The sequence below is a fragment of the Poecile atricapillus genome, chromosome W (assembly GCF_030490865.1).
Source record: "Poecile atricapillus isolate bPoeAtr1 chromosome W, bPoeAtr1.hap1, whole genome shotgun sequence".
Classification (NCBI taxonomy): domain Eukaryota; kingdom Metazoa; phylum Chordata; class Aves; order Passeriformes; family Paridae; genus Poecile; species Poecile atricapillus.
Window position 1 is genome coordinate 54880739 of NC_081288.1, and position 107678 is coordinate 54988416.

At 37.7% G+C, this 107678-nt stretch overlaps 4 protein-coding genes and 1 long non-coding RNA gene across 6 annotated transcripts; 1 reads left to right on the top strand and 4 right to left on the bottom strand.

Annotated features, from left to right (window-relative positions):
- Positions 1–3261: 3261 nt before the first annotated feature.
- Positions 3262–53571, bottom strand: LOC131592162 (V-type proton ATPase subunit S1-like). Its single transcript, XM_058863478.1, has 10 exons — positions 53325–53571; positions 47291–47417; positions 47120–47188; positions 40171–40364; positions 39088–39131; positions 35491–35576; positions 15859–16100; positions 15214–15267; positions 8308–8545; positions 3262–3645 (listed from the first exon to the last, which is right to left on the bottom strand). Exons 1-10 carry the CDS (start codon positions 53453–53455, stop codon positions 3436–3438), a joined length of 1395 nt encoding a protein of 464 aa, XP_058719461.1. The 5' UTR covers positions 53456–53571; the 3' UTR covers positions 3262–3435.
- Positions 53572–57380: 3809 nt separating this feature from the next.
- LOC131592097 (IQ and ubiquitin-like domain-containing protein) lies at positions 57381–76014 on the bottom strand. The gene is made up of 11 exons (XM_058863373.1): positions 75786–76014; positions 74822–74971; positions 74539–74714; positions 74152–74307; positions 72075–72285; positions 68162–68337; positions 63664–63834; positions 62051–62227; positions 60391–60639; positions 59788–59973; positions 57381–57546 (listed from the first exon to the last, which is right to left on the bottom strand). The coding sequence occupies exons 1-11, from the start codon at positions 76012–76014 to the stop codon at positions 57385–57387; spliced, it is 2043 nt and encodes a 680-aa protein (XP_058719356.1). The 3' UTR covers positions 57381–57384.
- Positions 76015–80518: 4504 nt separating this feature from the next.
- On the bottom strand, positions 80519–84881 carry LOC131592283 (NADH dehydrogenase [ubiquinone] 1 alpha subcomplex subunit 5-like). The gene is made up of 5 exons (XM_058863695.1): positions 84785–84881; positions 83743–83787; positions 82085–82201; positions 81298–81363; positions 80519–80741 (listed from the first exon to the last, which is right to left on the bottom strand). Exons 1-5 carry the CDS (start codon positions 84857–84859, stop codon positions 80640–80642), a joined length of 405 nt encoding a protein of 134 aa, XP_058719678.1. The 5' UTR covers positions 84860–84881; the 3' UTR covers positions 80519–80639.
- Positions 84882–94419: 9538 nt separating this feature from the next.
- Positions 94420–96771, top strand: LOC131592098 (ankyrin repeat and SOCS box protein 15-like). Its single transcript, XM_058863374.1, is given in 5 exon segments — positions 94420–94512; positions 94514–94602; positions 95942–96000; positions 96003–96111; positions 96471–96771. Coding segments are annotated over 5 exon segments (651 nt in total).
- Positions 96772–98364: 1593 nt separating this feature from the next.
- Positions 98365–103126, bottom strand: LOC131591892 (uncharacterized). 2 transcript variants are annotated; one of them, XR_009280481.1, is made up of 4 exons: positions 102939–103126; positions 102758–102849; positions 101222–101301; positions 98365–98756 (listed from the first exon to the last, which is right to left on the bottom strand). It is a non-coding gene; the product is annotated as an uncharacterized LOC131591892 (long non-coding RNA). The 2 variants fall into 2 exon arrangements; XR_009280480.1 differs by having other exon boundaries at positions 101222–101316.
- Positions 103127–107678: the final 4552 nt, after the last annotated feature.

The following is a 107678-nucleotide window of genomic DNA, read 5'->3' on the forward strand; positions in this document are numbered from 1 at the left end:
TTCATTGAGTTTTCCCTTGCAGATGGAATAACCTGTTTTCCTTTATTGCCTACATAAAAATACCATTCTTGGACTATTTCTGTTATAATTCTGTGTCATTATAAGTCATTAATGGATTTCTGTATGATTTGTGAAATGAGCAATTTCACAGGCAGAGAAAGCAACAGACCAGGACACAAATCAGGAGGTTCAGATTCTAGCACCATCTCAGCTATCCCTGTCAACAAATTATTATTGCTGAATTTTGCGACGTGATACCCTATTTCTTCAGAACCTTTGTGTTTAATTTTGGGGTTTCTCTGGTTTTAATCTTGATTCTTCAGAGCTAAATTGATTTTTTTTTTTTTTTTTAGTTTTGCCATAGTTTTTGTAAGTTCCTGATTTTTTTCCATAAAATTTTATTTATATATATGTAAATGAGAAAAAAGCTTTTACTTTTCTAATTCATACTCTTACCTATCATCCCCTTCATCTTTACTATATATTTTTAAAATTGGTAGAGAAATGAGCTAGCACACACCAAAGTCAGTACTTCTGATAAATTCAGAAAACTCTGGTAGAAGTCCTAAAGGCTCACACTTTTCCAGACAGAGCTAATATTCTGTCTGGAACAGCTCCCAAAACAGGCATGTTTTAACAAGTACTTTTATGATTAAGTTAAATTGTGAAATCAGAAGCAGAACTGGAGGACTCCTGACAGGGTTTTAACTTTATTCAGAAATGGAAACAAACACAGACAGGTGCAAAATCCTCCTAGAATTTCCTGAGGCACGGTCCTATTTACAAAGGAAGCCAGTCCTGCTGAACTAAGTGATCAGTTGTCCTTGTCTCCAGCCACAGGGAGTGTGATGAGCAGCTGCAGGGGTTTCAGAGGACATGGGGACTCCATGGGGTCTCCAGCAGTCCTCTGAGCTGGGGTTTTGGATGTGTGTCCAGGTGTTGTCAGCACGGGTGGCCCCTGTGAGAAGAGGCCTGAGCAGCAGGATGGGTGTTTGCCAGCCAGCCAGCCAAGGTGATCCCATCCCATGTGGGCAGAGAATGGTTCCTTTCCATGACAGACAGGCCATTGTCCCAAGAGCCCAGCCCACCTGGCCCACAGGACAGCTAGAGCTGTAGATTTCTTTCCCTGATGTGTTTTCCAGCACAGACATCACAAGGATAAGTCTGTGGTTTGATCTTTCCATTACAAGGATATCCCAAGTCGCTATAGAAACAGACTGTATGTCCCCACCAGTCCTACTTACCGAGGCATGGTATCCTTGCTGCTAGAGAAGGTAGAAAGGAAAAGCTTTTCTCCATTAAAAATGCCTTCACCTTCACCTTGGAACACATCAAACAGCTCTTCTAAAAGAGGCTTATATTTTCCTCATGGTACAGTCAATACCAGACTGTTTCCTCACCCTCTTCTCCAGAGTCCATGCTAGCCAAGCAGGAGAGGATATAAGCATTCCCAGTGCCGTACTACGAGCAGGACACTGTGAGCCCACAGGCCCAAGAGCAGGCTGGACAAATTCATGGGCTATAGCTATACCCAGAGTTATTAAATAAAAAGGCAACACTTCTGGCTAAGTACCTGAGCTAAATGGTGGAGAAGGGAGAACATCTGCAGGGAGCACTAACAGATGCTCACCATACTCATGGAGTATGATAGAACCCTATGCTAGGTGGCCTGGTAAAGCTCTCCTTCAGTTCTTTTTATCACCGCTGTTGAACAAAATCTTTTCCAAATTTTACTGAATCTAGATAAAAGTCCTAAGAAAGCTGTTTTTCATCAATCAAGTCCTTTGCACAGCCTTTCCCTCTTCTAGCAATAGTTACATGACTATTATGTCAATTTTCCATGTCACAATCATACAACTTGCTTTGAAGGGAGAATTAATAAAACAAGTCCAGTTGTCTCCTGGCAACTAATTTGTGCAAAGAAAATATGCCTTTCTAACACAGAAGTTCTGTGTAGATCAAATGCATTCTTTGAGGTTCTGAAAAACATTTGGGAAAACTATTACAGCACAGGAGACACCTCTGCTAGTTATATGACATTTTCCTTTTGTTTTCCAGGTCAGGATTGAATGATTCAAAAGGAATAGCTTCAGACAGCATTTAATCTACTTTCTGGACTGCATAATAGAACACCAAAAATGATGGATAGAAACTGTTGTCTATCTAGTTAAATAGTTGATTCTAACTGTCCTTCCTTTGTATCACTGTACTATGATGTAGATCAAGATCAGAAGAGCTAGAATTTTTCTCATTTCGTGAGTGTAATCTTGTCAAAATGATATTTTGGGGGGTTTTAAGTGCTAATTGAGAATGCACAGTCATAAAAAAAATCCAGAAGAAAGAATAAAAATCTTATTTTTACCATTTTACCATTGCTCTTTTACTATTTCTTAATTCTACATAAAATTTAGTAAATCATTCCATAATCAGATTACCCCATTAGAAGATGTAGTGTTTCTACTAATTGCAGAAGAATACAGCACACTGTGTGTGTTTTCAGGCTTCTAGAAAAACCAAGATGACCACAAAATTCTCAGACTCAAACTGTACGTTGGCACAGTGCTTCTAATGATTTTATATAATATTATTTTTCCTTCTTTTATGACCTTCATAACTTTTCCAAAAATGCCTGAAAAATGGAGGAGCCTAAAAAAACTACCTTATCTCTGTTTAGATGCTGTCTGCATTAGCACATTGAATCATAATAGGTTCTGAACTTGAAAATTTGCATTCATTGCTATGACACCTAATCTAATTTTGTGATCAGTTTGGCCACTGAATGACTTCCCATCAGCTGTCCATGGCCAAAGCAAACACAAGACAGTGTTACCCAACATAATTCTCACAAGCATAAGATAGCATTAGATGGAAACTAAACCTTAATCTACCCATTCTCTTTTGTGATACCACATCTGAACAAAGTGATGAATTTTGAACAGACTTCCCAGGACCATTTATTTAGTTCTGTACATTTCTGTATGTTTTACTCAAGAGAAAAAAATTCAAACACAGTTAAAATTTCCTAAGACATAGCATCATCATGAGACTAAAGAGTCTTTAGAGAATTAGAATTTTCAACATATAGTTTCTCATCAAATATTTTATCCTTTCCAATTATCTATGTTTTGGTATGTTCTCTTTGCCAATAAAAGTTAATCTGAGGAAGTTTTTAATAGTCTTTCTAATAGCCAGAGAGACTAATAACCTCTACAGTCCCACTTCAGAACCTCAACACAAAAAGCTGTTAACAAATGACCATAATAACAGACAGAATTTTTATTGTTGCCAAACATAAGGATCATTTCTATATGTAGTTTAATTATCTGGTTTTCTCATGATATCCTTTCAAGTTAAATATATTATGAAGTAAAAAGATTATTAAAATCATAATGTTGCTGTGGCTTTTCCTGGTCTGATGTTTAAGTCAATTCGCGGCTATTCTGTCTGAGGAACTGATAAAGCTGGACCTTTGGGATCGTCAAATCTGCTGTTTGTTGTGAGCTGCATGATCATATGGATTCCATAGGTCAGGATCCACAGTAAAATTATAGATGTCACCAAGCCCATCCAAATTCCAGGAGTGAAGAAACCTGTACAGTCACTTGCATAGGAAAACTGGTTGTCTATAATGTTGAAGCCTTGAATCTGAAAATGAGGAAAGGTAGATAGATGAGTGCAGTTAAGCATGGTCCTTATTCTCAGGATATATGTGGTAATTACAAAAACCCACACCCTTTAACTATCAATCGTACTCTGCCCATTAAAAAAAGAGTGAGAACAAAATCCTCTGCAAAACAATTTTCCAGATTTCCTTTTCACCCAGGAAATTAAAGATGTAGAATCCATTTCTTTGGTAAGGTTTCCCACTTCAGAAATTTGTATTGCTTTTAGAAGTAGAGTCCCAGCGGGGACATGTGATCAGCATTCTGTATTCATATAATCAGTATATCAGTGTTCATTGATCATCAGCACTATGACCACTTCAGAACCAGGAAACTCAAAGCACTCAAAGGCATGAGAGTTAAAGCTGCTCAGACAATGAGATTTGTTGAAATAGTCTGAGAGTTTTAGCTAATAGCTCCTTGACAAGCAAAATTCCCAGAACCTACTTTATAACGCATCTAATAAAGATGCCTTTTTTGGCTGAGTTTTAGTGAAAGTTCAAGGAGAAAAAAGTTGTGAAATTTTTATTCCTCCCTCCTTAGACATCAAAGACTCAAAACAGAAGGAAAGGCTTGCTTTATTGAGGTATGGGATATGTGCTGTCTATTAACTTATAAAACCCATATAAATTTTCCAGCAGTTAGAGAAGTTTTCAATATCTCTGATTTGACTGAATTCGCAGTGTCTGCCACTGACTGTTCTCCAACCATGTTATTTTCCTCAGAAAAATCAACAAATTTGGAGATATGTTCTATGACTAGATCCCAATTGTACAAAAATATCAACAAACTGAATGCCTTTGAGACTGCTAATTTTCTAGAAATTTTGTTCAGACCAATCAAAGGGTTAGAAAATTGTGAAGAAAGGGAAGACAATCTCCCCTCTACAAACATACACGTAATGGCATAAGCACTGGTTCCTTTAGAAGGAAGGGAACAAAACTGGTGGAAGAAGAGGAAGGAAAGAATTAATATGATCTCATTTTGATTAATTCTTAAATAATTTTAAAAAGAAAAATGAAGACTGGGATTCTTATGCATTTAAAAAAATCTCTGAAATGGGTGTGTAAGGAGAGCACCAAATATCATAAACCCACTGGTAAAGAAATGACATGTTAAATATTACTATTTTCCATAAAATATTATCAAATAAAATTATAAAAGGATTATTTTATTTAAATCACTTTTCTCACCCAGCAATAACCAAGAAAGAATATGATCAAGGATTTCTACTTTCGTGTTCCCACACCATGATTATTCTATGATTTACAAGAAAATAAATAGAAAGCCTGCATTTATTTGTGGTAATAAGAGTTTGTACTTCCTAGGAAAGTTTTGGTACAAACTGAACAAATCTACCATGCAACAAATACACCCATAAACACTCTGGGCTTGAATCCAGTCATGGCTCAGGTCCCTAAAGTTAAAGTTTATCTAATATGTGTGTTATGAGCAATGTCTGTACCTTCCAGAATGGTGATTAATAAAACTACTATTATGTGAGTAACTAAAGGCTTTTTAGATAATGTGGAGGTGAAGAAAATTTTAGTAATTCAACCTTTTAGAAGAATTTTTCCAAGTCAAATCAGAGTAGCTAACTTGCAAAGACCATCTGCTTTCACCAAAGGTACTCAGAGTTTTGATTAAAGCAGGATTAGTGAAAATAAGCTCCAGGGCTGGACAACTATTTGCACATTTTTAGAGAATACATTGCAAGAGCCTTTGCTTGTTAAGCCACTGCTTTGACTACAAGTGAGAATGTGAATAGGAGTCGTGAAATGTAGCCTGAAAGACTTACTGACAATAAAAACAGAAGGTGATGACTTATGTCATTTGTGTTCAAAAAAATGGATTGGAATTCTGGAAAACAAAACAGACTTCTTACCACATTTACAAGTACTCTCTAAAGTAATTAACAGTTATATTCCATTTAGAAGGGCTTTGGCACTCCTGATTTAGAGCCAGAAATACTGAAATTAATTATTTCAATTCCAGTGGTCTTATATTTTTTTTAAACAGCATTCTTTTTATTGAACCATCTAGGTGAAAGATTCAATTGTACTTTCCTAAAATGATATGCCTACTTTTAGGAAAGAGATGAAGGATATACCAGGTTATTTTTTTTTTTAAGCTTTATAATTTCTGTGGGGGTGTTAACTACCAGGCAGAAAATGGGAATCTTAGCAGCATACATAGAAAAGTAAAAAATACTTACATGTGGTTCTCTAATATTTATGAATGCTAAAGTCCTTTGTATACAGGCCTCTGTCCAGTGGAAGTTTTAATTCTGGTGTTTAGACCAGTCATTTGTCTTGATTATACAAGTCTGTACTTCCTTTAAATATTTTTGAAGGCAGATTTCTCATCATATGGCCTTTGACCAAAACTTCAAGTAAAATATGCTGGGTTTATGGCTCTTCAGTACACACCAAACTTATAATTTTTGAACTTCGAGATATTTTAGCTGCAAAGAATATTCTTGATTTTGGAGTTTTTGGCAGATTTTCATAGGTTTCAAAGTACTTCTGAACCACACATAGTAAAGAAAAGCAGTGCTTTTGGTGGCAGCCACCTCTTTAACTTCATTGACAAATATGAGAACCTCAAAAGGACAAAAGGTATCATGGTAGAACAACCATTCCTAGCAACAACAACCAACAAGACCAAATGTAGAGCAGTTTTGATGCTCTGTAGAGGTGTGCTGACACAGGAGTGGTGACATCCTAGGCTGTGAGCATGCCGAGCCAGCATCCCACAGAGCTTCTTTTAGATGGTAGTGAGTGAGGCAGCTCCAGAACTGAAGTAAAAGGCTACACCTGTTCAATTTTGCCTAGGAGCAAGCTGTGCAACGCCTTCCTGTGCAGCTGCCATTGTCCCTCTATTACTGTGATTCAGCTTCCAGGACCCAGTGCCGCAGAGCGCGACTGTGCCAGTTTGACTGGCACTGGATCCAGGTTTCCAATTCATTGCATAACACTGACATGAAAATCATGCTCCTCAGTTTCAGCAACAAGGTTTTGTGCTAGCTGCAACTACTGAGCACATCCCACATGCTTTTTCACCATGGAACAGAGTTTGGGGGCTTCTAAACCTTAGGCAATAACAAAGAGTGATATTGAGATCACCTTTCAGTATGTATCAGTGGAAGATACCTGGAAAAGTATGATCTGGGTCAGATAGAACTTGGAAATGAGCCCAGAATGGTGACTCTCTGTTTTCTCACACAACAGAAAAATATCAGTCCAGGAGTTTTGTGTTGTGTTGTGTGCCATGTTTAGGACTGGGTCAGAGAAAAAGCCCTTTCTCAAGAGGAACTGGAGGTTCTGCTGTCTGAACAGTGAAAGCAGCTGCTGTTCCAAATCAATATGGAAGGTGAGAAACCACTACTTCTACTCTTGGTTAAGACTACAACGAAAAGATGCCTACTAAGACTGGAGCCTATTTAAGTTTTAAGAAGGCAGTAATATCAGTGCATATGGAAACAGAAGGAAAAGATAGGTGGTAATTATACACTTCACAATTTCATAGGTCATGTCTTTTCAAGTTTTAGTGATGTGAAAGCCTAACTCCAAAGAGTTCACTAGGCAAAGTACAGTTGCGTGAACTCTGGTATTTTCAGGCCTTACATAAAAATTACATCATAAGGAACCCTCACAACATTGGTATGTATTGCAACATTGTTGCTCAAAAAATGGTGAGACTTGACACCGGAATTTGTGGGAAATAAATCTAAGCATCAATGCCCTTTCTGTGAGGTTTACATTACTTAAGCAGAAGTGTCAAGTCTGGAGTCAGATTATTGATATTGGTTTATTATCAAAATTATAAATACAATTATATCAGCATTTGTATACAGCTCATGTTTGACAAAGAGTACAGTTTGGAATTGTTCCTATTATTTTTATGATCTCTTTTATCAAAGAGATCCCTTAGTGCAATATTGTTTTAAGATATAAATGTTGTTATGCTTCTCTTAGGTCAAGAACAAAGCCCAAAGCAATAAAGGTGTAATCATCTATACATCACATATGTAGTCTGAACTACTACTAAATATGCAGAAAAACTATGTGCCATTCAAAAAAATCAAGCTGCTTTCCTTCTGGATCATGCAGGAACTCGTACCATTCCTGACTGAAGTCCATGGCAAACTTCCTACTAAATTGAATTGCACTGGACTTTGTTTCTATCTGCAGGAGTGCAGACAGTCACCGAAAACAGCAGCAGCACTAAGCTGTACTTTCCTAGGTAAACAAAGCACCAATAAATCAAATAAAAACAAAGTAAGCAGTATAAAGCCACCCACCTAAGAGGCCCCTGTTTCCAACAGCAGCCCAATTCATTAAACAGGCATGAGGACTTAGTCATTCTTTGCCTGATTAAGTGCATTTGTTTTAATTTGGTTTTCTTTCTGTGGACAACTTCATAGTTTTGTTTTTCAAAGCTGTGCTTTCATGTTTTCCTTGTTCAGCAACTGGCATCTTTTTTACCCCTCTACTGAATAGCTCACCTAGGGGAACAGCTTTTCTTTTATGTTTTCCCCCAGGCTGGAATGCAAGTAAGGGCATTATGAATGTGTGTCATTCACCACCTACAATAGCAAGTAATAGTTCTTGGAGTTATCTATGAAATGGCAACCCATACTCACTTGCAGCTTGGAAATGAAAACATCCCAATTTTTTGCCTCATTGTTGGATGGAACCAGCCTTGCAGGATAGAGATTGCTTGTTCCCACCAGCTGACAATGAAATGAATACTCTGCAGGGGCAGAGATGCCAGAAACATTAAATTTAGCAAACTTTTCTCCATCTTGTACAATCTCAACTGAATTTAAAGTGGACCATTTTCTAGCCGAGACTTCATAGAACTTGTTGGTCATTAAAAACCTAGGAACACAACAGAGGACAAAAAGAAAAAGTCAAAAGGTTAGAAGGAAAAAATGAATATACATTTGATAAAGTACCAGTAGCAGATAAAGGTTCACTATTGCTGGCTGCAAACATCACAGATGATGATGATATGGACTCCCATATCGTTCAAGTTGTTCAGAAGGGAAGAGAGTCTGTGAATGTGTTTACTACTTAAAGTTTCACCTCACAAGCACAGCTTCCTATAGCTGTGGCAGGCAAGAAGCAAATGCAATTTCATTCTTCAAGGGCCTCTGCCACTGCTGTATTTCATCAGTTACCAACAGTTTATAATCAGTGAAGGGGAAGCTGAGAAAGTGTCAGTAAGACTGCAGTGGCTCTGAATAAACATTTGATGGGATTTTTGGAAAATTGCTTTTATGATGGGTACAGGCGTGATAGCCAATCTAATTTATCATTGTGATTCTTTCTCTGCTCAAATGCCTAAATGGCAATTTCCTTTGCAAAGATCTGAATTTGGTGTAGAAGACAGAGCTTTCTCTCACTGGTGGGTCAGGAGCAATTGACAGCTCTAGTTTCACAATTTGAAGTAGGCTAGGTACAAAAAGGTATTTTCTTATTTTAAAAGCATCCATGTATGTGGGATATTGCAGCAGTTTATAATCATGGAATTTATGTTACTACCAATGTACTCTGAACAGCTCCCAACAGAAATAATTGAGAACTTCCAGACATCCAGAAGTACATTCTGATCCTTTACAGATCAGGACGATGTGCTAATCTTCACCACTTTTATACAGTTACTTTTAGGCATTCAATCTATTTCTTGAGGAAATTATAAACCTTTCTCCTCAGTGTACATTGTTTAATACTTTAACCCTACTTGGTCTATGCATGTGTATCTCTACATAGTTTGCTGATGATTTCTTATGATTATTGGTAACCATGAAATATGTAGAAGAGAAATTTATTTAGCAATAAATAATACTTGCTAAAAATGAAATATTCAAATCTGTCTATCCACAACGGCTAATACTGTGGGTTGACTTTAAAATTTGAAGTAATAACTTAGACGTAATTATGATTGGTTTGAAAAGAAGTATAGTCATCTTAAATGAGGCAAAATATAGACTATTTTATGTTCTGTAGGGTATATGTATACAGAGAGAATATTCTCTCTGTAGAATATTACTTGTTTGTTCAAATTAGTTACTCTCAATATTGTGTTATCTATACAGCACAGAATCTAACATTGCTTTTTAAAAAAATATTTATTAATAATCAGTGGCTCTTGATTCATATAAGTTCAGAAACCTGAAGAGTTTCAAAATGCTCAGAAGGAATTCCAGAGCACAGTGTCACTGAAGTGAGAAAAGGCTTATGTTTTAAGCCTGAACAGTTCTATCCATAAAACATTGAGCTGAAAGCATCAGTGAAAAACAAAACAAAACAAAAAATTAATTCCATCCAGCCCACATTTACAAATATATATTGAAAATATTCTATTCTTATATAGTTACAAAATTAAAACCTTGATATTATTGCTAGAAGAGAGAAACCTTTTCCTGATGTACAGTAGAATCTGAACAGAATTTCCATGGTGTCCCAGTTGCAATGCTATAGGAACTAGCTGAAAGCCATTATAAACACAGAGGAGCTTACTTAAATGTTTATGACAACCACAGAGGCTGGCTGTGGTCTGCACTTCTGCAGATAAGATGAGAAAAGTGGCAAAGAAGGAAATTCCTTGTAAACTGACCATATGAACAAAAAGTTTTATAAGGCCACATATGTGGTGAGTACAGTCTAAAATTACTTTAAAGGGAATGCTGTCTCTTCACATTACACCAAAGACTAAAATGTGTTACTTGAATACTTATGAGAATTAACATTCTAATTGGTTAACTAGTTGAGCACAGTTAACTTAGTAATAAAGGCTGTTATCCTTAGATTTTTCCAAACAACTAACAGTGAATAGCCTCCACCAAGCACACATTTAACTGGTAACAGATGTTACTATAGTTCATTAAATTACAAGAGAAAAGGCATTCAAAAACCAAAAATCTAAAGAATTACTTCATTTAGTTTAACATTTTCTCAAATGAATAGATAGCAAATAGAGCACATCATAGCAAATTAATGACACAGAGAAGAGACGGAACAAAGGTTTTATCTGCAGAACTGAAAGTACCTTGGCTTCTTAAGGAAATTCATGTTCATGTTAAACATTAGAAACAATTATGCACATTAGATACATTATGTACTTTATGTACGGTGGCACAAAAAATTCCTGGTCTTGGGCCAGGATCCCTTTGTGCCAGATAGCTCTGAATGCCACCTCCACTAATCAAGTCTCGTGTGGCTAATCATTACAAGCAGAGGTATTTCTGAAGCAGAAGATAGCTAGAATTACTGTTTCAAATATTCAGGGAGGAACACAACTGTTAAGCAAAAGACTTTAAAACATTTTTTTTTGGGTCAACTCTATTCTGTTCGATACATTGAGCAACAACGGGAGTCAAGTACGTATCAATATAAGTGTGGAATACTAATGTTCAGCACTTCCATTCACTTTGACACTTTTTCCCAGAGAAAATGACAAGTGCTTGAACAGCTGGATCAGTTTATGAGAGAGCTGAGATGATGCTTCTTCCAGCAAAGTACTACTGCCCACTGCTCCCACTCCTGCTGCAGCAGTAGCTTACTTTCCTTACACTATCACAACAACACTACAACCACTCCCTTACAGCTCATCTCCCCGTGCAAGAGCAGGAGGATGAGGGAGACTGTAGCTCTTGCTAGAGAGAGGGAGAGGGAGGTGGCAGCTGTGTGTGTGCACAGGATGAAGCAGCAGTAGCAGCTGTCAGTGGGAGGTGGGATGTGACCAGCTGCTCTGTACGTGGGCATAGACTGGTGTTGATAAGGGGAGCAGGAGGCTCTGGATCCTGCTCATGCTGCTGAAGTTAGAACCTCTTTTATTGATGAATAAACTGACCTGCTTGAACATGATCCCCTCTGGAGTCACTTTCTGTCTTCAAGATATGTTATCCTATACTTAAGTAAAAGGCCTTTACAGAAGCATAAAGTTGTGGCTCTCAGCCCTGTTCCTTCCACCTCTTTGCCCTGCTTGTGTCCTGTTTGTTAAGGCAAACCATGATCTTGGTGTAATCAGGTGTAATCTTGAAAAAGAAATCTAATCAAAATTAACCAGAAGGGGAAAACAGAGGTTGTAGAGTATCCCTGGATTTTAGAAGCCCTTGACAAGAGACATATTGAGATTCACAAGGTGAATAAAGTGCTAGCAAATCATGAAAAAAGTCAATGGCTTGCTCTGATTCTGTTCCATGTATCTTATTATTTGCATTATATAGCATGCAATACAGTATTATGGTAGCTAACAGAGGTCTAAAATGACACCATTTTCCCACCCAGATACAATCCAACAGGAAACTGCAAATAATCAGGTGGTCTTTAGATCTGTTGTTAATTTATAAAGGCTCTGAGGTGTTATGGGTCGATACCAACCTGCAGCCAAGCACACATTTACATGTTTGCTCAGTCCCCCTGTTCAGCAGGATAGGAGGAGAACAGAAAGAGCAAAAATTAAGAAACTTGTGGGTCAAGATAAAGACAGCTTAATAAGTTAAGGCAAGAAGGGAAAAAGCAACACAGAAGCAGTCAGTCTCTATCTCCCACGCACAAACCAATGCGTATTGAAGGTCCAAGAAATAGTTACCCTGGAAGCTACTCCCTACAATTTCCTCTATTCCATTTTATATTTCTAAGTTCCTGTGTCATAAATAAAAATCGATCAATTTGTGTTTATTTGCCCTGAAGGTCTATTAAAAACCTGGATCACACAAGGCCCATTGGAATAAACTGAATTTTCCTGCAAAACACAGCCAGTCTATGCTACTCTTACATGCTTGGCATGAAAACATCCAGGACCTATCTCTCTTTTCAAGTCCTCACCTATTGCAGAGCCTGAGTTTCTTATTCCAGCTTCAAGGACTATTTATGCATTTTGGTATTTAACTATAATATGTTCAAGTAGAAGCATAGGTCAAGAAAGACTCTGTGAACATTTCTGCCTCTACTACAACAGGCTCAAAGGATATAAATTTTTTTTCCTCAGAAAGAAAGAAAACATGAACCATTCACCTTTTGTACTGGCATTTTCATCTAAATTACAGTTTGTCTGCAGAGTTGCTTCAAATTTCCTCTTTCCAGATGACACTCAGATTCATGACTGCATTCAATTTTTCATCCAATAATTAATTAAAATTATAAGCTTTTAACAAACAGATTATTAAATATAAATCTAAATAATCTTCACTAAATCCATGTGTGCACTAACATCACATCTGATCTCCTGCCAGCTGCAGAAAACAACTGCCAAAGGATTTTGTTTCCATACTACTGTCTCAAGGTTTGCAATTTGCCATTGTACAGTTAAGTGAAGCCTGTTGACTACTAAAGAAAACATCCCTTTAAGATCTAGCTATTAACTTGCTTTCAAGCACAGTCCCATGCTCCATGATCCATCATGGGATGCTTTGTGATTTGCACTATTTTCTCAGAACTATAATTTTACTAGGAAGGATGATATTTTGCTGAAGATAGCCATATTCAGGAGAAATGTAGGAAAGAGCCACATTCATTCATAGAGAGATTACAGCAGACCAGCTAAGACTTGTGCTAGGACACACAAAGATGAAGAATGAAAATCAAAGCAGTGTCTTGAAGGGCCTGTCTCTGTCAGAGTGGGATAGGAGCACTAAAGAGCACACAGAAGAGCGTCAGGGCAGTACCAGAGAAAGTGCTATTTTGGGACTTGTAGCAAAAGGAAAAATACAACTTGGGTAGAGTCTTGGTTGGAGACACGTATCTTTTAAATACGAGGAAATACAAGGAAAATATTTTCTTAATCCCCCATGGTGATTAGGGAAATACATGTCTCTTTCATAATTTACATTATTGAGACCAAGGCACGCTTCACACCATCACAAAGGACCAGTCCCACGGATCCTATATACAGCTAACTTCAATAATCACAAAAATAAAAACACTATACAATGTACAATATACTGTACAACAGTAATCTTTTCTGTACAGTATATTCTCTTACAAAGCTCTAGCTGGTTGAGTGAGAAGGGAGATGCTAAATAACAAAGTATGTCTGTTTTTTTGCCACCAGTCATGATCTCTAATACTGACTGCAAGTATTTCTATGCACTCTGAATACCACTCCAAACACATCACTGACTCTCCTCAAGACAAGTTCTTCTGGGGTCCTTTTACCTAACTCAGGATGTCTTTCTGTCTCAGTGTAAATGATAGTATTTATTCATTTGAGCATTCATCTGGACAGGCTGATTGATGTGCCAGGGCCGATGGTATGAGGTTCAACAATGCCTCACAACCACCCCAGGCAGCACCACATTCTGGGGATAGAGTGGCTGCAAAGATGCCTGGTGGAAAAGGACCCGGGGGTGCTGGTGAATAGCAGCTGAACATGACCCAGCATGTGCCCAGGTGGCCAAGGAGGCCAAAGGCATCCTGGCAAGTATCAGCAATAGTGAGACCAGCCAAACCAAGGCAGGGATTGTCCCCCATACTCAGCACTGGTAAAGCTGCACCTCAGATCTGGTGTTCAGTTCTGGGCCGCTTGCTACAAGAAAGACACTGAGGTACCAGAGCATGTCCAGGAACGGGCAACAAAGCTGTTGAAGGGGATGGAGCAGAAGGGGTGGCTGAGGGAGCTGGATGTGCTTAGTAACCTGGAGGAGAGGAAACTCAGGGGGACCTTACCACTCTCTACAACATGACAGGAGGTTGTAGTGAGGTGGAGGTTAGTTTCCTCTCCCAAGTAAGAAGACATAGAACAAAAGGGAATGGCCTCATATTGCATGAAGGAGGTTTAGGTTGGATATTGGGAAAAATTCCTTCAGTTAAAGGGTTGCCAGGCCTTGGAAAAGGTTCCCAGGCAAGTGGCTGAGTCTCCATCCTTGAAGATATTTAGATGTTGTCGCACTTAGGATATGGTTTAGTGGTGGACTTAGAAGCACTGGGTTAAAGATTGGATTCAATGATCGCAGAGATAATTTTCAATGTAGACAATTTTATGATTCTCCCTTTAATTTTTTTTCCCCAGGTCTTCCAATTCCCTAGCTTTTCTTCCCTCTCATCATGGTAGGAGAAATATGGTCTTGTCACCGTCCATAAAGCAGCAAAGACTTTTTAAAACTTTTTTCACCCCTCATTGACCACAAGCTAGTACTAAAAGAGTGCACTGGCAATCCACATTAGGACTCAATACAGCCCTGGCCATGCAGGTAGACTTTAACCCCTCTAAGTTTTTACAAATCACAGTTAGATTTTCCTGAGAGGACTGTGAACTGGTCCTGTTAGTGAAACAGGAAGCTGCATATACCAATACCTTACAGTATGGATGTTTGCATACAATATTTTTTCAGAACTTTACCTGAGCATATTAATATATTTTCTGTATAAAGGCTGTACTACTGTTCTCCTGCATTGTGACTTCTCAGACTAGAAAGCAAATAATAAATTAAAAAATATTTTCATTTAACTTCTCCCCTATTTTTTTTGCTCCTAATTTATTAATTTACTAACAGGTAAATTGCAAACTACAAAAGATCTATTTAAAATAAATAATAAGTTACCTTATCTCTAGGCTGCTGATTCCATTCACTGGTTTTGTGTATTTTAATGACAGTCTAAGAATAAGAAACAGATTTTTAATATTAGAGTAGTCAGCTTTAATTAGATCATTGTGACATTTCAATTTGAGGAATATATTGTAAGTCAGGAGGTAATTACAAAAGTCATATAGCAAAGGTTCAGTACATAGAAAAATATGACTAAATATTTCTAGGGTTTTATTTACACAAGAGCAGGTGCTTCAAAGTAAAGGGAAATAGAGATCATGTTTCAACAATATACTTCTGTCTGAGTTACTGCCTCATAACTGGCAATGCTCCCCTTCAAGGGAATGAAGTTATGATCTCATTAATGCCAGTGAAGATTTTTGTGATTGTGAGATCAGGCACAGGGAAACCTGTTTGGACCAAAGATAAACAAACCAGGGAGTAGGGAACATAAGAAGAAAAAAATTGTGAAAATAAGAGGCCTTGTCTGAACAGTTTTTGTGGTTTTGACTTAACTTTTTTCTTCTAAGAATACATTTTTTTAAAATTTTGGATTCTTTAGAAGAAGAACATTAAAATAGCACTAATTTTAAATTGTAATATTTCTGATAGTTTTCAGAATTACATGTATTGTGATATGAAATTTCTTATGCTACTCACGTTGTGTTGCTGTCTGAGCACTCAGAGGCAGAAATATCCACATTCTGTGTTAAAAATGTTGCATTTGTCAAATCTATTAAAACTGAACTGTTGGCTTTGAGGCTGAAATTACTAGCATAAAAAAGGATGCAGGAATAATTTCCAGTGGTCACATTCAGAGGAGGATATGATAAACTGTCTTCTTCCTCAGCAGCCATTAATTGTCGTCTTAATTCTGCCACCACATCAGTTCTTCTAGAAATCTGGAATAACAACACATTAACAATTCATCCCTTTGTAAGAGTCATTTCAGTTGAAAACAGACCTTCACCATTCTGTACCTTGAGCACCAGTTCTTCTGAAATCCCCAATCAACCTCAACATTTGTTACTGTCTATTTAACTGGTGGTGTGGAGGCTAATGAGGCAATGTAACCTAGGTTCCCATGGCCAGGTACCCACGTGTGAAAATAAGCACCACTGACACTAGGCAAATGAATGTAAAACAGTGTTGGTAGTGCTGCCTTAAGATGGGAGTATTCATTTGTGCTAACAGGTAGAAGAATGTTTTTGTTGGTTTTTTTCCCCCGGAAGAATATACTGAAAGAAATTAGCTTTTTTTTTCTGCAATAAAATCATAAGGAAATTTCAACTTGCTAGTTCAGTGACACTCTCCTCTTAAGTAACAGTAGCAGGCTTTGCAGTCTTCATTTTAACAAGCATGAGAGCAGTCTACTTAGCTACAGCAAGCTTATTTTTTAGACTCTTCTGATGGCTTATGGAAAAATAAGACCTTTGCTCATTTGGCCGATCTGGTGAACTCCTACAGGAGATGCATTTGCTTTTAGGATATTTCCAGCAATATTTAGTAGGTAATGCTTTTAAAAAATGTGCCCAGGGCATCCTTGGTAAAGCAGCCCCACAGATATCACCAGTTAAAGCAACCATACCTTATAACACAACAAATTTATTCTGTTCTTATCTTACTCCTCACCTCTTACTCTATTCATATCTTGGAGATTCCACCTATTTTTGAGTCCCATGTCAGCTTTACAACTTTGTATGCTGCAGGTGACCTCTACCCTTGTATAACTCTAGGGTACAAGGAATGAAAGGCATCACAAGGATTACAAGGGTTACCAGAACTGTAATTATGTGGAGCTATTGCCTAGAACTACTTTTTATGGATTTAAAGACAGTCAAGGACCATTTTCCAGTCTGAAACAGAGACGATATTATGCTTTATAACCTGCCTGTAGAGAGGAGCCCCAGAAGATTTTGTCACCTTAACGACTGCTCTGCAAATGCTATTGGCCATCTGTTTTTCACAGCTTGTCTTTGCAGGTACCTCATTCTATCAATTAAGCAGAATGGGCTGCATTAAAACCCTTTGACTAAATGCTCCAGCGAAGAATGTAATCTTCCCCTCCCATACATGCATACTTTATGAATTTCTTTTTAATTCAGAGTTGTGCCTTTTTAAATATATCAGAACAAGCATTATTTTAAATGAATACCATTTTCTTTAAAAGAAGAGGGTACAACAAAAGAAAATATTCAACTTTTGATATAAAACTTTAAATCTTTCCTTAGACTTTCCTGAAATGTAATAATTTTATTTCAAACTGAGAGGAAAAGCTGAAGTCTAAATTATATCCTGTCTATCTATTGACTTCACTATGTGGGCCCCATGTATCATCTAAAGAGGGCTTTAAAAACCACCTGCAAAGAGCTGAAAACAATGCTACATTGGATAGTGAATTGGGATAACTTGGGGGATTAGGTTGAAGTACTTTAAAATAAAAAGAAAGCTATTAAAATATAATCATAAGACTAAGCTTTATTTCTTTTTCTCTCTGAGCAGTCCTTTGCCATGAGGCTCTTACATACAGGTTCCCTTGTCTCTCTCAGAAAGCATATGAACCAAAAGAGGGTACACCTGGAAAGAAGGGCTTTCAGAGACAAAGAAACCCACTAGTCTGATAGGAAAAGGCAGATCCATCAGGTCAATGCACGGCTCCAAGTGGAAAAAATTTGCGTTTGTTGACCATGGGATAATCAATATGTGGTCACTGACACCTGACTCAGGGATGCACCTGTCTCAGAGGGGAAGAAGAGCTTCAGCCCAGGAGATACTGGGGCTTGGTGACAAAGGTTTAAATGAACTTGGATGGGGGGAAAGGAGCAGAACCAGGCTGTCCAGTGATAAGCAATGAGATGGTGTGCCAAAACATGGGAAAATTAGTATCAATGGGGATATCAATCTATGTCCAACACAGCATGTTCTGTGATTCTATGAATTAAGCATGCTTGAAATCAGGGAGAGATTTTAAAAAACTTAATCTTCAGGTTGGAAGGAGGATATCTGAAACAGCCCAGGCTGGGACCATGGGAGACCTGATGACAGCAGTTGCTTCCTCCAAGTTACTGCAGTGCGAAGCTGAGAGCTTCCCCACTATGCCCCTGTTTCTCTGTTTAAGGAATATTTTATTTTTCTTTTGTTGCTGCACAAACATGAGCTTACCGAATCAAAATCATTCTCTGATGTCATATATTTCATGCTAAACTATAAATTACAAGACACTTCCTTGACAAATGGATTATATTTACACTGAATTACTGTAAATCAAATTAGATTATTTTGGAACAATACATCATGGAAGTGTTGCCAAACATTAAATCATATTTAATTCTGTTGTTCAGTGTGTTCTTCTCCTTCACCTAATCTGAACTGAGGGATGTGTGAATCACTGTCTTAGTCTCTGAATTTATCAATGGCATTTTTGGTCTCAGTCATGCAGTGAACAACAGCAAGACCTGATTAAATAATGTACAGAGAAGGAAAAGAAAGGGTGCCACTTACGTTTTCCTAGACCACAATGGAATCTTGTAATTACTAACTGAACCTGCAATAGAGGTAGTCTGAACAAATTTCTTCCCTTTGATCTGTTTTTCAAGCCTCCTAATTCAGAATCATTTCTCTTGGAAACAAGAAAGGAAGCAGATCTGGCAACATTTTGATTCGTCAACATAAAAATCTTTTTCAAAGCAAACAGACCTTACATCCAAAATTACTTGTTTTGTTGTTGTTGCCACAGTTTTGTTGGCTCTTCCAACACAAAGTGGCTAGGGACAAGAAAAAAGATTTGGGGCCATTATATATATTTGAATTTACATTTGAAAACAAATATAAATCAAATAGTTGTAAACACATATGAGAACCATACAAAAAACTGTGAAAATGAAACTTTCATTTGCTGAAATGATGAATGGTAATGAACAACAGAAACAGATTACATTTTACACTGGTTACAACATGGGATTTTTGAATATCAGTTCAATAGATGATTGTGTCTTCTGTTTCAATCCTTTGTTTCCTGACTTCTTATTGCTGTGTTAAGGTGTGCACATCAAGAATAAGAAAACTGTCCTGGTGGTGCTTGCTTCTCCTTTTCATTTCTAACAACATATATATATAACCACATCCTCTGTGTGGGATTGCTGCTCTTATTGAAAAGGTATTTCTGTACATTCAAGGAGGGAGGTGAGTAGGCAGAAGGGTTCATTTCCTTTCTCTTCCTAGGCTGTATCTTAGTTTAGTCCATACATCCATACTACATTTTTTTTGTGCATATTGTGCACTACTGTGTGTTCTCTATATATACCTGACTGGGATGGAAAATGACAATTTTTCCAATTTTACCTGATTAAGCCGGTTGTTAGCATTCCAAAACTACATAAGAATCTTAGCTTCTAAAAAAAAGTGCATTATCAGAGCCAGATATTGCTTATTAGCATTGCACAGCATAGCACAAATGAAGAAAAGAACATGAAAATATTTAGGGCATGCATGTAGAGACAAGTTCAAAATAGATTGCAAAAAATGACAACAAAGAATTTTTTGGATCACATATGATGACCTAAATCATGACATGCAAGGTCCAAGGAAGGGAGGCCAGGTGCTGCAACTGCTACAATAACACCACAAAGACAAACACCTTTTATCTGAACTAGATTTTGGGGTTGGTAAATGGAACTGCATCTACATATCATGTACCAACTATAATTCTTTTCACAGAATACCAAAAGAACAGTATGCTTGCATTTTCTCAATTTGCTTTAACAGGGACCATAAAAATATTATTTTTATTTTTTTTTTTGCAAGATATCCTTTAAAAAAATAACACCAGGAGGCTTGGTGCAGGGGTACTGCAGAATGGCAGATCGTGCTTCTTTCTGGAGTTTGGCTGTGGCATATCAGAAGCCACCCAGCATTCACATCCCAGCCAAGTATCAGCACATTTCAAATGCTTTTTCTGAAATTATCATTTCACATTCCTTCCTACACAAACAGATCAGTTTTCCTCCTTTTTTTCTATTTGATGTGGCATCATGGTCTCACTATGGATAGCATCATCACCACCCCTGCTAATACATCCACTTTCCTGAAAGATAGTGTATCACGAATCTGTGATGCAGGCAATCTCACTGCTAAAGGTCAACAATTTAAAAGGCAAGCATTAGAATTTGGCATTGTTACTATGGGGCTAAATATTTCTGAAAATCATGTAAAAGTAGGCCACAAGAATGCTTGTATTAGGGAGAGTCCAGCAAGCTAAGATGTTTATTGTAACAGGAACAGGTACTTGGGGTCTCTAAGATACCCAGAGATAAGATTCGTACAGGTTCATACAAGGATGAACTAACTCTAATGAAGCAATATTAATAAAGTTAATGAAACAATGTTAATGAAGCAATATCGATAAGGTTGCTATAGTGATTACTGCTACAGCCAAAATTGTATAAATATGTGCACTTTGGACAAAGATGATGGAGTGAGATTTGGGTTGCTGATACACCTAGTTCCCATGTGCTTCAGTAAAAACACCTGCACATAATCGTTCTGTGATTTTGTGTTATTGAACACTAACAGTATTACTGTAAAAATGTTCTTTGTGGTGTCAAGTTTACAAAATCACACACACAGCAAACAGAAATACATTTGATTTGACTTATTTCATTCACCTGTCAGTGGAAGACTGTGGCATAACAGTGTTTTAAGCTGTCAAAATCTAGAATATTGAGCAGAGTTACCAATTATCTCTATTTTTTAAAGCTTTAACTGTTTAAATTTTTATGATTTCTAACATTTTGGGATTTTGTTTTTTTAATTCCCCTCTAGGCTGACTTGTGGCTGACTCAGACCTGGAAGTGTTTAAGGCCAGGTTGGATAGGGCTTAGACCAACCTGGCCTACTTGAAGGTGTCTCTGCTCATGGCATGGGGATTGGAACTGGGTGATCTCTAGGGTCCCTTCCAACTCTATTTTACGTATTTCTACAGTAACTAAGACTAAACAAGACACCAGAATAAATTTCAATAGCATATTGATATTTTTCCCAGAAGAATCCTTGACCTCTATTTCTGATCTCTATTATAACACTGATGAAGCAGGTAAAAAAAGAATGCACAGAAATGTGCATTCATTTATTAACAATGAATGCTATAATTTTAGTGCCTTGCAGGATATGTGGCCAACCTTGCTGTCTCACATTAGCATCTGATGGCTTCCCTGTTGAACCATGCACACTTCTACCAGTGAGCCAAATGGCTTGGCAACAGTGACACACAGCTTGTACCTCGTGTTCTGCATCCCTCAGGGTTTTTCACAAAAATGAGGCTGGGACATGGATGTTAAAGTCAAAATGCAGATCTTACAGTAAGAGATAATGATCTCACTGTAAAACATAATGTTCTCTTTTATAATTGATAGAACTGCTGCGACTTGTGGCAATCACCCCAGTCATGAGCAAGCACTTCAAGATCTTCTGTTAGAAGAGGCAATAAAACTGCAGCATTTTTACTGCACTGTTCAGTTCAGTGGCCTGCATAAACACAATCTGCAGTATCAGCTCACATATTCATGGCTAGATGTGCTTCTGCACAGGCCTGTCCTTTAGCAGCACTGGGACGGATAAAAGATCTCTTGACTGTCATTGACAGAGAATGGAACTACTCTGCCACCAGCACTGTGCAGAGACAAGAGAGTTAGCGGAGACCATGCAAGCAGCAGAACTCAGAGCAGAGCACGGTGTGATGCAGCAATTGTGGAAACAATTCCACTTGAAAGACTTTAAAATAAGACAATGTATGACACATACAAGAACATCTGAAATGCAGTCCCCATTTTCTGAAGAAATGTATATTACCTGTTATTTTCTTGCTACAACTTTCAATGAATTTTTATACCAAACTTTTTCATATAACCTAAGAAAGAGCAGAACTTTTTCTATAAAAATATCCTGATTTTAGAAAGTAAAACAGAATATGTATAAGCCGGAATAGCAGCTGGAAGGAGATACTACACTTAATTTGTCACCTTAAATTTCAGTTAGGACAAATAACCCAAACACAACTATTTCAATGAAAACACTGTGTTGGTCATCTTCAAAAATGTTAGAACTTATTTACACCTTTTTAGCAAATCAGATTTTGCAAGCAGTATACAAAAGAGATAAAAAAATATATTAAGAACTTGCCTTGTAAAAAAGAATTAATCCTAAAAGGAATCTACCAGATGTACCATTCAAGAAATATTTGCTGATGCCAATGTCCCCAGGCTGAGCATTAGATTTTGGGCCCTGTTTCAAGCAATTCTGCCTAGAGATAAAAGAAGCTACAGATTTTGCATAATTTTTAGGCTGCTAGGGGAATACCCACTTCCAACTGGTTGTTTTCTCCCCTTTCTTATGTCCATATGTAAAATTCAAGTTACTATAGGAGATGGGAAAAAGGATGGAGGAGTTTCTGCTGCAATAAAATGGAACAGATATGCAGTGAGAGTTGGACAGAGGTTACACAGGGGTCTGGAGGGTTACTTAATTGAAAAATGCAGACAGGAGCCAAAGTGTGTTACTCATAGTGCTGGGAGAGTTGCCAGCATGGGTTGTCCCAGATGTAGGCTAGTCACAGGGAAATGAAAAAATCTGAAGACCCTTAAAATTTTCCCTTTCTCTTCTTAATATTTGGATCCTGCAGGACTTTGGAGGACTAATCTGGAAAACAGGCCAATAAATCTAGCAAACTGGATCTTTTGGCAGGGAATTTAAAATAAGGATTTTTTTCAAAGAAAATGTGTAAAAAGGTTTTTAACTTCTACTCTGCTTTCCCGTACTTAATAGCCATATAATTTTTTATGACAGTAGAGTATGTAATCTAGAAGTTATCTATATATAGATGAAATCCACATCAGAAAGTCTAGAAAAAACTAATCTTGGAAAAAATATCCATGCTTTTTTTAAGATTTCCATGCCTTTGTTTCTCTTGACAAACTTTTCTTCATCTTCCAAGTTTTTCTCAAAATAGACATGTTCCCACCAAAACCTAGTTAAATCTTCCAGTTAACTGGAACCTCAGCCAATGCCATCAACCAGAATTTCATAATTTCCTTTATCTCCTACCTGTCTCTAGCCCATTAACTGAACCAAAATGAGACCAAAGCATGCAATCTTTCCTGGCCAGCTCGGTAGAACCACCTCTGTACCACCTCTGTGTCTGCTAATTATGGATCCTTTGATATCAAACTTTGGAAAATGGAAATTTATAAGGCAAAGTTTATTAGAAAACAAACACTAACTTCTTTCCAGCATTCTTGTGGGATTGTTTTAGCAGCTTAATGACGATTGCTGTTCTTACACCATATCCAAGCTTCAATGCCAGGCAATGGCAAGCCTGGCTGGGGATTTGGCTCAACCACAGTCAGTTACTCCTGCTGGAAGTTCAGATCCTGAGAACTGAGGATCAGGAGCAAAGAATATTTTTAGGGTCATAAGGAAATCATGTACTGGGGAGAAGAAAGGAGTTTTTAACAGTGAGAACGCACAGCAGAATCCAACATTCACCTTGCATTAGTTCTCCTCACCATAAGGCAAGAAACCCTCCCTGTTCTGTTGCAGAATTTTGCAAGTGATTTGGCTGAAAGCCCCAGAAGAAAAGATATCTAGCTGTTAAAATAACTGAGGTTTAACTTGCATACTGTAGTGTACTAAAAAGTAAAGGTACTTCTTCTGATTCATTAAATATCAATCTAGGAAATCACTCACTTGGTCTAAATCAGAAATCAATTCAGAGAATAATAGTTGCAGTGTTTCAATAAAATTGTAAACACTGAGGATTTCATAAAACAGAAAAGACAGAACAAGAACAAAATATGCTGTGTAATATCAAATTTGATCTCAGGCATCACTTTGTGTACGGCTTTCAAAGTAATGCTTCCATCAACAAATTAAAAAACATGTCTGTGGCATTTTGTCAGGAAAGGGATTAGTTTCTTGCCTTTGTCTCTGGTCTGCCAGTGACACTAAGGACATATGTAATACAGCAACTCAATAACAAAGATTCCCATGTGAGGCTGGAGTGCGTTGGTAGGCCTGCATGGGTCAGAACAGTGCTACGATGTTAGGTGGGATCCCAGAGGAAACAAAGATTTTTCAACCTCATGCAGAGCAGATTTGCTTCTTCTCTTTCAGCATCCCCAGCTAACAGTCCAGGGGGGCACTGGCAAGTCTCAGAGCTCTCCCACCACTGCCTCTAGCTCTGCTGTACTTATAATGCTGCTAGCACTGGTGACCAAAAAGGGATCTGACCATACAAGACTATTTCCTCCAAGACATTAATACCACAGCTTTCCTTAAACTGTTGATTTTTTAGTTAGACAGCTGTCTAAAAGGAAATATATAATGTATTAGTTGATGAAATCTGTTTCAATTTAAAGTTGTGAGCTAGCAGGAACGGGTAATACAATCCTCAGAAAGAAATAAGCTCTGTGTTTCAATACCAAAACACTGCATTAACATTCTGTTCACCTTTTATTGACACCCTGGCTACTTCTTAGCTTTGTATGCTAATGTACAAACATTGAAAAGAGACTTGCATGCAATTCCAGGTTCACAGATTTTTATGGAAAAACCTTTAGGATTTAATAGAAGGAACTTCTAGAGAAAACTTTTCAATATCCATCCCTAAAGGAAAGATATATTCCTCTGCTAAAATCATAAACATCTTTGAAAATTCTGTTAAAAAACTATCATACTTTATCCTAACTTTAGAGACATGCATTCTGCAATTAGGAGTTTAAATGGCTGCATAGTTTGACAGTTGGACTCAGTGATCTTAAAAGTCTTTTCCAACCCTAAATATTCTATGGTTTTGTATACACAATGACTATGTATGAATAATGATGTCCCCCCTTTACTTTTTCAAATGGCAGGAAATCGCTAGCTGATGGCTTTGAACAGTCTAATACTTCAGGGAGTCACATTCAGGGTAAAAATGAGAGAAAAACATAGCTCTTACATGCATAAATATAGCAGATCTAGAACAGCACAACAAAATGTCTTCCCACCACAAAATACTGAAATTCCAAAATCAAAACTTTCTGTGGCACTACATAAAGAAAATACATTTTTTTCAAAATTTTCTATAAGGTGAAAAGAAAGAATATGAAATTTCACTTGAAACTAAAATTAAATAATCCAGGTTTCTTCTGACTAACTAACTAACTGTATTACAGACTGGATGCACTAAAATTTAAGGCTTTGTTATTCTGCCATCAAATCTCACACTTCACAGGATATATGATCTGCATTTTAATGATTAACAGCAGACTTTTATGTCCTATGTTAGTAAAGTGTGCTTTTGATCCTCTAACAACTATTTCTCTAGCACAGACAACATGGCTGCAGTACAAAACAAACGATACAGGTTACAAATGGTTTTCTCAGTGCACGGGGCATCCCTGTGATTGCACTAGTTTGTTCTTTTACAAGTTTTAGTTTAATTTCCTGTGGAGGGAAGGAAGACAAGTAGTACTGCAGGTAGATATTTAGGGTAAGGCTTGCTCTGACCACATGCAGAAGCCACCCAACCATACAGCCACACATCTCTCAGCTCCTGCCTTTTCAACCCCAGGTATCTGGGGGGATTCACATACATGGTCATCCTCTGGGTAGGTGGAATCGTTTCCCACTCCTAATCCTGTGCTTCCCTAAAATGGGAATGTATATCTCCCTGTGAAAAAGATCATGCCAATGGGCTTTGGTGTCAGCAGAAGGCACTGAAGACACAAGTGCTCACCAGTAGCAATGAACGGGGAAAGGATTCAGAGCTCCCAGAGGCAACTTGTAGATGTTTAATGACAACGCTCTTGAGACCCGGCTTGTTTCACTGTACTGAAAATAGGGAAGACTACACCAAGCTTGAGCTGCCACCTCTCCATTTTCAGCTGAAACAGTCACTTCTCCTTATGGATTTCCTGGTTGCCAGCAGAGCCATGATTTACATGCAGCAAGCTTTTTTTTATGATGTGGCAACTATTTTCATTTTCAGAGGTGCAGTTCTACAACAATCTAATAGGCAAGCATGAGGAGGAAAGTCCGTGAGCTTCTTACAGTGCAGCTTTGCTTATTCTGCTGGTTGCCTCTCCTGGTTCTTGGCCTTTAGTTAAATAAGTTACATATTACTTTTCACACTCCTGTCCCAGAGAAATGCTATGTCAATATCCCAAGCTTCCACTGCCAAGACATGAGGCCAGCTAAACTGTATGAGGGCAAAGGTCCACCTAGCTCACAGCCAGAGCTCCTGATAGTAACTGGCAGCTGAAACAAGAAAAGGGTAAATACAAACAACACTTGTCCTAGGATGCCCTCTTTGATTTCTCTAATCTTGGGTTAGAAACCTTCAGGTCTGAAGGTTGCATTCAAATCAACACATGTAATAGGACCTTCTTTCCACCCATCCTTCCTTTGTTCCATCAGTTTATGTAACCACTGAAACCTGTGTGCTTTTGTGATCCAAAAATAGTTCATCTTTTTTTTCTTTAAAGGATTTTGTTGCCCCTGAATTCCTGTGTTACGGTCTGAGTGGTGATTGTCATGAATATTTTCCAGAGACAACGAGTAATATTTCCTGTTCAGACAGTCCACTTAATTGGTTGTTTTATTTATTATTTCCCTCTTGAATTTCCCTCAGTTTTCCTAGATGAAATAGCTTAATCTTGTAGTGTTACTGTATCCTTTGGAGATGGGATGGCCAGGACCACATGCACTATTTCACTGGCAGACTTGTAAGGACTCAGTGAACACTTTCTGCTTTGCTCTCCTCCTTTCCAAATGGTGGGTAACACTCTGCTTGCTATTCATCCTAATGCTGACTGCTGGGATGTTCCAAGAGATCTACCCACGTTTGTACTGCAATTCCTCTTCTGAGAAATAGCAGCCACTCACTACAGTGTAATATGCACATTTAAGCTTTTCCCTATATGTTACTTTTCTTCAGACTGGACTGTATCTGTATTTTCTTCACTCAGTAATGCAGTGCTGTGAGTGGTTTCTCCAACTTGTCAGTACATCAGCAAAGTTTGGCACCTTTGGATTTCAGCCCCCTTTCCATACTAACGACTCTGCTGAAGAGCACAGGCATCAACATCAATCCCCACAGAGTTCCACTGCAAATACTCCCCACTGTGAACATGAATCCTTTATTTTTATCCCTTGTTTCCTACCTTTAAAGATTTTACTTCTTGTACCAAGTAATTCTACTTTTTTACCCTTTTTACTTTACTTTTGCTTGCACATCCTATGCCTCTTAGAGAGCACTGAAACCATATTGTATTTTCTTCGTAGATCCACATATTTATGACTACAGTTTCAAACGTTTTTATCAGTATGGAAGGTAGGTTAACCTGGATGTATTTCTCCAGACATATGGAGCCTCTTTTCCAGCCCCAAGTCACAGTTGAAACATCCTTCTCCTCCATGATGAAGGTTAAATTATTTTTTAATTTTCATATACATTATAAAATTTTTAATTAAAAAATTGTAACTCAGAAATCATGATGACAGTCTGGCAGTTTCTTATTTTAAACTTACGAGAATAATATATGACCTTGATGATATGACACAATTAGTTTTATTGATTTATTCTGAAATCTCTACTTTTGCTAATGAAGTAGCAGCAAAATCTTTTGAGGCTCAATAACTCTTGAAAGTGTTTGAAGTGAGAACTTCTTTATGTTCTACCACAGCTGGTAGAACAAGATTGTTATGATCAACACACAGGCCATTTGGCTTTGCATTGACACTCATTTTTCTGCATTCCTCTTTTCTATTAGATCCAGTACTCTCTAAAAGAATTCCTGTCTAATGTGTTTTTATGAATAGTTTTTGTGCCTTGTGGACATTATTCCTCTGAATCTCTTTAGGTCTGCCATATGATACTGCACTAAATTTGCAATTTACATTCCTTTTAATTTTCTGTATCATATAGGACTATGCTTTTTGAAGCATGACTCTTACTTTTAATAGCCTCAACTCTCACTCTGTTATTTACAACACAGTTTGGGACGTTTCCGTGTGGGGAGGAGACTAATGGGAAAAAATGCTTTTTTGACATATAGTTTGACCTTTTAATATATTGTGTTGAAGCGGTTTGTAGTCCAGATATAAGCAGTGTCAGTCAACATAATTAGTGGAGATTATTGAGCAATTTATCAATTCAAACCTAGATGGATTATTTTAATCCTAATGTTAAAGACATATTATTTGGATATTGCATTAGCCTCCGTCTTCAAAGACTGTTCTTAGAATAGGTCTCCAGGATTCTCAGAATATTTATCTTTGTCTCCTGGAATCCAAAATTCCTTTAAGACACAACATCAGTTCTTTACAGCTCTATTCTGTCACTCCAATACTTTTTTTACTTAGACATTTTGCTTCCAGAAAGTGTTTAGTACGCCTACCAACACGTCATATAAATATGTTTGTTTACAGTTACACATTCTATTTAATCTATTCTATTTTACCCTTATACCTTAATTTCATTCTGAATTATTATGTTTATGACTTCTGCTTATATATGACTGCAGGTTTTAGAATACTCATTGCAACTTTTATCCCTGCATTTTACCAATTTCTGGTAAATTTTTAGTCCTAAGACAATTCATCTTTACCTGTGTCCTTCTCCACCATACCTCCTCCACTCCAGTTTTCTTGGTCCTTAGTTTTAAAAGCAAAATAAATACAACTTTCTGATTTGATCTACATGGAAAATGTGTACAGGTTTCATCTATGCCTTAAAAGCATAGCAACTGAAAATAACAAAACTGTTCTAATCAGATAAAAATAATAGCTTAGTCCCATTCTGCCCTTCATTTAGCAGTGAAGTGCATAAACATATACATATATATATAAAATGTAAGCTAAAGTTGTAAAAATGTTTAAAGGAAGTGAATCTTAACTTGCTTTGGTGCAAAGTCTAGACTTAAAGGTAAAGCGGTAGCTATTTCTCTGAATTCTCCACTAACACATGGAATGAATCATACAGAATTGCTAACAAGAATCTCTCACATTTTCATCATTCAATTTTGAAACTAATTTGGCTAAATGTTTGTTCATCTAGAGTGACAACTAACTGGCTTCAACCTGCCTCAAGCAGTTCTTTTGTAGTTCTTTAAAAATACTCTGTCAGAAAAAAATTCTCAAAACTGAGTTTGCTAGAAAATAGTCAAATGTACATTCTTCTCCTACAAGTTAAAGTTTATGTTTTATTATAATGGCATTCCAAAGGATAAGGAATTCCTTTTTTTTTTTCTTCTTTTAGGCTGGAAACACCAATGCTTTATTATACTGTGTCAAATTCCAGTAGCTCCTTCAAATGTAAAAATAGAAGACTAAATGAATAAGGCAATTCCTGTATTCAAGGATGTGTGAGAATATTTAATCTACATCCCAGCTTCTGAAATGGCAATATAAGCATTTTTATAATGTTTATTCATGGGAAAGCTCACTTTATGTAATGCTTGAGTATATTAAATGGTCAAAAGCATTCCATTAGCTGGAAGTTGTGAAGTCAGTGGGGTGGCTATTGCAGCATGTAGTGTCCTTGGAGCAATAAACTGAATAGTCAACAAAACAGAGGGGAGCTGGATGTAAGTGGAAGGTGCAGCAGAGCAAAATACGATACATTTTTAAAAATGTGTTAGATAGAGGGCAGAAACAAAGAAAACAACCACAAGCACTTGTCAAAGCAGGTAAAAACTTTTCATACTCCTTTCAGCTGAGGTGCAAAACAATAGCACCTGAAGATATCTCCAAGAGATACTTTTTAAGTGTCAAAAGTAACCACTTGTGTGACAGATTCCAATATTACTTCTGGCTGTAAAAAGTTCCTATAACTCATACTGCTTGGCTCTGAGTGGTATCAAAGATTCAACACGCAGAAACACCAGCTAGAGCAGACAGCTTGTAGAATAAAGGAGTCCAAAGCTGATGGTAACTGAAGTTCTCTGAAAATGTGGAGGCAGTACAGAAAATTTAAACAGCATTTCACAATGCATCTGTAAAAACTGGAGTCAACAAAATGAGTATCATCATGGAATGTAGCCATAAATCTCCTTTTAGCAATATGTGGTCCTTCAGCATTCAATCTCACTGAGAAAAGATAACAACTGTAAAACTGTCTTGCAGTTTCAGAAGAAAACTAGTAAAAAAGTTACAGGGACACCTATGAGTATCAGAAGGATGGGGAACTTGATGAGATTGATGATTTGAAGCATATGTGTCCTTAAATCATTGCAGCCTTTTTAACCTCTCCAATTTCAACAGTGAGGCAAAATTATGCATTGAAACCATAAGCCAAAAAGCTAACCAGAAGAAATCAAAGTAGAGGGGTGACTGTGATCAAACTCCTTGAGAACACAGAAATTGATATATTCGTGAGAACTCCTGATGAAAGAGTAGAACAAGGACTGCAGAAAGGTTTGGTTCTCATGAAGAAAAATAAGCTTTCAAATGATTTTCAAAGGGAAGAAAAGTGTTGGCCAGACACTCCTCATATCTTGAGATAAGTTTCTGGTTTTCAATGGAAAAAAATATGAGAAATGTTGAGTGAGACTTGTCTGACTATCTGTACATGTCAAGATCTAACCTAAGCATGATGACTGCCTTTAAGAGTGAGTTTCATCTCATCTTGCAGTGGTCTCCTACAAAACAGTCAGAAGGATCATATCCTTAAAAACCCTTGATTGTAAAGAGAACCCTAGTTGATGACTTCAGATATAGACACATAGACTTCACTTGCCCAGAATTAGGTGCTACAAATCACTCTCTCAGCCAGAGAGATCCCAACTCATCCCAGGTCAGACAGACCTACAAGTCAATGCATTTCAAAACATGAGCCACAAGACTCAGCAGTTGCCTTGCTGGAGGAAGGCAGCTCCTTTTTGAGATGGTGGGAGGAATCATCAGCCAGTTAGTGAAACCATTCCAAGTAGAAGTCCAAGTGGCTTCTCTTTCAGTCTCTTCCAGCTTCAAATCATAGAATGCCTTGAATTAAAAGGCACATTAAAGATCATCTAGTTCCAAGCCTCTTGTCAGGCAGGGACACCTTCCACTAGAGCAGGTTGCTGAGGGTCTCATTCAGCCTGTTTCAGGGCCTCACCACCGTCACAGGAAAGAATTTCTTCCTAATACCGAATCTAAACCTACTCTCCTTCAGTTTAAAAGCATTCCCCTTTTTCCTATAACTACATGCTCTTTTAAAAAAAAAAAACCAAAAAAAAAAGCCTCTCCCCAGCTTTCCTGTAGTCTCCCTTCAGGTACTGGAAGGCCAGCAATTAGTTCACCTTGATGTGTTCTCTTCCCCAGGCTGAACAATCCCAATTCCCTTAGCCTTTCCTCAAAGAAGAGGTGCTCTAGCCGTCCAATCATGCTGAAACCAGAATAGAACAAGAACCATCTATTTTTCTCTGCTTGAGGCAATGGAAGAACAAACAAAAATGACATAGAGATGCTATTAAGCCATAAACAGCCCAAGAGCAAGGATGTAGAGCTTTCAGAAAAGTATCTCAAAACCACCATTTTTTGGGAACTTATTGTATACAATTAATTTACCTATCTAGAAGGAGATTACCTTTTTCTTTAAAGTGTAATTCTTAAGCTAATTTCCTTCATCACTGAGAATAAGGCCACTAGTGAATGCAAAATCTTCCACAGTGGATGATAGCTATACAGTTTACATAGTGCATTTGAAAATCATTCTCAACATGATTAAAGCCTTCTTTTATATATATTCATCTCAGCTATCACCGGGGAGTAATCCTGCAGCTTCTAGATCATGCAATATTGTCTTTAAGCAAAGGGAGTTAGTATTTTCACTCATGGTTATGAAACAGTTCATATGTTCTGCAGTTCAAGCACAGCCAAAGATATGCAATACATACCAAAGAGAGGTTATATGCAAATACACAGAGTGATGAACCCTCAATAGTACCTTTTGCTTTGGCTTTCCTAGCTCTGTACAGAATATGATAACCTTGAATGCACTGAAATAACTTAAATTTATTGTGAGGAGCCAAAAAATGCTTTAAATGGTTTTATAAAGGATTAAATGTATACAATTGAGAAAAATTTAAATTGCTTATATTTTAGAAACGTAGAACATCTTAAAATACATTGCTTTAATTATTTAAAAGTGCTTCAGCTGCTCAAACTAAGTTACTTTAATTTGGAAGGCCTGTTGAAATATGCATAGATTTAAAATCTTTTTTAAACCGATCAAAAAATTCCTTCCCTTAATTCCAATTTTTCATTAATTAAAAATGTATTTCATTCCAATTGTTCTAAATGAAATTTTCAGCTAAGAACACCCTCATGCCTTTGATTTCAAACAGCAAAGAGCCACAATAAAAAAGTAAATTTTATTTTTATTTTGGATCTTTTTTAAAAAAAAGAAATAGACAAAAAGGCAGATCAAAGGCTCTGGAATAATATTCTCTCGTTTGCCACAAAAACATACAGTATACAGAATATCAATGTGAACTTGCCTCCTCATGCTACTGGGTTTTTCCCTAAGTTGGGTCTCCAAAATCCAGTCTCTGGAGTTTAATTTCACAGGGTACATTTTTAAAGAAAGTTCTCATTTTTCTTAAGTAGAATTAGCCTTTGCCCCAGAGCCTGAAGGGACTATTGTGATCACCTTGTTGGATCAGTCAGAGGTTCAAGATCCTACCTTCATGCAAAAACCCATACTACTTTTGAATGAACACAGAACACCTTTGAGGGGCTCATCCACTACTGGCTTAAGGACCATTTATGAAGCCCATTTAAGTGGCCTCTCACTCTTCTGTTGGATAAGATTAAGGGACTTCCCTCCATACCCACCAATGACAGTTTTTCTGGGTTTTATTCTTGCAATAAGAATAGCAGTGCATTTTTCATTTTGCTACCTCACAAAAACCTTCCAGCCTCTCAAGATCCTGTTGGCATTTCTCATGCTAGATCTAGACAATCACACAAATGTCTTTCATGCTGCCTAAACCAAGGACAGGCAGGTGAGATATTCTACAAGGAACTGGGTGATGTTTCACGATTGCTAGCCCCTTTTCTTGTGGGAGACTTCAACTTGCCAGATGTCTGCTGGAAACTCAACACAGTGAAGAGGCAGGCTAGGAGGTTCCTGGAGTGTGAGGAAGATAAATTCCTGACACATGAGTGAGCCTACAAAGGACGGTGCCCTGCTAGTCTTGCTGTTTATGAATAGAGAAGAGCTGGTGGGAGGTGTGGTGGTAGGAGGCTGCCTTGGGCATAGAGACCCCAAAATGACAGAGTTTACAATTCTTGGTGAAATGAGGAAGGGGGTCAACAAAACCTCTGCCTTGGACAATCCTTAATAACAAAGGAGTTCAGGAAACCTAGAAATACATTAAGAAAGAAATCTTAAAAGCACAGAAGTAGGCCATCCCCATGTGCCCAAAGATGAGCCGATGAAGGAGGAAGACTGGCCTCGCTGAACAGAGAGCTCTCACTGGAAAACAGAGGGAAAAAAAGGAGTTCATGACCTTTCCAAGAAGGAGCAGGCAACTCAGGGAGAGTACAAGGGGTCATTAGGTCATGTAGAGAGAAAATTAGAAAGTTGAAAACTCAGCTAGAACTCAGTGTGGCAACTACAGTGAGAGATATAAGATGGTTTTATAAATCAATAAAAATAGAGCTAAGGAAATTCTCTGTCCTTGGGTGTGGGGAAGGGGGAAAACATTGTAACCAAGGACCAGGAAAAGGCTGAGGTACTTGTACTTTCTTTGCCTCAGCCTTTAACAGCAAGACTGGTTATCCTCAGCCTCCTGAGCTGGTAGACAGGGTCTGGGAACAGAATGGAATCCCTGCAATCCAAGAGGAAGCAGCTAGTGACCCACTGTGCCACTTGGACACTCATGACTCTGTGTGAGTACAAAGGACCTGGCTGTGTTGGCTGACAGCAGCTGAACATGACCCAGGGTGTGCCCAGGTGGCCAAGAAGGCCAGTGCCATCCTGGCCTGTATCAGGAATGGTGTGGCCAGCAGGAGCAGGGAGGTCATTCTTCCCCTGTACTCAGCACTGGTGAGGTCTCACCTCGAGGGCTGTGTCCAGCTCTGGGCCCCTCACAAGAAGACATTGAGGGGCTGGAGTGTGTCCAGAGAAGGGCAGTGGAGCTGGTGAAGGGTCTAAAGAGCACATCACATGAGGAGTGGCTGAGGGAGCTGGGGTGTTCAGCCAGGAGAAGAGGGGGCTCAGGGGGGTCCTTATCATTTTCCAACTGCCTGAAAGGAGGGGTGGGGGTCAGCCTCTTCTTCCAGGCAACTAGCACCAGGGGAGGCTCAGGTGGGACATCAGGGTGAATTTCTTCCTTAAAAGGGTTGTCAAGCATTGAAACAGACCACCCAGAAAGGTGGTGGAGTCCCCATGCCTGGAGGTGCTCAAGAAATTACTGGATGCGGCACTTAGGGTTTAATTGACATTATGGTGGCCAGTCAGAGGTTGTATTCAATGATCTTGGAGGTCTTTTCCCATCTTAATGATTCTATGATTCCATTATCATATTAGGAACTCAGATTGTGTTACATCTGAAACAGATAGACATGTTTCTTTCAAAGTTGCATTTTTTAGGATTCAGCCCATACTTCAAAGGTTTCTCTTCTTGATGGGAACTTTTTTTTTCTCAAGGCGAGATTGTCCTCTATTTATTCACATTAAAATTAAAAATTAAATATTTTTGATTGCAACCTGTATGTCATACAAAAAGATAACTCTGCATAACTATCCTGCATTGTTACTGACTGTTAATGTGATATGATGTGATATATAAATTATGTTTTGACTATCAGTGAGGCTGAAAACTGTACCTTTCAGTTGTAAATACCAAGTGTTGATTAAAATTAAACTAATTAATTTTAAAATGGATACTTCAGTAGCCTTCAGTTAATTAATAACACTCTGTCTATATTAACTAGCCACACTAGGAAGTTTGATAATGTTCTACATAGAACTCACTACAAAACCACTAGGGTTAAACTGAAAAAAAAAATTAATTTACAGTTCTTAAAAATGGTAATAAGTTCTACAGACAAAGGCAAATTTATAGTCTCCTAGAACAGTAAAGCTTCAATAGTTGTGTGATATAGCTATCATATATGAAAATTCATGCAATCATTTCTGGTCAAAACCTCATACAATATAGATTGCTTGTCTGTATAATCTTGAAAATCATCTACAGAGTTCTTCTGTAAACATTAAGTTATTCGATGATAAAAATCTGACAGTTCTAGGCACTGAAGATTACTCACCCTTGAAGGTCTCACTGCAGTATAAATTACTGAAAAATGAATCCCTCGTTCCTGCAGATCCATGGTCACTCTTCCAATTATTTTGTCTGTAAATAGAATCATGTATAATTCAACAAACTGTAAGCTGAGAAAGCTAAAATCCTACAGTAGTTGGAGAAGTAATGAGCTAGATGCTTAAGCTTATTCAGTTCAAGCAACTAAAGTGCTCATTCTATCTACGTACAAATAGGATAAGACACACTCAAGTGTCTTGAAAAATGCACAAATATAAAAAAAAACCCCAATACAACAGTTCAGAAAAAGGGATGATTTTGAAATTGAAAAGTAAAACCACGGAAAATATACCCAAAAGTTTGAACTTTGGGCAGTTAAAAGCAGAAGCAGAAGAAATCACTTGAGAAGAGGATACATATACTGTTAGTCAAGTGACAAGTCAATAAATAAATAATCAAATTTAAGCAGCATTGTTCTGTGAATTACAAAATACATGTAACTACCACTGAGAAACAATAGTCAAAATATGGTGTTTAGTGTGGGGCATGATATGTATAATACTGGTAGCAATATTTATTTTGCCTTCTGTGGATTTAAAGCCTGCTTCTGCACCACCAACAAGACATATAAAATTTTCTTGTTCATTACATTGGAGGCCAAAGGAGAAATATGGTGAAATATTTCTGAAAAATGAAGAAGTCAAATAAGGAAGAGAGAGCCTTTCAAAGAGGTCCAAATATGCCTCTACAAAAGATCCTCCTCTAGTTCTGAAACCACAAGCAGTTGCAATAAATACTTACAACTAATACATTTTTTCGATATTTATGCAGAAACATGAACATCTGCTTATAAGGAACACAATAGTTGTATAGTTGAGAATAGTTGTGAATCATGTATTAGTGTTGTTATTGGGATTGCTTGAGAAGAAAGTCAGACAACTCACATTTACTGTTCCAGTGCCTTCTCACTTCTCATTTACGTACCAGCCTGGTAGATGGATATTTTATAACCTAGGCATACAAACTTCTCAGACTTTGAGGTTATACTTTACAGAAATTGTGTTTTATTTGCATTTGCTGAAATTAAGAGTTTATATTACTATCTCCTTTAACCACTTCCATTAAGTGTAATTATGGTGTCTTGGCCAAGTGAAATATTTGGCTTTTGTAAGAATTCAGGCATTGTCGTTTTCTATGGGGTTTCAGCTGAACTGATTTCCTCATATCAGGCAAGAATCATAGCTATGTAAATTTTTCTTCTAAAAATTATTGCTAAGAGGATCTACTATAAGAAATGTACTTAGGAAAATAACTGCCTAAAAACTACTGCCATAATTACATCAGTTGCAGAGATCCAAGACATTATATAATGTAGATTTTGTATTCTGGATTCATAGATTTTGGAAATTCTTTTCAGCCCTAGCAAAAATTTGCAGAACAAAAGAAAATAATATGTATAAAAATGCAGAGACTGACTTTGGGTTTTCTTTCATTAAAGCAACAAATAGCTTTCTGAAATAATGTGTTATTTGCATTTCCCTTCAGAAAGGAGCTACATGTAACTATAGTTACCAGTAACATCTATAACTCCTTCAGGAAGGTTCTGGAGGTAATTCCTTCATCCAGAGAAGCTTCTGTGAACATCCTTCTGACAATAGAGTTTATATAGATCTCTGTTTTGCCTGTGATCAGAACTCTACCTTTCTTATGAAGTATTTTCAAATTCTCCAAAGAAAAGAGATCAGACTGTCCATCATGTTTTAGAGCACCTAAATTAGGTGCCTACATGGGAACAATAGTGCAGATTCTGTACTTGGCCAAGAAAAGTGGCACATCTTCTCTATTCCACTCATCTTCTTCCCAATTAACATCTAGTTGATACTAACCAAAAAGCTGGTGTAGCCTTTTCTTCCATCCTCCCACAGATCACCTTTTAACTTTGCTTTCCCAAAACAAAGCAGCCTGACACAGCAGCTGTATGAGTCTACGGCGTGCCCTGGCAGCCAGGAGGGCCAACCCTGTCCTGGAGAGCACCAGGCTCAGCATCACCAGCCAGGCAAGGGAGGGGATTGTCCCGCTCTGGTCTGCACTGGGGCGGCCTCACCTCGAGTGCTGGGGGAAGTTCTGGGTGCCACAGTATAAGAAGGATATAAAGCTATTAGAGAGTGTCCAAAGGAGGGCAATGAGGATAGTGAAGGGAGCCCTATGAGGAGCAGCTGAGATCTGTTCAGCCCGGAGGAGACTGAGGGGAGCCCTCACTGCAGTTACAGCTTCCTCATGAGGGGAAGAGAAGGGGCAGACACTGCTGATTTCACCACTCGTGACCAGTGATAAGAGTCCAAGAAATGGCATGAAACCAAGTCAAAGGAGGTTTAGGCAGGGTATCAGGTAAAAGGTTTTCTAACCAGAGCTCTGCAGAGAAGTAGCAGAAGACCAAACCTGACAGAGCTCAAGAAGCATTTGGAGAACACTGTCAGGCACATGATGTGATTCTTGGGGTGTCCTGTGCAGGGCCAGGATGGACTCAGAGATCCCAATAGTTCCCTTCCAACTCAGCATATTCTATGATACTATTACACTAGGGCTTGGGAAGCTTATTCTTGAATCCATGCAACTGTTGAAAGAAATGTCCCATAAAGAAAAAGCCACTGTTTAGTTAAGACAAACATTAACCCAAGGCTCAACTACCCAGTATGCTCTGGGGACAGAAAATAGAACAAAATAACTCGTCTGCAATTCAGAGATGGAAACCCAACTGCTTGTTTTAGTATAAAACCCACTCATTTTGGTAGTACAAAAACAAACAGAAAAGGATACACAACTAATTTCAGTACTAAGGTATTTTCCCCTGTTTTTCAAATCTGCTTCTGATTTTACAGCCCCAGTTCTGAGCAGAAACAGTCATAGCCACTAAGAACACTGTTTAATTATCAGCCCACTACACTGTAAACCTCCAAAACTTCCACTTTGATTTGCATGCTTTATAATTTGATTTGTAATTTAGAGTAGTAAGTGAAAGCTCTGCAATGAGATGCCTCTCAGTACCATTTTCATGTATGGCACCTCTTTTTCAACCAGATGGTAGGCAAGAAAATTTTTTTATAGTATTATATTGAGAGATTCAACTTTAACAAGTAGTGTTTAATACACTGCAAAGCCAATAAAAGACTGATATCAAAGGCAAAGGAGGCCATCACTATTGTTTTATAAAGATTAAAAAGACATTTCCTATTTGTGCAGACACCCTTTGTTGAGATCAAGGCCTTGGAATTGCCAGATGAACCTGGCACATCCAGCTGACAGTGTGCAAGGTGAAATCGAAGGAGGCAGCTCAAGTAGCACAGACATGCAGGGTTTGGGCTCAGAGAATGAGTCCATGCCTGAAGCAGACATGAATTTATCAAGCTTACAATTTCATGACACAGACACTTAGTGCCTGATTAAAACTAAGACAACCACAGCTTATAAATACTGTAGAAGGCAAGTGGGATAAAAGCATTTAAATAGTAGTAGCAAAGCAAAGCCTGGGAACTAGAGAATACTACCTGCTCAAGTGAAAACACAGATGATGAAATGTTAGTTATGTCTAGGTAATACTACTTACCATTTTCAGCAACTGCTTCCAGAGTGGAAATCTCTTTTAAACCACTAGAGAAAAACAGGGAGAAAAATAATTAAAAATCTTTTCTAGGCAAGAATGATGTGAAACAGAAATATATGAAGATACTGACTGATAAAAGGATTACTGGCAGTCCCTCTGCTATCCTTTCATCTCCTCCTAATGACTCTTTTCTTCTGCAAAGCCATTAAAAATGTAAGGACGACATCTTCAGCTAATTCTTAAACCTGTCAAATTTCCTAGGCAGCAGAGAAGCCATACTACTGACACTATTTTGATCAGTCTCTAGGAAGCTTTTTTTCATTTGGTGTAGGCCCCTTGTTTAACATTTGTACAGGAGCTCTTTAAAATAGTTATCATGCCTCTTTTTGTGTAGTGACGTGGCAGCTAGAATTGCATTTGTTTAGGACACATTGATATCTGCATCTTAAACCAACATGTACAAATGCCCAAATAAGATGGAAAGAAGAATAAGCAGAAGAAGTTCAGCATCCATGCCTTGTATTTTCTAAATATGCATTCACCTGAAGGAACGCTGTCTCCCTATCTCTGTTAGATCATAGCCCTCATAGATCTGGAAACATGAAGAATTATAGCCCTCCTCTTCCTTCCATTATGATGGAAAATCAGGCTCTTTATTAGCTTCAGGTTTGTCTGTATGTTTATTTGCTTGCTTATTTATCCTTGTTAGTATTTTTGACCCATGGAATGCCCTCTAGCAATTAATTCTGTAGGTTAATCACGTGTCGAGTAAAATAATTGAGCCTTTCTGCTAAAAAGTGTGTTGCCATTTAGTTTTATTAGCTGCCCCTTTGTTCTCATATAATGAGGCAGACAAAATAGGAATGCGTGACTGCCTTTCTCAACATAATTCATCTATTATATCTGGTAAGCTCATCAGGGGATTTGAAAAACACTGAATTCATCCTTGTAAGAGAAACAATTTTGATAGTCCTACAAGCTTCCACTGTGTTTTTTTTTTTAATTTCCTCAATACAACCGACATTTTCAAAAGTTCCAAAAATCATGCACACATGTGGGTCAGTTCTGTTCATGATAAACTCCTACCTGGCAAGTGGCTGTAGCTGGACCACCAGTAAGTTTGGGTTAGATGCATTCAGTTCCAGCTGAGAGACATTTAAATTAGTTACATTTGTTAACTTCCAATCTCCTGATTCCTGAAGAACACTTAGGAGATTCTGGGTAGCCTTGCAGTCAACAGCTGGCAAAACTAAAGATGAAGGAGAAGACTGAAGAATTTCCTGTAATAAATTTATGAGAAGTTTATTTACTTGCTTAATATTTAGTTACATAATAATTAAACACAATCTTTTTTTAATGTATCCTTAATTTAATATTCAAGGTGAGTAACCTCCACAATAAACAGCATGTGAATTCTCACCAGCCTGATTGATGGTGGCTTACAGACTGCTCCTGAACTTTCTTGCAGCAAGCTTAAAGCACTCAGAAACACAAAATTTTTATTGTCTTTTCCACATGTATGGTAGAAGAAGAGAGACAGATGATGTAGAAGTTCTCAGACTAAGAGTGTAGTGGTTATGAACATTGCCAGAGGCAAAGCTCAGATTACTCTCTAACTAAATGCCCTTGGAAGTCAGAAAGATCCATGTCAGACACTTCCAGTTCCAGCAGCTCCACTCATACTTTGCATAATAAACACCCTGCATTTGTGTACATCCTGGTGGTACAGTACATGGTACAGAAAAATGTCTAATTTGTAACTAATTATTAAAGAAAGCTGCAGATTTCAGGATTTACAGAGCCTCTAGACACACACAAACAAAATTCATGTCATATGCTTTCCACCTTTCTACTCGCAGTACAAATTATAAAGCTCAGGCTGAATTGATTCAGATAAAGCATCAGGGTATCTTTCACTTGATTTACAATTCTGATAGTTGACTTCCTGATAAAGATGCTTGAGTTAAATGAATTGAAAAACACTCTCATTCTATAAATTTGGAACCTGCATAGTTAAAAAGCATCTTTCCAAGCATTTTTCTTGATAATAAAATTAACCTGAAATATTTGGGGAAACAAAATGCAAGATGAAGACTTGAAAATTATCAAAATTAATGTTTAATTAATCAATATTTAATGTTGTGGTGGGTTGACCGTGGCCTGATGCCAGGTACCAACCAAAGTTGCTCTATCATTGCCCTCTTCAGCTGTATGAAGGAGAGAAAATAAAAGGCTCATGGGCTGGGGAGAGTTCACTAACCAATTGCACAACAAAAACTGACTTAACTTGAGAAAATTAATTAAAATTATTGACAATCAAATCAGAGTATGATAGTAGAAATAAAGCTAATTCTTAAAAACATCTTCTACCCACCCCTCTCTTCTTCCAGTCACATTACCCATGATTCTCTACCTCCTGCCCCACAGTGCTAAAGGGGGATAGAGAATGGGGTCTGTGGTTAGTTCATCACACATTGTCTCTACTGCCTCTTCCTTCTTTGGGGAGGACTCCTCATACTCTTTCCCTGCTCCTCCATGGGGTCCCACCCATGGGAATCAGTCCTCTGTGAACTTCTCCAAGGAGAGTCCTTCCCACAGGGTGCAGTTCTTCATGACCTGCTCCAGCATGGGTCCCTCCCATGGGGTGCAGTCCTTCAGGAACAAACTGCTCCAGCGTGGGCTCCTCTCTCCACAGGTCTCTCCTGCCAGGAGCCTTCCCACAGGGTCACAGCTTCCTTCAGGCATCCACCTCTCCTGGCACTGGGTGCTCCATGGGTTGCAGGTGGATCTCTGCTCCCCCATGTACATCCATGGGCTACAGAGGCACAGCTGTCACCCCCTGGGCTGCACCACAGGCTGAAGGTGAATCTCTGCTCCGGCGCCTGGAGCACCTCTTCCCACTCCTTCAGTGCTGACCTTGGTGTTGGTTTCTCATACATTCCTCCCCTCCCCTCTCCTCTCCAAACACAGTTGTGTCTGTGCAGTAACTTCTTCTCCTTTTTAAATATGTTACCGTGTCTCTGATGGGCTCAGCCCTGGCCAGTGGCAGGTGCCTCTTCGAGCATTGGCACTTTTAGACATGAGGGAAGCTTCTGGCAGCTTGTCAAAAAAGCCACCAGTGTAGCTTGCCCACTAGCAAAGTCTTGCCAAGAAACCCAATGAAAATATGAGAAGATATTTTTTTCTTTGAGTCCTAGTTGACACCTTGTTAACTTTGCTTTTGTATTTTCTACATTTAAGTCTAGATTAAGTGTGTCATTTGACTCAATATTCAGATATTCAGGCTGTTACAGACTCTTTTCCTCTGATGCAAGTGGTGTGGTGTTCCTAACACTTTTCTCCTACTATTAATTTTTTCCTTTTTGTCTGTTCTTTGCTTACCCCTTTTCTGACCTGCTCGGGTTCTTTATAATTGCTCACATCTTCCTTCCTAGGCAAATACTATAGGTATTTTCACATTTCTACATATGCTCATATGGGAGGATTATGCAGCATTGTCTGATTTACCAGACTGATAGAAAAGTAACTGCAGAAATTAAAATAGAACAGAAAACACTGATGTTGTGTACAGGTCTTTGAGTAGTGTTTTTAGTAGCGGTTTTTTTCCTTCTGGAAGACATAGATAAAACATTTAATTTTGATTTGTTTACAGATTTGAATTTAGACCTCAAAGTCTGAGCAATTCAATGGTTTTGTTTTGTTTTCAATATTTTAATCCCTTGTCCCACAGCAGCAGCCAGAATGGCAACAGCCATTTCATCCAAAGATATATATTAAGCAGATTACTCATTTAATTCCGAATAAGATATAAAATGTATCATTACTGAGTAGTGTCTTAATTGTGCTTCTGCTCCTAACCAATGCTGCACTGCCACCTGTCTCAGCTTCCAGCCACTGGTATTCAGCTGCTTTTCATCTGAAGGGTAGACACAGCTGGATATCAACTCAACAGCCTCAGGCAGGCAGTCTGATCCCAAGCCTCTTTGTCCTTCTTGCCATTTGGCAATTGTGCACTTTTCTTTACAATACCCATATGTTGCTTTACACATTATAAGATTTCAGCTACCATGCTTGTTCAAAACATGAAAACTCCAAAAGGGGGTGGAGAATGAAGAGGATATTGAAAAACACCTGGTTTTACATTCTGCTAAAGAAAACCACATAGTAGCTAGAAACAGTAGAGGGACAAGGAGAGAGAAGGGGAAAAGAAGAAGGTTTAATTTTAACTTTCCAATTATCTATCCCACAAACTTTTACACTGTAGCTGTGCCCTTCAAATGTATGCATAAAGCTGTAAATTAGACTTTTAATGAAAATTGATCTGATGTACTTTCCCTGATAAAGTGTGTTGCAGCTACAGGAACTATTATTGGAAAAATCTCCATGCTTTACTGTATAGAAGGAAACTTGACACCTTTTTTTTTTTCTGAGGGTTACAGACAGATCCAAGGGACTGTCAAGAAGAAAACTTGAAGTCTAAAAATGGGAGAAAGCATTCCAAAGCATAAAATACAGATTATAACAATAATAAATGACTGTGCTGGGGAAAAGATTGATGTGGCTTTCACAAAAAAGTTTTGCCTAACAATTCTGCTGAAGATATCTGAAGGAGTCAATAGGCATGTACTCTAGGAAGCTCTAGATGATACATTCTACTTGGACCCACACAAAGCATTTGGCAGTCTTGAAGCAAGGACTGCTAAAGAAACTAAGCTTCTTTGGAGAGAGAGAGGCAGTCTTCACATGAAGTTAGCTAAAGAGTAGGTAAAGATTTAGCAAGAAAGGGGTATTAAAAAGTATCAGCTACTGCACATCTGTTCCATGTGTTCCTAAACTATCTGATAAAAAGGTAAATATTGAGCTAACGAAACTTGCTCATTATGTTGTTTTTCAGGTTAGTAAAGGAAGTGTCTGACTGATGAACTACAGAAGCAACTTCTGGTGCAACCTCTTGGGCAACTGAGTAACTGATAAGATTCAATGTAAATTGATTTTAGCACAGTAGAAGGTGACAGAAAAACAAACCTAATTTTGAATACACAGTAATAGGTAACAGACTCAGAACTGAGTGTCACCCTTCAGTAATGAAACCTTGAGAGTTACAACAGCTCTTTGAAAATGATAATTCAGAGGCTGATAATGATCAGGACTGAAAAAAATCAAATATTAATAGTATTTTAGAAAAGGCTAGAGAACAAAACCTCATTATGTCATGGAATAAATCTATTATGAACTTTTATCTTGATTATTATGCAGTTCGGTGCATGTTCCCTTGTCAAAAAATAATATAGTAAAACTAAAAGAAAGGAAATAAAGACAATCAAAACTTTTTTAAACCCTCTGTATCACACATGACTAAATAGTACTGCTTGGTCTATGACCACTGAGTGAAGATAGCATGGAGTATTCAGACTACAAGTGGCAATGAGTTACAGTCATAATTATGTAGCTGCACAGCTGGCCACTAATTGGAGTGTGTTAATATACACTGCAGTTCTAAGGACCTGAGCGCTGTCTGGGGAAAGCCAAAGCTAATATTAAAGAAAAATAGTTTGTAGGGTGCTTGACAAAGTTCCCCAAATGCTAATCTTTGTATTTTATTATTTAATTTAGAAGTTGTTTGAAAGTTCAAGATAAATGATCTACCTTTAAGATTCCCTTTGTATTAACTGGAATAAGATTCTTTTATTGCATGCAAACCCATTGATACCAAAAGTTCAGAACAGCTGCTAATGCAGCTAAACAAATAGAATATCTGCAAATGTTTCTGGGGTTTACAAACCTATAACCATTTCTCAAATAACACTTTCTTCTTGTGGTACACATGCTGTTACATGCACTTATACATTCTAAATGAAATCTCCAGCTTAGGTTTATGAATAAGTTTGCATTTCTGAAGTTCATTAAGGAGGATGCTTGAGAGCAATGGAACATTTATTATAGCTTCACTGAAAACTTGTATGATATAGACTGTGTAGGTAAAAAACTTGTGATTATGCAACATCAGGGATTATAATTTCCCAGTGAGAAAATTCAGACCCAACCTTCACTTTGACCCAAACTTAACTTTGTGAATGTTATTGCAATCTTTCATAGCATGATTAAGAATTGATTTCTTACCCAAAGTATCTCAAGTGGGGCTCAAGTAATACGATAGCAATCGAGTAAATTTTTGCAGACTCTGTTACTCCCAATATGGATGACTAAAGTTCCTTTTCTGCCCCTAAGAACTAAAACCTATGCAATAGATATTGACAAAACTCTCTCTATGGGCACCTAGGTGAAAAAGAAGTATATAGTTCATACATCTCATTTTCTTTCACTCACATTACAGCACCTCACTTACATCAAACAACACTAGAAAAGCATTAGGATTGCCAAATCCAACAGAAAAAATGTAGGAAGTGCTGGAGTTAAGGTGAGGAATTTGTAAAAATAAACTTTCCAGTTTTAAAGAAGCCATAATACAGAAAAAATTCTCATCTCATTTTTCTCATTTTTTTCTTAGGAAAAAAACAGTTACTGACATTTATTCAGATTGTTAAAAACTTTGGTATAAGCCTTTGGTCTGCCAGACACAGACAAAGATTTATTCAAACATGGCCTTTTGTTGAGCTGAGGACCTCCTCACCAGCCCTCACTAGGACCCCAATCCCCTTGTATACCACCTGATTTCTAAACCCATCAGTCTCTGGCCTTATCTCTAGACCTTAAAGCCTTTAATCTCTATCTGCAGTGCTGATGGAGTCCTGATTACAGGGCAAAGAAGAATGTTTTAATTACTTTGATATGCCTCTTAAACATCGAGGGCCTACTTGAATAAGACCACCACATTACTAGGAACTTGCAATGTCATGCATTGCAATGCATGTCAAACAGCTGAAATTAAACCAGTTTTGTAGTCAGGCAGCAATAAAAATTTGCTCCAGACACTGCCTTGCAGAGATGTTAAACCCTGAGAAGATAACGCATAGCAGAGAAAAACCAGTGCTTCTGCCTGCAGACTCAACCACTGATCCTTGCAGTACAGATGATTATGACTCCCATTCATTCCTCAGAAAACCCATGTAGATACTCTGAATAATTGTTTCTTTTCTAGCATCAATGTTAAAATGCAGTTATATGACAAAGAGATTAATATCTCCAGTTCCAGTCATACAAGGAAGATGTGAGGCTCTTAGTACAGATGTAGAGACGGGTATTATGTGAATATTTATGTATTTAATTACATATAGTGCTTGCTGTGTGGTGCTTGGGAATTTACTCTTCCTCGTGTGCTGTGCTACCATTTACATTACTAATATTACATTCATCCTGCACTGCCTCCAGGAATGTCTTTATGACTTCCACAAGTGAACATTTTGTCTAATTACATTTCAATAAACTGTCATGTAAGTACAACCATAGATGCTCTGCACAAAATCTATAAACCTTCTCAGTGAGGACAGAATTTGAAGATGTTGACTGACTCAGGAGGATTCCATCTTAAAATCTGTGCCTAGAGTTTATTTCAAGTTATCAACTAGCATTATCCTTTTCATGATTAAGGCAATATAGCATCTAGTGATATATTAACTTAATACTATAAAACAGTTAACTCCCTGAATGAGCTTCAACTTATGTAAAAACAAAATAGGTATTAAATTCTGAAAATAAGAAAAAATTGATTGGTTCCTATAAGTTCTTTTCTTCTTATGGCTTCAAAACAGAATTTTGGGGTGTTGATCTTGAAGTTGATACTGTTTTTTACAATAGAAAATTGCACCACATTTAAGAATAATTTTGTCAGTTATGATGAATTGTGAAAACTCAGTCTTTAAAAATATAATAGCTACAAAGCATGTATTTGCGAACTCTGTTTATTTCCTTTAACACATCTGCTTAAACTGGAATAATCTCAATATTTTAAATAGGAAAACTTCTGCAACTCAGTGCCCTTTTGCCAGTAATTGTCTCTTTGCATCTTTCTTACATCTTTCTTTTACTTTTTTGTTTAAATACTGCACATAAAGAAATAAAAGAGATAAATGCTTGCCTGAACATTTTGAAATGGATTCTTGTTGCCATAGGATTCACTGAAGTATGTGAAATCATCTGTGCTAAGCTGAAAAACAAAGAGAGTAAGTTGGTGAGAAGGAGCCATAGCATCTCATTTAGGTATAGACATGTGCCCAGTATTGGTGAGGAAAGAAAAAGGTATACGTACCCTATCTTGCAGGAACAAGACGAGGTTTCTGGAGTTCTGGGTAAAAAGAGGTTGCAAGAGTAACATCAGCTCCTGTGCTGAGACAACTTGTCCTTCATGCACAGCAGTGTCTGGATTCCACTGTGATCTACAAAGGAATAATTCCTTTTTCTGTAAAATTTTCTGCCAATGATGACATCTCTTCTTTCTTTAAATATGCAGTGGCAGGTAATGAAATCATCATCTTCGGTTTAAGATCAACTTTGCAGTTCAGTTTATTTTCATTCTACTCAAAAGAACATGCCCATTTATGCCTGTATCAAATTGACTGTATTACAGCAACAATGAAGAGGGGTAATCTCTCTCTCTATTCTCTTGTTTGTGTACAACAGCAGAGTAGCATCTTTCCAAAAAAAAGTTACCTACTAGGTGCGATGAAGAAGAATGTGTTGAAAACATTCAGGGAGAATTCCCAGACAGCACCCCAACTCCCAAAACACTTTGCAGTGCTGAGAGATGGAGGTCAGGAGAAGTAGAACTCAGAATAGATCACAAGTTGTCATAAACAAGTATTTTTTATGAAACTTTTGTGAGCAGAAGCGTATTTCAGTGCTACTGTAAACAGGTTCTCTCCTGAAGTTTTCATGATGAAGGACCCATTCTACAGAAGCCACTCAGAAAAGCCACCTTTCCAGCAGCAGGAGCTCTTCTGATGGAATGACTTGAGGCACCCAGCTTACAACTCTTTTGCCAGCCTGTCACTATGAGGACTGGACAGAGATATAACTCATCTATTTAGTTTTGCTGCTCCAGAAAACAGGCAAAACAAGAGACTGCATTATTCTTTCAACACCTCATTTGGATTTTAACAGTACGCAACATGGCTCTATATGGATGAAACTTTTATGAACATTTTTATCCTAGATGTTTTGACTAATGAAAATTGTCTGTGGAAAACTGTGAATTTGATGCAAATACTTCCATCTTTACCCATCTTTACATCAATTGCTAAAAGCTGAGCAAACAGGTATTCCAGACACTCCAACTAGTTCTAATTACAAAGAGGTGAATACAGCAATTGTTGTGTGCATCAGTTATTACATGATTGCAATCTGATCAAGTTGAGATAAAAGTTAAATTTTCTAACCCAAAGCAATTTTCAAATGACCACTGCACACCAAGCTTTTATGAATGAGAACAACCTTTGCAGTCCTTTAAGATGGAGGCAGAACAGGGTTAATGAACACATAGATGGCGTTCAATGTTGTTTTTTGGATAAAAAAAATCTTTGATATTTTATCAAATATCAAATATTTGATATTTTCTTAATTTTACTCAGCATCTTCACTTCTTTGTTAATTTGTGCTTGGAAATCCACATTAACTTATATTTATGAACATAACCAAATGAAAAATTGCAACAGGCATGCCTCAACTTTTCAGAGAAGACAAACCTCACATTTTCAAAAAATTAAGTATAATCTTATAAATGAATATATTCGAAAACACAGAAGGTCCCAGAGATTCTGAATGACTCTTCAGGAACTTTCATACTGACTTGCATGGCCACATCAAAACACTAATGATATTTAAAAGAAAGCAGATAGATTAAATTAAGAGATGATAAAAAATAGCTTATGTGAAAGAAAATGACACTGAATATCTTGGTATATTTATTTTAGAAATAACGAAATAAATCCATTTTATACCTAATCTTAGGGGAAAAAAACAAAAGGAAGATTTTGAGAGCTTTGGGGACTTGCAATTAAGGTAACAGAAAGCACATCAAATAAAGCAGAATTATTTGCAGCAGCACAATGGTAAAGGCTTTTGCTGTGAACTCAAAACCTCAGAAGTTTAATGATCCTCTTTTAAAATATACTTGCTTCTAAGAAATTCCCTGTTCCTTGAAGCAGTTCTTGTTAGCTATCTAACCTTGAAAAAAACCTTTTGTGACACTTAACTTTTAAGAAGTCAACTTTAGTAACTTCATCATCATAAAAAAAACTCTACATCAGTTGGTTAATAATTCAATTACAATGCAGCATTTGCCTAATACTTATATTCACAATATTATGCATGCATTTATTTTGCTTCTTTTTAACAGCTAGCTGAACATTATGCATGGCAGGAGGGAAGGCTACATCCTTTACTGAGGGGGCTGCTGCTGCCTGCTTGGTGCAACAACATTCTCAGCAAGGTTCAGAGAGGAAATAGAACCACAGAAATATTTAAGCTGGAAAAGACCTCTAAAATAAAGAAGTTCAACTGCCAATCCAGCACTGCTGCGTCCACCACTAAACCATGTGCCTAAGTGCAACATCCACGTGTTCTTAGAACATCTCCAGCTGACTCAACCACTTCCCTGTTCCAATGCCTGACCACACTCGCAGTGAAGAAATTTTTCCTAATATCAAACCTAAGCTTCCCCCGGTGCAACTGGAGGCTGTTTCCTCTTATCCAATCCCTTGCTAGTTGGGAGACCAACCTCCACCTGGCTACAGCCTCCTTTCAGGCAGTTGTAGAGCAATAAGGTCTCCCCTCAGCCCCCTTTTCTCCAGGCTAAACACCCCCAGGTCCCTCAGCCACTCCTCACGAGACTTGTGCTCCAGCCCCTCCCCAGCTTCCTTGCCTGGTCAGTAGGTTTTTATTGGGTGTTTTACTGTGAACTGCAGGGAGAAACGGAGATCTGTGAGTGCCCAGGGGTTGTGGGTACACCAACGATGTGCTTCCCTGAACGCAATCAAGCTCATCCCACTGAACTCCTCACCTCAGTGACACATGACACGGAGTGAAACCGGCAGCAGGCCAACACACATATTGACTGCTGTTATCGATTGCTCACACCAAATCCTGTGTCCAAACACACACACACAGCCTTGTACAGTCATCCACATGCCAAGTGCATCGGGCTCCCCGCCACAGCACCACTGGGGCTCAAAATGGCAAGTGTCTCTGCTAATGTTTGCACTTCAATGTGTGTGCAGGAGCACATAGGTGTAAAGAATCCTAAGGAATCTTTGAGGAAAACTCAACTGTTCTCTCTTTCCTCCAACAGTCAAACAATGCCCTAAAGAAATTGAGGAAAGTAAGCTTAGCTTGATATTTTGCTTCTTTCTTAAATCTCACTGCTCTGACATGACAACAATATGTTCCTTCCTCAACTCTATTCTTTCTGAAATTTGAGCAATTATGTTGATGGAAGCAAAGATTCAAGATTTCCTGTATCCAGACCCACCAGAAGGGCTGATGGGAAGATAATAAGACTTTTAGCAGCTTAACTCATGATCTTACATTTCTGCTTTGTAGCTGGCTTCAGAACTCTTTCCTAACAGTTATTCTTGTCAGTTGTCTCTATCAGTCACCTTGTGATTACCATCTAAGAAATCATGTTTTCCCCTGCTCAGTGGAAGTAAAATAGCATTCATGCTGGCACACAGAGTCTCCACAGGCATCCAATAAAATTATAGTCAATTTTCTTCTTCCTTTTAATTTATCTTACACCTTCTTTCAGCGGATTTATCAGTAAAGTCCCTGCAGTTTAGGAAACAGTGTAAATGTACTAACTGGCATTAACACCTTCTCAAAGTCACTTATAACCTGGGTTTGCCAGGAAAGAATTATTTTCCCTATATAAACATAGCATAAAAAAAGAGAAGTAATATATTTTAAAAGACTGTAGGCAAAAGCCATTCCTAAAACAAACACGAGGGGGCAATCACAAAAGCTAATTTTAATGAATTTATTTGCTCAAACTCCTTCTCCTTATCTGTGGAGGGAAATTATTTTGAATTTTGGTTCAAAATGGCTAAATCGAATTTGTTCTGTGTATCATATGCAAGAAGAGCCTCTCAACCTTCCCTGCTTCAAAAACCCAACCAGGGAATATTAGTTTAAAGGCTGATTTAAAATAAAGGTCAAATTTTACATGTGAGTTATTTGAAGAATATCCAGTGATACATTCTTTTGTGAAAAACAGGACAGTGTGACATACAGAGTTATTCCCTAGTTGAACTGAGAAAGAATGTTATTTTTTGAAAAAAATACTTACTCTTCTCCAAGTAAGGATCTGCATTTTTCTTTCTAGAGGAAGGAGGTATTTGATTTACTAGCGTCTCTCTGAGAACTGATATCACACTTCCCTTTGCTTTGTGCACTGCATGTGTTTGTCAGCTGCAGGTTTCACCTCTATCTGGCATCCAACATGATCTTTAATAGCATGATTACAGTACAGTAATAATGCATAAAAGAAGCTTTAAGGTTTTACATTCTCTAATACAGCTGAGATATGGCTTGGCAAACACTAGCTAGTTCTAAACTACAACAAAATGGAGTATCCTTCAATTATTCAATATCAAATCCTAACAGGTAACCTGGGAGAGGGTGATGGAATAGATTAGTGAATTGCAACTTCTGTTGATTAATGAATTGCTAAACTTTTTTACTGGTGGGACATGTTCCTACAGAGCGGGTAGATATCCATAGATACCCATAATTACTGCAATTCTGTAGTTAAATTTCCTAAGACTCTTCAAGTAATTTCCAAATTTCATAGGCCTGTGGATCACACAGTGCAAACCTCACATCACTGTGATGTACCAAGATGTAATGCACAGAATTGTGGGTTAACAACAGAAAGATGTTGTTAGTGTTACTTTATTTTATAAAATAACAAAAAACTTCTTTTCAGTTGCTTCGTAGACCTTCACCAGAACTAATTTTGGCCCCACAAGAACTTCTCCTTTCAAAATGCAAATATCATGGTCGGAGGAACACTCCTTCCACAAAAGGTTCTATTCCTGGAGACATGAACCTGATTACCTAGTCCAGTATCCTGGTTTTCTTGCTCTAGATTTGTATAAATCAGAAAAATCTGCAGTAGAACAAGCTTCTAATTGCATCTTGATGGAAAATTTGCTTTTATTACCACATGGGATTAAATGATAAGATCTTGTTTATATATACAGCAGGTATGTTTTTTGTATAAACCAGGAAGTAGGACAAAGGAAACACTGATCTTTTCTAAGATACTTAGAATCACTTTTAACCTAACACTGCTTTCCAACATTTACTTTGCTTTCAAATACAGGGGTTAATACTCATATGACTGCTTGTCATATAGGGGTGACTCATTAAGAATTTTGAATATAAAATTGCCTTGAGGCTGAAACATTCTTTTTTTCTTCTTCTTCTAGGGAGAAAAAGCAAAGCAAAAGCTATAAAATCTAACTTTTTCAAAACTTGCACATTTCTATATGCAGAGTTTCAGGTTTTGGAAATCAATAAAAGAAGAATAAACATATGGCAAAGGTGTCAAATAAGTCAGCCATATTTTTCTGACAACTTTACATATCCAGCATCCACCTGAAGCTACTGCATTGCCCAGCCTGCCATATTTCTGGAAATCCCAAGTAATGGTACAAAATCCTTAAAGTGAGCATGAATAAAATTCCTGGTTGGAAAGAAAGAGGTCTATATCTGGTTCTTCCAAAACAGAAAGTTTCCAAAAGTCCTATTTCATATGTATATGCAAAGCTTTGAATTTCATGTGTCTCTGGATCTGTCAAGACTACAGTTGTTTCTAACAACTGATGCACATACATATAGCAGTGTACTTAAGAACCTATATTAAAAAGAACATTAAAGTGAAAAGTCAGGGTTCAGAAGTTAGGAAATCCAAGGCTTAAAAATCTGCCACAGAGTTTTTGGTCAGCTCCTTTTTGTGTCACTGCTTTATGTTGTAACTATAAGTCACAACATCTCTAACAGTGGAGGTTGAAAGGTGCTTTAGAATGAATAAAGCATATCTACTTCATATTTTTCATTTACAGAATTTATTTACTTTTTTCTGGTCAGCTTAGAACACTAAAATTATAAATAAAAAATGGTAAAAACATCCACCGGCTTGTTTGATGGCCAAGGTGCAAATTTATTTATTGGATAATTTTACTGCCCAGAGCTGATTTACCATATTCGATGGCACAGTATATTCTGTGCACACACACACACACAGAGCAGGAGCATAAGCAGGGATACACTTTTATTCCATTTCTTACCTCTGAGTTGACCAAAGCAGCATGGGCACATGATCCAGTGCCAGAGAGGTTTGGAGCAGCGCAGCAAGGGAGCAGAGCAGCAGGGCTGGAGCAGCAGGGCAGAGCCGTGTCATGGCTCCAGGCGGGTGCATACAGAACTGGCCAGCTGCAGAGGGAAAGCCCGAGTGTGTGCACAGCTGCACTTCCCGCTTGGGCTGCTGTCAGCCGGATTCAGCCAGGCTGCCGGGTGACGCTGCTCTCCAACAGCCGGGGGAATTTTCAAAACACGAACTTCCTTCGCTTGAACTTGTGAGTTACTCGTATTTTTATTACTTCCAGGTTTGTGATTTAAGCAGCTTGTAAAACTCCCTGCAGTGAAAGCACTGCCAGTTTCCTCTAACCTTCAAGTGCAAGGGAGAGTCATGGAGTCCAAACTCCTGTCCTACACAGGCTGATAACAGTTATACAACTACAAAATGGAGGTTAGAGAAAAGTTTTCTGTACTGCACAAAATACATTCTGCAGAACTTCTATCTTCTTCCCTTGCTACATATTATCCTGTCCCTCAGCTTAGTTTTTTCACATGTCTTGAGATCTGGCGTCACACATTTGGGTGTTGACAGGTTTGAAATCTGCAACAAATTGCAGATTCCAGCAAGAAGGAAGAGAGAGAAAATGGTACGTTCAGAGCCACTGAAACACAGAATTCTTAAGCTATCTTTTGCATGGAGGAATGCTATCCCAGAAATCAAAAATATCTAAAGTCAGGGGCAAATTATAATCACTTCAGAACATGACACGACTTCAGTATTTCACAAGTCTCATGCAAGATCAAAACAGTCTTAGAGAATTCCTTCATGCCCGGAAGCAAATTGCTCTGGCAGACTATTTTTGTGCCTGCCAAACACTGAGCGGTTTCTACACCTTGTGACTACATTAGGCAGCAGCAGCCTGAGCACGTGTTTGGCTCTGGGCACAAATGCCTCCCCACCATCAGAACAGGATGTTAGAGATCATACACAAAAGAAGTTCTGAGCTATGTTAAAAGGAGTTGCGATATGGGAAAATAAGGAAGTACAATGAAAATCGTACAAAAAGACACAAATAGAGGTCAGAAGACATGTCTAAATCTGAGCACATGTAGCCAAATTAGTGAAATCCATTTGCCTTGAATCACAGTATATTGTTTTAGTATGGGTGCCTAATATAAGGCAATTTGTTCATCAACTCAATCTGAAATCTTATTTCTCAGAAAAAAAAATAATTTTAAGGGTAGCAATAATTGTCATGTTCCTTTTCTTCTCCGTTACCTTTACATGACACAGAATTTAACTCTTTAACTGTACTTTTTCCTCTCCTCCTCAGAGATACATTAGAAATCCTATCTGTTCCCTTTAACAAGCCAGTATTTGTCTGTTTAAGGGTGTGTACAGACTTCAAAAACAGAGGTAGAAACAGAAGTGCCTAGACAGAATAAAGAAATTGCAGAATTTCCAACAATACTCAATTTTGCAGAAGGACAATATTTGACACACTAACCAATTTACACACTGTTGCAAAGATGTAACCCTAGGCACTATGTCAGATGCACAAATAGTCTGTAGGTCTGGTCACATTCAGAAGAGCCAGTTGGGTCCACAAATCATTAGTTTATTGAATGCAGCCTATATGTTTCTTTTGGATTGCTGGTGAAAAATGCAGTTACTGCAGAATATATAGCATTAACAATACAACTGCAATCACAAGTTTAATTTCCTGGGTCAATACTCAGCATAACTGATGACCCAAGACTTACCAAAAGGCATTCTTTTTGTGAAGGGCAAGAAAGACAAACCAGTCAATCTGTCCCTTAAAATTTTGTGTCAAATTCTCATCCCCCATTGAGGTATGAAACTGAGGTACATTTTATACCTTATTAACCACTATAGCGTGTATGGCTGTGGATGGGTGTGTGGTCAAACCTCCCACTCTGTGTAGCTGCATTGTATGGAATATTTCCTGGTAGGAGGTGTACTTGGTTTGTACAAAACGTTTCTGGACAACATGTAGAACACAAGCACGTGGTTTCTAGCCTCACTTCCTTTTCCTCCCCATGCCCTTGGCAGCACAAAGCACAGGACTCCGCCCGGGTTGCGCAGGTGCTCCGACAGCCGTGGGCCGCGCACACTGAGTTCTGCCTTCCCCTCTCTGCTCAGCGCTTCCAACACACACAAGGGAGACGCACACTTGGTGGGGATACTGTGTATTCTGCCTTACAGAAACTGCCTTAAAACTTCCTGAAACGTAACCAGATTGTTTTCTCTCTGATTACCATATCACTTATGAACAAACTTTTAACTGAAAACAAACTGACTTTTCTTTTTTAATATTTCTCCACAAACTACAGTTTGAGAACAACTGAAGTGAAGAAAACTTTGAAAAAAAGGAATGTGAAGAACCTATTGAGTGGGATTTTGCTTCCCCAAGTAAATTTAGCTCACAAATATATCTGCATATATTTTCTCAATTTTTTTTAAACTCCTAAAAATAGTGGGTTTTTGCCAAACAATAAGAAAAAAATATACCTATTGCAAAGAGATTTTAAGAAAAATATTATTTGCTCTCATTTAATTAAGATTAGAAAAGATCAAAGTGTTTTTTTTATCTGCGAGCAGGAACTTAAGCCCACTTTTTATTAATGTGTTTTGGTATACACAAAAGCACACACAGTTTACTGTTGCATTTCCACAGGGCTTTTTCCTTCAAAATTCATCCATGATCTTGACTCCAGGTTTAGAACTGCTTTATTATGGAGATATTTTTAAATGCGACACAGAGTCAAAATACCAAAAATCAAACTACTGTGAAATCATTATAAAATGGCAATGAAGAAGGAAATATTTCCATTACCATGCATCCCCACTTAACTGCAATAATTTTATTAAGAAAAGCTATAATATTAAATACTTTGTACTTACATTCTACTCCTAACCATTTCTCTGGATTTTTACATGTTTTCTTTTAGAATTAATGGATGAGAAATAGTGAGGCCAGCAGGAGCAGAGCAGGCATTGTTCCCCTGTATTCAGCACTGGTGAGGTCACACCTCAAATGCTGTTCACTATTAAGCTGCACTTTGAATACAGTTTTGGGCCCCTCACTGAAGAGAGAGATTGAGGTGCTGGAGCATGTCCATAGAAGGGCAGGAGTCAATTCAGTTTTCAGCTGTTTGCTGCCAAATATGTGCTTACTTCTCTTTGTAAATGCTACTGCTTTTTCCTAGGTAGTTTCATCTGTTAGAGCAAAAGACTGGATCAAAACCACATCTACAATAGAGGTTTCAAGAAGAACCTTGCAACTTCCTGTTGGATTTTTGAATTTACACCATATTGTGTTTTTCTCTGTAACTATGATCAAAGATAAACTTTTTTAGTTATGGGGATAATTTACTTCCACAAATAATACAAACTCCGCAAAAAGAAATATATTTCAAACATTCTGAAATGTGTATTTCAAAATAAGATATTTAAATTATAATACTCAAATTATAATAATTTCAACACCTTGGAGACAATAATTTTATGCTGGCAGTTCCACTATGACCATCTAGATGAGCTACAAAATGAAAAGTTGTTCTTTTGCACAAAAGTTTGCAGGGCAAAGCAGTTATCTGGAAAGCTGTATCTATTCTGTTCTGTAAGAATCCAAGGTTTGAGGGGGTTTCTGCCTTATGTGCTTAAGACAAGAAAAATAAATTTAATACAATGCTATAGTATTAATTTTCTAAATAAAGGGTGACAAAGAATTAACAAAATTTGCCCAAAATTAATATTTACTACAGACAGAATGTTCCAAACAATGTACCAATACACAGAAAAATAAACATTACTCTAAAAACTGAGAATTGACAAACCACTTTAACAACATTTTATTTTTTTTAATGAGGTTACAAAACTTGAAGTGCAGTAAAATTAAATGATTGAGATCAAATTACTTTATCCTTAGAAGTTTATTTTGTGTAGTACAATTGTGTTTATTTATTGTGTAGTACAATTAGGGTATTGATAAAAAAGTGTATTTTTTTAAAACCTAGGAATTTAGTTCACTTCTTTAACTTTGAAGAACAATGTTTCATGTAGGAATTTGCATTAGCCTGATTATTACTTCTATGCAAAAATGGTGACATTGCAGGAATCTGAGCAAAGTAGTTTTTTGCCCGGATATGTTTTTGTTCTATTCTGTAAATAAATGGACCTTCATAAGTCTGAAAAGAAAAATAAATTCAAAACCCATAAATACAATTAAAATATCTTCATATTTTAGACACTATAAACACTTGGACATATTTTAGACATTATAAATAGTCACCCTTTAATAAACTAAGGCAGATCATTTATTTGTATATATACATAATGAAATATCTTTTAGTTCTATAGTACTATCTAAAGTGAAAATTTCTCCTTGTGAAATATTAGCCATGTTTTAAAACCAGAGTAATGTTTTTATCCACTCAAGATAAAACTGATTTATTTCTTTACTTCAAGTGAGAACATTTGTACTTACATTTGAAAATGAAATAAGGCAATGCTTAGATAGAAACATTTGCAAGGTGAAGACTGTAAGGACATTTCTTGCTGAGAATCAGAGTTACTATTTTCAACTAATCATGGCAGCAAGTATTTTGCAGCATTTCAGTCCACACTTGCATGCAGTGGTGACACTTTCCCAAATTCCTAGTTAGTAGTAGTAGTTTGGATGATGGAAAAAATAATCAGAATATTTAACTGAAAAAATCTTTTGCTATTGCTGTAGTCATCACTTTAAATAACTGCTATTAAATAAAATCACTATGAATAATTGCTATTAAATAAATGGTTTAAGAGGCCTTTTCTGTTTCAGTGAATGAAAAACAATGATTCAACTTCCAACATTCTGTCTTTGCCTCATTTTCTTTATTTTATACTCTTTTCATTTTTTTTTTCTTTTCAAGAAGAAAATTGAGTCCTCACTACAATTGATTCACTTCTGTATTTGTTGCAAGAGCTAAAGAAAATACCTCATGGTTTTTATGTAGGATTGTGTAATTTACCTGTTCTTACCTAACTCCCCCATCCGTTGAAGCCCTGGACCTAATCAAGTTAATAGCATTTCTTGGACTGTGACATCCAGACTCATGGCACCAAACTAGAGAAGTGCTCAATCAGAGCAAACTGATCAATCAAAGAACTGCTTTGCCTGCAGTAATGCTGGTAACAGAAATTTATGGATGCTGAGGAGCCTCACTAGATTCAGATTGTCTGAATAGCCTTCTTGACTTACAGTGAGTGAGAGGAGTCAATAAAGGGATTTCCAGCTTGAAACTGATTTTACCTTCTAAAGCTAAAGCTCACATAAATGTGTCTGCTTGAAGACACAAGCTGCGCACTCACACACAAAATATAATGGTTGGCAGAATCCCTTTTGCCTTTAGAATTCCCTGATATATTTCATCCATAAAGCAAAACTTTAAAGAGAGCAATTAATTTGCTCTGTCTGTTTAGTTTGCTTTTAAGACTTCCAAAAAGAAGAACAATACATAACAGCCAAAGCTGCATTTCTGATGCACATACATTGTGTTAAAAGTTGAATTAAGAACACCCTGAACAAAAGAACACTAGGCAACAATGACTGCAGATCACTGCTTACATAAATCAATAACCTGGAGCTGAAAGTCTTAATAAGCCATTATTAAGTGCAGGACAAACACAGGTCACAGGATTCTCCTGTGCCTTACAAACTAAGTACTCTTAATATATAATGTTCAGTGGAGAGATATTTCATAGACTACCATGTTTAGATATGGAATTTGGGGGAATTGGTGCAAAAAGCCAGTTTTGATGATGAGTTGAACACAGTCCTAAGAGGTTTTAATTCGGAAAAGAAATTATGTTTCTATTTCTTAAATGCAAATTATAAGGTTACATTGTAAGGGATACTTAGCTGATATCTAGGTAAGAAAGTAATGACAAATATTATGATGATGAATGGATAAGTTATAGACAAGGAACAATTCTTTTTGATGAGAAATTTAGAAGACCAGAAACTAATGAGGGCAGAGCGTGTGCAAGAGCACAGGCACACAACTGTAACAATATTTATGGTTAGTCTTTAGTATACTTTTCATCCAGGCTAGCTCCTGTCTGGTGTGATCTGAGGGAAGAGTGCACACATGGCACTGTCCTCAGCAGGCAGCATGGATGAGGCCACTCAGCTTCCTGCATTTCAGGAGGGACAATTGGGTCAAGAGAGAGTTCAGGTACATGGAATGAGCTGCACCTGCCAGATGCCTTTTGGATTAGTGTCCATTTTGTTTAGTAGTACAGATGCAATCATTTAAATAGCCACAATGAGCCAATTTAAACATGGACAAGTGTAATGATTAAATTTGGCCCAACATAATTAGTCACAGGATTCTATTAAAACATAACATAAAAAAATATAAAAAATAAAACCCATTGAAATTTACCTTCAGAGGGTCACACAGCTTAAGATGTGCATCTGCCTCTTCTTCAGTGAGGAGAATAGTGTTCCATGGAGACCACTCACGCTGCTTATCCCACCTGACCATAACTAAATCATACAGATTACTGCAGGCACTGAGAGCTGACTGGCAGTTCCATATCTTCTCAATCAGGTACTGCATATCTGGAAGCTGAAATGAAAAACAGGGTTAAAAAGGAAGAAGCACGTTTCATTCTACAAGTCTTGCACCCATGTAAAAATCCAAATAAAGCTTTGGGTAAAAAAATTTCTATGCACATGTCATATGGTTATGTCACTTGGTTAAAGAGCATCTTGACACACATATATATTTTTTGCACAGCTGTTGGAATATCTGATTCTCTGACCTGCCATCTAGACTTTTTTTAGTGTATAGCTTGCAAACCACATTTAAAAGTACACTTATGCTTCAAGAGCTTAAGAGCTGCTTCTTTATGGTGTGGAACATATCACAGGAAAAAGCTGTAGCTTTTAGCCCATTTCTCAACCTCTCAACAACACACAAAATAAAGGATATATAGTCAAAGCCACTGCTTACTATGAGTAGCAATGCTCTTTCCAACAGTACCTGAACTAAGAAAACGATTTTACTATCATCCTGATAATCAACTTCAGACTTCCTGAGATTTTCAAGTATAAGTCTGTACTTCAAATATGCTTCTCGTTTCCGAGCCTCATTGTCAAGCTGGTAACACGAGCGACATCTGCCAATGGTGCGGGAATTTGCAGGAATGAGAAACTCAGTAGATGGTAAATAATTTTCGCAGCTGTGACAGAAGTAAATATTTTTATAAAGCTTTAAGGGGTCTTGTGGAACCTAAAAATTAAAAAAAGGTTAATTTACTACAGGGTGTATTAATACAGGTTGTATTATTCGTATGTCACTCTTACACTGTCAGGATACGTCTTGCATATCTTCATGCAAGTATTTTAATATGTAAAAGCTAGAAGTATTTGTTTTAAAATACCCAATAAAGTGTTTTGATTTTTCTTTGATAGGCTACCAAGAGTCACTGTATTTTCTTGCTGCATTTGCTAAAATCAGTTATATAAACCAGTCAATCCATTTTTAAACTATATGAAGATCCTAAACATTATGTTCTAGTGCTCTTCCTGGTGCTTTTATGTACGCAGATTGTCAGTTATTCTGGAAAGATGACAACACAGAGAAAACAGAAACTAAATTCTCTGCATTTGATTTTTCATATAGAATCTGCTTTTTATGGCAAAGATAAAACCCTGAGATTATGGGCATATTAATATTTTGGCATAAGAATACAAAATCATGTATTCTTTTTAAGTACAAAATCATGGACCACTATGTCCAGATACATGGAGAAGAAAATAGACTAAACTTGATAGTGACCCCCTCATGCCCATATTCCTTCATGGGTTCTGGAAAGAATGTAATGTAGTCTATGCAGAGGGACCAAGTTTGTAACTGGATAGTTTGAGTATTTTGACACTTCAGTCTCTGCTATGGTACATCTGCTAATAACCTATGTAAAATTAACTGTTAGTTTGTTCTAAATCTAACATCTGCATCTAAATCTGACAGATTCTCTACTCCTGAGATAACATTGACCACTGTACAAGCAATGCTTTTCTGATAGATGCAAAACAGACATTGCTACTTAGAGCAGCAACCTATGATATTGAATAATATTTTTATTTGTAATCTGTAGTCAGAAAAGAAAAACACTCACACAATACTAACTACATCTTCTTTGCACACAGTAGCAACTGATTCTATAAGAGAAGGCTGGAAGAGTTTTTGCTTAAGTGCAAGCTCACTAGACATTGACATGGGCAATGTTCTTCCTATCTGGATGCGTGGCATGCTGCCTCTTGACCAGTAGAAAAAAACATGACTTCCTCTCTCAGTATATTGGTACTGCTTTGCTCTTACATTTTACTGATACCATCTCATATGATCTACCACTTGAAACTTTCATACTTTTTATTTCAGACACAAGAGTTCCAGGGCTCTCTCAGTGCTGCCAGCCACTTGTCAGGTGCTTATAACCTTGTCTATGCCCTAATGCTTCCTAATAGGACTACATAAATTTATTTGTGTGAAGCCTTTTTACTTGCTACAATTTACCTCCTGAGGAACTCCTCCACCAATTCTAGAGCAAAATGTAAAATAAAAAAGCTTTTAATGTTTTCCATCTCCCTTCTCTTTAACTCAATGGCCACCATGTCAGGCTGCAAAATAAGAATAATACCTTAATTAACCCAGCAACTTCAGGGTTGAACTCTGGACTTTTGGTATACTGAAGAAATAATGTACAAATTCTTTTCCTCAGTCCTTCCAAGTTGCATTCTTTCACCTCCCTTGACATAAGATCAATTTCCCTGTCAATTAGTGCCCCTATTTCCTGTGTTAATTTACATTCATGTTCCTGAAAAAAAAAAAAAAAAAAAAAAGAGAGAGAGAGAGAGAGAGAGAGAAAGGAAAATAAACAAAATGCACGACAATGAAGAAGCAAACAAACAAAATGATTCAATGAGACATGAAAGCAAACTATGGGTTCTATGCCCATTCCCATTCATACCTCTGGATGTTCATGTAAGAACGTGTTCACAGAAGGGCTTTTTAATATCTCAGGGAAAAAATCGCCAATGAAACAACTGTAAAACTACAAAAGTAAGAATGCTTACAGAATCTGTTTTAAGGGGCCTGTATATGTATACCAAAGCTGTGAGGAACTGTAAGCCTGGAAGCACTAAAAGATACTTAGCAGAGGTACTCAAGAAGTGCAAAATTTTAAGTCTTGAAAAGCCCAAAGAAATATTTCCCTAAGAAGCTTCCTTTGACTATGAGATTTGAGGTGTAATATGGATGGGTTTAAAAAAATGCCACAAGAAAATCAAAAAAATCCACCATACAAAAGGCATGGGGGACTTTGACAGTATGCCTGGAAATCAGTCACTTCAATATTTCAAATGCTTGGCAGGAGATTCTCCAGAGAGAGAGAGACATAAGAAGTGAGTAAGTTCAGTAATTTCTCAGGTAAAAGAGAGTGCTAATTTACAAAAATTCACTTGTTCACTAAAGCCTAATTGACTTGTATTAAGATGGACAAGAGCTCATAAACCAGAAGTGCTCTCAATGCCAGAGTGACTTTAAATCAAATACTGGCACTACTAAATCAATCAGCAAGATGCTTTCTTGTTTTAATACGACCAGGAAGCAGCATTTTATTCTAGGCTGACGTCAACAGTATCATCCTGAAAGGACTTTGAAACTCATTCTTTTTGTACATGAATAAATAAATAAAACCAATATGAAAGACTAAAAAAAAATGAAACCAGCTTCTAATTCATTGGGAATGCTAGCAGCAACAGTGGGGGTGAGGAGTGAGGAGCAAAGAGAAGAAAAAAATAAGTATTTTCTGCCCATAACACTGGTAATCCAAACTAAGAGTAGACACGGTTCTAAATGGATATTTCAAAGAACTGAGAAAAAAGAAATGGCAATCACCACATGCATCCCTGCCACGCTTCTCATAAGGTTAATATTAAGTAGTAAACTAAACTTTGTACTAGAACTGTATTATGTATTAACATACAAAGAAGTCTAAAACCATGGGGTGAAAATTCTAACACGACCTGAAGACAAATATGCACATGATGAAGTGAAATATGCATTTAGAGTGTATCTGGAATGTAAATTACATTCACACACCAGGTAGTACATGAGGTTCTATAGCTGCCAGCCCACCATCATGGCACTTGTCTACCAGCAGCAGCATTGCTTATGTGTGAACATAATTAAATGACAGCACCTTTGGAAAGTACAGCTTCAAGCTAATATAAATAGAAAAGTAAACCTTACCTTCACTGTACATTTGAGTGTTAACAGCACAGATATCCTCTCATCTTTTGGGATGTCCTTTGTGTTAATGCTGCGGTAGATTTCAAGCAGTTCTTTTCCACGGAGAGTGCTCTGTGTATCCATTTCAGTGATTTTTCCATCAAATGCTTTCCACCTCCTAGGTTGTGCACACTTCAGAAACAATTTTTAGAACTCTGACCACCAGCTGAACAATTGCATTTTACATCAAGTTTCATCAGAGGAAACAGGGACTTAACATTAAGGCTTGACTAATGCAAAATGCTAATTCTATTGTCGAGATTGATACAGCACCTCTTCCACCAAAGCAAACAATCAACTGCACGCTTTATTTAAAGCTGCAGGTCATGACAATTTCAACTTACAGGATATTAAAAGCAAATAATATTCTCCTACAGGGATATGCTCTACTTCTTTAAAGTGAATTTACTGACAGTAGTGCTAAAATACATTTGGTCTGTATTTCACTTTGCAGTCATAAATCCCTTCAAACTATCAGTAAAAATCAATAGGTCTGTTGACTGTGTAAAGATTGCAAATTTAAGACCTTAAAGTCTACTGCAGTAAAAAATATCTCCAGGGAAGGGTTCTATTTATACTAGCTGAAGAGGAGAGAAGGAATACACATTGTTGGAGCTAGGGCAAGGTATGTGGTTACAGTTTATCAAATACTTCACCTAGCTTCTTGTTTGCTAACTTAACCGCATGCCATATGCCTTATGCTTCAATTATCTCTTTGCACATCTTTAACTTTTATGGACAGTGAGAAGATACACCATGTCGCCTGCCCCACGAGGTCTGAAAAGTACAACCATTTTCTTCTTTCCAGAAGACTGGTTTTGGTTGCAAATCACACTGTTACGTAAGGAGAGATATCCAATTCCAATAGAAAAAGTTTTCATACGCCTCTCCCCATCATTACTTAACTCCACTTCCTTTTTTTTAATGGGGAGAGGTATTTGAAATATCTTTCTATGTCTTAATAATTCTCTTTCACTATATTTGGAACTTAAGTGCTCACTAACACTCACAAAGCTGACCTTGCAGTCTCAGTGTGACCTAACAGCAGCAACACTTCATGTAGCATTCACATGCCTAGCAGTTTTCTGGACATGACCCCAGCACTGACACAATCATTATTTTGATGGAATAGACTTGATATGATGATAAGTAATAAAAATACCAATAATATTAGATAGCTAGAAGACATATGATTAGTTATCACCACAATAAAAACAGACTTTTCCTCACTTTTAAATAAATAAAGTTAGGTAAGGAAAAGAAAGACAAAATAATTTTTTAAAGGATTTAACATCAAATTGATGACATTTAATTACATTATCAGTGGGGGCAGAACTCTAATTAAAGAAGATACTGTTAACCAGAGGTCACATTTCAGAGCCAAAACTAAGAAATGCAAAAGCAAAACCAGATATTAGCTTAAAAAACCCCAAAGCAACCAACTCTTAATTACTTGGTGTAATCTTTGAATTTCTGCAAAACTAGACCAAGGCAATTTTTTCTCATAAATAGGGAGCATTCTACTATATCTTCATTTTGTTTCACTATCTTTGTACAATACTAGAAATTCTTAAAAAACCTCGAAACAAAACTAAACAAAAAAACACCATGCTTTGCAAACAATAAAATTCAGACCGACTTAGTAGTTCTGTCACACTGTCAATCCTTTGTTTGTTATATGGGGACAAATCACTGTTTTCCATGTAGTAGTTAATTCCATACCTACATTTGATCATCTTCACAGAAAACACTTAAAATAACAGAGAAAGTTCATTTGCTTATGCTAGAAAGAATCAATGGCCAGAGTACAGCCTAGGAAATAATAACATTAGATCCTTCTCATAATTTGCTAACCCAGTATATGCAAGAAGTCTTGGAATCCCGTTCTGCAAATGACTCTTAATACAGACCAATTGTGTTATTATAATTAATTCTTTGAAAATATATCTGTAACTTCTGTATTTTTTCTTACTACCTTATCATAGCTGGATATTACGTAAAAACGTTTTAGAATGTAAAAAAAAAAAATATGCTTTTTACTGAAAAAAAGAAAGAATCCCAAGTTCTCTGATTTCAGGACTATTTTTCTGTTCTCCAGACTGACATGAGAAAAAGTAAAACTTTGAGATCTTCTGCCAGCTTTCTTTTCTCTTCTAGTCTGCTGGCAGTGCTGTGGAATTTACAATAATCCTGTTATCTGTATTACCTCAGAAAGCAAGTCTACTACAACTACACTCCGCTGCCAATGCAAGAAAGCAGAAAAAACTCCTGAGCTGAGAAACACACCACCACAGACAGAGAGAAAAAGGCAAGTGTAACAAAAGAAACCCATTGGATGTGTGCAGAAATAGTACAAAGCATGAAAAGTATGAACTAACAGCTCATAATTACACACATTTGTTTAAGTAAACATGATAGTATAAAAGCTTAATCAAATACTTCCTCTCCAAAGTACAAATGCTGAAGAAGAATGAACTCAGCATAAAAAAGAACCCCATAGCACATAGTACACACACAACCAGTATCAACCTTCATAAGAGCATACATCCCTGTGGAGGTACATGCTTAAAGTAGCAAAGAAGGGAACAAAGGTTTCCATGGAGAAGCAAGTTTCATACCACATTGGCTATTGCAGCTTGCAGTCTTCAGATGTGAAAGATGTTACTCCATTAACTGGCAAGTGTCCAGATCGACATTACCAGCTCAAAGTTCAAGGAGGAACCAAATAATCCCTAATCAAGCACTTAACAACAAACATAATACTGTAATTTAAAGTGCTTAAATTACACTGTTACAGTCATAGCAAACCATCCAATTCTGAGATTTACAAAATTATATTTTATATTTTTAAAAAATGAAGAAATTGTTACTTTTTCTCCCTCTGAGTTAGACCTATGTCAGTAGTTTAGAACAACACAATCTTACAGCTGACATGATAAAAAAAACATGAAAAGTTGCACTAATTCAGAAACTCGACAGATTTTAAAACTAAAAAGATTATAGTCTCATTCATTAAAAACATAATTAATACATTTAATATAAGAATAAATAAATTATTATTTATTTTATATACTTTATATATATTTTATTTACTATTAGTAACTGCTTCAAGAAAATGTCCATTGTTTGGAAAGACAAAATATCTGTTGTCTCTGATATGTCTCCTAATTCTCCAAATATCAAATGAGAGTTCTTGTACTGAAGAACATTTTGCTTCTGATTCTAGATATAAGAAAACTGTACAGCTTGTCAGAGTATGTGCTGGAAGTAATCTGTACAGGTAGGACACTGGAACTCAGTCCTTATGGAAAAGTAACGACAGAGTTGGTTAAGGGAGAAATATATTTGCTTTGACTATTCCAGGCTTCCTTTTCTTAGAAGGTAGCAGAACAGATTGTAGGTAGAAGAAGCAAACATAACACGTAGAAATGATTCAAGGCTTTGAAAATATTCCTAATTATTTGGCTTGTTTTTTCATTCTTGAAAGCAGTAAGACAGAAAACAGTCATACCACAGCAATAAATGTGGTAACAGTTCCACCAACATTTCAGATAAGTAATTTGTTCATAATGAGAAATGCAACACATTTTATCAAATCACATTTAGAATACAGTTCCCCTGCATCAGTAATAAAAAGAATGAAAAAAGTCTCTTTTGGACAAAACCACCATTTTTACTTTTGAGCACCAAATAGTCAAAATTTTAAAATAAAAATAATAATAAAAAAATTAGATAGCTAAAAAACATTTCTGTTGCAGTATTTCTTTTCATATTCATGTCACATACTTTGAAAAAAACCTATTATTTTTCCAATGGCTGGACATCTACCTAAAAGGACAAGGCTTTTTGTATTTTACATTAAGATACCATTGAATTTAATACCATTTTAAATCATCTTTGTGAATGAAGGAATTCTCATATTTTTTTATAGAGGCTGAAGAACACTTACCTTAAATATCATCCCCTAGATTATACAAGAATGAAATCTCAGGTTAAAGTTCTAATGGAACTAAAGTTAGTGATTTAATAACTGAGTTCAACATCAGATTCAAACTCTTCTTTATACAGGAAAACAGAATAAATGCTTTCTTTAAAGACAGACATATGATGACCAGAGGCCTATGCTCATTTGGGAAATTAATGGCAAATTGACTTCATGAAGGATAACATATTCCAATAATTCTAATTTATTAGATTTATTGTTTATATTTTTTATGGTTAACAGCCTTAATGATGCACTGTTCAACCTTCAATCAGTCTGACAGCTATGAAGTTCTCAGCTTGGAAAAAGAAATTTACTGAAGTGTATTGATGTGAACAACCACATAATTTGGATCCTTATGACATTAGCATTCACATGATTAACTGTTAAAAACTACAGAAGTTACTTTTTGTACTTTGCAAATGTATTTTCTGTTCCTGTACTTTGGTATTCTTTATGCTAAGCCTAATAACTGACCTTAACCAGAAGGTGCATTATTGCTTTTTGTTGATTCTCCACATTGGCATCTTGTTTGTGCATCCCAATGCAAGCAATCAGCTGTGTCTCTTCCTCCAGAAGTGCACAAAGCGCTGCCTTTCTTTCAGCTCCAGAAAGAGTTCTGTTAATTCGCCCAGTCTCCTCCTGCACCCATACTGCAGACACAAATATTTAGGGTATTTTTTACAAGATGCTTTCCAGCAAAACTTCTGCTTTCATATTTAAGAAACAACATAATAGTCTTTTCTTTCAATATTCACTAAAACCCAGTTTCCATTTTAGGGAATTGATGGTTATGGCTATTTTCGAAACATGCAAGATGGCCTAGAAATGAATGTAAATTATACAGATGTTCTGTGAGAATGTGTGTGTACATCAATTCCAGACTGCCAATTTGTACTCCAAACTCAAGGATGAGTAGGAGAAAAAAAGATCAATGTGAGAAAAAGAATTTAGCTCCTGTGGAAATGTATGATGAAATGGCTGTCTAACTGTGGTACCACCAGTACTCAGTGCTGAGAATATTACTGCTTCTCCCTGCATAAATGAGTTAAATCTTAAGACGCTTGAAGTCTTCCAAAACTGAGATAAAACTTGACTGACAGTCACATTTTGCACTCCAGGTCTTACACTGGATATTTCAGTGGTATCACCTTTTGCCATCCAAGGCAAATGGATATACATTAATAACTCCACTGTCATTGCTTTAGTCTCCCTTTCCTCTTCTACAACATAACCCTCCAAGGGGGTGAAAGTGGCCACTGAGAAGCCACAGGATGCTCATGACAGCAGCACATGGATCAGTACACACTGTATAAGAATCTGACCCCTGACACTTATGCAGCTGGTATACAGACGACATGGCTTTAGAGAAATCTGCTTGTAAAATCAAACTGTGTTTACTGCTTTGCATATCCTGCAAGAATTCCTGGCTTCTCTGAAGACTCTGATCCAGTTCAAATGCCTCTGGAGTTTTGTAAGGAATTTTATAAGATCCAAAACTTCAATATTGCTAAATAACACCTCAAAGTGTGGTTATCATCCCAGAACAATTACGCAAAAGCAAAACCCAGCGTAAAAGAAAACCATCCAATATGTGATGCACTGAAAAAGCCTGTAACATCCTGCTTCAGGTAAGATTAGAGGCGAGAGGAGGGAAAGGAGGAAGGCTTATTTTTTGCCTGTGGCTTCTTATCTACAATACCTTATATTTTCCATTTTTAAATATTTCAATTAATTTTCTTAAGGCTCTCCAAGATGTAATATGACAGCTGTCTGACAAGTTCTGAGAACCCTAAGATATATATTTTAAATAAAGCCAATTCAGCAAACAACAGCATTATATAGAATTAATTTACATGAAGCTTTATTATGCTTGAAGGGAGCAGAAACTTCTTATGTGGAGATAATAAATACAGTAAGCAATTTTATGCTTTCAGATGAGAAGAAGCTGTCATGCACCTGGATACTCACCTCTTGATTCCCCATTTACATGCAACCAAGTTAAAACACTCCTATTAGATTATCTGTTCTATGGGCAGAGATTTTACTCATTACCATTTTTATTCCAGTGTTTATAAAGTAAAATAGTTTGTACTTTTCAAACAAATAATAAATGCCTATGCATACATGCTGAATATATAGACAGATGTCATTTGCACTATATAGTCAACAGGTAAGTTTTTATACCACCAGGAATTGCTTGTACTTGCTGACCCTGTGATAGAAACCCTGCTGTGATTGCAGCAATAACCTTCACAGATCTCTGGAAGACAATAGTCTCATTCTTTTACTGTCACAATGGTTTAGCTTGTGTAAACTGTTGGCACTATAAGAATGCAGAATTGTTTCAGCTGCAGGTAGGAAAAAACCCCCAACTTCCTACAATCATTAAGCTCTATTAAAATGAAGAGCATGATTGCATGCATGTAGAGAAGCAACTAGTCAACACCAGTTGACAAAAACTAACAGTGAGATTGATACCAGACCATTATTTTTAACAAAATATTAAGATAAACAAACATTTCAAATTCTGAATTAATTCTGTTCTGTTTTGAAGCAGCACATGTTTTTTTTCAGGTTGCCTAGATATGAAATTCCTGAGTGTGCTTGGTTGAAAGTTTTATTATTTGTGAATACAAAGTCATTAAATTAAGCAAGAGACACTTGCATAACTTTAAGTTTCAAGCTTAAAATAATAATGAAGATCAGCACTCTTCCATAACTTTAATTGAACTTGGTTGTTTCTACTGCACATAAGACTTTTCACACTTAAAAAACAAAAAAAGAAAAACCAGTGTGGATTATACATCTGATAGCACACTAGTCTGGAAGCCTGTTCTTGAAGAAATATTTCAGAAAATCAGATGCAAAATAGTAAGATGTCTCATAAGTGGCAAGAAAAAAAAGTACTGTTTTGAGTACCTTGGCTTTTGATCATTTAGTCAAATACACCTTTAAAAGAACTTGATTCTTGGGAAGTGAAAAGCAAACTATCTGCAAAGAAAAAGAAGAGGGTAGACAACCCCAAAGAAACCACAAATCTAATGAAGCTACCATTCCAATAACTGCAAAGTTCAAGACAAGCGATAATTTTTTACATTTGTCACGAACAGTGACATTTATAAATCATTTATTAATTCAGACAAAGCAATTTGTTCAATGCCACACAAAGTATGACAGCATTAAAAGATTAGTGTATAACTCGGGAATTCTTGAATCGTGATCCTAAGCTCTATGAATAACACATGCCACCAAATTTATGCCCAGTTTACCACTGAAGACAGAGCTGAGACGGTTTAAGGTAGGGCAGGTGAATTTGCAATGAAGTATCCATTAAGTCAGTTCTGCTACAGGGACAATAATATCCAAACAGTCAAAGAGATAGCCCATAAAGCACTATAGCCTAGATAACATAAGAGTTGTTACAAGTCACAGTACAAACCTCTGCCTTTAAAAGAGACATTGTGAAAAACCAAAATTTTTCTTGCTGTTTCATTATATGCTGGTACAAGTCCATAGCTTTTTGACTGTTTTTATTTTTCCAAAAGGACATACTCTAAGTTTTTTGTTCAATTTGCACATTACATTCTTGTAAGGTTTTATGTCAATTATCTGAAGTATTCACATTTTTCTGGAAAAGTTTAGAGATGCTTGCCTGTATTAGACATCATCTGCTACAAGAACAGGAAACATATGACTTTCAGAATGTCCAGCAGAATTCCTAAGAGATTTTTAAAATTTTGACAACACAGTTTTGTGAACACATGGAACAAACTAGAAAGGAGAAAAAGCATCAGTAGCGGACAACTAAGACAAAAGGAATAACTTCTCTCATATGTTGCAAAATTCTGTATAAAAATTTAAACTATTATAAGGAAAGTCTATAGCAAATAATGAATTATGGATCTTAATACTAATTTCTTCACAGAATTGTTTTCAGCATCCTAAATGCAGAGTGAAAGATAAAAGCAACTCTGATCTAAAAAAAAAATCCTTTTTGTTCTTCTAACTTTAGACATAAATAAAAAATGCTAATAAAACTGCCAAATAACACTATTCTACAAGCCAGTTATTGCCCCAAAAAAAAGGTGTACTGGTTTTGGCTGCAAGACAGTTAATTTTCATTCATAGTAGCTTGTAGGGCACTGGATGTTGATAACACAGGGACGTTTAGTGATTGCTGAACAGTGCTTACAGAGCATCAAGGCCTTCTTTTTGTTTCTAGTAATACATGGAAGTAAAATAATTATTTTAAAATGAAACAAATTCCACTGTAAAGCATAAAAAAATATCATGGAATTATCTATAAAAACACATAAAAATACTAAGTTTGTTTTAAACAAACGGTACCATTTTGTTGCTTTAAGGATATCCCTTTAAGAAAACTTACATTCCAAGTCATGGTACAGTAGCTCAAAGTCTTCTTTTGTTTTAGGGTTCAGTTTTTTCTCATACTCCCTTCTCAATTTTTCTTCTTTCTCCCTTTTTTTCTGTAATTCTTCTTGTGCCTCCCTTGCAAGCTTTGCCCTCCTCTGTTCCTTCAGATTTTGTACTAAATTTACAGAATACCAGCGACGGAAATATTTCTGTATTACTATTACCTACATGTGATACAATACCAAAGAATCGTGAATTTAAAATAAAACAACATAGTATTTTGTAGCACAGTATTTTTTTCTTAACTGTTCTTTTCTCCAGCCCTTACATTTTCTAAGATTTTTCTTGTAGTTAAACTAATTTAAATGTTACAAAATCAGTCATGTACTATTTGTTTAAGTACTAGTATGATTACTCAGTTAGGTAACTGCAGGAATTAAAGCAGTGAGTACAGTGGATAAAATCTGTTCAAATAATCAAATCAAAACACAAACTACATTTAAATATCTATTTTTCAAATCTCCCCATAAAATGTCTTTTGCCATGTACTGTTTTTATTATTTTCCTTATCTTACTACCAATTTACAGAGTGGAAATGTAGACACATTTGCAAAATTTCTTGTTACAAAAATCAACACATAGACACAAAATCAACGGCATTTTATTTGTGAACAAATAATGAAAGTGAAATTACTAATGTTGTTATGACAGAACTGATAAAAGAAAATTAAATCAATGACCTTCCCAAGCTGTGGCTATTGAGGACTGGGGGAATGTCTACAATATGTTAAGGGAGGATACTGCACAAGCCTCACCTTCTGCTGGCTGAGTTAGCACTTGGACTACAAGCAGTTTAGTCAGACCAATATCATGAGATACTATGCATTGTTCAGCATCAAAAGCTATCAAGCACAAATTCCTACTAATACACAGTCTCTGGCAACATCTTAATCTAAAACATCTCTTAAATATATCCTCAAACAGTATTTCAATATGGACCTACACTGCACTGTGCAAATCCATCACTGTGAACCAACACCATGCTATCCCTCTACTGTGCATTACAAGTTACCTATAGATACACTACAGATTTCAGTAAGTGTCACAGTAAAACTTATTGGTAGTCCTGAGGAAATTACTCACTTCTTGGGTTCCACTTCTACATGAGGCTCACTGCTGTCACCTAAAGCTGACTGGTTTAAGTTCTTACAAGAAAACTTCTACCCAGAAAATTTCAAAGATCCTGCCAACCATGTCAATACAATTACCAATACAATTATTCTACTTAGACACTTGGGGAATCAATTTTTTCTCCATTCAGTTGGATTCAGACTGACTATTTTCAGCAAACAAATTAATAACTAGAGTATTTACAAAGCAGTGCCTCACCTAACACAATTTAGGGCATATTTGAGTTATATATGCAGTCGCAGAATATATGGTTTCCCAAAAGCAGTGTGGAATGCCTAAATGGCATCCTCTGCACAATGAATATGCAGAATCTGTAATCTGAATTGCCTTCATGAGGCAACTCAGTGCACCAGAAAACCCCACAGGCCCACTGCCAGTGTTTGAACAGCCCATTTCTACCTCAGTGTCAAAGAATCCAAATGGATGTTTGCCCAAGGTAACCTCCTAAGTCTGATAAAAAAACCCAACCACATGGACAACACAAAACTCAAAAGCTGACTGCAGATCTCCTAAATCCTAACCCAATACTCCATCTGTTTCAGGCCATACGTTAAGCACATAGCTTAGATTCCTCCAAAGAGATCACGAGAATATTGTTGGAACAAGCCTGTTTTAATCCTTAGTGCTCTACATGGAAACTTAACTGTCACTGTGAGACAGAAAACAATAATTTCAGAATTCTTAATATTTAAGAGATTGCACGGTATCAAATGCCACTAAAACCACAGAGCAAACACAGGCTTCCCCTGTATCTGAAAGATGACAAAAGATGAGCATAAGAAGGCATTTTACAGTTTCTTTTAAATTCAGTCTTTGAACACTCTGAACACTCATTAAATATTCAGGTAACATTCACAATATGTTGTTTTACAGACAGTTTCAAACAGATAAGGACTTACTGCTTCAAGTCTACGTTTATGGTATTCATCTGCTGTAAAATACTTTCCCGGAGTAATTAGTTTGTCAGTCATGTTTGATACGTAAAGGCCAATTTTAGTCATCTGTGTTGATGTTGTATTTCTTGTTTGTTGTTGCTTATTTTTTTCCACACCTGCCTGGGGAAAAAATGAATGTCAGATGAAAAGAAAATACACACAGTTTTTTTTTTCCTCATTACAATAAGTGGCAGAATTAGCTATTTGCAATAAAAATCACAAGACTAATGATATTTGTCCACTGAATACTTTGATTTGCACATTCATCTCACATTTACTTCCTCTTTCCTATCAGAATTCATCCCGTTTGGCAAAAAACAACATTCTAAAAAGACATTGAAAAGCCTTTACCTGTATTGCCTTACAAAGTAATGGAATTCCTTTTTCAGGTCTTTTTTTGGGTATTGTTTGTGATCCTGCATTATGAAACTCTATTCCTGTTGACACATTCCTAAATCCACCCAGAAAAGGTTTTTTATAGGTAAGTCTTTCAATTTTTACAAGTACTTCTTGAAATGAATCCGAACCTGTTAAAATGGAAGTTCCAAAATATAAATATTGTTTCTTTCAGTAACACATCTAGATTAGACCATGATTATATATGTATCAATAAATGTGCAAAACCAGCACTTACCTGTTTCTACTCTGACAGTTATGACATCAGGCATGCGGTAATCCTGTAGAATGACTTTTTCAGGAAAACCTCCCTGATTCTCAGGTTGGACAGTTCCATCAAAATTACACCCAGTCTTCCTAACTGTTTCATTATCATCAGTCATGCTTGCTAAAAATAAAACCAAAGTTCATTCCTGAGAAGTTTCTCAAAACAAATAAGTTTACCCCAGGATGATTTTATTGTAACACTGCAACACAGCATAATCATAGTTTTTTCAGCTGGAAAGACAGTCTATTTGAAATCTGAATTAGTATTATAATGCAATTTTAAAGGCGAAATCTAATGTAATACTGTCTCTGCATAAAGACATTCCTAGCCAGCTACTCAGAATGAGAGCAGATGAATGCAACCCAGCCAAGAGGAAAGCAGTCAGCAAGTCCATACTAGGAATTGTTATTCGCTGTGCTCAGGTGCTGAACAGGATACGCTCCTTTCTGCTCTGAAGAACTAAGAAAATGGGGTCCTGTATTGGGAAGAGGAAATTACTAAAGACACCCAGAACACTGAAGAACAGGTGTAGGAAATGATGGAGCATTTGGGGGACTGCAGGAGAAAGACAAGGATAAAGAAGGTAGGTTACAGAGGAATCTAAGAAAGGTAAAATAGTAAGGTAATGTCTATAATATTGGCTAAACTTAATTTAAATGCACACACAAAATATGTATACCTACTCATACGCATTTCTGAAAATAAGGATGAATCTATATAATGCCATATAGAAATGATTACTACAGTTTGAGGTAAAAAATGAATTTTTCACTTTTGGAGTATGTTTCATATGAGAATTTAAAAAGTTACTGCAGAACCAAATCCCAGCAAGTTTACACAGAATGAGGGTGTGTGGGGGTGGAAGAAGCTATAACTAAATTGAAGAAAAAATATCTCTTTAAACCATGAATGCCCAACATTTTAACAACTTTACCTGTCTCTGTCCCATTTGCTGTATTCTCTCGTAGTACTGAATTTTGAGAAGGAGACCGCTGGTCCCAGCCCTCCTCTGACCATGCAGTGTCTGCAGGTTCTGGAAGCACAGGTTTCTCTGCTGGGTCCCCAGCCTCTCTGACTGCTTTTCCTTGTGAGGATGCAGGTGATTGCTTTGCACCTGACCCTTCTGATGTAACAACTTCAAAGCCATCTGATGCATCTGCCATTTCCTAAAGCATCAGTTGCATGCCTTTAACCTTTCTGCAGGAATAATTACAGGATCTATTATAAATTGCATACTTGCACATTTCAACTACCAGAATTATAGGTAACTTACTATCCTGAAAAGCTTTTCCTGTACCTATTGCCAAAATGGCTCTTAAGAACAGCTTCGCTTCCACCAAACAGAAAGCACTTTTGGCTAGTGTTTACCGAACGTAATACTCCAACGCAGGTAGCCGGCACAGTTCTTTTTACCTCTGTTTCTGTGCCTATAGAACAAGACAGTCCAAGAGGTCATTACCCAGAGACAGCACACCTTTACGGTTTTCCGAGCTGCCACCGAAATGACACGGGCCGGAAGAGTCCTAAGCCCATATTCCTCAAGATAAAAGCGCACCCAAACGCGCACCCCCCCGGCGGGAGCCCGGTGACGCCAAGCCGCTGTGGCGGGCGGGCTGCCCCGGGCACGGTGCGCAGCGGCTGGGACCCCGCAGCCCCCGCCCCGCGGCACCTCCGGCCCGGCCGCGCTCCGGGCGCGCTGCTCGCCCCGCCGGCGGCGCCGTAGCCACGGCAACCGGCCAGGGCGTCCGGGGAGCGCGAGCATGCGCACTGGGGAGCGGGGCCGGGCCGGGCCGGCTGAAAACGTACCGGGGACGGGAAGGGCCGGCAAGAGAGGGGAAGGGAAGCGGTGCGAAAGGACGAGCAGCTGCCCTGGTTCCCTCCAGCCCACAGCACCTGCACGAACCCGTGCTGGCGGCCTGGGGCCGCCCCAGTGCTGGCACGCCCGTAGCTGACCCTGAGCAGGGCGATGATAAGCTCCTACCAGCCCATAGCGGCACTAATGTACGAAAACACCGTTTTTCCTTACATCTACGTGCTGTAGATAGTAGCAGAAGTTGTACTAAGCCCCCAGAACTGCTGGATATGGAGAAAGGGTGTTGAGTGTGTGTTGGCAGCCTTCGTGCCACACACCGAGCTGTGTGGCACTGCCTACCCGTGACACGGGCTGTGCCTTACAGTGCTGTTCTCCCTGGAGGGTCCCCGCTGTCAGGAATGAGGCTGCTAAATGGAAATTAAAGACATGTCAATGAGAACGAAAGCCATGTGAAATTGCATTTCTTGGTGTTTGAGGTACCATTTTTCACACAACTCCAGCAAATGTTTTCAGCATGCTACAAGAAAACTGGGGGGACAGTCACATCAAACAACTTTTCAATGCGAAATATACAGTTCTGTGTTGCAATGCCAGGAGAATCCTGAAAAAAGCATTTCAGCAGGCATTGAATTTAAATACATACTCAATAATTGTATGCCATGATCATTGTTACTATGTCTCCCAGACATTGTTCAGCACTTGAATGTGGGCCTGCTTCCCATAAAAAGGACAGGAATTTCCCATTACCACTGCTAATGATGTTTTTTCTAAAACCTTGTTTGAACTCTCAGAATAGGGTTGTCATTAATTCTATAGAAAGATACTGTCATTTGTGTCCCTTTGTCACTGCCATATAGTCGATTAAATATTTAAACTAATTTTCAAGTTGCAATGATTTATTTTTTTTCCTAATGAAATAGCATATAAGCTTTGAATATTGAAATAATACTAATAAAAAGCAGCTTTCACTCATCCCCTATTGGTTTTGTGTTTGGGTTCAGAACACAGCCACCCAGGATAGGTTAAGTAGCACATATGGCAGGTTAGGAATGACAAAAACCTCAGTACTTGCTCTCTTCTCGTGATCGGAAAGTTGGTTTTCTGATGTAACAGGTTCTGTCTCTACTAGGTCCCATCCTTGCAGATAAACTTTTTTATTTACGTGACTTCAGATGATCTCAAATTAAAGATCTAAAGTTAGTTAGCCTTCAAATTATACCTTGCTAGCATATTCATTCCTCTTGGAATAAATTAGGACCTGTATGGAGGACACTGATATGGATTTGTGAAAGGGAGAAGATAAGAGTATGCTTTTATCCGAGAAACTCAGTTTTAGAAGGCTACAGATCAAATTTCAGCTGCAGTGGGCCATGAAAAAAACTTCCTCTCCCCTGGGGCATAATTAATGAGCTTACAGGAGAGCTGTTTTCAATCACATGACAAATATATCTTTAGAAGTAGAGAAAATAACTGAACAAGAAGAGAGCTCAGCAAATGTCTCAGTTATGGAAGAGCAGAAAGAATTCCAATAGTTGCTACCATATTCTGGCAACTTTCCTTCCCCCCACCTCCAGTATTTCATGCCATAATCATTTATATTAGGCTTTGGGGTTTTTTTTAAATTTATTTTTTTATTTTTATTCCTCTCAGGTCAGCTCAATACTTATTACCAAAATCCATTAATTTTCATTACTCATGTGACAGCACTGACCTCATTCAAAGGCCAGTGTAATCCCTTAATATTTCTCATGTGAAAATTGTGTTTGTTAACTTTAGCAAAGTCCTCTTCTAGAATGCCATCTAGTGGTTTTACTTAGGAAAAGACCAGCTTCTACCTTGGTCAAGACTGAAAAACCCTTCAAAACCAAACAATGAAACTAAGTATTTTTCACTGTTTTAATTTTCAAAATTAAAAAAAAAAAACAACCTGCAATTATAGTAACAATAGTTGGGGGGAAAAATCCAATGCTAAAGAATGCAGTGAAAATAGTTTCTGGAGTGAGTACCTTGGGAATACTGTTTTTCTCTTCTATTGACCTACCCCCCAATACCATTGCATAAAATATGATACAAATTTGAAATTAGTAATTTATAATAATGATGTCATAAGTAAATTTATAAGTCTAAAAACTATGAAAAAACAGCTATGACCAAGTATGTTGTGTAATGTAAGTAGTGCATATATAAATGCTTATTAAACTGCAGATTTTTGTGATATACATATATTCCTGCCTTTAAACTTGCAGGAATGTTACTAATGGTCTTGGAAAAAAAATCAGTAAAGGCAAACCTGCACAGTATCCTTAGATCTAGTCTGGATATTTTAATTGGGATTTATAATATGAAATCTCTAAACAAAAGCTTTCAAACCAATCACAGAATACCTTGAGTTCCCAGATCACAGAATATTCTGAGTTGGAAGGAACCTGCAAGGGACCATCAAGTCCAACTCTTAAATGACTGGCCCATCCAGGGACTGAACTCACACCCTTGGTGTGATTAGGCCCACACTTTTATCAACTGAGCTAATCTCAGTGCTCAACCACACTCTCTGGTTGAAAAACATTTCCTAATAGCAAACCTTGACCCTTCGTGGTACAGCTTCATGCTGTTCCCTTGGGTCCTCTCACTTTTCACCAGAGATGAGTCCCTGCTCTTCCCCTTGTGAGAATGTTGAAGAATGTTGAGGTAAGGTCTCCTCAGTCTCCTCTGCTCCAGACTGAATTAGCAACTGACCTCAGCCACTCCTCATAAGGCTGCTACTCAAGGCCCTTCACCATCTTCCTTGTCCTCCTTTGGACACTCTCTAAAAGCTCTTTATCTTTCTTGTGGTGCCCAAAACCACTCCCAGCACTTGAGGTGAGGTTGTCCCAGTGCAGAGCAGAGCAGGACAACCCCCTCCCTTCTCTGGCTGCCAATGCTGTGCCTGATGCCCCCAAGGACAGGGCTGGCCCTCCTGGATGCCAGGGCACTGCTGACAGATTCAACTTGCCGTTGACCACGACCTCCAGGTCCCTTTCTGCAGTGCTGCTTTCCAGTGTTTCATTCCTCAGTCTGTCCATACATCCAGGGTTGCCCCAGGTGCAGAATCCAGCACTTGTCTCTCTTCCGCTTCATACGGTCAGTGCTTGCCCATCTCTGTAATCATTGAGGTCCCTCTGCCTTCAAGGGAGCCAGCAGCTCCTCCCGAAGCAGTGTCAGCAGTAAACTTACTTCCTATCCCTTCCTGTCCTGCATCTAAGTCCTTAATGAAGATACTGAAGAGCACTGGGCCTAAGACAGAGCCCGGTGGGACTCAAATGGTGACCGGTAGCCCGCCTGATGTCACCCCATTTATTGCAACACATAAGAATCAGGAATACACCAATACAAGTCTACACAATGACTGTAAGATCCCAACACTAAGGTTTGTGCCACAGGTGCTTGTTATGCCAAGTACAGCAACCTACCTGTTAACAAGAAATCTGTTGCTGCCATCACTTTGAGTAGCAGTCTTCTTTCTCCCCCTCACGTCTCCAATCTTCCCCGTACTCCCGCAAGCCAGAAACAGTGTTTAGTTATGTGGGCAGCAAGGTCAGCCAGTTCAGGACAGGGATTCAGCTGAAACCTAAAAGCCTGTTCTTTTTCAGAAGCATTAGGCCTTTCATCGCAGTATCTGCATGGCCAGTAAGACTCTGATGTCTGTATTTTTAACATACAAATACAAATTACAAAAGTAACTCAGCATAAGGCACAAATACCCTGTTAATATATAATACAAAAAAAATAAATAAACAAAAAGGTTGTAGGAATGCCAGAATTTTCTTAAAACCATTTTTGCAAGAAATTGGCAGCAGCCTTTAGATTGACAAATGTAAGTGGACAAAATATATTTTAATGAAGTGATTATCTTTAATTTAAAGACAATTGTCAGTAACAATAGAGTAATAATTAATTTTTTCTGTTTACTTTCAAGAGGTTACACCATTTTGAAAATTATATTGGCCATCTCCACTGATCAGAAGGAGGTTCTTCAACTAGAGGCTCCCACGGTTTCCACTGTATCATTTTTCTTGCCAGGGACAGCTCATTTTCAGCCTGTTAATAAACACCATACACAGTCTTAAATTCTTAAATTGCAAAAATTACCTCTATTTCAGTTAATTACCTCAGTGATGTCACCATCTATCATGATCACAGACTACCACAAATTTCACCTATAAATATCAAAAGAACTCTATGTTCTGGGGGGGGGGGGTGTTTTTTAATAAAAATTGCATCACCCCCAAATACCCAAACAGACATTCTGTTCAGCAAGACATTCCCAATGACAACTTAATGATATTTTCCACTTGGTTTGGATTACCCCCAATATTATCCAATCGTCTTCTGCCCTTTTCACTGATTTAGACTCTGTAAGAAGCAATGTAGGTATACATGCATATCTGTAAGCATAATGCAAGAAACAGTTGTTAATTTGTTAGGTTTTAGCAAGGCCATCCAATCACTACATGACCATTTGTTTTCAGGGGATTTTCTTCCATTTGACAAGGAAGATACACAAAATTTCCAATTTTTCTAAACAAAAGCTCAGCCAAAGGAGCACTAAAAAACACTGCTACATTTGTACTCGTGTCAAATTTTCCCTCTTTACCTGTACAATGACTTCTTCTATCTGACCACTATTCAGTTTGTCCTCTAGTTTTTTCACATCAGTCTCCTGTGTGTTCAAATACATATAATAAAATGTTTTAGTGAGAGTAGAAAGCCCATAAAATGCATGAAAACAGTAATTTAACCAGATCACACTCCAGTCTTTCTCAGAACTACCATTGAATTAGCTGGCTTATAACATTTGATATTATCAAAGAAATCTCACACTCATTTGTTACTGAAAAGCAAACATCAAACCCTCAATGATAAATACGAAGAATGAATGCTATTTAATGAATCCAAAGAAGTATTAGCAGGTAAAGGCTTTAGTTTTTATCTTGGAAAAAATTATTGGTTTTACATTTTTATAGAATTATATGCAAGCTTTCAATTATCACCTTAAATACACAATGCCTGTATTGCAGAGTTTAATGTAACTAAAAGTGGACTGAAGGCCAAGGATTGTGCAAAGATACTATGCTGGCAAGAGCACATACATTTTTCTGTGGAAGTGTGTGAAAATTACCTCTTTTCTATGAATCTTTCAAAAAAACCTATTTGCTTCTAATTTTCACAAAACATCAGCCAGAAATTAACAATTCATTTTCATATGCCGTCAAAATATCCCAGTCAATAACAAAAATAAACCTCAATACTTCAATTGTTTCTGAACTGATACCTGAAAGTTACATGTGCATCTGAGGAGCAGCCAGGCACTCCAAAAATAACTTTTCTCATCCTATGAAATTTTTTTATGTGCAGCATTAATGAAATAGCACTGTACTCACCTTTTTCACCAAATCAAATCGCTCATTTACAATCTGCTCAGTGTATTTCCTATAAGCTGCATCTTTGGGAATGCTTTGCAGGACACCAAGGATTTTTGTGTACAGTATTCGCAGGCGCTAAAGTGATCACAAGACATGGTTAAAATACACAACTACAATTATTTAACTTCTTATCCTATTTCTTGTCCACTAAACCTATAAGCTACCATCTATACACAAAATATGGTATTCAAAGCAGAAGTGTAAGATTAACTAATAATTAAGTCTGAGCCACTGAACTCCATCTTGGGTAAAGCAGGGATTTATCAGGACTGAAAAATTACAGCTGTCACATTCATCAAAGGAAAAAAAAAACAAAACTATAAAACAAAGACAGTTTCAATCTGAACACACTTGATGCAAAATGAAAAAAAAACCAGTACAGGCCATAAAGTGCTCTTAAAAAAAATAGAAAAAAAAAAAGGCAAATTCATGTCTAACCCATCAGATACCTAAAATTTACCTGAGGAAGATACAAAGAGATTATAATGCAGATTTTTTTGTCACATTTCCTCATGCTGGTGCAAAGTTCCGAGTAACAAATAGATTTAAATTAACTCTGAAACTTTTATTACTGGATTTAAATGCAGGGATAAAGGACACATGGTGGTGCATAAATTTACACTTTTGTACTGGGTCACTGTATCTTCCTGACAAGGGAGGGATATCCTATAGGAAACAAAAGGAATAGAAACTGAATACTAAAAGAAGTACTAGGAACAAAAAACAGGAAACAAAAAGACTGGCACAGAATCTGAACTTCAACTAAAACATTGCCCAGTACTTTACTCTGAGCTTTAAGTCTCTGAAAAAACTAAAATATACTAAGTTAACACAGAAGGTGTCTGACAAGGCTGTAGACTGAGCTAGAATAATTTCTACCAAACAGTAGTGGCTTTTTAAAGGGTTCTTTTTGACCGGATTCTTAAGTATTGGAGTCAGAAGTATTTCTGAAATAGAATTGTTGTGTAATAAGAAATTTCAAAGGGGAGAACTTAAAAAATACTGAAGTTCTTTCAGTGCTAATGCCTCCTGAATAAGCATGATGTGACAAACATACTTAGGCTCACTACTGAGCTTGAGGAGGTTAAAAGAAAGCCAAACACTGCTACGAGAACCACCTAATGCGGTTTCCAAGTACCACTCAAGTATTCCAATCCCAGCACTGCTGGGCCTTAAGGGCCATGGCATGGCTTTGCACCACATAGCTAGTTTCTGTCATCTAAAACTAGGCTATCCCTTTAGAATAAGTTATTGCAATACTTGGGTACACAGCAAAGCAGCAAAACTCTTTTTGCCTGTGAAGCAGTCACTATATTTATGAAGAACTGAATTTAAACAGTTGTTTTGGCATTACTGATGAAAGAAATCAAATATTGGCTCATAAAGATACTTACACTAGAGCGTTTTTTGAAATTAACACATGCCACAAAAAGCACATCTGTAAAATAACTTATAATGACATGCATTAAACCTTTATCGCTGTGGACAATTTTAATTGTTTCATTAAGCTGGCATCAGATTAAGATACACTTCATACCTACACATTCAAACACATCACAAAAACCTTAGATCTCACTAAGAGGTTCCATTACTATAGAATGAGATGTGTGACATACCTCATGAGGGTTCTCAGCTACAGCCAATCCTACAAGCCCAGTGGTCTGCAGAGAGAGCATAAACATACTTAACACAGCTGAGCATCCATTTCCACACTAATTATTTTGTTTTGACTCAATATACACCTACAGGGACCATTCTGTGGCCAGCCTTGCCTCCTGCCATATGCCCATTATCCAAGAGTTCCAGATCTCCAAGAGGAAGCAGCTCACCTCACCAGAATCCAAATCATAGACTATCCTGAAATGGAAGGGACCCACAAGGATCATCCAGTCCAACTCCTGCCCTGCACAGCACCATCCCCAGGATTCACACCGTGTGCCCAAGACCATTGTCCAAACACCTCTTAACTCCGTCAGGGTGGTGCTGTGACCACTGTCCTGGGGAGCCTGTTCCAGTGCCCAACCACCCTCTGGGTGAAGAACCTTTTCATAATATTCAACCTAAACCTCCCTGACAGAACTTCAGGCCACTCCCTTGGGTTCTGTCACTGGTCACAAGAGAGAAAAGATCAGTGCCTGCCCCTCCTCTTCCCCTCATGAGAAAGCTGTAATTGCAATGAGGTTTCCCCTCAACCTCCTCTTCTCCAGGCTGAACAGATCAATGACCTCAGCCGCCCTTCACAGGGCTTCCCCTACAGGCCCTTCACTATCTCCGCTGCACTCCCTTGGGTGCTCTCTAATAGCTTAGTATCCTTCTAAGGTGACCAAAACCGCACAGAAGACTCAAGATGAGGCCTCCTCAGTGCAGAGCAGAGCGGGACAATCCCCTCCTTCGACAGCCTGGCGATGCAGTGTCTGATGCGCACCAAGCAGCTGCTGGGGCAGCTCCGGTGCCCCCGGCTCCAGCCGCCCCACACGGCGGGCCCGTCGCCCCCTGCTGCCGGGGAGATGCTCCGGGCGGTGCGCTGCCCTCGGCCTTTCCCTCGCAGCGTGCCCGCTCGCTCTCACCCCCCGGCTCGGGCACTCGCTGCCCTCCCCTCAGAAGGGACGACCCCGCGCAGGAGCAAGCTGCTGCTCGGGGCCCTCGGCGGCGCCTCACCTTCCTCAGCGCCCCCGCCATGGCCGCGCTCGCGGCGCCCTCAGAGGACGCAGCGGAGGGCGCCGGGCTGCGCATGCGCCGCAGCGGCCCCGGCCGGCGGGGCGGTGGCAGTGCGCGTGCGCCGGAGGCTCTGTGGGAGAGGCTGGCACAGGGCTGCGGGCTTGCTGTAGTGGCGGCCCTTAGAGAGGCAAAAAACGCCCTAAAACAGAGCTAGATAGAAAATAGAAAATAGGGAACTTAATTAAAGATCTTGAGATAGAGACAGTGGGACAAAAGAGCAATGAAAAGACAGTGTAAATTATTGGTAGAGGTGAACCTGATGTTCATTTGAAGATCCAGTTGTCCGTCTAATAAGTTTTGTGCTTAGTTGCTAACTTCAAGGGTGAATTTTGTGTAGTAGTACTTTAGAGTAATTATGTTGAAAGTTTGTATTTTACTCTGGACAATTTTTTCTTTATAATTCCTCTGCCCTGCTCTTGATCTCCTCTTTTCCGTAACTGGTAAGCAACCTGCACAAACTGAGTTTCAGAATATGTTTGAGTTCTCCCTGGAAGCCAGTCCTTTGATAAAACATGCACTTCCACCAATCTGCAACTAGTGCAAAGTGGTTAATACAGCTTGTATCAGTATTCAGGGCTTGCGTTTCTCCACGCCTGGGTTCTATGCAATTACATTGCGTGAAAAACGAGGTTCACATAATTTTTATAGAATTTAAAAATTTAATTTAAAAGTTTAATAAAAAAGACAATTAGGAGAAAAATTAGCGTGTCTCTGCATTCAGCCAAGAGAGCACACCTTACTAACAAAGGATTGTCCCTTAAAAACAGAATCCTACTACATATCCATAAATTCTCATACATATTCATACATTCTTCTTAGGATCTTTGGTTTTCTTCTGTTTAGTTTTCTCTTGCCCCCTTCCCAATAGATAATCCTCTTGGCGCCATCGAGATTTACATTCCCTGATACCAGAAATGCAATAAATTCCTCCCCCCAGAGTTCTGGTCACTGCTGTCTTCATCTGGATACGGTAGTTTACAAAAGAAAAAAAAGGGTCTCCAGCTATCTTTTTCAGTCTTTGGGTTATACAGACAAAAGTAGTTTTTGTTTTAATACTAGGTCATAGCTTAACATATATGTATTATACCACTATTTCTAAGTTTTATCCATAACAGAAATAAAGAAAACTATATTAATACAACAAAAATTTCCATTCTTATACACATAACATTCATTTTAATATTTGCAAAAAGACAACAATATATGTATCTATAACAATTGGAAAGAGCTGGAGTTTCTTTCCAAGGTACTGAAATTCTTTCCAAAATACCAGTGTTTAAAAGTTCCTGCCTTTTTTTTTTTTATTGGAGTAGCCCTGTATTTTACCCTACTCTGTAATAGTCCAACAAGATGCTCTATCTCCTGATCACACTAACAGACTGCAGCACAAATGGTTCTGCGCCTGGGAATCTTTTAACACAGTGTCGTTCAAACAGTGGTTTGGAGTGACTGTTTAGACAGCCTAAGCACGTAGGAGTCCTTGCCACATCCTAACAAAGGGTGAAAAACTGTAGGCCTTGTTCATGAAAATGTTCATGAAATCAATCTCCAAGTGGTACTGTGGGAAATTCTCCAAACTGGTCAAATCCTGTTCCAATACATTATTTATTTTAAAATATAACAAAGCTGTAACCTACAAAGTATTATCAGTGTACAGTCAACAAGTACCTGACTTTGAAAACAAACATAAAAAGCCCCAAACCACCCACACAGCATTTCATAGTTTATTTATCTGTTTTACACTGGGGATTCTGTTCGGAGTATTATCCTGTGTGTTAATATTCAGTATGTAGGTAACCTAAGAAGGCCTTGCTATAGTTCTTTGTCCCATTTTTGTCTCACCAATGAATTTATCACATGATATTACATCTCAAATTACCATGTGATGTAGTATCTGGACAAAAGTCTTCTTTATTCTGCATGAAATATTATTTATATCTAGTAATTATGTTACAGTGGAATCAGGCACTTCATGCACAATGCATAATGTTATTAAAAATAATTGAAAATCAAAACAATACCATGTTTGTAATATGGATATGTTCTAATTCTGATGGTATCCTGTATGGGATATGTAAGGGAAATGAACAAACTAAAAGTAAATAATTGTAGCATTTGTGTTCTTTATATGTATTATAAATACATATTTTTCATTTTCTTAATTAGATAATAGTATATCTCTCTTCATATCATCTCATAGCCAGCAGTAGAGCAGGATCTCCAGATTGTTTCTGTCTGCTTCTGTTATACTGGGGTTTTTTAGGGGCATGCCACCTTTAGTTACATCCCACTGGCCAAAGAAGTTGCAGTGAATATTATTTATCATCATTAAATGTTTTTCTTGATCTCATTTTCAAAGACTGAGATGCATGTAGTGCCTTAGTTAAGCTTACACTTTTATGGTTCTATAAATGCAAGTGAGCTAAAAGTCATGGAGGAGTTCACTGTAAATTTAATTTCATTAGAACAATTAAAGACAAGTTGGAAGTTTAGGGCTTTTTTTCAGTTTGTTGCGTACCCTTATTGTCTGTTCATTATGGTAAGAATGGTAACTAATTGGTTGAAACCAGAACAACACAGAGGTTTTGAATCTGTGATGTTTCCAGCTTCTTCCTTGTCCCATGCCTGGGTTCAGCTTGCTGGATACTGCTGTTCTTGATCTTACTCTGGAGTTATTCTGTATTTTCATCACTGCTGTCTGTGTGCCATGCCTCCTGCGTCTTTGTCCATTTCAAGTTATTAAACTAGTTAGGTAAGTGCTGTAATTGTCTGTCATTGAGTCTATAAAGCTTTGCATCATATCAGCCTCAGAGAGAGAGATTATTCTTCAGTGGTGTAATATGGTGGGATCTGCAACTAGTTAAAGGCTAAACCTCAAATTTGTTGTGATTTATGTAAATATGCTTCCATATGTTGTTAACACAGGGCTTGAGAATAATTGGCAAATAATTAATTTTCTTAATGGGAGCTGTTTAACCAATGGGGGCACAGATAATCTTGTATCCCCAGACCTCGTGTTACATTTGATGAGATTTTAGAGAAGTCATGTGTAATACTTTCCTGAGGGTCCAGTCTGCTTATGTTACAGTTGTACAAGGTCAGACCTTAATTTATCTAGCAACTGTGTATTTAATTTTAGAAGTATCACAGGACACCTCAGCTTGCAGGGCATCATTCCTGGCTGTTCAAAGTGCAGGTCCCAGAGTAACACTGGCCAGATAATGGGTTGAAATGGTGTGACTGTGGTATGCTCACCAATTAGACTAACAGAGAAATTGTTTAAAAATGTAATACTTAAGAGACTGAGTCTAAATTTAGATTGCTAGTAATTATTTCATTGCTATGAAAAACCTCTGTCCATGCCTAAGGACCTTCTATTTTTAGAGTAAAGCTACAATTGTCTAGTTTATTTTAATGAGAATAACATTAATTCTCACAAAGCTTTATGTATTTAAAAGCAATAAATACTTAATACACTTCTTTCCAAGGAGAGATCCCACTTCTGTGATTATCAAGTAGTTCATATTCTTTCTAATGAAAAAACAGTAATTTAGAGAGAAAATAAAAGTTTTCTAAATAAAACATCAAGAAGTAATATGTAGTCCTTCAGGTGTGACTGTAAAAAAAATTAGAAAAATATCAGGATACTCAAAATGTTGTTTAAGGAAAATATTCTTTGTAATACAAAAAACTAAAACTCTTTTAGAGTGAGGGTTTGCAATTGTTTCCAGTGATCTAGTGTGTGGGCCTGGCAATTGAGAAGCTGCCAAGGGTGAATGGAAGAAGATTTTCCTGCTGAGCTTTTTAGCCTTTTCATTGCCACATCACGTAATGTGGGAGCGATGTTTCTGTCGCTGCTCAGTGTATCAGCCCTGCTGTTATGTTCCCCTGTGATCATTGTGGAACATCCATGCTTTGGTCAGACCTTGTCACCTCAGCACAGAGTATTACCAGCAGTGATATAGCAAATCAGGCTCTCGAAGCGCGTATAGACCCTTGGCAGTGTGTCCAGTGCTTGTGTTGTGGGGAGCTCTTTGCCTTATACTTACCCTACCCTGTCACAGTAACTGGTTGCCTTACCAACTTTATCATTTTACAATTTATTTTGTGGGATAAGATCATTTGAAAATAGTACACACAGCAATTCTGAAACACTGCTGCTCTGAGACCTTTCTGGTTAAGTTCATGTTCAAGAGCTTTATGATGCCTGTGGTGAAATCACTCAGGGGAGTATAGCAAAGCAGGAGAAACCTTTGGGTATAGAAAGTGCATAACCAGAGAAAATTTTCTGTGGTGGCCTCTAAGTTGATTTATTCCTTTGATCTTTTGGAGAGAAAGAGAAAGGAGATACATATTAATGAAAATAAAAGGATTTTATTATGAAAATATTATCTTGCTTAGTGTTCTAAACTCTTCCTGAGAAAAACTGATGTTGGGAGCGTATTGATCATCTGGCAGGAGCAGAACATATGTAAATATGGTTAAAAAGGTTTTGTAATACACTAAACTGACTGTTTTTTCAGAAAGTTTGTGAGGGTCTGGACTAAGGCCTATGTAAATCTTCAGGAGCCTTTTCAGTTCAGGCTCTGGTGTAAATATAATATGATGGGCTGGAATATAATAATTCTCAACTCTCCTGAGGACACCAACTTCAGTAAGGTTGGCAGGGCATGAAGATCCACCCATGTGGACCCAAAAGGGTGATCTTGATTCTTAAAAAAATGTTTTATCAATGGCATGAAGTCTTCAAATGGAGAGTTTTCAAAATGAAAGATGTGGAAAAAGGGAAGGTAACTTCTGTCTTAAAGCAGTTGTGGAGGAAATGAGGAAATGAATGTTAAATATTTTTCCTTAATTAATTATCTTGTGTAAATGAACTGTTTCAGTTTCATTAGGAGCACCTCTTAGCTGCCAATAAGATATTAATGTACGCTAAAATGTACTTTCCTGTTAGCTGATGGCAGGCTGAGGTTGTAGTTGTATTTGTTAATGTATACTTCTGAAAGTGCTAGTCCAGGAGAGATTTTATATTTACTCTCTAAACAGTTTGTGAGTGTTCATAACAAGAGTGTATTTGTGGGTTAAATGATGGAAGCTTTAAGGTGCCATCAGAATTTCAGAAATGTTAATGAAAATGAGAGGAAAAATGCATAAAAGAACCTTGCTTCAGAATTCTCCTCCCTGTCAATGGAGTGCATTGCCCACAAGAGATGAGGGAGAGTGATACATGTGTCCCCATTGTGACAAGCAGTTCATCAGTCAAACTTATATGTTAAATCTTCTTTTGGCCTGTTATGCTGAAACCTTAACTGGATACAATAGGAAGGGACAGAGAACTTTCAGAAAAGCCTATCCTTTATGAACAGCATAAAGATCTGTTTTTCTAAGCCCCAAATGGAAATTTTTTTGTGAATATTCTTTTATTCTTCTTGGACTCCTGTTTTTTTTGTGTTCAGAGATGGCACTCAAGACCCAAGTTGTACATTTTCTCCATCAGAGAAAATGGGATTGAAGTAGAAATTTTTAACATCTTCCTTCAGATTTCTTTCCTTGCAGTTAAAACCCAGGCCATGATTCCAGTACACATTGAAAGTCAAGAAACTGTATCATGTGGGAATCTGAGTCCAAGAGACCTTTAGTTTCTGAGTCAATCTGAATGTAAGCCCTTACTAATTAAATTTTGGTTTGCAAGCTTTATCATAATATACTAAGTAGTAAGGTATTTGTGGGTGGGATTATAATATTGACTATGGTACTTTGAGTGACGTACTGCTTACAAGAGCAATGCAGAAAGTAGTCTGAAAAGGAAGTTAACACTCCCCTTGAAAATAAGTTTCAGAAGATTTCTTCCAAATAGCATTTCCAATATTCCTTCTCTATATGCAGGATGACTAGAACCATGATCTTTCTGTGACAAACACAGAACAGGAACTTAGTATAATTATGTAATATTTGTGCAAGATTTTGAGGATAGTAAGTATTCAGACCCCATTTGGAGGTTCTCTCCCAAATTTGCCCTAAACCAGTTCAGTGTGGTAGAAAGAACACAACTGCACAAACTGGGGGAATTGTAGTTTAAAAATAAAAAAAAAAAAAAATAAATTTAGCAGGACAAATGGGTTTATGCCTCTTAGATTGAATCAGAGAAACTATCAAAACACAAAGCTCATTTGAAAAATCTGAGGTAGGTACAGCATATATTAAAGCTTTTTGTGTGTGTGTGTTTTACAACTTGCAAAGACTGCATTTTACAGTTCAAAAACCTAGAAGAAGTTGTGTGTCCTCTGTGAAGAGGAACATTCCTGACCTTCCAGTTATAATGAGAATTTACTAGTAAGATGGTTGGTTGATGTGCTATCATGGGGAAAAATCACTGTGAACATAAGCCACTGTTGCAGTTGGTGATATGAGCAGACTGAATTTAAGTTGATGACTATAGTTAAAAGGTTTTACATACTCTGTTACTAATCCACTGAACATTTCAATGACTCTCACACCGTGGAAATAATAGCTGGCATGACTTGACCATGGCCTGACGTTGTGTACTGAACTCATGTGAATGTCCATTAAACTTCAAGTTTAGTAGTTCATGTTCTGCAGAAGTAATGCAGAGTCCAAAGTCCTTTGTCTTCTTTAATAGCCGGTGCTTTGGCAGTATGAAGATAAAATAATATTTATGAGTGTTGTGGTTTGTTTTGGGGTGTTTTAACATATTAAGGACCATTAAAAGAGATGATGAGTTACATGAGACCATTTTATTGTATCACCTAGTGAGAACAATAAGAAAATTGTAGCATCCATGAAGAAAGGTGTCCTGGGGACAGAACAAAACAAAAGAAAACAAAAACACCCCTAAAATAAAATAAAGCAGTCCCTTTGCAAATCTGAGCTTTTGGCATATTATTTTTTCAACTGCATTATGTTTATCTGTTCACATTTATGAGGTCAAATATCTGGGCTTTAAGAACTTGTGAACTTGACATATGTTCTGAAGGAAACTCATCAAAAGGAGTGGTTTCTTTTGCAAGAGGTTGCACCTCAGCCAATTCCACAAGTATTTGAAATCACTTTAGATGACAAGAAAGGTTAAAATATCCCATAAGGGGAGCAGTAAAGACACCAATAGGCTAGAACTGTTAACTAAAAGATATTTCACCAAGTCCTCCATGGAGCATCCTGCTTATGTCATTTAAATGTTCAGGCAAGCTTTTTGGTTTTGGAAAAGTTGCATCAATTTACACCAGCAAATAAGTTGGACCATTTTTAACATTTTGTTCAGAAGCTTACATACAAAGCAAAAAATGACTATATTCAGTGTGTTTGGCAGTACTGGTCAGGTTAACATAATTATAAACACTTTTCATAAGAACTTAGCATTTAAGGATTTCTGATATATATGTATGCGTTAACAGCCTTGTGCTTTGTTTTATCTTTTTTCACTTTCTTACCTCTAGCATCTTATGAATAAACATGGGAATACAAAACATACAATGGAAAACAGCATTACCTTTTCCAGCAAAAACTGGCTTTGTGGAAAATGTGCAGATGATCCTGGAAAAGGGTGTTTATCCCAATACCATAAATTACAAGGAGAAACTCCACTTCTTGTTGCTAACTTCGCTCTCTGGCTTTAAGCAATATGACTGGTAATGCTTCTTTGCTCAGTTCTCACCCTGGCGCTCCTGTTGGCTTGCGTGGTTTAGCTGCATTATTTTAGATGAAACAAAATGCCCAAGATGCTGATGAATACCCAACAGTCTGTTCAGCACTCTTCAGCTTCAGGTGATCACTGAGATGATCTTTAAGATGCTGCTTATGTTTTAGTTGAAATGCTGAGCTGCTTCCAAGAAAAGGGGACCAATTTTTTTTATTCAAGGTACCTTCTCTGTACCGTCAGGTGCTACCTTTACCAAGCTGGTCCTATTTGACCATCTTAGGGTAGAAGTACAATACAGGAAGAGTCCACTGTTTTAACTGGAACGTACTTTTTCTGGACATCTGGAGGTTAGTGGAGATTTTTGGTTTTATCAGATGGTATCTTGAGTCTTGGCTTCTTAAGGAGTAGGCAGGTATTTTGAAAAAACATCTCATCTCATTTCCCTCCCCTCTTGTGCTGAACACAAGTTTCAACTACACCATAAGTACCCAGCTGTTAAGAAAGATGATTCTTTAGGAAGGTTTTATGCCTTTGGTAGACTTAAATGAGTTTTACTGTACCTGAATAATTTAGTTATATTAACTTTCAGTTTCTGTTAAATGTCAAAATAACTTCATGATTCTGAAGAGAATAAATCTGTGAAATTAATATGAGAAAATAAAATATATAATGCAATTATGAGTATTGAAATATTCATTTATCTGACTTTTTATTAACTTTCATTAGATGCAAATACTGTATTATCATTTTAGGGCCCTGAGGCATTTATAAGGTGTTGTTCAGAAATGTCTTACTTTCAGTTCTTTTCAATAATTGTCTGTGAAACTTCACTTATATTCAGCCATTACTTTTAATGAATCCTGCAAAGAGTTAGCTAGAGCTGATGAAAAAGCTCTTTCCCCTTATTATGACAATTAAGTTTCCTAAATATTTCTCTATACAAACTCCTGAAAGTGAGGTCTGTCATCCATGTATTGTTTATGTAATGCTTTTTATGTTTTCCTGTCGCTTAGAACTGAAAAGTGGATATAGGTATTGTTGTGCATCATATATTTCAATCCTAGTTTCAGTGAAAAAGAGGATCAGGTGCTTAACACAATACATTATGCTCATGATTTAGTTACTCTTTTTAATTTTACAACTCTGATGAGAGATCTCTTTAGTACAAAGGTACATGCTGAAGGAATATCTATCTACTAGGATGATCTCGGCTTCCAGGTACATTTGGTCATGCTATACTTCAAAGCACTTGTGTACAATTATGAAGATTGTTGCCTCTTGAAAATCTTATATAATGGGACATTCACAAAAGTTAAATTTGCTAACCCTATGGTGGTGATCTACCTCAGCTGCCCCAGCAGTGAGTGATCTGCTATTCCAAAGCAGAAATTCCTTCTTTTTGGAAGTGAAATAAAACTCTTACTCAGCATCACTCTTTTATATGGAAATCATTTGCAAGAGTAGTTATCCATGAAAACTATGGAAGTTCAAAACAACAGAATATGACCTTTAAGTATGGCAGATGTCACCTGTACTTTGGTTTACAACAGCCAGAGTACACACCAGGATTTGAGCTACCAGGTGAAAAAGAAAGTCACGAGTGGAATTATCTCAGGACACTGTAGTGTTTGCAACAACTTTAAAAGGACAATATATGCATATTATGTGATTTTAATTTTTGCTTTCCTTCTGATATATGTCCTTATGGATTCCCAGAATCAAAGTGGCTTTTGCATTCCATGCTTCAAACTGAGAAAGTTTTGAGCTTGTATTCGAGAACCTTGATTTCCCAAGAAGATGACATTACTGTTTATTTGCCATATATTGGATTCTCAGATTTCTAGGACTGGAAGTCTTTTTAATTTCCTTAAAGAGAACCGTGAGGAAAAGCTTTTCTAAAGCTTAGAAAACTTTTAAGATGTATGTAAAACAGTGGTCAGCAATGCAAGAAGCCACAAAACAAACATGCAAAGACATTTTTGATGTTCTAAAGAGTGATGGAAATGTGAACAATAAGGAAAAAATGTTGAGTAACACCATTAGGGGTTACAGCTGAATGTGGTCACTGTGGTGTGCTGGAGTATCTTAATCATAATGATGTGTAGTCAGGAAAAGAGAAATACAACTCTGCACTGGCATACATCTTGCCTGACTGCTGAGGCCTTTCAGGAAAGAAAGAGGTGTCCTGGGGTGACTTTATGATACTGGTATCCCCAGTCGTCTGGTTTATGTTATATATTAAGTTCTGCACCTTTAAAACTGACTCTGAGAGCAAGAGAGGGGGGTAGAAGAAGCCGCAGTTTGTGTTAAAGAAAATATAATTCCCACACATCTCGCTCCTGGACTGTGGTGTCTGCAGCACGGACAGACAGCGGGACAGAGCTTCTCCCTAGTTTTTAGTTAGTTTTAGCTAGCTGAGGCAGAGTTCCCCGGACCTTCGTTTTTTCCCTTTTTTCTGGATCTGTGCAAGCCTGCTCTGGACTGAACACCCAGCCAAACCCCGGGAGCTCACAAGCCTGTGGCCCACCGGGGCCTGGGCCTCGGCACTTTCCAGCGCCGGAGGGACTGATAAGAACCTGAGCGAGCCGAGCTACACCACATGAAAAGGACTTTTCTTCCTAGATTTGCCACCCCATCGAACAGCAAGAAGTTTTATTACTATTATTTAATATTACTCAATTTCTGTTAAATAAACAGCTTTTTCCACTTCTCTCCAAAGAATTTTTTTTTTTCTCTCTTTTCCCGGACCAGAAAGTGAAGAGGGGCATTTCCCTGGGGAAATCCCCATTTAGAGTTTTCCTCCCTAATTTGCCCTAAACTAGGACAAATATAGTTTTTGGCGCCCAACAGGGGCAAGAGAAAGTGGAAAAACCTGTACTGATTGTTGGTTGTATTTATTCTGTATTGGGATAAAGCAGAAATGAGCTAGAAAGGAAAAGAAGGAAAGGAATCATAGGTGAGTGTTTCTGCTAGACTGGAGCGATGCTTACATGTTTCCATAATGCTTATGAGAGGAGTGGCAGAGTTGAAAGCAATCCATTTCAGTCAAGGAGAGATTGCTATATGCGCCCTTCTTGCCCTTTTTTGTTTCTCTTTACTCCACTCAGTCCCTCCATCCCTCCCTCCCTCCTATCTTTCCTTCTATGTATGGAATTATATTGGTATTAATTAATGAAATATTTTTGAAATATGCCAGTTTGAAAGTCCTCAATTGTAATGCTTACAGTCAAAGCAGTGCTGACTCAGATGAGCACTGGAACTTGTGTATGTACACCTCTTACTTTGCTTTTGAGTTTTATATTTGCCACAAAAAATATTTCATGCTTTAGTAAAATTTTAAATATATCTGAAGATCAGGAGGAAAGTACTCTGGCTTTGTTTTTATGATGATCTATAAATCACTTTGGATACAAATATAAGTTCTGTATCCTCCTTTAAAGTGGAGATATCAAAGCCTTAGCAGATGATCATGCATCAGTATTGTTTCAAGCAGCTGGAGATGTAGTCTAGACTGCATAGCTCTGCTTTTGAAATATGGAGGAGGTGGCAACGTGCCTGGTGAAGCAGGACTGCTTCCCATGCACAAAGTGGCTTGCGAGGGGTATTACCTGTGAGTATGAGCTTGGACTTTACATTTTCTCTAAGAAACAGTGTGGCACAAGGTCACATCTAAGATGGCTGTAGTAAACTTACAAACAGATTTATATACATTTATATTTCTGAAGTAGCTGTGTTAGATTAGATTTAATTAGCTTTTATTTTTAGCAAAATGCAAAACATGCTCCTTAGAATTAAGTGAAAACCACTGAAACAAACACAACATCTTATTTGACAGTGCTCCAAACTGGTGTTTCTGTGTTTTGATCTTTTGTAAAATGTCTAGCTGGTAATTCAGAATATAGCTGGATGAGGGTTAATTTCTTCATGCAAAGAAATTACACCTGCCTGGTTTTGTTCACTGTTTTTTAGGGGCAGGAAGTATCTCATTGCAGCCACATCCTAAACTTCAGTCCAGGAAAGTGGGTTAAGCACTGTTCACTCCACTGTAGATGGCCAGAACCAGTGTCTAGAGCTTGTCATTGGAAATGGTTTGGATGTCAACACTCTCTCATCCAAAGAGGTAACTTCAAATACTTACGATGGCAGAAGAAAAACTGCATTTTATTGTGCTGTTTCTAACAATGAGATTCTTTGCACCAAAATATTGCTCAAAGCAGGAGCAAAACCAAGCAAGGATCCTTTTAACTGTGTTCTCATGGCAGAGAGCTGACAGCCATGGAATTGTAAAGCTACTCCTATCTTATGGAGCAGATGTCAGCTGCTAATTTTGTTGCTTAATGATACGCATTTCCTCAGTGCATATTCTTTGGATGGTGACATGATGCTGAGGCTGTTGTTCAGTCATGGATATAGTGAAGAGATGTGTTTGGACTTTATGTGTCAGGGTGTCTTTGGAAATTCTTTTGTGTGGCCAGCTCCAGAGCATGAGCCTATTCCCAGTTGGACTACTTCTTCAATAAAGGATAAACTAGTAAATTTAAGCACAAAAACGTAAGTAAACATACCTTCCTTGCATCTCTTCACTTTGCTCTTTTCATTAACCATATTTAATAGCTTTGAATTAAGATTGACATACTGGCAAAATCTTTCTTTAAAAATGCTCTAAAAACAAAAATAGCCATTTCTTATTATCTACTCTGAGAAAGAGAAAATTATATACATTGTATTGTTTTATATATCCATTCATATATTAGAGATTTAGAAAAGAAATTTTAAGGAGTCATGAGGCAGGATTCTGGAATTTCTGTTCCTTTCCTGATCAGTGGAGTAGATGTGTTTTCAAAGAAATATATCTGTTGAATAAAACAGTGCCACAGATTACAGCTTTTTTGTTTTTGCCTTCAGGCCTGTTTGCATAAATTAAGGGTTCACAAAGGTTAAACATGGAAGAAAATGTCTTTTAAAGTAACCTAACTAGTTATCAATTTGACTGTTGAAGGCCGTTGCTAGGGCTTTGTTTAAATTATCTTCTATAATTGCTTTAAAATGTATTCTTTGGCTTTCCTCTGTGCAGATTTTGGAATTATGACTTGATATGTTCTCTGTTTCAGTTCTGTGAGTTTATTGCTATTCTGTGATTGAGACATTTAGCTGGAAAAGTGGCTTTTGTTTTTATAGATTGCATAGATTATGTTCCTCTAAGCACAAGAATTCAGTTTTTCACAAAATACAGGAAGAATGATCAGAGATATGACAGACTGGGTTAATATCTAACTTCCTGTTAATAATGTTATGCTTTTATTATAGGAAATTTTAATTCCTTATGTCAGGTCACATTCATCCAAAGTGTTGTAGCATACTTGTACATTAAAGATCATGGTCCTATATAAAATTATTCAAACATCTAAATTATAATTTTTAGGTATTTTTTGCAAAGTGTTTGCTCCCAGGTACCACTTCTGTGTGTGCATATTTCAGGGCTTGTCAAAATTTAAGGAACTTTAGGTAGGCTTTTTTAAACAAAGAGTAGATTTTGATGGGAAAAGAAAACAGGAAATCAAGCAGCATATCTATGCCCTTGCTTAAGAAATATTGTAACTTTAATTTTGGATCCTTCAGAATTTTGGCAGATCAGTTCTTGAGCAGACTCAACCTCAGTCATGCTGTCATGCAGAGAAAAAGAATCTGACAGAATAGATTTTAAGATATTTAATTAAAAATTGATTGCAGTTACTGCCTTTTTCTGTCATCCCTTCCATCTTGAGGAAAAAAAAAATATGAACCCTCCCAAATAAGAAGATACTTCAGTTGGTGGATGCCAGGATTATGTAGGGCATAATCCATTTATCTAAGCCCACAATTATCAAGTGCTTGTGTTGGAAGAGACCTTAAAGATCATTTAGTTCAACTCCCCTAGCATGGGCGGGGACACTTTCCATTAGAGCAGATTTCTCAAAGCCATCTTCAGCTTGGCCTTGAACAGTTCCAGGGATGGGGCAGCTACAACAACTCTGGGCATCCTGTTTTTTGAGAGATGCTGGTTATCACACACATATTCACACAAACCAAAGCTTAGCTCCAGTATGTTTATGCCTTGCCCCCTAAACTGACTCTCCTTGTTCTTCAGAATTTCTGATTATTTGCTGAATATCATTGTGATATAAAACCTAACTTCTGAGTCAGAGATGTAAATTCCACTTCCAAAGGCAGCTATATCAGTCCTTTGTGTGTCTGTCCTTCTTCATGACAGGTTCACTGGAGCAAATAGAAAAAGTGAAAATTACTGGTCTAGGATATGAAGAAGGTTTAACAGAAGGCTTATTTCCTCCTTCTGCTCTCGGTAGGGCAGAAGTTTTCATGAAGCTTTCTGAGACATAACTTCAGGGGTTTTTGCCAGAAATTTGGACCAGAACAAAAAATAATAATTTAGTTACTTGTGAAAAATTTCTAGGCATCTGGTGTGTGGGCCAGGCCTCTGACAGAGGGATGGTCCAGGTGATTGGTGACTGCAGGCATGGCCTGAGCACAGAGTGCCCAGTGAACCCAACATGACTGCAAGTCAAGGCTCCACTGGCCGATAGATACCTCCTGGACATAACAGGATAAATACATGTATGCTTCCTAACCTATAAATTGGAATTTCTTTGTGGAAATTCTTAATCAGAAATATGGGCTTAAGCATAATAAATCTTAAGTTCTGGTAATTGTAATTAATACAGTGACCACAACACAAGAATTGGGTAATAGCATATCTGATAAAGTATACTGCAACCAGCAAAGGAAACATGATCAAATAGGGCTTTAGACAGGAGATTTTAAACCCTTTCTCTGGCTAGAGCCAAATTCCATTAGTAATTTTAGTTCACGGGCAAAGGTTTATATTTAGGACTTCATACAAGCATCAGGCAGTAGTTACATTGCCTGCAGCATCAAAGCATTCAGATGTAACACTGAGCATTGCCCCAAGTGTTTAAAATACCATGAACTAGTCCTCTGAATATCATTAGGTAAGCTAAAAAGACATTTGGTTGTGTTTATCTTTTAATCAATACAGCCAGGCCCCTTTTTTGTTTGGTTGCCTGTCATAGGAGGTGTCCTGATACTGGTTGAAAGCTTTTATGTCCTTCACCATTGAAGTTATTGAAGACTTCCACCCACCCTTGCTTCCCTCCTCTCCCACCCCCCACCCCCCTCAACACTAAAGTAAGTGTAGCATTATGAGAAAGTGTCTTTCATATTTTCAAGGCATCTGTGAACTGAATGGAGGGAGAAGCAAAACCTTATTTTAAGTGACATATGAGGTGAGATAGTCATGGAAAGGGAGCTGTTTTCCCCAGGTCAGGTTTATGGCACAGCTAGGAATTGAGCACAACTGTTTCAACTCCAATATTTTTCAGCCAGACCATTTGATGCTACTTCTATGGACTTTACTATGTGGTGGTAGAAACAGGAAATGTAACTGGACCAGAGCTGGTGGTTGTGTGAGAAGACACAAGGGCATCATCCCCAGCTGGAAAAATAAATTGGTAGGAAAAAACCTTTTTATTTTCCCTACTTGGACTGTGATTGAACCCTTGTAACACCAGAATTTAATTTTCTCAACTATTTGGGTGTGTCTCACAGGCTGTTCACTGCAACCCAATTCCATGGCATGCCCACCCCCGGGCAATGTTGTCTACAAGTAATTAAATGCCCTGGCACTGACTCAATCATGCTGTAGGATAGGGACTCCTATTGATTTGGGGACAATGTTTGAAATCAGAGCTATAATTTGGTTTCTATTTCTCATAAAATCTGACACAAGCAGCTGCACCAGGCTGCTAGCTCTCCAAGGAGCCAGACATTCAACAGTGGTTACATCAGCCTTTAGCCTTTTCAGCACCCCTGGGATGGACTTTGTAGCTGTGAGTGTTTTTAGAGCTCAGTCTGAAAGGGGAGTAAACCATAGCCATGAGTCCTGTATAGGATCAGCTATTCCCTGTAGAAGCCCTAACATTATGTGTGGGTCATGTATAAAACTCCATGCAATGACGACCGTCTAATTTTGGGAGCTGGCATGGCAGAGCTTGTTCTGGGTATCAAGGTGGGGGTGAGGCTGAGGTGGGAGGTGAGCAGCAATTTTACTGCAGCAGTCTGTGTTCTGGCATGGGCTCAAAGTGCCTGAGCTGCCCTTTCTCAGACTATTGCCATTGGTACAGGAGTCACACATGGAAAAACACAGTCACAAAGTCACAGGCTCTTTTGTGTCTACCTTGGGGTAAGGCAAAGGGATTTTTTGTGACCCTTACTTGGGGCAGAAAAAAAACCCTACTAAAATATCCATGATTTGGCTATGGCTTGCGTAGGCATAAATTTGTGATGACTTCTCTCTGTAGAAGAGGTCATATCTCTTTTGTTTTTCCAACGCTTCCAAGGGCTGGAATATAAGTCTTATGAGGAACGGCTGAAGGAGCTGGGGTTCTCTTGAAAAGTGACGAAAATATATTAGTGAGTGGACAGTAGTCATAAGAATTATATAAAAGTGTAGCTCTGGTGCATGTACAGTGTATTTACATTTAATTTTCAAATTTCAAATTTTCAGTAGAAACCTCTATGCCTAATTGGGCAAAACCATTGCCATTTGTCCACATATGCTATGCATGGTAGATTACCAGAACTCCTGTTATCATTAATACGGACTAAAAATAATTTAAAAAACCCAAAAACAGTAGAAAATTTACCTGGTTAGTGCTGCTGTTGGTACTTAATTCCTTTTGAAGTATATAACTTCTTTATATTGCTGGCATCTCCTGAAAAAAATCTTCATAAACACACACTGTTAAAAAAAAAATTGCATCATCACAAAGGAAGTGCTGAATGTAATAAGTACCTGTTTTGCTCTCTGTGTGTAAAGAAATAGAGTAATTTTTTTTAACTGAATGACAAACTGTAGGTTTGCCTAAGTTATGTGGGAGAATTATCTGGGACTCAGGTATTAACAAAGGATGAAATCCATGCAGTTTTAATAATCACTTATAATTTAATAACTACCTGATATGGACACTCATATTACAGTGTATTTGCTAATACCACTACAAATAATATAGTTCTTACATTGGTAGATTTTACCTATTTTATTATGCTTCATTTTTTAAAGAGTAGCAGCCTAACTGTATCCCTCTGAAATTACCCTTCCAAACCGCACATTTTTTGTGCATGCAGCAGTTCCTCTGTTACTTTCTTTGCAATACAGTGGCTTCTACTTCCTTTCCAAACCTGTTGAGCAATATTGTGATGTAGTTCCAAGCAGCTGCTGTGGTCACCCTATGTCTGTACATCAGTAGCAAGTGAAATGATTTCTATATATAGTTTGTAAATCTGTTGGCAATGTTTGTAAAGCACACTGAGATTCTTCCTGAGGAATAAGAGCAGCTATATGAAAGCAGGAGCATTAAGACTGTCCTTGTGTACAAAGCAGTTTATCTTTTTGGTGTAGCAGAAATGAGTAAATGGCTGTTCTGCAGAGACATGAAGAAGCACTTGCTTTGGGCAAAACCCTGGCAGGTACAGTTTGTGCTGTCAAAGATAAGCAGGTTCATCTCACACTGTTATTGCAGAACATGACATTGTACTGACATGAGATGATTAAAAAGCATTGGCTGTGTAGGAAGGAAAGAAAACTGGGAATGGGAATGACATTTATTGAATAAGATTCATTTTTCCCTGTTGTCTTCCTTATTTTAGTGTGATTCAGGTACACAAAAGGAGCAATAAACCCCGAGTGTGCTGCACCCTTGGCACTCAGCAGCATCCTTTCTGTATAGTAAAATAGACCTCCAGGATCCATGCACAAGGGTGCCTGTGCAATACGAGCAGTGAGTTTTCTTTCTTTTAATTAAAGGTTGAGAAATTTGTTAGTTCAGAAATGTTCTTATTTGCAGTCAGATGTATTTTTCCTCCATCCTTCCCAGCAGTCAGGTTGACCTCTTGACTCCCCTTCCAGGATGCATTCTGTCTGCTACTGTGTTTCCATCAGTAGCCCTATCAGAGCCCAATCACTTCTTCACTCCCTCTTACTCTTCTGTCATGATAAGTAAGGCAATGCAAACTCCCCCACCATTGTAATGCATTAGATTAGTGGTTGCCCTGTGGCTTGTTGCTATATGGTATATGGTATATAGTTATGTTCCCAGCAGCTGTTGGGAAAGCTGTTTTCAAAACTGATTTAAGCAATAAGGCAGCCCACATGCACATGTTTTTTAATAAAAGCTGATTACCATTTGTGATGGTCTGACTTGTTAAACTACAGCCTGGATCTGGAATCTCAAGTCTGGAACCTCCTGGTAGCCTATGGTATGTTGCAGGGAATCTGTGGGGAAAATCTTTCTTTGAGCTAGAATGCTGAATCTGATTCCCAAGCAAAGACTGGTTTTGAATTAGGGTCATTTTTGCACTTACCCCACTTTGTGTTCCCCCAGCACAGATGACAGAAAAAATCTTTTTCTTCTCTGTGACTTCCTGTTTACAGCATCACCCAGAGAGATGGAGTGAGCAACAGAATCATCTGGCATTGAGAAAAGCAGCTGAAAAATTGTTTCTTCAAATGCCTTCAGTGCATGCTTCATCCCATTTGCTCTGCTGATACCACTGTTAAATGTAGGTGATGACACATCCTTTTCAGGCACAGTACTGTGTGCACGATTCTCACAAGTTATGTGAGTCTCCCAAGGGAAAGAGCTGCAGCTTGTCCCATCAGTCTGCCTCGTGGTCTTATGTACTTGCCAGGCTGCTTGACCCTGTGTCTCTCCAGCATGGTTTGAATTCTGCATTCAGCCTGGCTCTGTACACGCAGCATACAAAAACTGAGACATATATAGGGATAAATATATATATTGCTATAGTGGGACTGGGAGAGTGGCAGTGAGGAACACGAGGGCAGGACAGAGGAGATGTGCAAGAAGCAGCAGCAATAAGGCATGAAGAGAGAATTCAGGGGCTGGTGCCTCAGGGTCTGCTTGAGTGGATGGCATGAGGGAAGGAGTTGGCTGAGGAATGAGGGTTGCAAAAGTGGTGGTGGGAGGCAGGAGCAAGCAGCACTGCAGATGGGCAGCAGAAGACACGGGAATGCCCAGAGTACTGTGGTGCATTGTTTTTAATGTGCTCTATGGCAATTGGAGCTGTTCCTGCAGCGTGGGACTGAGCTCAGTATGAGCCAACGCATCTGTCCCATCTGACAGGCTGTCCTCGGGAGCCGGGACTGAAATAGCCACTGTCTTGCGCCAGAGGACAAGGTTGTACAGCCCTTTCTTTTACTGCCTGTAGTTTTCCCTGTGCTCATCTGAGTGGAAATACACATTTAACTGTGGGCTCTGTGCTGCTGAGAGGTGAGCACCACCTGGCACATGTTGCTTGTGGCCTTTAAGCAATTGAGCCAACGTGCCCCAAGTGTAGTAACATGAGAAGTGGAATAGAGGCTGCTGATTGAAATGGTTAATTGCTTGGAAAGTCAAAAAGGACGCTTAGAGGGGTTTCTTCTTGTAAAACCAAGAAAATAAATAACCTTTCCAGCAGGTTAGGAAAGGTAGAAAGTCTTGTCTGAAATCTAGCTGCTGAAAGCCAGGAACCCTGGGTGCCAAGATCTACAATGACAGTGAATCCTCCTCCTATAAAATGGATGCTTTCAATTCTCGTTTTCTCTCAGCTCAGGTTCTGAAGTGAACAAACCTTTTAATAATTCTGTTGAATGAGAGATGAGTTTTCATGGCCTATTGTTGAAAAGGTTAATTCCCTGCTTACAGGATTTCAGCAGGGCATTAGGGAAGTGAATTTGGGTTTTCCGTTAGGAGTTGGAAAAGCACTTCATCAAATCATCACAAAGATCTTTTAGGTCATCAGGTTCAAATGTTAACCTAACACTGTTAAGACCACAACTAAACCATCTTCCTGAGTGCCACATCTACACATCTTTTCAATACATGCAGGGATAGTGACTCAATTGCTTCCCTGGACCACCTGTTCCAATGCTTGACAACCATGAAGAAATTTTTCTTAATGTCCAATTGGAGGATTCATCCTAAGCAGCAGTCAATGTAGCCACTATAAATCTGCCCTCCTATACTACATATAGTTCATGCTCTATTCACTGCCTCCTGTGATGGAAGGAAGTTCGCTGTGCCACCTCACTAGCACACAATGGACTCTTCCTAAACTGTTTATCATGGTGTGATTGAGAACAAGCCAGGCAAATAGAACAGTTTGCTCAGACTGCTCGTTTTTTGCTTGCTATTTTTCTTTTTTTTCAGAAATCAGAACATGTATAGTGCCCAGGAAAGGAGACCATGAAACAGGATGTTTCAGGTAAGAATGCTAATAACAGGAAAACACAATCACTCCTGTCTTTGCTCTGATTTGTTCTTGGAAGTTGGAACCTGTGATCTGAAATGTTGTAAGGATGGGAAGCTTCAGCCATGGCTGATGCCCACAGGAACGGAACTTTGATCAACTGAAATGCCTGCATAATGCCAAATACTGCCAGAAGGGGAATCCAAAATTACAAATTAGTGAGTACTTTCAGTCTTAAGGTTTCTGTACCTTTCTTCCTCTTCCTAAAACACCTTCATGTCCTCTGTAAAGGCCACTGGACAATTAAAATAGTTGATAGCTTTACTGTGCTGAAGAAGACGGGCAAAATAAAATGCTGAAAGGCTATTAAATGTGTGTGATCTTTCCCATGAAATGAAAAACAGTAAAGGTTCTGAGTACTCACTCACGTGTCTAGCATCAAAATATATGATTTCAGAACTATGTAATTAAGGACTGTGTTTCTGTGCTCATTAGCAGGCAACAATAAATACTATTCCTGCATTTTCTGACCTGTGAGTACTCGTCTTTACAGTTCTTGTTTTTGTTTTTTTTTTAATTTGCCGTGTGCTACAGCCTTATTATTTTTATTAAAGTTGTCCAAGAAAGTGTTCATGGCTCTTCGCCTTTGGCCATTTCCCTGTACAGAATAGGTCCTAAAATTCCACGAGTGTCATATAGGATCAAGAAGGGACACAAACCTCTCATAATCTCATCTGACTACCAATTTTCTCCCTGCTTCGGGGGAGAAATGTACAAGAAAGTGCATTGTCCATCTTTAGTAATATCTTTAAATTATCTTATCTCATGGCTAGAATGGACATCATTGGCATTTTGTATAGAAAAACATCGTCACTGACCCAGTGTTGTATTGTGTCTCAGCAAGGAGTAGCTGAGATATTGAAGTTAATATTCATGTTATTTCATCTTCTTTTGGAATATTATTTTAGAAGTGATTAATACATGCTGCTTTTTTGAAGTTTCTTTGAGTTTAGAAAATTTGGATTATACATATAGAAGTTTGAATAGACAATTAAGATATCTGTATGTCTGTACTTTGTATAATGGGCTCTCAGCTCAGGAAAATTGAAAGACTTAAAAATTTTGTTGTACCTGACAAAAAGAAAAAGCAGAAAGCTGAGATTTTTCTGGAAAACAGTATATTTGAATAGATTTAATTTTTAACAGCATATTTTTCCTTTTAAGATTGCACATATCAGTGTTGTACATATCAACATTGTACTAATAAAATATAGCATATTTCTAAAGGCATTTCACTCTCAATCAGCATTTTCCAACAGAAAATCTGTCCAGTTCACATTTCCTAACTCCATCAAAAAATGAAACAAAATGTTGTTAGCAAAAATTTACTCAAGAAAGAGAACTTTATTGTGCTGCTTCTCTGACTAACTCCAAGCATAACAGTGTCAACCATTGTCCTAGACATACTAAAGAAATAAAATTGCTTGCAGTGCAGCTCTGTACAGACACTTATTGCCTATGTCAGCTCTACCAAAAAGCATTGATGATGCCACGTTAAAAGAAAAGAGGTGCTTATTGTATTTTCCTACTCTTTCACATTTTTCAGAATTTGGCACAGGCCTCATTCTGCAGGTGCAGCTGAAAGAGTGAACAGAACTCCTATGGACCCACTGACTTGTCTGTGTGCACTTGACCCATCACAGGACCTTATGCTATGAAGATATAAGGGTGAAGATAACACCCTTAGCTCCATAAGCCAAGCATCTGCCTCCTTTTTATTTTATCCAAAGATTCTGTCAATGTAAATGACCTGCAAATATTTATTTTATATTAAGGTGTACAGTATTCTTATGTCTGCTTTATTCATGTATTTTGTTGGTTAGGAAAGACAAAGGTTATAAGCTTTCATACCATTTCTTGATCAAGATAACTGCATGAAGTTCATATAGAAAAATGATCAAAGGAAAAATATAATTATAAAATCTTTATGAAAATCATGCTCAATCTCCTCTCTCTACTGTCAGTAAAGCTGTATGCATAATGATGAAACTAAATGAGCAATTTGGCTTAACAATATTGTTCAGTTCAGGTGTCCAATCCATACTGACCTAAAAGACATGATGTTGGAGAGGAACAATACTTCAAATTTTGTTCATTTCCATTTCCATTAAATATTGGCTTGACTGTCTAAAACAGACTGTGTGTTATCATTTAGGAAGGTTGATATATGTTGTTATAGATGTGTTCCTACTTCCACGTACCAAAACCTTCTCTATTCCTCTCCCTCCCCCTCCCTCACAACACCGATTAGCAGATATTGCTGGCCTGCATGTTTCAGAAAATGTTGCTAGTTCACCATCAGTCACTGTTAATAGAAAAAAACAAAACAAAAAAAACCCAACAACATCAGAAAAACAAACAATAAATATTACAAAGTTTAATCTTTCTTTTTGTGATTCTTCATATTGAAAGATGCCTGTCAATAAAAATAATATCAGAATAATATATCATCTATTAGCAGAAACTATAATGTAGCTATGCATTTAGAATAAAGAATTGAAGGGCACTATCCAGCTGCACATCAGTCAGTGACAGCGAGCAGCAGCCATTAAAAGAATAGCCACTAGAGGCCTTCAGCTGCCTGGCCTGTCAGAAGTGATGAAGGCACAGCCCCCTGCCCACCCAGGGCTTGTTACCCTTAAATCTCTGGGTGACTCTGTCATTTCTCCCCAGCAGAGAACAATTCTCCATGTGAAAAAAAAAACCTCACAGGTGCTCAAATGGACATATCCAGCTGATTCTCACTCCAATAGTCCTAGAAAAAATAAGGGAATTAATAAAAAATTCAGTTGTGTG

Bases quoted from the DNA above. Each gene is read 5' to 3' on its own strand.
- LOC131592162 (XM_058863478.1), bottom strand. From the start codon at position 53,455: ATGCACCCGCCTGGAGCCATGACACGGCTCTGCCCTGCTGCTCCAGCC. The intron at 47,418-53,324 runs GTAAGAAATGGA...ATTCCTTTGTAG, and splicing joins CTGCTTTGGTCAACTCAGAG to ATCACAGTGGAATCCAGACA. The intron at 47,189-47,290 runs GTACGTATACCT...TTTGTTTTTCAG, and splicing joins TCTTGTTCCTGCAAGATAGG to CTTAGCACAGATGATTTCAC.
- LOC131592097 (XM_058863373.1), bottom strand. From the start codon at position 76,014: ATGGCAGATGCATCAGATGGCTTTGAAGTTGTTACATCAGAAGGGTCA. The intron at 74,715-74,821 runs GTAAGTGCTGGT...CCATTTTAACAG, and splicing joins AACTGTCAGAGTAGAAACAG to GTTCGGATTCATTTCAAGAA. The intron at 74,308-74,538 runs GTAAAGGCTTTT...TTTTTTCCCCAG, and splicing joins TACTTTGTAAGGCAATACAG to GCAGGTGTGGAAAAAAATAA.
- LOC131592283 (XM_058863695.1), bottom strand. From the start codon at position 84,859: ATGCGCAGCCCGGCGCCCTCCGCTGCGTCCTCTGAGGGCGCCGCGAGC. The intron at 83,788-84,784 runs GTGAGGCGCCGC...CTCTCTCTGCAG, and splicing joins TGGCGGGGGCGCTGAGGAAG to ACCACTGGGCTTGTAGGATT. The intron at 80,742-81,297 runs GTAAAGAGGGAA...GTTTATTAACAG, and splicing joins TAGAAGAAGTCATTGTACAG to GCTGAAAATGAGCTGTCCCT.